This window comes from Puma concolor, chromosome D3 (assembly GCF_028749965.1).
Source record: "Puma concolor isolate L17-30 chromosome D3, mPumCon1.1.hap2, whole genome shotgun sequence".
NCBI classification, from domain to species: Eukaryota; Metazoa; Chordata; class Mammalia; order Carnivora; family Felidae; genus Puma; species Puma concolor.
In genome coordinates, this window is record NC_141678.1 from 591267 (window position 1) to 728041 (window position 136775).

At 53.1% G+C, this 136775-nt stretch overlaps 7 protein-coding genes and 1 long non-coding RNA gene across 16 annotated transcripts in view; 5 read left to right on the forward strand and 3 right to left on the reverse strand.

Moving 5' to 3' along the window:
- Positions 1–905, forward strand: part of GOLGA3 (golgin A3) — a 38181-nt gene extending 37276 nt beyond the window's left edge. The window contains exon 21 of the mRNA XM_086683337.1: positions 1–905. This exon is cut by the window's left edge and continues 2880 nt beyond it. The gene's annotated coding sequence lies outside the window, so the exon portion shown is untranslated.
- Positions 906–3777: 2872 nt separating this feature from the next.
- On the forward strand, positions 3778–31094 carry ANKLE2 (ankyrin repeat and LEM domain containing 2). 2 transcript variants are annotated; one of them, XM_086681354.1, is made up of 13 exons: positions 3778–3934; positions 11857–12333; positions 15000–15206; positions 16330–16523; positions 16604–16792; positions 19299–19421; positions 21796–21862; positions 23403–23575; positions 25470–25576; positions 26411–26595; positions 26992–27637; positions 28906–29037; positions 29399–31094. In XM_086681354.1, exons 2-13 carry the CDS (start codon positions 11862–11864, stop codon positions 29601–29603), a joined length of 2700 nt encoding a protein of 899 aa, XP_086537480.1. In that variant the 5' UTR covers positions 3778–3934; positions 11857–11861; the 3' UTR covers positions 29604–31094. The 2 variants fall into 2 exon arrangements, with proteins under 2 accessions (XP_086537480.1, XP_086537478.1); XM_086681352.1 differs by lacking the exon at positions 3778–3934 and adding an exon at positions 4748–4981.
- A 1880-nt stretch (positions 31095–32974) lies between these two features.
- On the reverse strand, positions 32975–40307 carry PGAM5 (PGAM family member 5, mitochondrial serine/threonine protein phosphatase). Of its 3 annotated transcripts, none has more exons than XM_086681355.1 (6): positions 40076–40306; positions 37179–37357; positions 36115–36240; positions 35922–36010; positions 35670–35800; positions 32975–34010 (listed from the first exon to the last, which is right to left on the reverse strand). In XM_086681355.1, the coding sequence occupies exons 1-6, from the start codon at positions 40264–40266 to the stop codon at positions 33860–33862; spliced, it is 867 nt and encodes a 288-aa protein (XP_086537481.1). In that variant the 5' UTR covers positions 40267–40306; the 3' UTR covers positions 32975–33859. The 3 variants fall into 3 exon arrangements, with proteins under 3 accessions (XP_086537481.1, XP_025774420.2, XP_086537482.1); XM_025918635.2 differs by having other exon boundaries at positions 35670–35803; XM_086681356.1 differs by lacking the exon at positions 32975–34010 and adding an exon at positions 34028–35353 and having other exon boundaries at positions 35670–35803; positions 40076–40307.
- A 3114-nt stretch (positions 40308–43421) lies between these two features.
- Positions 43422–53935, reverse strand: PXMP2 (peroxisomal membrane protein 2). Its single transcript, XM_025919869.2, has 5 exons — positions 53629–53935; positions 51676–51789; positions 50005–50167; positions 46346–46465; positions 43422–43757 (listed from the first exon to the last, which is right to left on the reverse strand). Exons 1-5 carry the CDS (start codon positions 53748–53750, stop codon positions 43689–43691), a joined length of 588 nt encoding a protein of 195 aa, XP_025775654.1. The 5' UTR covers positions 53751–53935; the 3' UTR covers positions 43422–43688.
- LOC147575211 (uncharacterized) lies at positions 46387–51690 on the forward strand. Its single transcript, XR_015242138.1, has 4 exons — positions 46387–46489; positions 49948–50186; positions 50366–50665; positions 51100–51690. It is a non-coding gene; the product is annotated as an uncharacterized LOC147575211 (long non-coding RNA).
- A 55-nt stretch (positions 53936–53990) lies between the features above and the next one.
- On the forward strand, positions 53991–100142 carry POLE (DNA polymerase epsilon, catalytic subunit). Its single transcript, XM_086681357.1, has 49 exons — positions 53991–54127; positions 56317–56458; positions 56880–56960; positions 57577–57621; positions 57769–57861; positions 58177–58331; positions 61007–61148; positions 61508–61588; positions 62330–62437; positions 62729–62839; positions 63112–63197; positions 63433–63552; positions 64802–64934; positions 65028–65141; positions 65271–65483; positions 65736–65843; positions 70502–70630; positions 70715–70817; positions 70909–71055; positions 71453–71598; positions 73640–73788; positions 74700–74792; positions 74985–75129; positions 78055–78212; positions 78579–78774; positions 79853–80067; positions 82879–82981; positions 83397–83477; positions 83598–83720; positions 84470–84682; positions 84934–85143; positions 85348–85491; positions 86708–86848; positions 87013–87166; positions 87243–87349; positions 87509–87685; positions 87768–87991; positions 88086–88306; positions 88595–88799; positions 89223–89396; positions 90348–90473; positions 91562–91694; positions 93066–93264; positions 94135–94266; positions 94407–94600; positions 97824–98024; positions 98241–98366; positions 99034–99123; positions 99256–100142. The coding sequence occupies exons 1-49, from the start codon at positions 54066–54068 to the stop codon at positions 99367–99369; spliced, it is 6867 nt and encodes a 2288-aa protein (XP_086537483.1). The 5' UTR covers positions 53991–54065; the 3' UTR covers positions 99370–100142.
- Positions 100143–102261: 2119 nt separating this feature from the next.
- P2RX2 (purinergic receptor P2X 2) lies at positions 102262–105479 on the reverse strand. Of its 4 annotated transcripts, XM_086681359.1 has the most exons (12): positions 105258–105479; positions 105014–105149; positions 104842–104913; positions 104659–104734; positions 104492–104588; positions 104253–104333; positions 103990–104128; positions 103458–103588; positions 103214–103304; positions 103032–103097; positions 102874–102951; positions 102262–102714 (listed from the first exon to the last, which is right to left on the reverse strand). In XM_086681359.1, the coding sequence occupies exons 1-12, from the start codon at positions 105431–105433 to the stop codon at positions 102610–102612; spliced, it is 1248 nt and encodes a 415-aa protein (XP_086537485.1). In that variant the 5' UTR covers positions 105434–105479; the 3' UTR covers positions 102262–102609. The 4 variants fall into 4 exon arrangements, with proteins under 4 accessions (XP_086537485.1, XP_086537486.1, XP_086537484.1 ...); XM_086681360.1 differs by lacking the exon at positions 102874–102951; XM_086681358.1 differs by having other exon boundaries at positions 102262–102951.
- Positions 105480–115028: 9549 nt separating this feature from the next.
- On the forward strand, positions 115029–118154 carry LRCOL1 (leucine rich colipase like 1). Of its 3 annotated transcripts, XM_086683320.1 has the most exons (4): positions 115029–115137; positions 116049–116357; positions 116440–116562; positions 117370–117435. In XM_086683320.1, the coding sequence occupies exons 1-4, from the start codon at positions 115048–115050 to the stop codon at positions 117370–117372; spliced, it is 525 nt and encodes a 174-aa protein (XP_086539446.1). In that variant the 5' UTR covers positions 115029–115047; the 3' UTR covers positions 117373–117435. The 3 variants fall into 3 exon arrangements, with proteins under 3 accessions (XP_086539446.1, XP_086539444.1, XP_086539445.1); XM_086683318.1 differs by having other exon boundaries at positions 116049–116562; positions 117370–118154; XM_086683319.1 differs by having other exon boundaries at positions 116052–116562; positions 117370–118154.
- The last annotated feature ends 18621 nt before the right edge of the window (positions 118155–136775 follow it).

A 136775-nucleotide genomic window follows, 5' to 3' on the forward strand; every position in this document is an offset into this window, starting at 1 on the left:
CAGAAGTGGGAATTCGGAATTTACTCCTGGAAAACAACAGTCCAGTCTGGAGTGCTTAGAAACCTAGGTTTGCTGTTACGTTACGTTTGTGGATATTATTCATCCTGGGTCACGAATACTGTATGTCATGTCCTCACTGCAGAGGACACTGGTTTGGACACTTCATCGTGTCATTTATTTTTTTTCTTACGTTCCAAAAAAAATGTTACCGCGGCGTGGTTATCACTGATCTTTCTGTGGAACACGGGATGGATGCCATTAGGTCTTATGGATTTATATGCTTTTGTTCTACTTTTTGGAAGGTCTAACAGGCAAAGTTCTGACAGGATGTGAAACTGGCTTTTACTGTGGCCTGGGGTCCGAGTAATGGGACAGGCCTGCTAAGAAGATTCTCACTAAACTCTTTCTCAGTTTACAGGCTTTTTTTGGTGTAGATGCTGCCGAAGCCATGACATGTGTTCCTACTCCCATGAGTAACTTGTCACATAGAAATGACGTGTCCTGTGTAAAGATTTCTAGTAGTGAAAGGGACCAGCGTATCTGAAAGACACATGTCCTGGAGCCTTCCACAAGGAACCCCTGTGACATGTAGACATTCTGAGCCTTATTCGAACAAGTTCACTGACACACGTTCCAGGCAAATCTGGTTGTGTGATGGTCTCAGGTTATAATAGGATCCTGGAGGGTAACGTTTTAGAGGATCTAGAAAACTTGGTGGCTTTAAGTTACTCATTTCTGTTAAAAATTTCCTCATGAAAGGATGTCCTCAGGTTGGGGCTGTTCAGGGGAAAGGTGTCACCGTGCACAACGAATTGTAACTTTAAAAAGCATGTTGATTTTTTATAAATGTAAGTGTGCTGGGGAATTCCTTAAATTTTGTGCAATAAACTATTTTTTGTTAAAGATTTTCACATTTCATTGGGAGCCTTATTTAATCTACATATTTAGCCATATTTGGGAGGAAGTTTTATCTTGTGTTTTATAAACTGTGTTGAAATACTCGTCTTCAAAGAGCACCTCGCTGTCCTGGCTGTCCTGCCAAAGATTCACGTGGTGTGAGATCTCACTTGTACCGCTTCTGACTCCAGAGCAGCATGCTCCCTGCGCCCTGCCCCCGGCAGCCCACACCGCACGCACCTGCTGCCTCATGAGTACAGGGAGGGAGGTGGCTGCCCTCGGGGCCGCGGGCACATCCCCGAGCTTGTCCCTGCACTGACTGGGCACTGCTGTCATGACTGTCTGCAGCTGGACCACAAATAATTCTCTAAATCTCAGTGTCGTGGCTCCAGTCTCCCCTCTCCCGTTGGCTGTCTAATTGTGATCAATGAGAGTAAGCCAGACACGGAAGTCTTTACTGACCAGCAGGAGAAAGTGTACAGAATGGAAGTGAACTGGTGATCACAGAATGTGGTTTTGCCGTGGGAGTTACGCATTTCGCAGACCCCACTTTACCAGCTTCCGTAACCAAGGGTCAGGTAATATGTGTGCTACACAGAGCTTAGGGGAAGCCTCCTGCCCACTTGCTTCTGTGGCCCTAACTTCCTGAAGTAGTGAGGATGTCATGTCTTTTTCTCTACGGCAATCAGGAAAGGGCTGGTTCTGTGTCCCTGAACTTTTTTTCTTTTACCTATAAAGTTGCTAAACATTTGCAGGCACCGAACTGACACATCGATGGACTGACTTTTTAAGCATGCCGTGTCCTCTGTGGTCGTACAGCGGTGTCGAGGAGGGGCCTGGCTCGGCGGTGGCAGGTGAGCAGGGCCGGGTGCTGAGTGTGGGACCCAGGACTTCCTGCTGATGGGAAGCCTGGTGTTCAGGAATCACCGGATTATTCAGAAATCTCTCATGCAGATTATGTGGGAAATAGGATTATTTATGCCGCTACCGTCCAGTTTGATGGACAAATGCAAGAGCTCTTGGAAGAATCTCCAAGCCTTTCCTAGAGAAAGAATTCTCAGCAATCAGCAACTTGTGAAACCAGAAGCATTTACTGGAATCCCTCTTGCCTTTATGCATGTGCTCAGTTGACAACAGACATCGCAGATTCTGGTAAAAAGTATACTTAAGCAGTGCCTTTTCCTAGAAACAATGGGAGATACTAAACTGTGTTGCTCTCCCCTTTTTCTTGCTGTTTGGTGTGGGGCAGGCCTTCTCACATCCCGGCCCCCCTCCCGAAGGGCTCAGGAGCAGCACGACATCCCGGAGCAGCACAATGACATCCCTTGGGGACAGTGTACCTCCCCCGAGTTGAATGTGTGTGGACCAACCGCAGCACCCGGGGCGGGAGGGCAGCAGCTCTGGGGAAGTACCTGGAGGTTCTCACCCACTCAGCCCTCCACGTGGCCTGGGAACTGCTGGAGGAAATGGTCTGCCGGCTTTGCACGTAGTCTGGGCCTGAACTCCACAGGGTGGGAGATAGAGGCTAGCTTATTAAGTACCTCACAGGATGCTTCATTTTGACTGTGAGCTTTAAATGTGCATGTTATATATGTATATAATATATATAATTTTTTAAATGTTTATATATTATCGAGAGACAGAGCATGAGCATGGGAGGGGCAGAGAGGGAGACGCAGAATCTGAAGCAGGCTCCAGGCTCTGAGCTTTCAGCACAGAGCCCGACACGGGGCTCGAACTCACGAACTGTGAGCTCATGACCTGAGCTGAAGTCGGAGGCTCAACAGACTGAGCCACCCAAGCGTCCTCTACCTTTTTAAATGTACGCAAACTTTACACTAAAACACGGACAGATTTGGGCAACCATCCATCCGCCTGTGTGCACCTGTCATTATCCCCCCAAGCAAGATGTGGAACATTCCCTTCACAGTAAAGGTTCTTTCATGTCCCTTCCCGGTTAACCACCCCACCCGGAGGCAACCACTGCCCTGAGCGACCACAAGCTTTGCTTGTTCTTGAGACCCCTACAAATGGAATTGTACTGTGTGCGCTTTTGTGTGGGGTCTTTGTGCTTAGCACGGTTTTCAGAATCATCCGTGTTATTGCTGGATGGCACGGCACCATGGGACTTTCAAATGACGGTTCCACAATTTGTGCATTCTTCCAGAGTTTATGCAGACACCTGGGCGTTTCCTGTTTGGGACTGCCACAAACATTGTGTGCCCGTTCCTCTTCATACCTAAGGCTGCACTACTGGGCCATAGAGCAGAGTTTGTCTGCTTATGAGAAACTGCCTGTTTTCCCCAGTGGCTAACTCACTTTACTCGTGCCAGCAGTGTAGGAGAATGCCAGAATTACGCCAGTCCCACCAAAATCAACCGTTCCGGTGGGTGTAAAGCAGTATCTCGCTGGGGTTTCATCTGCAGTTCACTCACCCTCAAATTTACTGACTCTTTGGTGCCCAATCCACTTAAATTTGCTTTTACCAAAGATGTCAATTGTATTTCTTCAGGGTTTTTCCATTAAAAAAAAAAAAAAAAGTCTGAGTTACAAGGGCGAATGGGTGGCTCAGTCCTTAAGCATCCAACTCTTGATTTCGGCGGGAGCCCCACGTTGGCCTTTGCTGGTAGCTCGGAGCCGGCTTGAGATTCTCTCTCGCTGTCTCTCTGCCCCTCCCCTGCTTGCGTGCACTCTCCCTCTCAAAAAATAAACTTCTAAATGTTACAGAAGAGTCACCCTTTTCATCGTACACGTCGGAGAGTTCTGACAAGCTTGACAAGCATAACGCTTCCATCAGCCCCTACGGCCCTTCCCCCACCCCCGCCACTTTAGAGTCAACCCCTCCCCCCGCAGCCACCCCTGCTCGGCTCCAAGCCCCTCTGCGCCAACGTGGAAGGAATGGGAGCACGCAGCCTGGAGCCTGACTAGACTACAGCGGCGGGCACCTGCTCCTCGGGGAAGCCCTCCGCGCCCCAGGACTAGGGCCGGGAGGAAACAGATTCACTCAGGCCACGGGAATACAACGCCGGCCGGCCAGGTAAGGCCAGCTTCACGGGCGGCAGGAAGCAGTTCTCCCGCGGACACGCGGCAGCTGCCCGGTCGCCTGCTTTGTCTGGCGCGGAGAACGTGGTTCTCTAAAAGCCCAGGCGGTCACAAATGCCGTTTCAAAGCGGGTCCGGGAGAACAAAATGCCGACTCCGGCCTGGAGAAGCTGGGTCGCTCCGATCCCGCGAGCAGCCCCGTTCCCACTGGGGCCGCGCGGAGCTAGCGCGCTCGCGGCGGCACCGCCGGCCAACGCCCAGGCCCCGGCTCGCCCCCGCCCTGGCTCGCGCGCAGGACCTCAGGCCGCCCCCGGGGTCTCCAGGACCCGCCCGGCCGCCCCCGGCCCCCGGCCCCCGGCCCCCGGCCCCCGGCGTTCAGATCCCACCGCCCCCTCCAGCTCCGGACCTCCGCCCGCCCGCCTTCCGGGCCCCCCTCGGCCCCCTGCCCCGCCCCCCCGCCCGTCCCGCGAGCCCCCGCCCTCCCCTCTCCCCAGCCGGCCCCGGGATTCCCCCTTTCGCCGAGCGCCGCCGCCGAGGACGCCGTTCGCCTCAGGACCCCGCGACCCGAGCTGCCTACGCTACTGCCTGACGGCGCCGCACCCAGGGGTGGTCGGTGCGGAGCCGGGATTTCACGCGGGGGCCGCGGCCTCGCTCCTTTGCCGGGCTACGGGGCGCGGCGGGCGAGCGCCCCGGCCCCCGCGTGCAGTCCCGCCTCCGCACCGACCACCCCTGGGTGCGGCGCCGTCAGGCAGTGGCGCGGGCAGCTCGGGTCGCGGGGTCCTGAGGCGGGCGGCCTCCTCGGCGGCGGCGGCGGCGGCGACCGGGCGGCGGCGGCGGCGGCGGCCGGGCGGCGGCGATGCTGTGGACGCGGCTGGCGGCGGCCGAGTGGGCGGCGCTGGTCTGGGAGCTGCTGGGGGCGTCCGTGCTGCTCATCGCGGTGCGCTGGCTGGTGCGGCGGCTGGATAAGCGGCCGCAGGGCCTGGGCCGGAGCGGGCCTCCAGCCCCGCCGCCCGGCGCGGCCGCGAACTCGGCCCTAGACCCAGGTGAGGCCTGGGCCTGAGCCCCCCCCCCCCCCCTCCCCGCGCCCCGCTCGCTGGCCTGGGTCCCTTTCACTCCTCAGGCCTGTGTCCCCTCCCCTCGCCCGGCCCGGGTCCCCTCAGCTTGGTGGCCTGGGTCCCTTTCACTCTTCAGGCCTGTGTCCCCTCCTCTCGCCCAGCCTGAGTCCCCTTCTCTTCTCAGGCCTGGGTCCCCCCACCCCTCCCCTGGCCTGGGTCCCCTCAGCTTGGTGGCCTGTGTCCCCTCAGCTTGGTGGCCTGGGCCTCCTCTCCTCGCCCGGCCTGTGTCCCCTCAGCTTGGTTGCCTGGGTCCCCTCCCCTCGCCCAGCCTGAGTCCCCTTCTCTCCTCAGGCCTGGGTCCCCCCTTCCCCTGGCCTGGGTCCCCTCAGCTTGGTGGATTGGGCCTCCTCCCCTCGCCCGGCCCGGGTCCCCTCAGCTTGGTGGCCTGGGTCCCCTCGCCCGGCCTGGGTTCCCTCAGCTTGGTGGCCTGGGTCCCCTCACCCGGCCTGTGTCCCCTCAGCTTGGTGGCCTGTGTCTCCTCCCCTTGCCTGGCTTGGGTCCCTTTCACTCCTCAGGCCTGGGTCCCCTCCTCTTGCCTGGCCTGGGTCCCTTTCATTCCCTAGGCCTGGGTTCCCTCTCTTCTCCCGACCCAGGTTCCCTCAGATTGGTGGCCTGTGTCCCCTCCCCTCGCCCAGCCTGGGTCCCCTCAGCTTGGTGGCCTGGGTGCCCTCAGCTTGGTGGCCCCTCGCCTGCCTTGTGTCCTCTTAGCTTGGTGGCCTTTGTCCCCTCCCCTTGCCAGGCTTGGGTCCCCTTCACTCCTCAGGCCTGGGTCCCCTCCCCTTGCCCGGCCCGGGTCCCCTCAGCTTGGTGGCCTGTGTCCCCTTGCCTGCCCTGTGTCCCCTTAGCTTGGTGGCGTGTGCCCCCTCCCCTTGCCCAGCTTGGGTCCCCTTTACTCCTCAGGCCTGGGTCCCCTCCCCTCGCCCGGCCTGTGTCCCCTCAGCTTGGTGGCCTGTGTCCCCTCCCCTCGCCCGGCCCGGGTCCCCTCAGCTTGGTGGCCTGTGTCCCCTCCCCTCGCCCGGCCCGGGTCCCCTCAGCTTGGTGGCCTGTGTCCCCTCCCTCGCCCGGCCCGGGTCCCCTCAGCTTGGTGGCCTGTGTCCCCTCCCTCGCCCGGCCCGGGTCCCCTCAGCTTGGTGGCCTGTGTCCCCTCACCCGGCCTGTGTCCCCTCAGCTTGGTGGCCTGTGTCCCCTCGCCCGGCCCGGGTCCCCTCAGCTTGGTGGCCTGTGTCCCCTCCCCTCGCCCGGCCCGGGTCCCCTCAGCTTGGTGGCCTGTGTCCCCTCCCCTCGCCCGGCCTGGGTCCCCTCCACTCCCAGGCCTGGGTCCTCTCCCTCCGCCCGGCCCGGGTCCTTTTCATTCCCCAGGCCTGGGTCCCCACCCCTCCCAGGGCCTCAACTCTGTCCTGGGGCAGGGCTCTGCCCCCTCCCCTGGCGGGCCCGGGTCTGGTGTTTTGGGCGAAGGCCTGGAGTAAGTCCCCGAGGCTTCATGCGCACACAATAGGGAAGCGGGGAGCCGCGGGAGTGGCGCCCCTGTCTCCGGGCAGTCTTCATCCGCTTGGCTCCTTCGTTTGGCCGAGTTCTTCTCCAGGCCCTGCGGTCTGTGTTCCTCTCCCTCGCGGCCTCGCTCTGCCGTGCCACAGTGGTGGGCTTCCCAGACCGTGTGCGCCTGCAGGCGTTAGGGACCCAGCTTTTTCATACTGAGTTCACCCTCTCGCCAGAAAGTCGGGTTTCTTTTTGGAGAATCAGCGGTCGTTCCTTAAGTACTCTGATAGGAGGATGGCGTTTAATTAGCAGAAAGTAAAGTTAATGACTGCGTCTCGGGATCTTGGGGCTAACCGTCAGGGTCCGTACGGATGGCTTCCTTCTGGTCTGCAGCTGAGCAGACAGGCCCCAGGAAGGCCCGCCGGTGGTTGAGAGCACGCGGCTGGGAGGCTGGGGCCAGCTGGGATTGTAGGCCTGCTGACACCCGGTCCGCTTCCCCTCCGTCCTTGGGTTGCTTCCCTTTCCTCGCCTCCTGGAGAGAGTTTTAGCCGGTGTGTTGAGAAAATAGCACGCTGATTTGTCCGGTCACACCGCCAGCCCTCTGCCAAGTAGCCACACAACGCTGAGACTGCACACCGCCTGCGTGCTGAAGCTAAATGATGTGTGGGGCCACAAGGTCAGGGTTGGGAGCGCCCCCCCCCCTTTTTTTTTAAGATTATTTATTTGTTTTTGAGAGAGAGAGGTACTTGTATTCTCTCACGAGCAGGGGAAGGGCAGAGAGAGGGGGAGAGAGAATCCCAAGCAGGCTCCATACTGTCCATGCAGAGCCCGACACGGGGCTGGATCCCAGCAACCCGTTAGATCATGACCTGAGCCAAAATCAACAGTTGGACGCTCAACCGACTGAGCCACCCAGGTGTCACTGAAGTCATTTTTTAGGCTTATAAAAAATTACAAAACTAGTATGAAGCAAATGTATGTGCAAAAAGGTGCTCAATGTCGCTAGCCAGTGGTGAAATACAGATTAAACCTCCAACGAGATACTGCACCTGTTAAAATGACTAAAATGAAAGGAGCCAGTACCACAAGCTGCTGGTGGAAATGCTGAGAAACTGGGTCTCTCATTTACTGCTGGTGGAAATGTTACAGGGGCAGCCACTCTGAAATCATTTTGGCAGTTTCTCAAAAACGTAACTGTGCGCTGTATTTTTGGGCATTTATCCTAGAGACATGAAAACATTTTTACACAAAAACCCGTATGTGAATGCTTATAACTACTTGTAGTTTCCAAGAACTGGAAAAAGCCCAAATGTTTCTCGAGGGACAAAAGGGTAATAAGACTGGCATGTTCACACCACGGAATGTTGCTCAGCAGTGAGAAGGAAGGAGGTGGTGGTGTGTCTCAGGAGTATCGTGCTAATTGAAAAAAGCCAAGGAGGTTTAGAGGGTGTGATTCCATTTATCAGAATGTTCTTGAAAGATTACGGTGGAAGAGAACAAATTAGTGGTTGCCAGGGTCTGGGGACAGTGGAGGAGGTTGGGGGGGACAGTTCTGTGATCATGACTTTATCCACGTGATGGGTGGTGGTGGAAGCACGTACAAAGAAGAGCAGAGTCGTGCCGACACTGGTGAGGCTTAGCCGGTGTCACTTCCCTGATTTGGGTGCGGCACTGTCACCAGCGATGGGTCCCCAGGAACTTCCCATACTATTATTTGTGTTTATAGTTTTTTTCAAAATAAAAAGTTAAATCTATGCCATTCGTTTAGATTCCCTGATGTTAGTAGCTTACATAATCACTAGGAGTAGGACAGCCTGGGAGTGTTCATTCAGCTCGCAGACCTGACTGGGTTTCCTGTACCGTCATCTTTGTCTCTCTGTCAGTCAGGGTTTGGCCGATACTTTGGATTCCAGCCTGAGGGTCGGCAAACCGCGTCTTGCCAGCCAAATCCAGCCCCCACCTGCTTTTTCAGTCTTGCTGGATCTGTAGCTGTTCTTGAGTGTTCGAGAGACCTTCTCGCTCACAAGTCTCACCCTTAGTCTGTGGCCCTTTATGGATGTTTGCTGACCCCATTTCTAGCCTCCTTGCTTGTAACTCCCTTCTGTCAGTGAGGAACTGGACTCTCCTTAGCCATGGTGTATCCAGGTGCTTGCTGACCCCTCAGGCTGGTGTAAAGTAGCTTCAGGATCGTGGACCTGTAGAATGTACAGTCACTGGGTTCGTTCACCACCACTCCTTGTGCTTCTGTTGTCCACTTGGAAGGTCTTTCTCCATCTTTTTGTTTATTTACTTATTTTTTGGTATGTGACTCACAAATGTGTTTCTTTTATTCTTTTTCTTTTTTTTTTTTTTTTAACATTCATTTTTGAAAGAGAGACAGAGCACAAGCAGGGGAGGGGCAGAGACAGAGGGAGACACAGAATCCAAAGCAGGCTCCAGGCATCAGCACAGAGCCCGACACGGGGCTCAAACTCATGAACTGTGAGATCATGACCTGAGCCCAAGTCGGACACTCAACCTACTGAGCCTCCCCAGGCACCCCCCAAAAACGTGTTTCCAAAAGTCAGAACATAAGAGCGATGTTCAGAGATGTTTCTCTCCCCTGTGCTGGCCCTCTGTCCATTCTTCCTGTCCAGTTTCCATACTCCACTCCTACTGGGAGTTTCTGCTTTATTCTTTATTTGGTACAGGTGAGCAGGTATTCATATACTGTATTACAGTGTGTATTAAACAGTGTATTAAAGCAGTGGTTTTTATTCAGATTGACTTTCTAACATATTACATGTGCTACAAAATAATAAGCCTGTGTAACCTAATAACTAAAACTGATAGTTGTGAATAATTTGTCAGTGTCAAACCTAGCAGCACGGACTTTACATGTATTTTTTACCTCACTCTTACTGTAGCCTGAGGGGTAGAACTGTCATTATATCTATTTTATAGATGAGGAAACTGAGGCTTAGAGTTTACATAACTTGTCCAAGGTCACACAGTTAGTGCCGTGATGTGATGGAATTGTTCTGTTTAGGGCTTGCTTGGTTGCAAGGACAAACTAGCCCAGATCAGAAGGGTGGCTTTAGAGCAGAGACACAGGAATGGCATGAAGACTGGACTTTTCTAGGAATGGGTGTGGCCTGTTTATTCGGAGCATCTGCCCCAGTTATCCCAACCCCTTGCATGTGACTTTGACCTACTTTGTGACGTTCACATCAGTTTCCCATCACTGAGCCACCTCTGTTGCTCTTATATCGAGGTTTGTAGGGAATCACCTGGGTACCCCCCCAGGTGGAGTGGTCAGTAGGCCCTCCCCTTGAAGTTCTGTGGCAGATTTGGGGTCTGTGCGGTACACTCATTGTTTAAAAGGCCAGTATCCCCTTTGCCAATAAGTAATAGCCAGTGTTGAAATCTTGGAGTTGGGTGGGGAGAGATGGTATTAAAAGTTAAAAAAAAAAAACAAAAACAATTTAATGTTTATTTATTTTTGAGAGAGCATCCAAAGCACGCTCCAAGCTGTCAGCACAAAGTCCGACACGGGGCTTGAACCCACGAGTTGTGAGGTCATGACCTGAGCTGAAGTCAGATGCTCAACCAGCTGAGCCACCCAGGTGCCCTGGCATTAAAAGTTTTTTAAAAAAGAAATTCACAGAAAAGATGGGGTAATATAAGAACTCTTTGCTTATAGCTATCATCCAGCTACAATGGGTATTAATATTTTGTGAATCTTTTTTATCTCTCACTGCCTCCCTCCTTTGCTCTCCTGCTAGAATATTTTTTAATTTTTATGTATTTTTTATTGATTTATTCTGAGAGAGAGAGAGAGAGAGAGCAGGTGCACAAGCAGGAAAGGGGCAGAGAGAGGGTGAGACAGAATCCCAAGCAGGCTCCACACCATCAGAGCTTGATGCAGGGCCTGAACTTACAAACTGTGAGATCATGACCTGAGCCAAGGTCAAGATTGGATGCTTAGCCGACTGTGCCCCCCCCCCCCCACGGGTCCCCCTGCTAGAGTGTTTTCAAGTCAATCCTGGATGTCCCATCACTTCATTTGTAAACCCTCTAGTCCTTGCTTTCATTTTGTATCAGTGTGTGCATTTCTCTTCATCTCCTCTAGGGGTTTCTCTCATTTTACTGTCAGGTTCCACTTTAGGCTCACTGTCTTTGTGTTTGTTCCTTGTTATTCCTGGTTTATTATTGGCATTAGAGCCAGCATGTGTGTGCTTGTGACTCCCACAACCAATTTTTCCCATTCTGAACTTCTTCTAAATCGAAACACCTGATCGGTAGGCATTAAGATGTTTTTGATGCTCAGTGCGTAAGTCTCCACCTCTTCTAGTTCTAGTATTCTCTGCCTTGGGTCAGGTCACTCATAGGCACCCGGACCAGAGATCTGAGTGTCATCCTAGGCTGCCTGCAGGCCCACACACCCCTCCCCATGGCCTCTGATCCATCCGTCCTTCACACCTCCAGTTTTTCTCACCTAAGTGCTTGTTTCCAGCCCCATTACAACGCTAGTCTGTACCCCAATATTTCTTCCTTCTCCCCGATTCTTGCTGACCACACTTAAACCTGCGACCTGCTCTTTCTCTGAAGGTGTGGATTAGAGCTCCTGCTCCAATTCAGATGCACTCGCGGAGTGGCTGTGTCACTCGAACAAGTGACTGAGTGTCTCTGTGATCCAGGTTCTTCATCTGTAAAGTGGGGTGAACAGTGGTGAGACCTGCTACACAGAGAAATCATGCTGGTTAAATACTTTGTGTAGTGCGCTTACACCAGAGCCAGGCACATGGAAAGCACCCCCCCAAAACCTTAAACGCTAACTACTTAATATTAGCAAAGTGACTGCCAGAGCCATCTCTGTGGCTCCTCTGGTTAAATCTTTGTATAATTTCCTTTACTTATGGAATGAAGTGCACATGTTAGTATAGGATGCATCTCTAGAGTTGTATTTTTGACGGATATTGTTCACATGCCCTCCTTGGGTTTGTTCTAGATTACACTCTAAGTAGCACCAAATGATGTGTCTGTTCCCCCAGTGTGAGTACCTACTTAGAAAGTTAGTGTGATTGTGTCACGTAATAGTATCAGGTTCTAAGATTCTTATCCAAATAAACCAGAAATTGCTTATCTAAATTTGGTTAGATTATGATCGATTGGGAAACAGTTTCAGAAAGCTCTCATAGGAGGCTCATAGACTACCAAAAATATAGACAAACACTGGCTTGAAATGAAACTGAAGCCAGCATTTTTGCCACTTGTGTTTTTTGTTTTGTTGCTCGTAAGAAAACAATGTACTTCTCACCATCAGATTAATTCTTGTCTTGGCCTAGGTGAGATGACAATGGACGCTATCTTGGCTCGATTGAAACTCCTGAATCCAGATGACCTTAGAGAAGAAATTGTGAAAGCTGGATTGAAATGTGGACCCATTACATCAACCACAAGGTTCATTTTTGAGAAAAAATTGGCTCAGGCTCTACTGGAGCATGGAAGAACACTGCCTTCACAGCCTCCTGGCCACGACATGTCAGGAGCCACAACCATAAGCCAGGACGCACAGAGAAATTGGAAGTTGGCTGTAGGGAGCCAACCTGAGCAGGTTGGCTTGTCTTCTGAGGACAGAGATTTTGGTTACAGCGTGGGCCTGAATCCTCCAGAGGAAGATGTCGTAATGTCTAAGACCTGCTCTCTGTCCTTCGGTGCTGCCACTGGGGTCAACGGTCACAAAGCCATGGTGACGGCCTCTGCAGGGCCGCCTCTGTACTATGGGGTATGCCCGGCGTACGAGGACATCCCTGCAAGAAATGGTAATGTGACAGGCACCTGGTGTTTCTCACATGGGGTGGATGGACAGCAGGGGAAGGTGATCTTGAAAATCACAAACTACAGAGAAGAATTAGGCCCCATAATTGCATTGCCCCAAATGAACCATCGTCAGCATTTTTATATAGAATTCTGCTGAATTATTTGTAAATCTACATGTGAATTTTTATAAAGAAAATTGGATTCTGTGAGACATGCTTCACTTGCAAGTAGTTTTTGGCTGGCTACCATTTCTTGATTAATCTTCCTCCTTTTTTTTTATTCAATATAAGCTGAACCCCTTTTATGTTAATGTAAATGGCTAATGCAGCTATAAGTAATTTTCAACATCAAAGAATTGCAATTTTATTTTATTTTATTTTTTTAAATTTTTTTTTTTAACGTTTATTTATTTATTTTTTCAACGTTTTTTATTTATTTTTGGGACAGAGAGAGACAGAGCATGAACGGGGGAGGGGCAGAGAGAGAGGGAGACACAGAATCGGAAACAGGCTCCAGGCTCCGAGCCATCAGCCCAGAGCCTGATGCGGGGCTCAAACTCACGGACAGCGAGATCGTGACCTGGCTGAAGTCGGACGCTTAACCGACTGCGCCACCCAGGTGCCCCTAACGTTTATTTATTTTTGACAGAGACAGAGCATGAACAAGGGAGGGTCAGAGAGAGAGGGAGACACAGAATCTGAAACAGGCTCCATGCTCTGAGCTGTCAGCACAGAGCCTGACACGGGGCTCGAACTCACGGACTGCGAGATCGTGACCTGAGCCGAAGTCGGACGCTGAACCGACTGAGCCACCCAGGCGCCCAAGAATTGCAATTTTAATGGTTTTTTTTTTTTTTTTTTTTTTTTTTCCAACGTTTATTTATTTTTGGGACAGAGAGAGACAGAGCATGAATGGGGGAGGGGCAGAGAGAGAGGGAGACACAGAATCGGAAACAGGCTCCAGGCTCTGAGCATCAGCCCAGAGCCTGACGCGGGGCTCGAACTCACGGACCGCGAGATCGTGACCTGGCTGAAGTCGGACGCTTAACCGACTGCGCCACCCAGGCGCCCCAAGAATTGCAATTTTAAACAAGACTAGAGTAGGTAGCATTGGAAAGAATTAATGAAAGCCTGATATTGATTAGAATGTCAGAAATCCAGACTATCACTATTGTGATATCATTTGGGGTGGCACCCCAAAATAGGAGATTAGACACATTATGTACCATGAGTAGAACTGAATGTTTATTTTGAGAGAGCACGCGCGAGCAGGGGAGGGGCAGAGAGAGGGGGGGACAGAGGATCTGAAGTGGGCTCTGCTGACGGCCGACAGGCCACTGTGGGCCAACTCACGAACCTTGAGTTCATGACCTGAGCCAAAGTCAGACGCTTGACTGACTGAGCCACCTAGGAACCATGAGATCATGACCTGAGCCAGAGTCAAGAGTCTGATGCTCGACCAACTAACTGAGCCACCCAGACACCCCAAAAGGTGTGCATTTTCCTTTGAAAGCCACTGCCCTCCAGAAGCTGTTAGTACTCACTGTGTTTGAGAGAGTAACTTTTCCAGTCTGTCTACAGTATTGAACGCAAGGTTTTATATCTGTAAAAAGGGAAGTCTTGTTTCCATTCTGTCAGCCAAACTCCAGGTTATTGAACTTTCCTTTTTATGTTTTGAATAAGGGAAACCTCTGTCTTGTAGGTCAGTTACTTTTTATATGGTTTTAATTTATTATTGTATGAATCTGTTGGTCATATCTACTGACCGTTTTTACTGGGCAATAGACATTACGATTCTTCTCTTATATTGGTTAAAATTTTTTTCTCCCCATTAAAAAAATTTTTTTTCTTCCCATTTGTATTTAATGTATTTTTGAGAGTTTCAAGCAAGCTTGATTGTGATAGTTCGCCTACAGAACTTTAATATTCTTATGTAATAGGAACTTTTCCTTTATGTATTCTGGGTTTCTTGGTACACTTAGAAAGGCATTCCCCACCCAAAATTATGTTTAAAATTCTCTTGCAATAGTCATAATTTTTAACTTGCTTTTTTTGTTATTTTTATTTATAACATTAATCCAGGAGTTTTATTTTTCAGTATGAAATCGTATCCTTAGATACAGTAAAGTTACACATGTGTATAGCCTACACATTATTTACATTCACGTCCATGCATATGATCAGTCTTATTAACTGTGTTGTTTTGACTAGCTAAGGCCCTTTTTCTCAAGAATGACTTGGCTCAGGTCATGATTTCACGGTTTGTGAGCTCAAGCCCCACATCGGGCTCTGTGCTGACAGCTGTCAGCACAGGGCCCCCTTCAGATCCTCTGTCTCTCTCTCTGCCCCTCACCTGTGCACGTATGCATCTCTGTGTCTCTCAAAAAGAAGTCAACACTTTTTTAAAATGGCTTTAAGATTAAAAACCTGAAATACTGGGGCACCTGGCTGGCTCACTTGAAGGAGCGTGCGACTCTTGATCTTGGGGTCGTGAGTTCAGGCCCCACATTAGGTGTAGAGATGACTTAAAAATAAAACCTTTAAGAAACAAATCTGAAATACTAATGTGAAAGAAATCAGACAGCTGGTAATGGTTATTATGAAACTCAGGGCCTTCGGGTGTGAGCCAGTTACTTCTCTGTGATTTCCCTGTTACTTTTCCTACACAGAAAGGATTCATGTTTATGAAGATAAAAAGGAAGCACTGCAAGCTGTCAGAATGATCAAAGGATCTCGATTTAAAGCTTTTTCAAGTAGAGAAGATGCTGAGAAATTTGCTAGAGGACTTTGTGATTATTTCCCTTCTCCCAGCAAAGCCTCTTCAGCACTTTCTCCTGTGAAAACAGCACCACTCATGAGCAGTGGTGGGCTGAAAGGTGAGTTATATAGCAGTCCACTTCTGGTACTGCTGTCAGGGTTACCCCTGGTGGTTTCTGGGCCCTCTTTCCTGATGTGTTGTGACCGGTTTTCTCCTCCTTTGAGAGAAGTCCAGTTTGCCAGGAAGTAGAGAGCTGAGGCCTAGGCCACGGAGTAGCCGAAGGAGAGTGGGTCGGTCACCTGGTCTGGGAAGGACTAGGGACCCTGAGGGTAGAAGCAGCGGGGCACTGAGTGGGCCCTGAACCTGACAAGGCCACTGTTGGCCCTTCCCTTCTGCTGCCTCTGTCTCCCTCTCTGACTGCTGCCATGGGATCCTGGGGCTTTTTTAGATGCTGAGACCTGTCTCCTTCCCGCCTGCAGCCACACCTACTTCTAGGACAGTGGTGCCTGCTTTGGCACACATAGTCCTGCGGACGGAGCTGGCCTGCGGGGGGAGCCCTGCAGCCTGGAATCCCACCACACCTGCTCCAGCTCTGAACAGGGGTCTCGTGAGAGGCCTTTTCGGTAGGCCTTGTGCAGAACCCCAGCAGCCTCTGACCATGGCCCACGCTCCGCCTTGCCCCCTCCTGGAGCCCGCAGCTGTCCTGCTTCCTAGGCTGGCTGGGGCTCCTGGGGAAGGCACCCTCTCCTTATGGACATAGAGCCTTCAGTCGAAAGCTCCGCCAGCCTGTTTTCCTCTGCTTCCTTCCTCTGCTCACACAGGTGCTTCGTAGACGAAGCCACAGTGATTTCTAATACTTAGAGGTTTCCCTCTTTGCAGTCGGTGAAAATACTCAGATTGTTTTCAGACATTCTCGGGTGTTGTAATTAAAACGACAAATAGTCTTGGCTCACTCTGCCTTCGTGGGCGTGCTCCATGCACGTGGAGGTTCCTGTGTGCGTGCGGTGGTGTGCCCTCACCCTCCTCGCAGCCTTTTCTAGCTGCAGGCCACTCAGGCCCTTTTGCACTTGGACTCCTGCTGTGGTGGCACGTTTGTGCCCCGCTGTTGGCTAGCGCACTCCCAACTAGGTGGTGATGAGCTTGTGTGGGGGCGATTTCTGCGGCCTCAGCGTAGCACACAGTGGGTGATGAGAAAATGTTGGTGAAGTTAAACATTCTTAAATCCTTTCTCTTGATGACAGATGGTTTGTACCCACCTGAGTCTGAAACTGTAAACAAAGAGCGAGCCAACAGTTACAAAACCCCCCGTACTCAAGATCTCACTGCCAAACTTCGAAAGGCTGTGGAGAAGGGAGAAGACGACACCTTTTCCGATCTCATCTGGAGTAACCCCCGGTATCTGATTGGTTCGGGGGACAATCCCACCATTGTGCAGGTAAGCCTGCTTCTAGCACCGTTAGCCTCGGAAGACTGTGCTTGGCAAAAATGAAGCTCACATCTACAGTCTTCTTTCAGGAAGGATGTCGGTACAATGTTATGCATGTTGCTGCCAAAGAGAATCAGGCTTCTATCTGCCAGCTGACCCTAGAGACTCTGGAAAACCCCGAGTTTATGCGACTCATGTACCCGGATGATGACCAGAACATGCTGCAGCAGCGCATCTATTACATCGTCGACCTATACCTAAACACGCCTGACAAAGTGGTGAGTGCTCCTAGGAGAAGTCATGTCAGCCTGGCAGCAAGCTTGGTGTCCCCGTGTGCATTTCCCCACATCGCCATGCACGTGGAGGGTGGGACAGGAGACGCGCATTCATTGCGCTCGGCCGCCTTCGAATTAGGGGCGGGGACGGGATCTGTTCACACATAGGAGATCTGCCGCCCCAGGCGGGGTGTACATGGGTCTCACCTGTGGCCAGAGTTGCTGCAGGAACACGTCCCTCCTGGCCTTTGTCCGGGGAGACCTGAGCTGGGCTTTGATGAGAGGCTGAGCCAACGCCAAAACCTAGAGAGAAAAGAAAGTAAGAGGTTGTGGTGCCTTTTATTCGAGGGTTCTGTGTGTTTTTTTTTTTCCCCCACTTAATATGAGGAATCTTTCCTGTGGAGGTAAAAATCTCAAAGGTTTGGTTTTTAATGATGCATAAGGCTTATGTAAGAATTGTTAAAACAGAAGAATTTTACATAGTTTTGTAAGGCAGAACCCAGTGATAGCTTAGAGCCAAGACTTGTGAACCCTGAGCAAGCCCGGGAGTTGGGAAAGTTGTGGTTGGCAGGAAAGGGAATGACAGAAGCGTGCTGAAGGTGTCATGACTCAGTGTTTCGTGACACATACTGAATGGGACACATCAAACTCCACGGTCGCAGAGCAAGGGTAACCTTTAAATTAACAAGAGAGAAAAGAGGGAGTGAAGACACATTTGGCCAATCTGGCACAATTCTAGAAGGAGGTATGGGAGAAAGCGATGATTATACATATGGAAGCATTACTAATTGTAAAAGAAGACAGAAGGAGCACAGAGTTCTGTGCTTTAGACTCAATAAGGAAGGATTCCTGACTTGGTTATTGTAATCAGGAAGTGTGACTTGAAAGGTAAAACAGAGAAGCGTGTGCCCTACAGAAAATACAGTATTTACAGAAAATATGCATATGTACATCCACAAGGAACGCTTAATAAATTCTTGAAATTAGATGTTATAGGCTATCTTTGAGCAGAACTCACTAAGAGTATTAGTGTCCAAGTGTCAAAGTATCAGACACAAGTACCTGGCTTGGCAGAGCCCAGTGTCGGTGAGAAGCACCCAGAGCCTGCTGTCTGGGCAGGAGAAGCGGTTCCCGGCAGGAATGCAGGCAGAGGCGGGAGTCACGTTTGCAGAGCTCGGAACAGGTTAGAGACGGATGTTCTGTGGGGCCAGGGAGAGGGGTGGCCAGAAGGACGCGGGCTGTTAGGTGCTGAGTGGAAACACTCATCCCTGCTGTGCCGCGATCAGTGTCCCCCCGCCTCTGCAGGCCTGGCACAGGAGGTCAGGCTATGAATGGATCTCGGGCCCAGAGCAGGAGTGTCCCCAGGACAGCATGAATTGAGAAAGTGCTAATGCAGAGAATGCACTAGAGCAGATCTAGGAAAGGCCGGCCTGTTTTGGTAAATGAAGCTATACTGGAACACGAGTCTGCTCGTTCTTTCTGTGTCATCGTGGCCTCAGACACGCATAGAGCAGGGTGGCTGCCCTTGGCTGAGGCAGCTTGCCAACCTGGACGAGCGGGCAGGGTGCGGTCAGCACTGCTACGGGCAGACACCCAGACCTCTCCGGGTTCGTGTGGGCAGTCGTGTGGGATGGTGAGGTGGTCCTGGAGGGTGTGGAACAGGGAGTGGGTGCCTCCTGGAGGATATTTGTTCCCACGGGATCACTTGGATCACCTCTGGGGGATGCACAAGGTGGCGGTGTGAGTGTGAGTGCAAGTGGCAAGACCCACGAGGAGTCTCGGAAGCCTGTGCAAGAGGCTAAGGGGAGGCCGGCACGTGGGGGCCTTGTGAGCTGGGACATGCCATCCTTGGTAGTCACAGGTGGACCGTGGCATTGAGTTCCTGGCCCTGGTCGATGGGAGTGGGTTCTGTTTCGGATGTGCTGCATTTGAGCCTGTGGCCGTTGCAAGTGAGGGTGCCCGGTTGAGGCGGGCTCCACAGCTCTTAGGCTCGGGGACGCTGTTAGTCGAAGGCCCGCTGATCTGTAGGCCTCAGTGGAAAGTATCCGGGGAGCGTTGGGAAGCGTCCTGAGGTCAGGAGCAGAGAGTCTCATTTACTGTGGTGTTGGCCGCGAGAGAGGGTTGAGGGCAGACCAGGCTCACAGACTTTGTTTTATTCTGGGTATTGCATCCATCTGTGTACCTCACCTTTTGAGCATTGATCATAGGACTTTGTACTGGGCCCTGAATTGTTAAAGATGCAGTTTACTGAGCGGTAGTTATGCCCCAGCTCACTTGTCAGCTCTGTCTGGGCCTGGGCACCTGTTAAGTAGGGTGCTGGGCTGGCCTCAAGCTCTGGCTTCAAGTGAGGGTAAGTGTCAACACGCCAATTATTTCTCAGTTATAAAAACAATGCCTTTCTATGGTCTTTTGTTTTTGAGCGTTTTTTGTTCTGCTAAATACCTATTTTTATCTTAAAGCAACTTTATGGGACAAACAAATAAATATTCTTCCTCTGCACCTCTCACAGGGCTATGACACACCATTGCATTTTGCTTGTAAGTTTGGGAATGCAGACGTGGTCAATGTGCTTTCTTCACACCCTTTGATTGTAAAAAACCCAAGGAATAAATATGATAAAACTCCTGAAGATGTAAGTATTTATTTTTGGTTTTAAGTTTATTTATTTACGTTTTTGAGAGAGCATCTGCATGTGTGTGCACATGCACATGAGTGGGGGAGGGTCAGAGGGTGAGGGAATCCCAAGCAGGTTCCGCACTGTCTGCCCAGAGCCCGATGTGGGGTTCCATCTCACAAACTGTGAGATCATGATCTGAGCCGAAACCAAGAGTTGGACACTTAACTAACTGAACCATCCAGATGCGTCTGTAAGTATCTACTAAATTGCTGTTACTATATAGTACTAGATATGAAAATACACAAAGTTAGAGTCACTGTGAAGTCACAGTAACTGTTTGAACATGTTTGCATCACAGGCACATCTTAGAACCATGATTACTGAGTAACAGGCATAGCTCCTGGCTTTCATCAAGTTTCCTCTGTGCGTACCTCAGTTGACCAGGGAACTGGAGAACAGAGGAGGTGATGGTGTTGGTCGTTTGGGTGATGATGATGTTGCTGATGGTAATGAGAAGGTGGTGAGGATGACAGTGGAGAGGTGGTGATAACGAGGGAAATGGTGGTGATGGTGGGGATGATGGTGATGTTGGTGCTGGTGGTGGTGGTGATAATGGAGATGGGGATGACAGCGATGATGATGATGGTGGTGATGGTGGTGATGATGACGAGGGAGATGGTGGCGGTGATGATGATAAGGCCGGGGATGATGGTGCTAGTGGTGCTGGTAATGGTGATGACAGTGATGATGGTGGTGAGGTTGGTGATGGCAGTGATGAGGATGATGGTACTGAAAGCTGACGTGTTTAGCTCATGATGTACCAGCCGCCGTCCTAAGCCCCACCCAGATATTCTCACCTGACCTATACAAGCCTTGTTAGGATTGATATTGGCCGTTGAGCAAAATGTGCCTTAGAGAGGGCAGAAGTGAGGTGGGGAGGGAGGTGGACCTGACGGAAACTGAAAGAAGCGTGATTTGTACTGTGCATCAGAGCTGTTGGCAAGCTGACCTGGGTCAGCCAGCCCTTGAGATGGAATCTGTAAGGATCTTAATCTGGTAGCAAATGCCACCTGTGTAGTTGCTATGGTTACGAAGATAGTGCCCATTTTCTATAGAAACTAGAATACATGTAAACAGAAAATTTTTCATTCTATAACTCAGAAAATTACTATTATTTTTCACATGTATGACTTAACTGTTTGTGTGCATAGGTATGTATATTTATTCAATATAAGATGGTCTTTGGTAACTGCTATTCTTTTTAAATTAAAAAAAATTTTTTTGATGCTTGTTTATTTTTGAGAAAGAGCGAGACAGAGACAGAACATGAGTGTGGGAGGGGCAGAGAGAGAGGGAGACACAGAATATCAAGCAGGCTCCAGGCTCTGAGCTGTCAGCACAGAGCCCGACACGGGACTGGAACCCACGAACCGTGAGATCGTGACCTGACCCGAAGTTGGACACTTCATGGACTGAGCCACTCAGGCGCTCCAGTAACTGGTATTCTTTAAAGCATTTGCCTTTCGGGGCGCCTGGGTGGCTCAGTTGGTTGAGCATCCGACCTCGGCTCAGGTCATGATCTCACAGTTCGTGGGTTCGAGTCCCGCGTCGGGCTCTGTGCTGACAGCTCGGAGCCTGGAGCCTGCTTTGGATTCTGTGTCTCCCTCTCTCTCTGCCCCTCCCCTGTTCATGCTCTGTCTCAAGAATAAAAAATAAACAGTAAAAAAAAAAAAAAAAGGCATTTGCCTTTCCTCACAATCAGTTACACATTTTAAAAAATAGTTGCACTACTTACAGAGTAGAGTTTAGTTTGTTTTTTTCACAGGCTGGCAGGAGATGTTAATTTTGTAGTTCCTTCCTTATTTTAAGGTTATTGTGGTTTTTTATTGTTTCTAGTAAAAATGTTCTTGGAACATCCTGCAATTCTTTAAGGAAGAAAGTTGATTCCTAGAATAGCAAGAATAAAACACCGTATTCTCGTTAAATAGGAACTGTTTTAACCCATCCAAACAAGAGCAACAAACAGGCCCCCAGGCATTGGAGCTCATAGAACTAAAAATTACAAGTGTCTCTGCCTGTGTTTGCCTAACTGAACATGCCTTTCCTTGAGGAAAACTAGAAAGTGTAGGGTAACACGAAGAAAGAAAATCAGTTCACTCCCAGGGTTTGTTTTTCTTGTCCTGACCCCTTTAGCTTTTACAGAACGTTTTGGGAGAAAATTGTACTGTTCAACATGGGTTTTTTGGTTGTGAGTTTGATGAAATATTTACCATTAGGACACTATCCTTTTTTTGTTAACCTTAAAACTTGCTTTTATAAAATTATTTTAATGATAAAATGTGACAAATTAAGATTTAAAGTGTTCACATACTGTGTCTTTTTAAAATAGGTCATTTGTGAAAGAAGCAAAAATAAGTCTGTGGAGCTGAAGGAGCGGATCAGAGAGTACTTAAAGGGTAAGGGGGACCCTGGCCTGGCGTCGTGGGGAGTGGATCCTCTCTCAGGGTGACAGCCTGAGGGTCGTCTTCTGCTTCCTGAACCCCCAGCTCAATGCCATCTTGTTGTCCTGTCATCCCTCCTTTGAAGCCTGAGCTTTTCCGAGGGACGCGGGTTGTCTGTCCTTTGACTATTGCTCGTGGCTTCATCCCGTCATCCCTGCCCGTGTCTCGTGCAGCAGGACCCTCTCTGGTCCCTGCTACCTGGGCACGGCCTACAAGTTGGCAGAGCAGAAAGTGGGAGGGGCCCTTCCTGGAGCACTTGGGTCTGGGGTGTCAGTGGCTCCCCATCAGCCCTTTCCTGTGCCGCCTGCTGCACCCGGCCCTGCCGCTCCTGTAGCTACAGCTAGGACTGTCCTCACCTGGCTCCCAGAGGCAGCCCCGCTCCCGCCCTGGCCCAGCCCTCGGCGTTCTAGGCTGATGCTTGAATTTGCGTGAGCCATGGGGGCAGCCCTTCCTGATCAGGGCTGTGGGGGCTCTTCCCCGCCTTCTGGGCCTGCCTTTTATGGTGAAGAGCTTTAGAAGCGTGAAGATGGCCGGTTTCAGAAAGGGGTTGTTGCCGGTGGCTTCCTCTGGGCTGTTTCCAGTGTGTTCTGAAGGTGGAGGCACAGGTGCCTTTCTTTTCGTTTTCAGCTGGAAGTCTGGTGGCCCCATTTCCCGTCTTTCCTTCTCTCTTAGTTTCTGTTAGATCCGTTTAAAGCAAAGGTCAGCAGATGCCTGCCTGGCCTGCCACCTCCTTTGCAGATAAAGCTTTATTGGCACACCACAGCCACAGCTATCCTTCTGTACGTGGCGTCTGGACCCCTTCCTGCTACACCGTCCCAGGTGACATCATCACAGTCCACCATCGTTCTTTCCGCATTTCACGAGAGTGTCGCATGATGCCATGTCTGTTCGGAGTTGTGTGTTCGATGATAGAAGATTGTATAGTAGGGGCGCCTGGGTGGCTAGTCAGTTGAGTGTTCAACTTCAGCTCAGGTCATGATCTTGTGGTTCGTGGGTTCGAGCCCCGCATGGGACTCTGTGCTGACAGCTCAGAGCCTGGAGCCTGCTTCGGATTCTGTGTTTTCTCTCTCTCTCTGCCCCTCCCCACTTGCATGTTTCTCTCTCAAAAATAAATAAACTTAAAAAAAATTTATTAAAAAAGAGAGTTAAAATCGAACTTTCTCTTTTTAACAATTCTCAGACTCCCATTATGCTAATGTTGTTCACACAGGCCCAGTCCTTTTAGTACCTGGGGGTGAGGAAGTCTGCTGCTGCCCTTCCTTCCTTCCCCTTATTTTCCTGGCAGAGGACCAATGTGTGGCTGAGTGAGTCTGGCAAAAACTGGCCGCTTCCCCAGGTCTTTTGGCTCCAGAGCTTTTGCACCTTTTAGAGCTTTTGCAGCCTTTTTATCACTGAACAGCTTGCAAAACCCTGGTGTTTCTCAGACTGCCTGACACGGCATTGAGGTGAGGACCTGCCCAAGCAGATGCCTTTAGCCAGTGTCTCCTCCTCCCAGGCCATTACTACGTGCCACTCCTGAGAGCTGAGGACACGTCGTCTCCGGTGATCGGGGAGTTGTGGTCTTCAGACCAGATGACCGAGACCTCTCACGTCAGCCATGGTGGAGGCGGCCCCAGAGACCCTGTTCTGACCCTGCGAGCCTTTGCAGGGCCCCTCAGCCCATCCAAGGTGAGCTGCTGTGGAAGCTTCTGGAACCAGCTCCTGGCCATCCCCACCAGAAGTGCCGGGTGTTCCAGCTCTTGCTTTGTGTTTGGTGTTGAGACCAGGACTTATGGAATCGTAGTCAGTTGGTGACAAGGCTTGAGAACATCTGCTGGAGAAAGCAGAACATGTCTTAACCCTGTTCCTCACTTGCTAGCCAGAGCGGATGCGGTGGTGAGCCCATATGTGAGAGAAGTGAAGTTTACTTGGGCTGACCCTCCATGCTGTCATCACCTGGTGCTCCGGTCCGTGTCAGTGGCCCTTCTCACAGTACATGCTGGTCTAGCCCGGCTGTCTATTCCCATATTCCTGGGTTTGTATTGTCACTAGGAAACTTGCATTTGCAAACTGTGCAGTTCACCTTCTGGGCCGAGGTATTTCATACACTGTGTGTCATTTTCCTCTTGTTAAAAATAATTTTAAAGGGGCGCCTGGCTGGCTTGGTCGGTTAAACGTCCACCTCTTCTTGATCTCAGCTTAGGTCTTGATCTCAGGGTTGTGAATTCAAGCCCCACATTGGGCTCCTTGCCGACAGTGCAGAGCCTGCTTGGGATTCTGTCTCTCTTCCTCTCTCTCTGTTCCTCCCTTGCTTGTTCTCTCTCAAAATAAATAAATAAACTTAATTTTTTTTTTTAATTTTTTTTTCAACGTTTATTTATTTTTGGAACAGAGAGAGACAGAGCATGAACGGGGGAGGGGCAGAGAGAGAGGGAGACACAGAATCGGAAACAGGCTCCAGGCTCTGAGCCATCAGCCCAGAGCCTGACGTGGGGCTCGAACTCACGGACCGCGAGATCGTGACCTGGCTGAAGTCGGACGCTTAACCGACTGCGCCACCCAGGCGCCCCTTTTTTTTTTTTTTTAAATAAAGGGGCACCTGGCTGGCTTGATGGGTGGAGCGTGAGACTCTTGATCTCAGGGTTATGAGTTCAAGCCCAACATTGGCAACGTTGAGTGTGGAGATTACTTAAAAATAAAATCTTTTTTTTTTTTTTAATGTTTATTTTTGAGAGAGAGGGAGACACAGAATCCGAAGCAGGCTCCAGACTCTAAGCTATCAGCACAAAGCTCAGTGCAGGGCTTGAACCCATGAAATGCGAGATTGTGACCCGAGCTGAAGTCAGGTTAACAGACTGAACCACCCACATGCCCCTACTTAAAAATCAAATCTGAAAAAAAAAAACAAAAATCGCTTGACATGAGACCTACCATCTTAACCAAATGTAAAGATAAATCATTTCATTTATTTTTTAAAGTCTATTTCTTTTGAGGGAGAAAGTGCACGTGAGCAGGGGAGGAATAGAGAGAGAGGGAGAGACAATCCCAAGCAGGCTCCACACTGTCAGTGCAGAGCCCGACATGGGGCTCAAACCCAGGAGCCATGAGATCATGAGCTGAGCCAAAACCAAGAGTTGGATGCTTAACTGAGCGCCACCCAGGCGCTCCAAAAATAATAATAATTTTAAATAGTTACGTGCAGTTACAGAAGTGTCTCCAAAAACAGGTGTTATTAGTTAAGATTAGATTCATTTGTGTAAAAGAAGACTCTAGTTAAGAGTGACCTGAAAACATAAACATGCATTTACCCTTATGTGATGGGAAAGTGGCTTGAGGGTGGCAGCTCTCCAGTGTTGGCCTCGGGGTCCCCGCGGGAAGCTCTGACCCTCCCAGCCCAGCCTGGGCCCCTGGAAGGGAGCAGGACCACGCCCCCTCGGAACCTTGCCTCTGTGTGAGCGCCGCCCTGAGGCCGTCAGGCTGCCAGACCAGAGGGGGAGGGAGGAGGGGCGCTGGGAGGTGCTCGCTGGTTCTGTTCGTTCACCTGTGACTTGGGTGAGCACCGCGCCATCCGGTTTCTCCTCAGGCAGAAGACTTCCGCAGGCTCTGGAAGACCCCACCTCGAGAGAAAGCGGGCTTCTTTCACAGTGTCAGGAAGACGGATCCAGAAAGAGGCGTAGAGAGAGTGGGAAGGTACTTGCCAGCGCAGTATGAAGCGACACGGAGCTGAGTAGCAGTGTCCTTTCATCTGCTGCATGTGTCTGTGTTGAAACCAGTTAACAGCCTTCAAAATGTCATTCCTGGGAAGCGTTCACTGGGGGGACATAAAGCCTCTTTACTGAGGTGTGATCCCGCCGTGGCGGCCACTCTCCCGGCAAGATTGATGGGTAGCGTGCCTGGGTTCACGGTGTTTTGTGTGACGTGTCATACAGAGGGTGCCCTCTTGGCAGTAAAGGAGGAAATAAAACACAAGAAGAAGGTGTGGCTTGAAACTACTAGTAAAAAGTCCCAGAAAAGCATTTTTCCCACCATCAAGATGCTGAATACAGCGTCATCAAATAAGGCTACACTGAGTTGTTTCAGAGCCTTTTCTCAAAATATGTGCCCCCCCGCCTCCCTATGTATATGTATATGTGTGTGTGTGTGTGTATGTACACACACATATATAATGTGCCTAGTTTCAGGTTGACAACTTGAACCTCAAAAGAACTTCCAAACGTTTATTTATGTGCTCAGCCAAAACCAGAGTCGTTTGTGGTGCGAGTGGGGTGGTCAAGGCCTCCTTGCCGTGACTTTAATACATTCAGTGTAACAGTTCATGAGTGAAACCGCTCTCAGTCCTGGCCTGCTTTAGAAAATAAAAACTGCTATCTTAGCCCCAAATTTAGGATAAAGTAAAAATCATAACCAGAAGTACAGGCATTACTTGGGCACTTTAGCACAAAGTGGCTCTTTTCTGTATAGTTGGTTCTGTGAGCGTTTTTTCCGACTGGTTTTCTAACTGATGGATGGTATCTCTTCCTGCAGGGAGCTGGCTCATGAGCTGGGGTATCCCTGGGTCGAGTACTGGGACTTTCTGGGCTGCTTTGTTGACTTGTCTTCCCAGGAGGGTCTGCAAAAACTAGAAGAATATCTCGCTCCCCAGGAAGTGCGCAACGATGCCCAAGAGTCGGGAGAAAACGAAGCCAGCCATCAGGACGCCTCTGTCTCTGGTAAGGACGCGCAGGCACATGTAGGTTCTCAGGATGCGGACCCTGTCCAGTGGCCGCGGACCAGGAAGCATGTCCACGTGAACGAGCAGATGCCTGCTGCTCCGCCTGCCCCTTATGTCCTGGCGAGTCATGGGAGGTGCCAGCCACCGTCATGACCGCATGTGCCTGCCCTTGACTTCCTTCTCCTTTTCCTGCTTTTGAGGGCAGGGTGCTGGGCCTGGAGGCTGTGCTTTCTGTTTGGCTTTTCCCAGGGAGCTCACATCTGTCAGGGGCTGAGGAGGCAGCCTCGGCAAGAGGCTGGTTTCTGGCTGGTCCTGGGGATTTGCAGCCGTGCTGCCTGACGTGTCGCAGACTGCGTCGCCCGTGCCTCTGCACAACTGCTCCTCTCCCTTGCAGGCCGTCGGAAGTGCAGCAATTCCATCTCCGTGAGGGCTTTTCTGGACGAAGATGACGAATTGAGCTTGGAGGAGATTAAAAATCGGCAGAACACAGCTCGGAACAACACCCGGCCCACACTTGGCACTTTTGGGGACTTGGAGTGTGACATCCTTCCCTTGGAGCAGGAGACCGAACTCATAGAAGCCTCCACCCTGACCAGTGCCCACAGCAGCAAGAATGGATTTTGTAGCCCCCTAAGTGGAGGCCAGACTCTGGGGAGGAGGCGGCCAGAAGCCCCGCGTGGGGAGGAAGCCCTTCTCTCACCGGTACCGGGCCTGACTGTTGAGTTTGATAAACTAAATTTGCAAGATCTAGGAAGTAACTTTTCTAAGACCCCAAATAAAAATATGAAAACTGCAGATAGACGGAGTCCGACATCAAGAACGGATGCGGTGGAGAGGGACTTGTTAGAGCCGTCTGCTGCTGATGTTCTTACAAATGAGCAAATGAGGACAGAAAATGAAATGTCAGCCAGAATTGCTAAGATACGCCTGGGTCTTGACGCTCCTGGGCACAAGGCACAGCAGAGCTACAGTTCCCCGTCCCCAGAGCCCTCAGGGGTCCCAGCTAGGAAGGAACCCATCCAGAGGCTCTTCCTTTTTGGGTATGAGTGGGTTGTGTGCGTGTGGGAGGCTGTGGGAGTAGACATGGGAACATGGCAGGAGGCCGTGGGGGTAGACGTGGGAGTTCATGGGGATGGGGGTGGACGTGGGAGGCTGTGGGGTGGATGTGGGAACATGGTGGGAGGCCGTGAGGGTAGACGTAGGAGCACGTGGGAGGCTGCGGGGGTGGACCTGGGAGCACGTGGGAAGTCGTGGGAGTGGACATGGGAACATGGTAGGAGGCCGTGGGGATAGACGTAGGAGCACGTGGGAGGCTGCGAGGGTGGACGTTGGAGCACATGGGGGGTCATGGGGGTGGCGTGGACGTCGGAGGCCATGGGGTGGATGTGGGAACATGGTGGGAGGCCATGACGGTAGACATGGGAGCATGTGGGAAGCTGCAGGGGTGGACGTGGCAGCATGTGGGAGGTCATGGGGGTGGGGGTGGATGTGGGAACATGGTGGGAGGCCGTGGGAAGCTGGGGGGTGGACGTGGGAGCACGTGGGGGTAGGGGTGGACCTGGGAGCATGTGGGAGGTCATGGGGGTGGGGGTGGATGTGGGAGACCATGGGGTGGAGGTGGGAACATGGTGGGAGGCCGTGAGGGTAGACGTGGGAACATGTGGGAGGCTGCGGGGGTGGACGTGGGAGCACGTGGGAGCACATGGGGGTAGGGGTGGACGTGGGAGCACATGGGAGGTCATGGGGGTGGGGGTGGGGGTGGACGTGGGAGGCTGTGGGGTGGATGTGGGAGCACGTGGCGCCATCCTAATTCTCCTGAAGCTTTTTTCTGCCCGCAACCTGGTTGGACGTGCACTCCTGGCTCCTATGTCTTTGATGAGTTTGTAGCTCTTGGTGCTTTTTGTGACCCTCCAAGTTGGCGGGAGACGCGTTTTCCTTTCCAGCTCAGCCTCCCGTCTTGCTGTACATCTGGGGAAGCTGCGCTGAGAGCTCGGTGCGTTTTAGGAAGAGCATCCCGGGGAGTCTCATCCTTCTGGTTGGTGACCTTCGGAGGTGGCAATGCTCAGAATTGCATTTTCAGTGGGATGGTGTGTCCTCTCTGCCACTGTGGCTTTTGTCCTCCACAGCCCTCACCGCAGCTCTGACAGCCGAGCCCTGCAGTGGCAGCAACGGACCAGCTGCCCGTGCTTCCGTCCTGCTGCTCTGTTCCTGTGCCCAGCCCTCGAGTTCAGAACATCATGGTGTTGGAAGTCTGTGTTTCTAACTATGGGTATTTTTGTTTTTTCTTTCCTTTTTTTCTGCCTGGCAGAGAGGAGCCGTCCAAACTGGATCGGGACGTGTTGGCCGCTCTGGAGGGTACGGATGTGGACCCACAGCGGTACCCGGCTGTCCACAGGTGGAAGAGCGCCGTCCTATGCTTCTCCCCCTCAGACAGACAGAGGTCAGTGGGCCTGCAGGGTCACCAGTCTCTTACATGGGGGCTGTTGGTGGCCGCCTTCCAGAACGGTTTGGTTCTGAGTCGGTGTGTGCACGTAGTGGCTTATCTGGGACACTGGCAGATGGGTCGGCCACGCTGACATGTGGCTGCCTGCACAGACAAGGGGTCTGCAGTTAGGGAGAAAGGGGACCGGGTGCTGCCAACAAGGTTGGGGCAGAGGATGGAAGCAGCCAGGGGACTTGTTCAGGGCCACACGGGACTCGTGTGGAAGAGCTTCTGTGCTGTGAATCCACAGGCCTCGCAGGGCTGGGGCGCGGGGCCCACGTCACCATCCATGCTGACAGACCTTTCTTGGTTTCCTCAGTTGGCCGAGCCCCGCGCTGAAAGGGAGGCTGGAGTGTCGGCAGCCGGATCTTGGTGGCCCCCACAGCTGCAGCCCAGGGAGAAGCCCCGGGAAGCCCGGCCCCACACCCCACTCCCCAGGCCTGGGCAGCCCTGGGCGCTATAGCCCCGCAGGCGGGGGCCGCCTCCGCAGGATGGCGCGCCTGGCCCAGCTCACGGCCTTGTAGGGCTGGTGCCAGCTGCTGGGCGTCTTTTATTCTGTGTTTGTAAAGAAAGAAGGGTAACGTGTTTATCGCTAAAATTCTACCAAAAAGAATATATTCTGATTAATTTATTCTCATTTTGAGAGTTAAAAGAATTTTAGAAAATGCATATTTTTTTTTGTATAAAATTTCGTTCTCTGGTGTTTTGGGAGAACTTGATGAAAGCAAACTCGGATACAGATTTTCTGAGAATTGTCACTTGTACCGATGCAGACTCACCGTCCCAGGCGGACGGCAGGTTGTGGGTGCCAGAGTTGGGGCGGCCAGATCGGCCCCTCGAATAGCTTCATTCACTTCAGTTTCGTTCTTAGAACAGATGAATTTTGTGTCGTCTTCCTTTTCTGGGAAGGAGTCTTGGACTTTCTAGTTCATGATAGAAAAATCTTTGTTTTGCCAGTGGATCCCAGTGGATTAGGCCAGTTGATAAAGGTGGCTGTCCAGCAGTAAACGAACCTTAAATAGGTCTTAGACTTGCAGCAATGTTTCTAATTTGGGTCATTACAAACATTGAACTAGGCTTTCTCCGGGAATAAATCCTCTAGTCTGAAGGAGTCCTAGGAACCGTCCGTAGCACTGGACAGGCCAGCAGCAGACCTAAGAAATCTGCACTTGCAGTTACTTTGTTTAGTTGCCAGAGTGATACCAATAAAATGATCTTTAAGTTGTTCTCTGGTTTTCAAATGTATTGCATATTTTCGAATTCATTTCCTTCTGATTTCCTGTGTAAAAAGTGTTGTGTTTTAGTACAGAAACTAGAGGTTTATCTCTGAGTCCTGGTCAGTTACCGTAGTGCATTTATTTCAGCTTCCCCTTGGCCGTGACCTCTTGGGGGGTCTGCCTGGAGCGTGGGGGCCACCTTAGAACCACTGCCATGACTGACACCCAACCCACGGCCCCATGTTGAGGGCCGACCTTTCTCGGGTGTACGTGACTGCTCACACGCTGCTGGTGCTCTGTGAGCATGTCCAGTGTTATCCAAAATGCAAAGCTCTACCAATTTTTGCTAAATTCAGTGCCTTTTGTAAATTATTTTTTATTTTCCTGAAACTTGCTTTTTTGAGAATATACAGAGATACTAAGTAGGCATGAGGTTTTTTTTTTTTTTTTTTTTTCCTATGAAAACTCTGATTGGGAACTTGTGTTTAAAAAAAGTTTATTTCTCTCATGTGTTAATAAGAGACAGGTCAGGAATATTAGAATCTAGATTTAGATTTAAAAATTTTAAAGGTTGTTACATAGAGTGTGTAACACTGATGTGACAATCTAGATAAAACAGAAAAATACATTCTATTCTAAAAGCCAATGGCGTTTATAAAAGGCATCTTTGTTCTCAAAAGAAATTAGAATACAGATAGCATATTCACAGTGGCAATCTGTTTTCTATAAAACCTTACCGTACTGTCCTGTATGTTGTTGTAAATATCCAGATGGAAATTAAAAGTGTTTCTGTCCTAATTTTGCAGACTGTGGTTCTTGTTTTCTGAGGTTTTAGGTCGTCTTTGACTATTTCCTCATTTGTTTATAGAAGGTGGCCCTGGCCTCAATGAATGCATTATCGTGTGTCTTAAGGTGATTTTGCATTGTTTTTTAAGCTACTTAATGAAATTATTATTAAAACCATGTGGTAATAATTCTAAGCTTTCAGAAAGACTGCTCTCACTGGTGTCTGGGCAAGTACCGTTTTTAGTAAAATCTTAAGCAGTGTTGTGATGAAACAGTACATTAATCTGATGGTGGTGAATTTGCTGTTTTTTGGCCCTTTTTGTTCCTAACATGGTTGTGAAAAACTTTGAGTTAAGCTAGCACAGATTTCATAATCGCCCTTGGAAATGAAACCGGTCTCATGATGTTAACAAATGGAGTGTAAGTTTTTCAGAAGAGGTGTTGGGGACCACTCAGTGGTGCTGTGGCACCGGCTGACACACGAGGGACACAGGAAAGCCCCCGCCATCGTCGCCTGGGGGAAAACCAGAGCCAGGCTGTTCTAGAATGAGTGCCCGCCACACGTGGCAGGTGTTGGTTTGCAACCCTCTTGGGAGTTTCCGGGAGAAATGTGTAACTGGCCCCCGTACGGGGGGCAGAGAGAAACCAAGAGGCCGGCCGCTCCAGGTGTAACAAGCCAAAGAACTTCTGTAGGAGGCCTGTCTCGGGTGGGAGGATGAAACAGATCCCTGCAGCCACCCTCCAGAAGTTTCTGTGGAAGCCTCAGCAGTTCACTCACGCATGCTGTACACACGTTTTCGGTCCCACGTCACCATCTCAAGGCTCCGTGGGCAGGAAAGGTGAGCGGAGTCCATATCCAAGGAGGGAAGAGGGTGAGGAGCCTCCGGGTGTGTGGGGCCAGCTCACAGGTCGACTGGCAGTCACATCTTTTTGAAGACCTTCCCCAACAAGGACCACAGACGGATCCTCGTGAATAATTGGAGATACTCCCAGAAACATTCACAGCTTCGAGAGGAAATGGTGGGTTGTGGGATTACTGCTGTGACGGGGTGTGGCTTTGGAGGCCATCGCTCACTCACTGCCCTTTCGTCCTCAGCTGGGTGTGCTCACCGGGCCTGCACTTTCCTTCTCTTACACCCGCATGTTGCAGCTGCGCACAAAACCCGCCAGTACTGTCTTTGCTTACAGATGCACTCCATTCCTTTCTGATGGTCTCAGAAGACAGTATTTTGGAATAAGCAGCAGGCCACCATAGGAACCAAGTGCTGTTTGTTCCCAGATGTGGGTTCCTGATACAGCTCTCATTTGGGCCAAACTTGGGACAGTGCTGCTGACATCCCAGAAGTCTGGAGTCCCTGTCCCCTCAGACATCAGTGAGCCCCGACCCCATGTTAGCACCGACCTCCTGCTCCTCACCTGCCTCCCTGCGATGTGGGCTTGTTTTTGGTTTCCAAAATGCTGCCCTGCATCTCAAAGGTCAAGTGAAATGCTGCCGGAAAGGCAGGTCTGAAGATGAGAGAGGCGGCAGCACCAACTTCCCTGAGGAAGGAGGGGAAGGACCTGCTACCTCCACGTCAGGTCCTGGCTGGTCTGAGGATCCAGGGCTCAGACTCGGGTTCCCATGCGTCATGCACACCGGAGGTCAGATGTATCGCCTGTCACTTGAATCCTCTGAGAAGCCGGCACAGCCCCTGGCATGTCGCAACTTTCTAGAAAGTGCCGTGGGGCTGGTGCATCTTGGGTCTGGGCCTTGGCCCCTGGTGGGTACACGCCCAGCAAGGCCGTCAACCCCAGGAAACATCACCGTGGAAAACACTTGCCACCGCTGCTGCAGCATTCTGGCAAGTCTGGGCTCCTGTTTTCTTTAAAACATTCACAATAGCACCTTGAAAAACCAGTAAAATAAAATTTTATTTTGCAGTTATTTCCAAAGTTACAGAGAAATGGATCAGATGTCCCAATTAGTTGCACAGATTGCAGAAAATGTTCATTACCACCTCACAGGAAGTTTCTCCTAAGTTAACAAATACTTGGAATGGACACATCACGTCTAAACAGTTTCATCCGTAAGTGTAAAGGATTAACAGCCAGAGGCAGACTAAAGTGTCTGGTATTTTACTGAAACAGGATGCTGGCTGCACTGTCGCTCTCCGGTCCCCTCCCTCACCCATCATGCTCCTCTGAGGTGCCGGGAAAGGCCTAACAACACAGGGCAGTTCAGACCCAGCGGTGTCACGGGTGCAGGACTCCAGACTGAGTGGTTACCAAAGCAAGAACCCAGATGAATAGAATCTTTAATTGACAAATATTTAAGTGATAGAGTTTTAAGAAATGAGAAGAATGTATGACAAGTTCTGAATGGAAGCACTGGTGGCCCCTCCTCCGTGGAGCCCCTCGTGCCTAATGGACTTTGCCGACAGCCTCGAGGGGCTCATGTGGCCAACAGCGGTCACAACCAAAGACGCCTGGGCAAACTGGCCGTAGTCCCCGCAGACAGCGTCAGTGAGGCCCCGTCCTGGCAGACAGGGCAGAGAACCCCAAGAGAGAAATCAGGCTGATCTGCTCAGGATGATTCCCTTTTCCATCCTGGGCCGAAGTACAGACCGAAACGCCACATTTTAGATACTAAAGACATTCGTGCTTTTTCACCTTCCTCCCCGAGAAACAGCATCACCGCAGCAAAGCCTGTGGAAGGAAGATGGGGAAGGAGCCGTGTCCATGGCGGCATCTGTGCAAACCAGGCTGGGGACCTGGAGAGCAGGTCCTCCGGGCAGCCCTCAGGAGCGGGAGATCTTGTCTGGAGGCATGAACCCCGTGTCCCCGAGGGCCCTGAGCGCCACTCGGCCATCAGGCCGAACCACCAGGTGGGTGATGCTGCCATTGTTGAGAGAGAGGCGGAGCCAGCCTTCTGGGGGGAACTGCAGCGCCCTGGAAGAGAAAGAACATGCTGGAACAGGGGGCTCAGTCACCCCTCAGACCTTCCCGGGGCCAGGACCCGCAAAGGGAAGGGCTGGGCAGACACCAACCCATCGAGTCAGGGGACCAACCCAGCTCAAGAGGTGCAGGTGAGTCAGAAACACACGGTTTCTACAGGTGAGTGTGGCTGATCTCTTTCCAGTGTAATCAGAAGGGGGCAGGGGGCGCCAGACAGTGCAGAAGACCCACTCCTGACCCGCTCACTGCCGGGAACCGGGTGGTGTAACCCATAATCCTTAGAGCAGTGTCTTCTTGTTCTTAGAAATGCTTTTTAGGCACGATAGTTGCTGAAAAGCCCAGTGTCATAATGGCTTCCCTTTGAGTCATCAGACGTCCTTTGAGCCCTGAATGTCCCAGTGGACGAGCGCCATCCCGGCGGCTCACCCTGCGGCCGACAGCCTCGGGGAGAGCTACCTTAGTGCTGCTTTCGAGTCTTCTTCACGTCTCCCCCAGGCTCTGCAGGGCCCTCATGTACCATGACGGGGATGCTCTGGTTCCTTCTAGCCCTTTGTCACATGGGCCACCTTTACGCCAAACCCACGATTACTTCTGTGTTTTCAGCATTGGGGTCACTTCCTAATGGCCGCCTACGTCAGCCTACCCCAGGCCGTGTTAGAACATGGTGCTCACACACGGCTGATCCACGCATGCCAAGAGCAGCAGACAGGAGGGCACGGAGGAAACGGTGTGTTGTACACAGGAGCTTCCAGACTACTCCTTCTGGGGGCACTTTAGCTGGAGGGTGTGGAGACCCGTCTCAAGTCGCCCTCCATGTGGCCTGGCGTCCCTGTGCACCCTGCCCCGGATGCTCTGAGCTTTTCACCAGAGGCTGTACGCGCGCCCACCCCCCAGCTCTGGCGACAGGCCCGAGGGTCAAGCAGGGTCAGCAGAGACCCTAGGCGTAGGTTTGGACGGCACCACAGGCCAGCCGCTGGGCTGTGTCCTGTCCTGCTGCTGCCATACTTGTCATCTCACAAGAAGGGGAAATCCCACAGCTACTCAAATGCCTGACACACATTTTCTGGTGGGTCCGGGGGCTGGCTGGGCTTACGGCTATTTCACATTATGCACTAAGTGAGCTTTGGTCAGATACGTAAGCGCCAGCCAGCCTAACCACCTCCAGAGCCCTCTGACACGCAGCTGCGCCTCAGGGCAGGCGTCATTCATGGGGGCTCCGGAACCTACTATAGTGCCAGGAAGTGAGGCCCAGCAGCCAATGCTGGGGCAGCCAGAGCAGCGACGTGCTGATGCGTTATGACCCATGGCGCCAACTAAAGATCTGTGAGTCCATAATCCTACAAACAAACCAATGCAGAGTGAGAGTGAGCTCTTACAAAAGAATCTGAATGAAGAAATGCAGAATGAGGGAAACACGAAAGCACCGTCAGGCAAATGCCACCACAGGATCTGCTGTGGCAGGACCCACTGGTGGGTACTAGGTACAAACAGTATAAACTGGAAAGAGAATGTTTGCACTGTCTCCCAAGATGGGGGAAATAGACTGTACGGTGCGAGGAGTCCAGGGCACACAGAGCCCTAAGCAGGTGGCCATGTGGGTTTCACCCAGGAAACACCACTGGCCAGGCGGCTGCGTCTGTACTGTTTCCTCACCGGCACACGATGTAGCGGATGACATTGGCATGGCAGATGAAGATCTCATAACTGTCCTCCTGCTGCTTGGCGTCTGCCCGGTGGATGTAGTTCCGGAAGGCGGCCTCGATCCGGGCCCCATCTTCGTAATACTGCTGGGGGCAGAGTAGAGAATCTTAAGCATAGGGGCAGCACGCAGGCCACAGGTCGAGGGGTGTGGAGAGAGTGAGGGGGTGGAGCAGGGGGTGCTCCCCGGGGGAGTAGGGGTTTTACCACAGCCTCTGGCTTCCAGTGGGACACGGGTGGGTCAGGCTCAATGGGGGCGCCTTCCCTCAGCAGGTCTGTGCTGACTTTGGAGACGCCTACAGGAAAAGCAGGGACTCAGGTTACCCCTTCGGGAGAGGCTGCCCAGAGCCCTCCCATCTCAGTCCTGCCGCCTAGGGGCCTGGGGCGGCAGGGCACTCACCTGGCAGGTGTTTGCTGATGATATCAGTGGTTTCGATGGCACGGGTCATGGACGAATGGACAATTTTATTAAACTTCAAGCCCAAGCTTGCAAGTCGGAGCCCCGTCAGTTCAGCCTGTTCACGACCTTGAAGGTGAAACACACCAGAGAATTCCATGTTGCTGCAGCCCCTCTTCTGTTTACAAATACCCCAGTCCTCACCCAAGTACCATGAGGGTTGGGGGACAAGATGAGCAGGCCCTCCTGGGGCCTGGGCCTAACTGGGGGCCAGGCACTCAGCAGGTTAGACCAATGAGATAATCCAGTTACCTTCAGCCCCATCCAGAAGAAATGTTGAAAACAATGACCAAGGTTGAGGCTCGCTGAAGTCTAGGTAGGGTCCTGTTTACTATTTCTGGGTCCCTCATGCCACTTTTATTCAGTTTTGCCCAAAGATGGAGTCGCAACGTGCCACCGATCCACCAGCTGTGCAATCATCACAGATGTCAACACATAAAGACCCGATGGCCTCAGAGTGACCAGCACAGGAGGCTGGAGAACAGACTGCCAAACCCTCTATGCCATCTGAATTTTTTAATTCGCGCACAAATGGGTAAGTGCAGCGCAGACCACTGTGTACTTCTCCTCCTGGAGTTTCTTCTACAGACATGCTTGCATGCAGCACACGGTGGACAGGCATGCCCGGCAGTGCTGCTCACGACGGCCAGAAACTGCAACACGCGGCACTTCTGGCCAGTTATAGCGGCTGTCACCCGGTCTCGTCGGTTTATCACAAAGCCGACTCTAAACAGACCTGCATGTGCAGACACAGGGTCTTCAGCAGCAGGCTGTGAAGCACACAGGGTGCACAGTAGGCACCCACAGGGCGTCGGGGGTACAGAACACCTCTGCTATGCCTCAGATCTAATCGCTTGCAAGCCTCACCATCAATTTTTTAAAGCCGAGGGTATTTTCAACGACTGTCTTGTGTCAGTCGGGCTGACGATCACTGTTAATGACCGTGCTTGAATCTTGGCCAGGCCCCTGACACAGGTACAACGGAGCCCGGTGCGACCAGCACGTACCCAGGGGCGTCAGCGTGCGGTCCTTTTCCTGGGAAGCATCCACATGGTACTGGGAGTGCCTGATGAGGAAGATGTGTCGCGTGGCCTTGGCTTTGTAGTGGTCCAGCCTGGAGGCCAGTTCTTCTTCTCCAGATTCCAGGTTCCTCTTCCGCAGGTTCACCAAGGACAGCGGTTCTCGCCTAATGTTGAAACAGGAGAGGGGTGCCTGGCTGGCTCAGTCGGTTGAGCGTCCGACTTCAGCTCAGGTCATGATCTCACGGTCCGTGAGTTCAAGCCCCGCGTCGGGCTCTGTGCTGACGGCTCAGAGCCTGGAGCCTGTTTCGGATTCTGGGTCTCCCTCTCTCTGCCCCTCCCCCACTCATGTTCTGTCTCTGTCTCTCTCTGTCAAAAATAAACATAAAAAAAATTAAAAAAAAAAAACCAGGAGAGGTGTCATCTTTGTGACCCCTGTTCACAACTCAGTCTGGAGATTTCCGGCAAGCCAGTCTTTCTGTCTTAGGAAAGCACAGGGACAGGCCAGTTGTCCTCTGCCTTCTGCCACTGGCCCCTGAGAGTCCCTCCTCCCAGAGCACATCTCATTTACTGCACAGACCCAAGCACCAGGCCTGTTTGGGGTGATCAGCGAATGAAGCAGACAAGCGAAGCCCTCGTGCTACCTACGTTCTAGCGAAGACTGGTAACAGCCAGGTGGTCAGTGACATGGAGAAAATGAAACCAGGTAACAGGAAGGGGCAGCGGAGGGAGGGCTGGGGGAGTGCCCACAAGAAGGCCAGTATGAACTTGCTGACACAGAGGAATGACAGCCCCTGGCCATGTGGCTACTTACAATCAAGATAATGAAAGTTAAAATAAAACTCCCATTTCCCCAGTCACGCTAGGCACACTTGAAATGCTCAGCAGCACATGGGATAGTGGCGATCATGGTGGACAGTGAGGAGGAAGACGTTCCCAGCATCATGAAGTCGATTGGGTGGCACTCTTGGAAAGGTGAGGAAGAGCTGATGGGAAAGTGGGAGGACAGCAGCAGGAAAGATGCTGAGAAATGACCAAATGTCATGAAGACAAGCATGTCTGGTGGCTCCCAGAACTGAAACTAGTAAGAGCTAAAGGTCTATGTCATGGGCAGAGCTAGGGAAAGAACATACTCAGCTGAGACAGTGGTGAAAGCGTAAGGTCTGGGGGGAGGGGTGGCGACTCAAGGGTTCTGCAGGGCAAACCTGGGGTGCCCTAATACAGATAGGCTGAGATGCCACATGGGTTAGGGTTAGGGTTAGAACCTAGGGCTGAGCCAGAGAAGACCCCTGGGCATGGCAGGCACAGACACAGAAAGCCCAGACTGGATGAGGTTCTTCAGGAAGAGGCTGGAGAATTCACTGGATGAGGTCCTGGAACTCTCCAGCACAGACAGCATCCCCCTTCATAAATCTAGACTTGGTGAACAAATACAGTGTGTCAGCCTCAACCAATAAGGTGAGTCCAGTGCTGCTGCAAACAGAGTCAGAGTCCACCTTGTTTCCTTAAAAAGCCCTAAGAAATTCAGAAGTTGTACTGATGTTTAAAAAAAAAAAAAAAAAAAAAAAGGATATGACCCTGATCCAATCATGAGAAAAACAGACAAATCCCATTTGAGAGGCGTTCTATAAAATTCCCGATAACCATCCTCAAAATGGTCAAAGTCATCAGAACAAAGAAAGTCTGAGAAACTGCCAGTCAAGAGAAGCCTGAGGAGACATGACTAATTGTCACGTGGGATCCTGGAAGAGACAACAATAACTGAAAACTGAAGAAACCACAAAAAAGTACAATCGCTAAAAGAAAAAAAAAAGTAACACAAAAATATTGGTTCACTTATTATGACACATAAACCATACTAAAGTAAGATGTTAGTAAAAGAGGAAATCAGGTGTGCGGTATACAGGAACGCTTATTATCTTTCCAATTTTCCTGTAAATGTATTCTAAGTCTTTATTTTAATTAAAGGTTCTAAAAGAAAATACCCGTGAAGTTCTTGATACAACTAGGCTGCTAGTCAATACCAGTTCTGTGCACTCATTCAGATAAACGACAGAGGAGGAGCTGGGGTTGCGTAAACCATCCCACAGTGGCCACCTCCAGACTCCAGACCAGTGCTGTCCAATAGAAACAGAACACCAGCAACAAATGTAAGTTTCCAAAAAGCCACCTTTAAAAAGTAGAATGGGACAGGTGAAATTTCAAAAGTTTACTTTATTTAATCCAACGTGTCAATACCACCACTGCAACACATAACCTATATTAAAAAACCTGCACTGCTTTCATTTTTAAATTTAAATTCACTAACATCAAATAACACTAAAAAATATTTCCTGATCACAGGTGCCACATCTCAAGCGCTCGATAAGCACGTGTGGCCGATGGCTCACGCGCGTATCCAAGACGCACATCTTCCCCGCACACAGGTCCCTTGAGGGGCCAGGCTAGCATCCTTTGGGCCCCTCGTCCCCATTTCGCTCAGCTGGGAGGCAAGGATCCTCCAATCCGCGCGTTCAGAAGTCGAGGGAGGGAAACGAAGACAGGGAGATCTAAGCCCTCCGTCCACCGCCCACCATCGCCGCCCCGGGCTCCCCGGTGCGCAGGCAGCGCACTGCTCTCTCAACACGACCCCCGAGGCAGCCTCGGCGGCCCGGGCCGGCGGCGGGGTCTTGCGGCACAGCCGAGGCTCCGGGGGCCGCAGGCGCCTCCGCCCGCCCCCACAGCCGGCCTCGCGGCCAGATCCGGAACACAAGCCCGCACGCGAGCCGGTCTCGCCCGCGCCTCGGTGGAACCAGCCGTCTCAGACCCAACGGGACGGCAGGCGGCCCGCAGGGTCCCCACCGCCCGACCGTCGACGCGCCCGACGCCACCGGCGGGCCCCGCACCTGTCCCAGTTGGAGTCCCAGACGCCCGGCCCGGGGCGCGCGGACCCCGCCCACGCCGGCGCCTCGACCACGCGCGGCTCCGCGTCCCCGCCCGCGCGGGGCTTTCCCACCGCCACGGCCGAGAAGAGCACGGCGGCCGAGCCTCCGGCCAGGCCGCAGGCCGCCAGCTGCAGCGCCTGTCGGAACGCCATGCCCGCGCCCGTCGCGCGCCGGCTCCGCGCAGGCGCTCGCGGGAGGACGGCGCGCCGCGGGGGACACGATTCCTCCGGCGCCCGCTTCCGGCCGGCTGACAGCGCCGGGACGGAAGTCCCGCCCCGGCCAGGCAAAATCAACTTCCGGAAACAAAGTGGAAGGGGTGTGGTGCGCGACGGGGCTGAGACCTTTTCCCTGGATCCGGTGCGGAAGGCCGGCGTGCTAGTCATTCCTGCCTTCGGACGGCGAGCGTTCACGCGGCGCCTCCCGTTTGCCCTGCGCTGCCCGCGTGGAGCCTCCTTCGGGAGCCCGACGGGAGCGCCAGAGCCAGCGGCGGGGCCGCGTGTGTGTGTGTGTGTGTGTGTGTGTGTGTGTGTGTGTGTGTGTGTGAGACAAAAGGGGGGACCGCGGGTGTATGTGTGAGAGAGGGGGAGGGAGCTGCGGGTCGGGGGGGGGCGAGGGTGTGTGCAACGGGGCTGCAGGGTGTTTGTGTGTGTGAGAGAGCGCCACGTGTGTGAGAGGGCGGTGCGTGCCGGTGTGTGTGAGATGGGGCCGCGGATGTGTGTGACAGGGCGGGGGGGGGGGGGGGGGGAGGGGGAAGGGGTGTGGTCACAGGGGTGTGTGACCCCGCAGGGGGCGGGGGGGGGGGTCTACTCCTTCGGGGCCCCGCCTCTGGGAGTCCCAGCCTTGAGGCCACGAGGAGCTAGGAGAGATGAGGGAGCCTTGCAGAGAGAACCTAGTATAACTAGGAAACCAGCGAGTTTGTTTGGTTTTACTGCGGTAAAATGCATGTAACAAAATTGACTGTTAACCAGTTTGGGGTTTTGTTAAAAGGTGGGTTTTTTTGTTGTTGTTTTTGTAAGTAATCTCTACACCCAACGTGGGCCTTGAACTTACAGCCCTGAGATGAAGAGACCCATGTTCTACTGACTGAGCCAGCCGGGTGCCCCACCATCTCACCCAGGCGTCAGGTACACTCACATTATAGTGCGGCCACTCCACCATCCAAAGTGACACTGTCTGCATTAAACACAGACTCCCTATGACTCCCCCCAGCCCCCAGGTCCCACCTTTCCCTTTTCTGTCTGGAGGAACTTGACAATTCTAGGGACTTCGTGTAAGTAGAGTCACACAGTATTCGTCCTTTTGGAACGGCTTGTTTCACTCAGCATAGTGTTCTCAAGGTTCATCCGTGTTGTAGCGTGTGTCAAAGTTCCTTTTTAAGGCTGAATAATATTCCACTTTATGCATATATCACATTTTGTTTATCCATCATCCATCACTGGACACTGGGTTGCTTCCACCTTTTGGCTGCTGTGAATAATGCTATGAACTTGTGCAATGCTATGAAAGTGTGCAAATATCTCTTCAAGTCCCTTTCAGTTTGGGAGGGGGGTATGCACCCAGAAAAGGAATTGCTGGGTCATCTTTGCAGATTTTTAAGTAGGAAATTGACATGATCTGACTTACACTTTTTTAAATGTTTCTTTAAGAGAGAGAGAGAGAGAGAGAGAGAGTGTGTGTGTGTGTGTGTGTGTGTGTGTGTGTGTGTGTCATGGGGAGGGGCCAAGAGAGAGAGATTGAGAGATTGAATCCCAATCTAGCTTCACACCCAGTGCAGAGCCCAATGCGGGGCTCAATCTCATGACCTCAAGGTCACGACCTGAGCCAAAATCAAGAGTTGGAAAAAATCACTCTGGGTTTTGGAGAATGCATCTGTTCCACAGAAATACCCAGATCTCTGTTTAAACATGGTGCCTTGGGGGCGCCTGGGTGGCTCAGTCGACTGAGCGTCCGACTTTGGCTCAGGTCATGATCTCACAGCTCATGGGTTCGAGCCCCACATCGGGCTCTGTGCTGACAGCTGGGAGCCTGGAGCCTGCTTCAGATCCTGTCTCCTCTCTCTGTCCGTCCCCCATTCGTGCTCTCTAACATTATTTTAAATAAATTAACAAACAAACAAACAAACATGGTGTCTTGAAACCATACATTCATGCCTCTTTCTTCCAGAAGGCTGCTTACTAAAATGATAGTAAAAAGATTTTGAAAGAAAAAAAATTAGTCCACAGGAAGAAACAAAGCAAAAAGATCAGTTGACAAAATTTTGGAAGCTGGGAATCAGATCACCTTTGACCTGAGAAATGGAGCATCAGTTGCCAGTATTGTGGGGAAACCAAGAACAAGCTCAGTTAGTCCAGTGAGTCTGGAAGAATCTGGGAGTTACAGGCCATAGCCCCACCTCTTAGGAAGGGGATAGGGTTGAACAAAGGAGGACTGATTGAAGAGCCTTTAAGAGACTGTCGTCTGCACACCCTCCGTGACCTGTACCCTCAGGTGAATACCTCACCTCCATCATGGCAGAAGACATTCATTCCGGAGGATTTAAACCAGAAGGACTGTGGATCTGAGGACACCAGACCACGGAGACAAAGATACAGCAGTACAGCTGAGATTATGGAGTTCACATACTAATAGGACCTCTAACTCTTTTCCTCTAGTTAGCCACAAGAATGTTGGCCACTAGGCTTATACCATGCTCTGCTACAACCACGACCCTTCTGCTGGGCAAGAAATTAAAGAATTCCTCTCTGGGAAAACTGACCAGTCTAAGAGAAAAGGCCTCAGTTACTGAAAATGAGTCATCTCCAGCCAAATTGGTCAGCCCACACTGAGGGTACCACCTGAGTGTCTCTGACTCTTAAACACTGATGTATGATTAGCAGACTTTGGGGGAAATCCTGATTGGGAGAAAGAGCAAAACAGGAAGGAAAGAAAAAAAAAAAAACGTGAACCCTGAGAAAATAGAAACAGCATATGCAACAGAAGAGAGATTTTTTAATATAAAAGTAAGATCCAAGGGTATTGTAGCTATGAAACAAGAATGGGATATTGAGAATGAGAAAAGGTGAGAAGGAAGATTAACAAATGAGTGATAACAGAGCAGAAAATCCACTGAAAGGTGGCGTATGGTTCTCACAGGGCGAAATCCTGCTCTAGAAGGGCCCTTTTCCAACGGCTCCACGGAGGTAAGCAGTTGTAGAACAGATTTAACCACAACTTTTTTTAAAGTAAAAAAAAAATCTGAGCCCTCTAGCCACCCATTTCTTCTTCCAAAGTGACAGCAATTATTCTGAGAAATTAAAACCATCACGGAAAAGGCTACATTATAGTTTATTGTTGTCCTAATTCAATTCAGGGTGACAAGTGCAATCATTGCTACTGCATTTTACGACTCTGAGGCAGCATCACCCGAAGACAGTTTCTACCTTTTTAAAACACAAGATTCTTAACACTAACAGATTGTTTCGCCATCTTGAACCACGTGATCTGGAGTCAGCTACAGTCTTGACCAGGTGGTTTCTGCTCTCTCACCCTAGGCAGGTGTCCCTACACAGCTGGGTGTGTTCACTCCGGGCCATCTTCACTTCCCCAGAGAGGCCAGGTAGATGTACCAGAACAGAGACACCAGGTTGGCAACAAGCACCCGGAACTGCCAAAGCGAACACAGGCCACAGTGAGCGAAGTCCTGACTGCGCTTCCCAGGCACCCATCCCCCAGGACTGAGCCCATCCGCCTACTACTGTATTCACTGAGCCTTACTTTGTACTGAGCACTGTGCTGGAGGGGTGAGCGGGACTCTGCCTAGCCATGTTACAGGCCAGGAGGGGAAACTGACGAGAACTGTCCCACATCCTCCTTCGCTGAGCACTAGCTCCTGGCTTAGCTTCCCAGCCCAGGACTGGTCAAGTGGTGGCCTCACCCAGCCCGCTGGTGGCCGCCAGCCCCCCCACCCCAAGCCATTACCCTGCTTTGATGCTCTCATGGATGTACTCCCACCTGAAATGCCTTTAGTCAGGGAGTCTCCCTGGCATATAAGCTCCATGAAAGTAGCGGTCTGGTCTGTCTTGTTAATCACTGTACCCCTAGAGTTTAGAACAGTGGGGCATACAGTAGGTGCTCAGTATTTGCTTAATAAGCTTCACTGCCCCTGAGGCACTTGCCTGCGACCACCTCAAATGGAAACCGTGACCATGGCCTCCTGGCGCTCTGTCCCCAGGGTGCCCAGAAGGGTTCCATTTTCTAGGCTCTCCTACTGTCCCATCCTCAGACTCCTTCACATCCTCAGCCCTTCTGCCTTTCTGTGTCTATTTCCTTTGCTACATACATTAGAATGTATGTAGGGCCCAAAGCCCTCATTGCCTTCCCTTCCTGTTCCTTGGTTATACTCCCTGGCAAAGCTCCATTCTCCCTGCTCCCCTGCCACCCTGGGGCCCTAGGTCCACGCACACGAGGGGCTCCAGTCGGCTCCCTCTGCCGTCCTCTACAGGCTTGCCCCTCCTCTCCCCTCCAAGTACCCATCCTACCTCCTTTTGCCTCAGTGTGGCCCCGCCCTGGCCTCTGCCTTCCCCAAGGAAAGAGGTATGGATGGGAGGTCACCAGTGAACAGGCACCACTCTCTTGTCTTAGTAAAGAAGAGCCTCTGTCCAAAGCATCCCTCTGCCTGTGTCCAAACCCCATGCACCCTCTTTAGGGTAGAATATGGCCTCTCCAAGCTTCAGAGACCCTCTCCTATCACTTCTCCCCACCTCGTCACACACTTCTTGAGAGAACTTCGCAGACTTAACGATTTCTTTTCTCCTTCCCCACCCACTGCTCAATTCACAGCAGTCTGGCTTCAGCCCTCACGGAGCCACTGAAATTGCTCCTGGGAAGGTCACTGATGAGGATTGTTGTTAAAGTCAATGAAACTAACTGATTTTCATTTTCCTTTAACTCCCTGCAGTGACTGTGGTTGTGTCACTGCCACCTCTGGTTTTCTGCTACTCCTTGGTGTGTGTGTGTATGTGTGTGTGTGAGTGACCACCCGGCCTGCACCTCCCTCCCTCTTCCCATCCTTGCAATGGAGCTCTGCTCCAGGGGGTTCTGCCTCAGGTCTGTCTCTCCTTTCTAAAGCAGGGGGAAACCAAGTAGGTTACTTAAATGGTGTGCAAAAAAAGCTTGAGGCTGCTCTCCTTGGAAAAGGCCTGTCAGAGTGGCTAGCCCTTGCCTGGGCTCTGGGAACTTAGAGTTCCTGTGGGTTCCTACCTTTCCCCAACGGATAAGAATGGCCTCTGTGCTTAGACTGCTGGCTAAAACAAAGCAGTTCTGCTGAGCACTGACTCTTCCTTCTGGGAGTCTGGAATTCTGGTAAGCACCAGGCAGAGGGTGCCTATGTGACTAGCTCTCCCCCAAGCCCCAGGCACTGGGTCTTTACAGGGCTTCCCTGGACAGAAACGTGGCCTGAGTGTTGCTGCGTTTCGTTGGTGGGTGAGAGCTTGCCCTGCGTGACCCTCACGGGAGGGAGGGAGCGTAGGAAGGCTGCAGTGGATTCCTAAGATGCAGTTGCAAATCCTTGCTCTGAGGCTGTAATACACCCACGGCCTTCAGCAGACGCTGTGCCAAGCCCCGCCTCCAGATCTCTAGCCCTGGGCGTGGTCTTGGGGCTGGACACAGGTGGGCTGTCCTCGGTGTGTAAAGACGGCGCAGGACCGCGGGCCCCTCAGCCTTGCCCTGGTGAGCTCTTCCTGCAGCTTAGAGCCCCTCCAGGCTCCCACCGTGCTGAGTGGAGGCCCAGTTTCAGCAGCCTGCCTCGGGCCGCGACCCCCGGTGCCCAGAAGGGCTGAACCTGGTGCGCGGCGCCCCGACAGCATCCCTGCCCCCAGGGTCCTGCCTGCCGCTTGCCGCTCAGGGCTCAGGCGCACGCTGATGTCAGGGCAGGTAAGGCCGGACTCGCCTCTGCCCCACACCCTGCTGGGCACGGCCACCGCTCGGCTCCCGCACGCAAGCCCAGCGGTGACCCACGGGGCCAGGCACTGGCAACGCTGCGCCCCTGGAAAACTCGAGCTGTCCTGGACTGGAGGCTTTTCAGAAATGTTTCTGGGACCAAGGGATGAGGTGTGGGCACACGCTTCGCCCGTCCACATCCAAAGCTGCTAATGATTCCGCGCGGAGAGAAAACCACCAATGGTTCCAAGAAGGAACAAGGCTGGTGGAGGATGAGGCCCCCTCGGGCTCCGCATGGTGTCAGCTGGCCCTCACCTGCAGAGGGACGTAGTTGATGTTGATGAACTGCACTGGGGTCCAGACTCGCCAGTTCATGCGCAGCGCCGGCCAGAAGCTTCTCCTTATCTGGACAGAGAGAGCAGCTGCGTCTCTCCCCTGGAAAGGAGAGGAGTGTGGACAGTAAGTGATCACCACTGCCCTCAGAACTGAAGCGGGGGTGCCACGGTCTGGAGGGCCCCAAACCCTAACACGATGGTTTTGAAAACTGTGGATTTTGGGGCGCCTGGGTGGCGCAGTCGGTTAAGCGTCCGACTTCAGCCAGGTCACGATCTCGCGGTCCGTGAGTTCGAGCCCCGCGTCGGGCTCTGGGCTGATGGCTCAGAGCCTGGAGCCTGTTTCCGATTCTGTGTCTCCCTCTCTCTCTGCCCCTCCCCCGTTCATGCTCTGTCTCTCTCTGTCCCAAAAATAAATAAACGTTGAAAAAAAAAATTTAAAAAATGAGCCCCAATAAGGTGATTCTGAATGTCATCTGAAAGGATAAGTGCATAAAAAATAACTATCTTGAAAAATAATAACAGGGGAGGCCTAAATTACTGAAGATTTAAAAAATACTCTATGGTAATTAATACTAATAATTATGGTAATTAAAAGCTAAAAAATAAAAGACATACGATGGAAATAGAATCCAGCAAAAGATAGAAGAGTCCAGATAATGGCCTGTACATATGAGAATGGCAGTATATGATAAAGTTGACACTTCAAGGCACGGGATTGTTTGATAAATGGCAATGAGATAATTTGCAGTTGAAGTGGAAGAAACAAGCCAAGTGTATCTCCCACATATAATTAAAAAAATAAGAATACTGGAGGAAAATATAGAATATTTCTATTATGTTTGCATTTGTCAAAATGCACATAATATCATAAGAGTAAAAGAACAAAGTTTAAGAGAATATTTCCAGTATCTTCCTTTAAAGAAACCCACAAAGAAAAAGAATCACATATTTGAATACATGAATTTTTTAAACTCCTGCATGGAGAAACACACTATAAATGAACTATTTTTGTAACTTCAAATGTTTAACTTTATATGAAGTTAAAAGATAAACACCTAGGAGCGCCTGGGTGGCTCAGTCGGTTAAGCGTCTGACTTCAGCTCAGGTCATGATCTCATGGCTCATGAATTCGAGCCCCACGTTGGGCTCTGTGCTGACAGCTCAGAGCCTGAAACCTGCTTCGGATTCAGTGTCTCCCTCTCCCTTTGCTCCTCCCCTGCTCATGCTGTCTGTCTGTCTCTCTCTCAAAAATAAACATTTAAAAAAAAAAAAGACAAACACCTAAAAAATGGGGAAAATATCTGCAATTTGTATCCGGCAAAGGATTGATCTCCTTAATATATACAAACACACAATCAGTGAGAAAAAGCCTACACTGATAGAAAATAAGCAAAGTTCATAGAATATAGGAGGTGTATAAAAAGATATTCAACCTTATAAAGATGTATATGTTGTTTTTACATATCAACCTGCAAACTATTTAAAAGAAAAATATAACCATGATTGTCAAGAATGTGGGGAAACAAACCTCACGTGGAGGAGAAAGAAGCTCTGGGGTCACAAAGCCTGGGTCTGACTCGATTCAAGGGCTCGTAAGTTATGAGAACTTAAGCCATGGGCCTCAGCTTTCTCATCTGTAAAATGGGGTTGCCTTGTGGCTCAAATGACACGAAGGGCTCAACGTGGGGCTTGGAACAAGTGCTCATAGATGTCTGCCGTTTGTATTACTATGTACCACCACAGGGAGGACACGTTGAGGACAGCCTTTTTGGATAAGGGACGGACATATGGTGGACTAGCAAACACTGTGTGGTCCAAACATGATGTCTATGATCAAGAAATGCTAGATGTCGGCACAGCGCAGGGAAGAGAGAAAGTGATATTTTAACAGAGTCGTATGCTGACACTTGCGGTGAGCATAGTGTAATGTATTGAGAAATTGAGTCACTGTGCTGCACACCTGAAACTAACATAACATTGTGGGTCACCTATATTCAAATTAAAAAAAATTTTTTTAATGCAGATGCAGAAGCATCTATCGTGTGTGTGATATAACGTGGTCCAACACAAGGCATTTATGTTGGGCGCTTTACACACCTTGGTAACATACGATACGTGGATTTAGGGTTTTTGTCTATTAATGAAAAATATATTCCTTTCATAGCTAGAAGGAAAAAAAAGAGACACTCCTGTACCTTCACTTCTAATGTGGGTATCCTTTGCTTCCTACCTCAGGTTTTCTTTTCTTTTTTTTTTAACTTTTTTTTTAACGTTTTATTTTATTTTTGAGACAGAGAGAGACAGAGTATGAACAGGGGAGGGGCAGAGAGAGAGGGAGACACAGAATCTGAAATGGGCTCCAGGCTCTGAGCTGTCAGCACAGAGCCCGACGCGGGGCTCGAACTCACGGACCGTGAGATCATGACCTGAGCCGAAGTCGGACACTTAACCGACTGAGCGACCCAGGCGCCCCACCTACCTCAGGTTTTCTAACGGCTTCCCAAACACTTCTTCTTACTATCAAGGACTTACTAGCAATCATGGTTGAGATTATGCATCTTTCCTGCTTCCCCCGCAAGGATCACTTTTGGCCACAGGGGCATTCTCTTCAGTAATAAGACCTCAAGGTGCTGCTTCAAAATAAAACCTGCAGAAGCATTTGCCTGCTGTGATTGGTTGGAACGATTACTTTCAGGGCAGAATGTGATTGGTTGGAACGATTACTTTCAGGGCAGAACAGGACACATCTCAGGCACACAGTGGACAGAGAGATGGTGAGAGGCTGGAGGTGTAGTGAACTGGGAAGGGTCTTAGGCTGGGCACGTTAGAACAGACATGCCTAGTCATTTGCGTGAACACACCTCCTGTGGTGAGTTGTGAGGTTTTCAGTCTATGCTGGTCTGTTAGCCTCTTCAGAGCACTTATGATGTTCAGGCACTGAATTAGCACAGGCTTCTGCGATACCATTAGGGGCCTGAAACTTCTGTGTCGTGAGTCCCATAGACCCCCTTCTCAGAATACTGTTTATATAACATATATAAGATTACCAGGGAACTATACTGAATACAGCTACCAAAATATTCAGAAAAGAATCTTATTGGGGTGCCCGGGTGGCTCAGTCGGTTAAGCGGCCGACTTTGGCTCGGGTCATGATTTCGCAGTCTGCGAGTTCGAGCCCCGCGTCGGGCTCTGTGCTGACAGCTCAGAGCCTGGAGCCTGTTTCAGATTCTGTGTCTCACTCTCTCTGACCCTCCCCCGTTCGTGCTCTGTCTCTGTCTCAAAAATAAATAAACGTTAAAAAAAAATTTTTTTTTAAAAAGAATCTTATGATAGACCAGTATATGTGCTTCCTTAACACATTCAGTGACAAGACTTGAAGGCAGGTGCAGGGGGTCCAGAAACATAAAAGATATTTTGGGATGTGTGATATCAAGACCTCTGTGATTTCTTACTGCGGACCGACAGGTACCGCCAATATGACTGGGGTTTGTGTCTGACATTCATAAAAACAAGAGAGAGAAGTTTCAATTTTGGTGTGCTGGAAAGTTCACAGACCCTCTGAATTCCACCCACGGATGCCAGGTCAAGAATCGCTGTGCCCCGCAAAGAGCTATCGCAAGTACTATGGCAGCGACCAACCTCCAGGAAGTTCATGACGAGGAGAAACAACAACAGGAAGGCCGGTGCAAAGAGGAGGCGGTCCAGGAGGAGCCTCTTGACCCCAGCCCAGGGGACCTCAGAAGGGATCCAGTGCTCCATGAAGAGGTAGAAGAAGTGACTCAGTGGCCCTGTGAAGAAGAACCTGAGGCCCCGCAGCGGGGGTGAGCAGGACTGCCATTTCCTGGATGTGTCCTTCTTGCGTCCAGCTTCACCCCCCAACCCCAGGTCCTAAGCCCTGCTCCCTGGGTCCCCCATCCCTGACCACACAGGTATGTGTGGTCCTTCTAGAAAACAGGCTTTCTTTGAATCTGCTTCAAGCATTGTCTTTTGTCCCTGATAGACCAGATCCCCCCTCAATCTTCACGCGGCCAGCTCCTTCTCAACACTGTCAGCTTGGAGACCTCCTGATTGTTCTGGACAACGCACCAGCTGCTGTCTCAGCCACTCTCAATTCCAGGTCCTGTTCCACTGCCTTCATAGCATTTATCACTACATGTCCTCATCTCATTTGTTTAGTCACGTGGTGCCCTCTTCGCCCTGCTACAGGTACGCGTCACAAGACGGATTGTGTCTGTCTCATCACTGCTGTGTCCACAGTGCCTAGAACGTGGCCTGGCTCAGAGGAGGTGCTCAGTAGTAAGTAAGTGGGGGCACCCCTGGTATTAGAGCTTCTTAGCAAACCCCGTTGGGTAGTTAGCAAGAGTGAAGCCTGGTGCTGGGCACTGGCTTGTCTGTCCTGCTACTGTGCATTCCCAAGTGTAGAATGCTTGGGACAGAACTGAACCCAGCCACACCATCTGCTGGTAAAACACATCCACATTTCCGTAAGATTCAGCAATAAAATGCGGGGTAGGGACCTAAGGGTCTTCTCATTTTTGACACTAAAGTCCTTAAACAAGTGGTTCTCAGCTGTGGCTTCCTGTCCTGCCACAGGTTATGTGGCCGGGAGCAGGTCCTCAGTGAGAGGGAACGGAAGTCAACGCCATAAACCGTGAGTGGGTGAGGCCTCTCAGGTGATCCTGACTCCCTCCTTCCCTCCAGGAGGATTATGGCTTCTCTTTATCTACATTACAGGACAGCTGTGGTGGCTGCAACCAGCGGGCTTCCGAAGACGAAGGGATATTTGTGAGTTTTAGATCAAAAACAAAACACGACTTCAAAATAATCCATCTATACAAACACTATTGTTGGCCAGAGAATGTGATGTGGATTTAATTGGGTAAAACTCCTGAATCTCTGTGTTCTTTGCAGTTCCAAAAGTGATTCTGAAACTGGACATTTTTCAGGATTCCTAAGTATTTATTTTCTGGTTGTTTAAGCTATGAAAATAACAGAAGCAACTGCAATATTTGAGTAGTTTTCCTCTTTCACGGTCTTTGTGTCTTGAAGTCTAATTTAGGTTCAGGTGAATTATCTGCCCTCAGATCTCTTGGCCCAATGAGGACAGCCACCCCCACTCATGTGATTCAAAATGAAAACCATAAAACAAGTTAATGTTATCCATCATTCTGACTTTTTTCCCATGATTACTTCAACACTTTTTAAAAATTATTTCTCAAAATTAGGTTATTTCAGAGACTTGGTCTTGATACCCTAGCTTTGTCATGGTTAGTCTGCTCCTGGTTAGATCAGCCCCTTTGTGAAACTCACCCATAAATGGCGTATCTGAGAGGCCCGCTGACATCTAGCTTTTGGGAGTTTTCTTTTTTCCGCTGCTTCGCCATCATCTGGGCCAGGAAGTTCCCAAGTGCTGACAAAATGCCACTGTGGACAGAGATGTCATCAGAAAACGGGGGCAACCAGCAAGAGGGGGGCCATTCCTGCATGTACTTAGCGTGGCTGTTCTGAGATCATGGTGGGGTGTGTAGAGAGGAGTCCTTTTTTTTTTTTTTTTTTTAACGTTTATTTATTTTTTTGGGACAGAGAGAGACAGAGCATGAACGGGGGAGGGGCAGAGAGAGAGGGAGACACAGAATCAGAAACAGGCTCCAGGCTCTGAGCCATCAGCCCAGAGCCCGACGCGGGGCTCGAACTCACGGACCGCGAGATCGTGACCTGGCTGAAGTCGGACGCTTAACCGACTGCGCCACCCAGGCGCCCCAGAGAGGAGTCCTTTTTAAAGCAGGTTTTTAGTTTTAATTTTTTATTTTAGAGAGAGCGCAAGTGGTAGAGAGGGGCAAAGGGAGAGAGAGAGAATCCCAAGCAGGCTCCACACTCTGCACGGAGCCTGGCGCAGGGCTCAATCCCACGACCCTTGGGATCACGACCCGAGCTGAAATCAAGAATCTGACGCTCGACTGAGCCACCCAGGCGCCCCTAAAGCAGGTTTTTAAGGCAGCCCCAGTGTAGGGTCCCTATGTCAAAAGGTGGGCATAGCAGAACGAAAGCCAGGAAAATCTGATCCGTGGACTGTGTCTGTGCCAGTGCCTGGCTGTGATATTGTACTACACTTTTACAAAATGTTACCCATGGGGGGAACTGGGCAAAGTGTGCGAGGGATCTCCCTGTATTCTTTCTTACACCTGCATGTAAACTACAGTGATCACAACAGAAATGTCAATAGAGAGGTGGAGACAGGTCCAGTTGCTCCAAGGCTTGGTCTACAGCTACCTTCTGATAAGCTCTGTGGGCTAAAAATGTCAAAATTCTTTGTATGGGTGATAAGCACCTTCTTGAGCTGATCCTTGGCTACCTCTTTCTCATCTGCTTCCTTTCTCGGCTTTTCATGTCTCCAGCAACACAGTCTTCCTTCCGCCCCTCCATTATTAGCTTGCTCCTCCCTCGGGATCTTTGCACCTGAAGTACCCTCTGCCCAGGGAGATTTGGCTCCCCTTGTTCCCTCCCTTCATTCAGGCCTCCCATTCAAATGTCACCTTCCCCCGACCACTTCATCTGTGCTATGTATTTATCTGTTTATCCTCTACTCTTTCACTTGAATAGAAACGCCTTTGAGGGTCCCTACCCTCTTGATTGCTGCTGATGCCTGACACGCAGGAAGCATGCTGTACCTACTTATGAAAAGCTGGCTTTAACAAAAGCGGACAAACTTATAAAATTAAGTAATTAAAGTAATGGAGGAGGACGATGTCTCATAAAAAGTTTAGTACCCCAAATCAAAGGGTGCAACTGACCAGCAGACGGGGGAGGGGAGAGTGCGGAGGGCGGAGGGGGGTTGTCACCTTTCTGCCGAATGCAAAGCTGACTAAAAAAACAAATCTTAACACGTCGCGCCTGAGCCACTCTAACCTTAGAACAAGCGCAGGTCAGGCTTCGACCGCCCGCGGAGAAGCTGGGCCGGAGGTCACCTCCAGGGCCGGAGGTCACGTCCAGGGCAGGAGGTCTGCCTGGAGCCCTTCGCTTTGTGCCTTCCTTCGGCCTGGCCCCTGGTAACTACTTGTGAGGACCGAATGCACCAAGCCGCCTATGCTGAGCTCTCGGGCTAACTGAAGGCCTTTGGGAGGTCATTTTGACACCCGGACATTTTGCCTTTCGCACTCAAATCCCTGCACAGGATGCATCTACGTGGCTGGGTCCCCGAGGCCGGCCGAGCTACGGGCCGCCCCCCGCCCGGTCCCGTCCCCTCCGTGGCCGTTGCGCGCCGACCTGGTGGCTGCCTTGGTGAGCACAGGGTAGAGCCGCAGAAGGCGCAGGTACTGGGCGAGCGCCCGCTGCGGGAGCGCCCCGAGCCCGGCCTCCGCCCGCAGCTTCGACGCCGCCGACGCCATCGCCTCCCGCGCTCCGCGCCCTCCGGGGCCCCACGACCCCGCACCAGGCGGGGACGGCCTGACATTTCCCGCCCCGCCGCGGCACGCAGCGCGGCCGGGGACAGACCCCGCCTTGCGCGGCGACCGCCTCCGCACACTTTTCCCTGAGTCCCTATCTGGCCGCCACCCCTCGGGCGGCCTTGGCCATTGGAGCTCGGTGGGGCGGGGCGGGGCGAGCCTCCAGAGGGAGCGGCGGGCGCTTCCGGTCTCTCGCGAGAGTTGCGGGGAGCGCGCCAAATTTCTCCGGGAGAGCCGGGGCGGTGCGAGCGCGGCGCGATGGTTCTGAGGAACAGCGGGCGGCGGCGCGCGGAACCGGGCGCGGACGGCGAGGCCAGCCGGTGAGGGGCGCCGGGCCGTCCGGGCGGGTGGGCGGCGGGCGTTTGGGGCGCGCGGCCGCGGCGGCCCCGCTCAGGACGCCTCGGTGCGGCGCGTCGGTCCCGGGCTCGCACTGGGTTTCCGTGCGCTTCGCTCCGAGGTCTGTGTGGGAACGTCTGTGGTTGGCGACGTGGCGGCGCAGCAGGTGGGGCCGCCTCCCTGGGTTTGTAACGCGGGCCGGTGGGGGACGGCTTCGTGCAGACCGCGGCGTGTGCGCGCCCCTCGCTCCGCTGCCGACTGGTGCAGACCGAGGCCTTGCGGGCGCAGGGGGTGCGGAGGTGGGGGGGGGGGAGCGCGGAGGCTGAGCGGGCGCGGGGCGCGGGCCGAGTTCCCGGAGCGCTTCCCCGGCTCTCCGCGTGGACGGAGTGGGTCGTTCGAGTGTTTGCTTTCAGCGAGCGCCGCTAGCGTAGGATCTTCCCTTACAGACGAGAGACATACTCCCTTGTATTTGTGTTGACCTTTGATGAGTATCCCAAGTGCTGTTTATTGAGCACCCACTGTATACATCACGTGCATCATCTGACTTAATTGTCACGCTCGATTTTGGTAGAACTAGAATCCAGGCCACATCGGTCATCAGGACTCTTGCTTTCTTGTGTGCTGCGCTGCCGGCTTTGCGGGCTCATTGTTGTGGTGGATAACGTTGATTTCACTTGACAGACTGATACATTTCAGAACGGTCATTTTAACAATAAAAATACAAAGAAACAGCTTTTTGAGTTAATTGTAGATTCGCAAGCAGTTGTAAGAAATGACACACATGGGGCGCCTGGGTGGCGCAGTCGGTTAAGCGTCCGACTTCAGCCAGGTCACGATCTCGCGGTCCGTGAGTTCGAGCCCCGCGTCGGGCTCTGGGCTGATGGCTCAGAGCCTGGAGCCTGTTTCTGATTCTGTGTCTCCCTCTCTCTCTGCCCCTCCCCCGTTCATGCTCTGTCTCTCTCTGTCCCCAAAATAAATAAACGTTGAAAAAAAAAAAAGAAATGACACACAGATCGCATGCACCCATAAGCCATATGTTCCCCCCCCCCCCCCCCCCCCCCGGGGTAACATCTTAGTTGCTAAAGCACAAGGTTGCAACCAGGAAATTGACGTGCATGCAGTGCATGGACACTCGTGTGTGTGTGTGTGTGTGTGTGTGTGTGTGTGTGTATCTGTGTGTGTGTATGTGTGTGTGTGTATCTGTGTGTGTGTGTGTGTGTGTGTGTGTGTGTTTACTCGTGTGTGTGCACATCGTATGTGACCACCACCACAGTCAAGGCGCAGAACAGTTCTAGCCCACGGATCCCTCCTGCTGCCCTTTTGTGGCCACAGCCGCCTCCGCTCCTCCCTCTTCCTCATCCATGCCAGCCACTACTCTGTTGTCCACTCTGATTTTACTCCAGGGATGCTATCTCAGGGGAATTGTGAAGTGTGTAATTTTAGAGGGTTGGCTTTTTTCACTCTGAATAGTACCCTTGATGGGTAAGTTTGTTCCTTCTTATTGACCAATAGTATTGCATGGGAAGGATATAGCCTAGGTTGATGACTCACCTGTTAAGGAGTCCCTGGGTGGTTTCCACTTTGGGTTATCATGAGTGAGCTGCTAGGCACAGTCACGCACAAGTGTGTGTGTGTGAATGTGAGTTTCATTTCTCCGGGGTAAATGCCCAGGAGCGCAATGCTGGACTTCGTGCATTTTTAGTATCCCATAAGGCAGCAGTGTCCAGTCACGATTGTTTTTTTTTTAAGTTTTTTTTTTTGTTTTTTTGTTTTTTTTTAGTTTATTTTTTTAAAGAGAGAGCGGGGGAGGGGTAGAGAGGATCTGAAGCAGGCTCTGTGCTGCCAGCAGAGAACCCGATGCGGGGCTCACACTCCCAAACCATGAGATCATGACTTGAGACAAAGTTGGACGCTCAACCACTGAGCCCCCTCAGGCGCCTCACGATTGTTTTTATTAGTGCTCTGGTTACAGAGTCCAGCGTGTTTTGAGGATCCGGCCTATCGTGTTTCCCATGACATAAGTTGTTTTAATGAGTTGTTTTGCCACATGTGAGGTGTTTTGGGGGATGCATCTCCTGTGTCACATCCAAAATGGTTACACTGGGTGGACGGAGGATTGTGGGAATAGATGGCGTCACGATTGCTGAAGACGAATTTCCCTCCTTTCATTCAGGGACGATGGCCCCTCTTCCTCTGTCTCGGCACTTAAGCGCCTGGAGCGCAGTCAGTGGACAGATAAGATGGACTTGCGGTTTGGTTTTGAGAGACTCAAGGAGCCTGGTGAGAAGACGGGCTGGCTCATCAACATGCACCCTGTAAGCGCCTGGGCTTTTTCTCGGTCCTCGTCCCGCTCAGGAGGGCAGCTGCACCCCTCGGAGCAGCCTAGGCCTTGGCAGAGTGGGGGATACAGGTGGAGACGGCATTGTTTGTAGCTCTCCTGCTTCCCTCTTTCACACCGCTGGGTCGTGTAGGGGCTACTGGGAAGACCAGGGTGAAGGGTGTGCCTGTTAACCTATAAGAATGAAGTTTTCAGGGATGAGGGAGGGATCGAGAGAAATCCTCATTTGAAAGGTGTTGCGCTGCAGTTCTCGTGAATGGGGCTGCGGGATGTTTATGCGGGGGCGGGGCAGGGAGAAAGGGTTTGTTTTTGTGCTCAGTTTCCCAGAGAGTGAAAAGCAAGAGGGGTCTTGGACTGTGCAGCGGGTAAGGTGCCTGTGCTGGCTGGTTCTCTCGTAGACCGAGATTTTAGATGAAGATAAACGCCTGGTCAGTGCGGTGGATTACTACTTTATTCAAGATGACGGGAGCAGATTTAAGGTAAGCCCCTGAACCCCAAGAAGCTAAAAGCCACTCAAGTGATGAGGTGTAGCTGGGTCCAAAGTGGTAGCTGTGAGGAGAGGGGGTTGGGAGGTGTCAGGGACACGGGTCCCTTGGAGCCACATGGGTCACCATTTAGGATATCATAAGAGGAGCCAGCTTGGACAGACTGAAAGAGCAGTGTTGTCTGTCTCAGACTTTTGCCCCTGCCATATGTGCAGCTCTTAATTTCCTGCTGCAGCACCTTTTTTTTTTTTTTTTTTTTTTAGTTTTTTTAAATATTTATTTATTTTTGAGGCAGAGACAGAGCATGAATGGGGGAGGGTCAGAGAGAGAGGGAGACACAGAGTCTGAAGCAGGCTCCAGGCTCTGAGCTGTCAGCACAGAGCCCGACGCGGGGCTCAAACTCACCGACCCTGAGATCATGACCTGAGCCAAAGTCGGAAGCTCAACTGACTGAGCCACCCAGGTGCCCCTGCAGTGTCTTTTAAGAGGTGTCTAAGGGCAAGGGTGCATTGGATCCAGGCTGCTCACGAGTATAATAGCAAACAGCGTGTCTTCACTCATCTCCCTTTTTTCTTTCTTGTTGCCTCTGAATGGTCGGTGGCTTTCGCAGGTGGCCTTGCCCTACAAGCCATATTTCTACATTGCAACCAGAAAGGTAAGTGTGGTTAGTAGAGTCAGGTCACACGACCTGAGCCTCATGTTATGGGGAGCTTCGGAACTGAACGTAAAGGGGCCTCTAGAGAAACGGGCCAGGAAGACAGATTTCACTGTAGAAAGTCCTTTCACTCTGATCTCAATTTAGGGTTGTGAGCGAGAAGTTTCATCTTTTCTCTCCAAGAAGTTTCAGGGTAAAATTGCTAAAGTAGAGACTGTCCCCAAAGAGGATCTGGACTTGGTGAGTACCACTTGGCCCTTCCAGGATAAATGAGGCTGGGTCTGCCCTGCACACGGGGCGAGATGGGTGAGATGGGAGGAGGCCAAGTTTAGCACCTGTGGGGTGGTACGGGTGGCGGGGCTTCGGTGACTGTCCGTATGTCCTGGAGAAGTCCAGTGGCCTAGTTGGTGCCACACGCAGAGTTGGACAAGGTGCTTTGGACTTGCTGACTCTTCCATTCGTGGGTTTACCTTTGAGTCGTTGTCCCTTTATTTTCTTTCCCCAATAAAGTCTTTTTTCTCTTGAGCTCATGAGCACAATCTCTTCATTTTGTAGCCAAATCACTTGGTGGGTTTGAAGCGAAATTACATTAAGCTGTCCTTCAACACGGTGGAGGACCTTGTCAGAGTGAGGAAGGACATCTCCCCTGCCGTGAGGAAGAGCCGGGAGCAGGGCCACGCCAGTGATGCCTACACAGCTATGCTGTCCAGGTGAGCTTACCTGTCGTAAGCAGCCAGTGAGTCCACACGGACGGGTTCCTGTGTGTCCCGAGGGGCAAGATGGACGGGAGGTAGGAAAACCCAGTGGTGAAGTTACCGTAAGGATTGGCTTGTCCAGTGTGGAAGCACTTTCAAGCAATTAGATAGAATTTCTTTCTTTCTTTCTTTTTTTTTTTTTTTTTAAATATTTGAGAGGGAGAGAGAGCGTGAACGCACAAGCAGGGGAGGGCCAGAGAGAGAGAGAGAGAGAGACATAGAATCTGAAGCAGGCTCCAGGCTCTGAGCTGTCAACACAGAGCCCGACGCGGGGCTTAAACTCATGAGCCGTGAGATCATGACCTGAGCCAAAGTCGGACGCTTAACCAACTGAGCCGCCCAGGTGCCCCTAGGTAGAATTTCTTATGTGCTGCATTTTTGTTAAAGAAATGGTGGTTTTGGGGCGCCTGGGTGGCGCAGTCGGTTAAGCGTCTGACTTCAGCCAGGTCACGATCTCGCGGTCCGTGAGTTCGAGCCCCACGTCAGGCTCTGGGCTGATGGCTCAGAGCCTGGAGCCTGTTTCCGATTCTGTGTCTCCCTCTCTCTCTGCCTCTCCCCCGTTCATGCTCTGTCTCTCTCTGTCCCAAAAAAAATAAATAAACGTTGAAAAAAAAATTAAAAAAAAAAAAAAAAGAAATGGTGGTTTTGGGGCGCCTGGGTGGCGCAGTCGGTTAAGCGTCCGACTTCAGCCAGGTCACGATCTCGCGGTCCGTGAGTTCGAGCCCCGCGTCAGGCTCTGGGCTGATGGCTCAGAGCCTGGAGCCTGTTTCCGATTCTGTGTCTCCCTCTCTCTCTGCCCCTCCCCCGTTCATGCTCTGTCTCTCTCTGTCCCAAAAATAAATAAACGTTGAAAAAAAAAAAATTTTTTTTTAATTTAAAAAAAAAAAAGAAATGGTGGTTTTTTGGCTTACATTTGAGCTCTTCCTCTTTTCTTACATAGCGGTGGGTTTGTGGCTCTAAAATTGAGTTGCTGTAACAGAGACATTTTGGATTCCTAGTCACACCACTTCGCTTCAGTCTGTTTTCATGGCTTATGGCAAGTCTCAAGCTGCCTACAGAGTTTACTGAATGCCTAGAGTTACAATAGCACATCTTCTCTAGAAAACTTTGGGTGTTATACAGAAAAACGTAAATATAGGACGCCCAACACTGTTCATCAAGTGTTTAGATATCAACAATAATAGGAAACAGGATAGGAGATTAAGAAGAGGAAATCTTGGGGTGCCTGGGTGGCTCAGTCAGTTAAGTATCCGACTCTTGGTTTTGGCTCACGTCATGAGATTGAGCCCCTCGTTGGGCTCCACACTGAGTATGGAGCCTGCTTGGGATTTTGTCTCTCTCCCCCTGTCCCTAGCTCACTCTCTGTCTCTCTCTCAAAATAAATAAAGAAAAGACAAGGAAATCTTGGCTAATTAAAACTTATGAAGACTTCAAGAGAGCTAATCATATTCTCTGAAAAAAGATCAATTTGGGACCCTGAACATTTCTGCACTGCACCCGCCCCCTGCCCCCAGTATAATTACCTTTTACAGTATTGCAAGGTGTACCCAGAGGCTTATGCCTTTTCTCTAAAACTCGTTGTCTTTTTTTTCCCCTTTAATAGTCCATTTAGTGTTCGGAAGCTTACTGGGCTGATACTAGAGTTAATATTCTAGTGACAGTGATTTCCTGCTTTCCAATGATAAGGTAATTATGGTACAGAAAATTGCTACTTACCAGCTGCTCTGCCACGCAGAGAGCTCTATGAGTGTTACCTCACAACACTCCTGCAGGGTGGACGTGTTCCTGTGACCCTTGTTCTTTAAAAAAAAAGAAAAAAATTTTTTTTTAATGTTTATTTTTGAGACAGAGAGAGACAGAGCATGAACAGGGAAGGGTCAGAGAGAGAGGGAGACACAGAATCCGAAGCAGGCTCCAGGCTCTGAGCTGTCAGCACAGAGCCCAACGCAGGGCTCGAACTCACGGACCGTGAGATCATGACCTGAGCTGAAGTCAGACTCTTAATCAACTGAGCCACCTAGGCACCCCATGACTCTCGTTCTTGATGGGGAAACAAGGTCAGCCAGGGTGGTTCACATCTGTACATGTGCCTCCCAAGTAACAGAGCATTTTCCTTTCTTTGTTTCTAATTGGGATGTAATGTACATCCCATAAAATACGTGTTCGGAGCTCTCACTGAATTTCCTGCCTGTAGCCTGCTGCTTGTGGGAGGCTGTCATCCAACGTCGTCCTTTTTGTTTAAAGGATTTTTTTTTTTTTTTTTAGTTTGTTTTTGAGAGTGAGGGAAAGAACATGAGCAGGGTAGGGGCAGAGAGAGGGAGAGAGAGATCCCAAGCAGACTCCACGCTGTCCGTGCAGAGCCTGACACGGGGCTCAGACTAATGAACCGAGAGATCATGACCTGAGCCAAAATCAGGAGTCAGATACTTAACCGACTGAGCACCCCAGCATCCCCCCCCCCCCCCCCCCCCCCCCCCCCCCCGCTCCACCCCACTAATTCTTTAAGAAGAGCCTGTCCTGGTCATCTTAGCCACCTTCTACCTTTTGTGTTTACTCCACATGGACTCTGGTCCCCCTTGCGCCATCCCCCAGCAGACTGTAGTTAGGAGTATTCTCTCTCTGTTTCACAGTGTTCTGCAAGGGGGCAGTGTGGTTGTTGATGAAGAGGAAGCCTCTAAGAAGGTCACTGACCAGTTGGACAACATCGTGGACATGCGAGAGTATGATGTGCCCTATCACATCCGCCTCTCCATTGACCTGAAGATCCATGCGGTGAGTGGGCCGTTGCTTTCGGGCAGCCCCTGGCGGTCAGGAGGTGACACTGAAGAGAAATACCCCTCCTGGGACAGACGTAGACTCTTTTTTTTTTTTTTTTTTAATTTTTTTTTTCAACGTTTATTTATTTTTGGGACAGAGAGAGACAGAGCACGAACGGGGGAGGGGCAGAGAGAGAGGGAGACACAGAATCGGAAACAGGCTCCAGGCTCTGAGCCATCAGCCCAGAGCCCGACGCGGGGCTCGAACTCACGGACCGCAAGATCGTGACCTGGCTGAAGTCGGACGCTTAACCGACTGCGCCACCCAGGCGCCCCAGACGTAGACTCTTGATAAACACGCTGCACGTCCCGCAGGCTCACTGGTACAACGTCAGGTACCGAGGAAATGCCTTCCCTGTGGAAATCACCCGCCGAGATGACCTTGTTGAACGACCCGTAAGTACTGCTTGCGTTTCCTCCATCCTGGCTTTTCCACTTGTTTCTAGAGAGATCTAATTCGGTGCTGAAGAATGAATACAATTCAGAGATTTGTTTTCTTCTTTTTCCTCAAATACTTTCTTAAAAAAGTTGTAGAGAAATCTTTTTCCTTTTTCTTTTTTGTCGGTTTCTGACGACGTGTGATTTCACTTAGTGCTTGTATGTCACCATGTGATGTCCTTGTTTAAGCTGGGCTGGATCTGAACTTCAAAGGAGAGCTCTGACTTCCATTTTGGGTGGTTGGTAGCGACGTGATGGGGTGAAAAGCGGATTCGTATGTGGAAGGCTTTGGTTCAGGAACACATTTATGATCTTGGGCAAGTCTGTACTCTGTTTTCTCATTTCCAAAGTGGAGATGTTGACTCTAGCACAGTCTTCCATGTGGGTTATCGTAAAGGTCAAAAGGAGGTCATGATTTTAAAGTACTTTGTGACTCAAGTGCTCTGTAATTCTAGGATTTTCCCATCGTGCTTTAGCCTCTCGTAGGTGTTTAAGATTTCATACCCTCTGTGAATCGTGGTGTTCTTGACATAGGTTAGTCAACCCAAAATGCCTCTCTCGCTTCTTTTGGAACCTCTCTCTGTGGCTGCTTGGCTCTTGTTTTAGCAGCTGGAGGTGGAGGTGGGGGTGTCGGGAAGACCCTTGGCGTCTCCAGAGCTCAGCTTGGTTTACGTCCAACCTAATGAGATGTCCCTGCAGGACCCTGTGGTTTTGGCATTTGACATCGAGACAACCAAACTGCCCCTCAAGTTTCCAGATGCTGAGACTGACCAGATTATGATGATTTCCTATATGATTGACGGTCAGGTAAGTGGTGCCTTTTGGGGTGTACGCTTCCTGGGAGCAGCATGCACCCTGTGGCTGGTATTTTTTCAGTGAAAATAAGTGAGTTGAGTCCAGGAAAGTGAAGAAACAAGCCGTGCCCCTGCCTTCCAATCTGAGTCTGACACGTTTGGGGTCTAGGGGCTGCAGCTCCTGGTGGGCGAGGGGCCTCCCGTTGCTGCAGACTCTTGTTGCAGGAGCTTCTGGGCCAAGTGTGGGGAGCTGTGTTTGGCTTTTTGTGTCCTAACTCACACCGACTGCTCACACGCTTCCCAGGGCTACCTCATCACCAATAGGGAGATAGTGTCAGAGGACGTTGGAGATTTCGAGTTCACCCCCAAGCCAGAGTATGAGGGACCCTTCTGTGTCTTCAATGAACCCGACGAGGTAAAGAGGTGTCATGTGAGAAACTCCCTGGTGTTTGGGGTGAGACGGGAAGAAGAGCCCCCTGACTCTTGAGGCCTCAGTGCTCATTTAACCAGAATGGCAGCTTGCTGGTCTGGGTTCCTGGCGGTATGGTCCTTGTTCACACTGGGGGCACGGGGTGGGTGTGGAAATGAGATACAGCCTGCTTTTCTGAAATTTTGGGAGGGATGATTGGAAGTAGCTGGAAGAAGAGAAACACAAATCCACTGACTGCTACGAATCATTGAATTCAGGTTCATCTAATCCAGAGGTGGTTTGAACACGTCCAAGAGGCCAAACCCACCATCATGGTCACCTACAATGGGGACTTTTTTGACTGGTGAGTCTGATGTCTAGTTTGTGAGTAACTGAAGTGTGTTGGGGAGGGGATGTTGTGTGGCACTGTGAATGTACTCACGCTAACGAGCTGTACACTTAGAAATGGTTAAGATGTAGAGGAGAGGTGGGTGGGGGGGTTCCTGGGTTTTCTCGGGAGTCTTGTGGGGCAGTCTTTCTGTATTTGAGGGAACTGAAGAATACCTGCCGTGTGCTCATCTGTCTGCCCTCATCCCTAGGCCGTTTGTGGAGGCCAGAGCGGCGGTCCATGGGCTGAGCATGTACCAGGAGATAGGGTTCCAGAAGGACAGCCAGGGGGAGTATAAGGCATCCCAGTGCATCCACATGGACTGTCTCAGGTAGGCCCGGCGGCTCCTGGCACTGTCTTAGAGGGCTTTCTGTGTGCGGGTCCGAGGCTCCCTTCTTGCACACCCTTGTCCTGTCTGCGTCCCTTTGAGGGAGGATGGTGGCCTCTGTTGCAGCTCCATCACCTTCAAGGACAACGGCTGTGGCTGGGTCTGGGGACGTGCTGTCTTCCCTTGTGTGTTCATTACTCCTTCCACCAGCAAACACATCAGTGTCAGGCCTCGGGCTGGGGAAGCCAGAACAGAAAGAGGCCGGGTTGAGTGAGGCCCCGGTGCTGTGAGAGCTCCCCACAGAGGTGAGGGTGCTGCAGCCAGGGGTGTCCAGGCTGGAGAGAAAGGAGCTCTTGTGGGCCTCCTGTACCCTGTGGGGAGGAAGATTTTATCTTGGGGGGCCTGGCATTATGGTGGGGGCCGGAGGGGGCAAATGGGAGTGAGGAGAGGGGTGGACTTGGGCATCCACAGACCTGGGCGGGGGGCAGGGGCACCTGGGGCACAGGGAATGTTGGTTCTCAGGGTTTGGGGTGGGCTCTGGAGCAGGAGGGTGGGTTCTAGGTAGAAGCAGGCCTGGGAACCCCACTTACAGGGGGCGTGGTGATCAACGGATTCCAGAAGAGAAGAAAAAGGATGGGGGGGGGGCTTCAGAGGAGGCGGCAATATTGGGAGACCCCAGGGGCACTTCTAGGGGTGAGGATGGCCAAGGGTCTGGAGGCTGAGGGAGGGGAGACTTGATGCAGTCAAGAGAGAGCTGTGGGCGCCAGGGACACGACCACATCCGTCTCGGAGCTGCCTCACAGGGAGGATTTGCAGACAGGTGTGAGGGTGAGGGGCACAGGGTAGCCCCCGGTTTCTGTGCCGAAGGGACTGTGTAAGCAGAGAGGAGGTTAAGAAGAGGGCCTGAGCCGGGTGGGGGAGAGCAGAGCAGACTGGCAGTCCCATGGGACAAGCTGGGGGCTGAGGGCTCCCTCCTGCTCAGTGTTCTCTCTCTCCACAAGGGACAGAGGGAGGCCATGGGACTCGGGAGACTGGCGTTTCCTTGTGTTTGTGGGCGTATCTGTGAGATTACCTGGATCTGGGATAGAGGCTTCGCGAGGCGCCTGTGCCATGCGGGGTCTCGGTGGCAATCCTTGGCGTACCTGTTGGGACGAGGCGTCTTTCTGTGTCGTGTCCAGCGGGGCTGCCTCTCGCAGTGCGTGGGCTGTGTCTCAGAGCCATCTCTGACCTTTGCACGCGTTCTTGTTCCTAGGTGGGTGAAGAGGGACAGTTACCTTCCTGTGGGCAGTCACAACCTCAAGGCGGCTGCCAAAGCCAAGTTGGGCTACGACCCCGTGGAGCTGGACCCTGAAGACATGTGCCGGATGGCCACCGAGCAGCCCCAGGCATGCGCCTCTCCTCACGGCCTTCACCTGTAGCTCCCACACGGTGCCTGCCCGGCTCCTTGTCGCTCTTACTGCCCTGTGTTCTCTCCTCAGACTCTGGCCACATACTCGGTGTCAGACGCGGTGGCCACGTACTACCTGTACATGAAGTACGTCCACCCCTTCATATTCGCCCTCTGCACCATCATCCCCATGGAGCCTGACGAGGTCAGTGCGTCTCCCGGCCCCGTGTGCCGGTGTCAGCCCGCCGGCCCTCGGAGCTCGTCCCCGGCGGCTGCCGTGGATGCAGCTGTGTGATTTTGGCATTTGGTTTGAAGTCTGGCTTTTCCCCCGCAGGTGCTGCGGAAGGGCTCCGGGACGCTGTGTGAGGCCTTGTTGATGGTGCAGGCCTTCCATGCCAACATCGTCTTCCCCAACAAGCAGGAGCAGGAGTTTAACAAGCTGACCAGTGATGGCCACGTGCTGGATGCCGAGACCTATGTGGGTGGCCACGTGGAGGCCCTGGAGTCGGGCGTGTTCCGCAGTGACATCCCCTGCCGGTTCAGGATGGTGAGCCCTCCCCGCTCTCCCGAGGGCTGAGACCCAGAAGCCTCCAGGGCTGCAGTACAGCCCTCACCCCTTTCTTGCCCTGTGGATCCCTCACCAGCCCTCCCTTGTCTGGCCTGTCCTTGACTGAGGTGCTGCGGGACAAGCCCTTGGCTTCTCCGGGCCAGTCCCCGCAGTGTCCTGCGCGAGGTAGTTGGGTACGTGTGAGGGCGTTTTCCCTTCTCACTCACGTCCTCTCTTGGTCATCTGTACTAGAATCCTGCCGCCTTTGACTTCCTGCTGCAGCGGGTGGAGAAGACCATGCGTCATGCCATCGAGGAAGAGGAGAAGGTGCCCATGGAGCAGGTCACCAACTTCCAAGAGGTAACGCTCCGGGGGCCAGGAGAGACCGTCTTCACACGCCCTGCTTGTAGACTGGCTGCTTTTAGTAGCATGCACCTACTGTGTGCTGGTACTTGGGCTCCGAGCCTGGTGATAACAGAGTCTGTTCTGGTCTGCTTGGGGGGCACAGGACAGTGTTGTGGTTACAGTGAATGACTGGGCTTTGGGAGATGGTAGAGATTCACAAGTTGGCCATGGGGTCTTGAGCTGGCTATTGCTTAGAACATCGTGGTGGGTGTACGCAGGACAAAGGCGAGGGATAGGCCTTATGCCCAGTTCATTTGGACTTTATTTTGTAGGCAGCGAGGAGCCACTGGTTTTAATTTTTGTTGTTCAGGAGACTTTAAAAGTGATGATAGTCAATTCCTACAGATGACAGAGTAGAATATAGTGACTGTAAAAACTGTCCAATAATGGTTAGAAAGCACCATTTACAAGTGCTACGTGCCTAGAGACCCCAGGTACCTCCCGCCTTGCTTGTCTTATTTGAACGTGGCACTTCTCAGGTGTGTCTGTCGGGCACTGCTCAACACTACAGCATATTGAGTTACTAGTGGTTTGGAGCTTTTACGAGTTTTAGGATTGATTTTAAGAAATATGTCATAACATGGGCAGATGAGTGGGTCTGTCAGTTAAGCATGTGACTCTTGATTTTAGCTCAGGTCATGATCTTGACGTTGTGAGATGGAGACCCGCATCAGGCTCCACGCTCAGGGCAGAGATTCTCTCCTTGTCCTCCCCGTCTCTCCTCTCTGTCTGTCTCTCTCTAAGAAATGGCTCAGAACAGACTCACTAGGCAGAATTCGAATAAGAATGTGGTTACAGGGGCGCCTGGGTGGCTCAGTCAGTTAAGTATCCAACTCTTAATAGATTCTTGATATTAGTTCAGGTCACGATCTCATGGTCCTGAGATCAAGGCACACGCTGGGCTCTGTGCTGGGTGTGGAGCCTGCTTAAGATTCTCCCTCTCCCTCTGCCCCTCCCCTGCTTGTGCTCTCTGGTCTCTCACACGTGAGAAAGCTGTGTTTGTACACTGTAAAGTGCTGTGCAGCTGTTGTTAGCTCCAGCTACCATACACTTTAAGAACTAAGAACAACCTGGGGGCGCCTGGGTGGCTCCGTCGCTTAAGCATCTGACTTCGGCTCAGGTCATGATCTCACGGCTCTTGAGTTCAGGCCCCACGTTGGGCTCTGTGCTGACAGCTCGGAGCCTGGAGCCTGCTTCGGATTCTGTGTCTCCCTCTCTCTCTGCCCCTCCCCTGCTCACACTCTGTCTCTGTCTCAAAAACAAGTAATATTAAAAAAACTTAAAAAAAAAAAAGGAACTAAGAACAATCTAGAAGAGTGGCTAGGCTAAAGAACAAATGTGAGTTAACACCTTAGAAGGAACACACTTTCAACTTGAAGAAACAGTGAAATGAGTGAGAACAAAGATATGCTGATTGGAGGGACTCTAGACACCCTGGTGAATCCAGCACTAGGCTCCTAGAGGACGGAGTATGGCTCCTTCGCGGTTTCTAAAGTGTGTTCTAGAGGGCACTGGACTCATCTCTTTGTTCCCGAGGGACCATCTCATCCCGAGGATGCTGATGGGAGGTGCCAGCCGGGGATCTCGGCAGCGCAGGTGTGTTCCGTGGGAACTGTGTCTCCCTCCCCTCTTACCTGGACTGTCTCCGTGGGCCTCCTCATTGGCATTTCAGGACCTGCCTCAGGGTGGAGAAGGATGGAGTGATTATTCAAATGATTGATTTGCTTAAAATTCAACTAGGAACAAATGTTAATACTTCTGGTATTTTTTGTTGTATATGATAAACATTCTTCCTTTTAGTCATTGTTGCTGTATAATTTTTGGTGTGTTTTTTTATTTTGACTACTTTGGAGGGTTTTAAGGAATGTTTTGTTGTTGTGTTTTGTTTTTTGAGAGAGAGCTTGCAGGGGTAGGGGTGCAGAGAGAGAGAGAGAATCCCAAGCAGGCTCCACACACAGCGCAGAGCCTGACGCGGGGCTTGATCTCCCGACCGTGAGATCATGACCTGAGCTGAAATGAAGAGTCGAATGATGCTTAACTGAGCCACCCAGGCGCCCCTTAAGGAGTTTAATACTAAAGGCAATTTTTCATTCAAATGATTTTTCTAATATGACTTCCAAATTTAACGTATTTCATTAAAAAAAAAAAAAAGATGGCTACTCTCCTGGTTAGTCTTCGTATGTATTCAGATGTTTTTTAGTTTTCTCTATTCTTTTTTAAGCATTTTTTTTTTTTTAATGTTCATTATCTTTGAGAGGAGAGAGAGCAGGGGAGGCGCAGAGAGAGGGGTAGATACAGAATCCAAAGCAGACTCCAGGCTCTGAGCTGTCAGTACAGAGCCCGACGTGGGGCTTGAACCCACAAACCGTGAGATCATGACCTGAGCTGAAGTCGGACGCTTAACCAAGTGAGCCACCCAGGCACCCCTGGTTTTCTCTATTCTTAAATGTCTATAACAGACGTTGGCAAACTATAGCCCATGAGGCTTGTGTAACCAGCAAGCTAAGAATAGCTTTTACATTTTAAAGATGTTATAAAAAAAAGATTGTGACAGATTGTGTGGCCACAAAACCTAAATTAAGATATTTATTATCTGGTCCCATCCAGAGGTTTCCTGAGTCATTAGATTAACTTCTAAATATACTAATTCTCCAGTTCTGATGTGTATGTTTTGTGCAGAATGAACTTACCAGATAAGTACATATTAATGTTATGACGTAATCAGGTATTAGTTTTGGGAGAGTGAATATATGACCATTAGAAGACAGTTAGTTTTAGGGGCACCAGGGTGGCTCAGTTGGTTAAGCATCCGACTTCAGCTCAGGTCTGATCATCGTTTGTGAGTTTTAGCCCCACATCGGGCTCTGTGCTGACAGCTCGGAGCCTGGAGCCTGCTTCTGCTTCTGTGTCTCCCTCTGTCTCTGCCCCTCACCCACCTGTGTTCTGTCTCCCTCTCTTTCTGATCCTCCACTCGCACTCTGTGTCTCTCTCTCAAAAATAAACATTAAAAAAAAAAAAAAGTGGACTCTTTCTCTCCCTGTTTTATTTAGGGCTTGGTCTTTAGTATTTTTAATTGTGCTAGTTTCCCCACGTTTACTCTGGGAGGCTTATTCTCTCGGGTTCTCGGCCTCCTCCCCCTGTGTCTGCTGTTGGTCATGGGGGTGTTTCTTCCCACGCTCTGTGATTTTGGGATGTGAATTTGTATTCAGCAGGGAGTCTCCTGCAGCCCTTCAGGGGCCATCAGTTACTTTGATGGTTGTTTGTGGCCGGGGTCCCTTGTCACCTGGTTCCTGGGCCAGAGGGTTCCCAGATCCAGTGGAGTATAACGTAAACCCCACACTTATTAGAGGGACTAGCCTGCGGTGCCAGATGTGCAGCCCAGAGGAGATGTGATTTTGGTGAGCAGACTTGTAGTTTATTCTTTCACAGAGGTGGCCTTTGTTGGTCCTGCCTTTTTGGGGGGTTCTGTATCGTCCCCCTGTTGTGTGCAGGCTTCCTGTCCCTGAGGAGGCACGAGAACCGTGCGGGAGTGCACACACCCTGGGCCAAGGCAGCCGACCTCGGAAAGGTCTGCTCGTGAGGCCGGGAGCTCGGGTCTCAGGAGGGAGGTTTCTCTCCTTTCTCGGACAGGAGTCCCTCCTGAACTTCGCTCACTCGTGCAGACACTTGTTCACACGGAGCATTGCCCTCCTGGGAGTGTGGTTTGGGTGTGTGTGGGCCAAGGTGCCCAGGTGCCCAGTGCTCAGTGAACACTCTGGGCACTGGGTCCATGAGCAAGATGGCATCAGGCACATGTCCCGGTTTGATGCCGGGAGAATTAAGCTCATCCCAGCTTGAGCCTGACCTCCTCCTGACCTTGCCCCAATGCCTTTCCCCTTTGCTGATTGAGTTCTGTGTCCTTGCACTGTGAGTCACTGCACCTGGGAGTGGTCCTAGAGACCCCGACCCAGAGCCTGGCCTCTGCCAGGCCACTGCTGATGTAGCTCTCTGCTCTGGTTTTGAGTCTACTCTTCGCTCTTGCCCTCTGGGGTAACTTAGAAACTCAGTTCTGCATTTACAGGGATAGTCCTCATATTTCATGCAGGATATCTAGGTGTTAGGTACCAGGAGGGTTTTTTTAGATAACAGTTTAACCTCTGGCTGGAAACAAATCTCATTCATCGGTTTGTAAAGTAATGCTGGGGACCATCTAGCACTGAGGTTCAGAGTGTGGCGTTTGGGCTAAGGGCGCCTGTGCTTGAGCCCCTGCTAAGCTCTTGAGCCTCTCATGTGTCAGGTGAGGGGCTGCTGAGGCAAGGATATCACATGTCCACACTGTGCATGCACACAGGGCACCCAGGAAGGGTGCTGTTGATACTCGAGCTGGGTCTTACACCTTGCTGGTGGGTGGGCCCTGCCATCTGAGGCCACAGTCTTTCAGTTTTCTCCCAGTCCCAAAAGGTCCTCTGGAGTGGAGGCTGCTGCTTCCCGAGATGCTGTGCTCCTTAGGGTTCTTTCCTTGTGAGGTTCCTGTACCTCCCGGACCTAGCATTGGTGGCCAGCGTCTGCTGTCCTTCTGGGACCCACGTGCTTGCTTTGTTACTGTCTATACAGTCTTTCTCCTTTCTCCATAGGTGTGTGATCAGATTAAGACCAAGCTCACCTCCCTGAAAGATGTCCCAAACAGAATCGAGTGTCCCCTTATCTACCACCTGGATGTGGGGGCCATGTACCCCAACATCATCCTGACGAACCGCCTGCAGGTGAGACAGATTCCCCTGTCAGAATCGAGCTCTTTTCTGCCCAAATACTAACTGCTGCCCTCCCCCCACCCTCCCCACCCCCAGCCCTCTGCCGTGGTGGACGAGGCCACCTGTGCTGCCTGTGACTTCAACAAGCCTGGAGCAGACTGCCAGAGGAAGATGGCCTGGCAGTGGAGGGGCGAGTTCAGTGAGTGCGACCCAGGGGCAGGGGCCGGGTGGCTCAGCAGGCAGCGGGTGCATAGGTCTTTGTCACAGACTCTCCTCTGTCGCCCTCCTAGTGCCAGCCAGTCGCAGCGAGTACCATCGGATCCAGCACCAGCTGGAGTCAGAGAAGTTCCCTCCCTTGACTGCAGAGGGCCCAGCCCGGGCCTTTCACGAGCTGTCCCGCGAGGAGCAGGCTAAATATGAGAAGCGGAGGCTGTCAGGTGAGCGGTTTCCAAACACTGTGGTTCCTCTGACTTGGGCCTTTCTGGTATGTCACAGCTTGATGTCATCTAAACTAGATGTTGCACTAGATGAGAGATGAGATCACTGTGAACTATCTCTTCCTAGCTTCCCTTTCCTTATTTCTCCCTCAGTAAATGTTCGGATGATGAATTCTGTTTCCCGGGCTCTTGCCGAATTTGGCCCGTTCACACTGGGCTGTCCTTCGATAGGATAAACCAGCACCGTCTCTCTGAGTTTCGTGCTCCTCCGTACTGACCTGGGAAGCTTCATTTGTTGGTGTCGGCCTTATCCTGACTTCCTTTGGCTACGTACAGGTGGCCCAGCTATCTCCTGTTTGGGGTCTCACATGCTTCCCTGCTCTCGATTGTGCCGCAGATTACTGCCGGAAGGCCTACAAGAAGATCCACGTGACCAGGGTGGAGGAGCGCCTCACCACCATCTGCCAGCGGGAGAACTCCTTCTATGTGGACACGGTGCGCGCCTTCCGGGACAGGCGCTATGAGTTCAAGGGTCTCCACAAGGCGAGTCTGACCTTTGTGAAGTCAGAACAGTCTAGTTTCTGAGAGGAGAGTCCTTGCTTGGTGCTGTGTGGACAGTCATGACTTCCCCAGTTAGGATGTGTGGCTCCCAGCCTCATGCGTTTGGAAAGTAATTGAATGCACAGTTTTGAGTTTGTTTGTTTCTTGTTTTTAAGTAGGCTTCATGCCCAGTGTGGAGCCCAGCGAGGGGCCCGAACTCATGACCTGGAGACCAAGACCTAGGATGAGCTCAAGAGTCAGACACATAACCAACTGAGCCACCCAGGCGCCCCTCGGTTATTTTTAGTTTTGAGGATTTAAGGGCCTGAGGCCTTGAAACTATTTTGAATGATTGCTTTTGAAATATTTATTTAGAGCAGGGATCAGCTGACTATGGGTGGGCAGACTTTTTATAAATAAAATTTGATAGGAACGGAGCCGTGTCCGCTGCAGCAGGGAGGTGAGCAGCGGAGCAGAAGCGGAGGCTGCATGAGCACGGTATTGGCCATATGGCCGTAGTTTGCCAGCCTCCGATGGGGACAGATTCGGGTGATTTACTGGCCTGGCTCATCCAGGAGGATCAGGGAAGACACATACCACTTCAGTTGTCATGACAAATCGTAGCTTTATACTTAAGCAAATGGGGTTCTTTTCCCTGAAAGACCTTCCTTCATTGTTGGACTCAGTAAGGTCCCTGCTCTGGTAGACTTTATCACTGTAAAAGATACGCGACATAAAACCTAACGTTTTTAAGTGCACGGTTCTGTGGCGTTGGGTACGTTCACACTGTTATGCAGCCACCACCCCCGGCCCTTGCCAGAACTCTTCATCTCGCAGAACTAAAACTCGGCACCATTTAACCACAAGCCCCGCATCCCACTTTCGGTCTCTGAGTCCAACTCCTCTAGGCCCTCACGGAAGTGGACTCATGCGGTGTTTGTCTCTTATGACGGCTCCTTTCCCTTCGCGTCGTGTCCTCCGGGTTTGTCCATGTAGTCGCGGGTGTCAGAATCTCCTGTCGGGGGCTGAATGGTTCTCCGTTGTGTGTACGCACCACATCATGTGCATCCGCCCCCTGTCCACAGACACTGGGTTGCTTCCGCGGTTTGGCCACTGTGAAGAATGCCGCTGTGAACGTGGGTGTGCAAATCTCTTGAAGTCCCTGATGTCATTCTTTTGAGTGTGCACCCAGACGGGATTGCTGGGTCATGTGCTAATTCCGTTTTTAACCTTTTGAGGAACTGCCAAACCATTTCATGTTAATTAACTATTAAGTTACTTATTCTCTCTCTCTCTCTTTTCAGACAAGCACTAAAAGTGTCTGTCTTGTTCTTCAGAGTCTACACAATACCAGGCACATAGTAGGCATTCAACAAATATCTGAATTGTTTTTTTCTTTATATTACTTTATTACTTTTTTTTAGAAAGAGAGCGCACGCAGGAGGGGGGCAGAGAGAGAGAATCTTAAGCAGCCTCCATACTCAGTGAGGAGCCCAACACAGGCTCTGTCCCACAGCCCTGGCATCATGACCTGAGCTGAAATCAAGAGTTGGACACTTGGGGCGCCTGGGTGGCCCAGCCAGTTAAGCGTCCGACTTCGGCTCAGGTCAGGGTCTCATGGTTTGTGGGTTTGAGCCCCGTGTCGGGCTCTGTGCTGACAGCTCAGAGCCTGGAGCCTCCATCAGATTCTGTGTCTCCCTCTCGCTCTGCCCCTCCCCAACTTGTGTGCTTGTGCACGCGCTGTCGCTCTGTTTCTCAAAAATAAACATTAAAAAAAAAAAAAAGAAACCATGTGCTGGAGTCTCTAGGGGGTCGGTCACGATGTCTGCCCTGTTCATCTGGCTGTGCCACTAGAGAGAACGGGATAAGGAAACGTGGCAGAGCATCAACGGTTGTTTTTCCGGATGTGTCTATAGTCTTCACTTGTATTGGATTTTGAAGGTTTCTATAGATTTGACATTTTCACAATATGAGAATGCCGGGCCGTGGACTGTAGACTGAGCTGGAGGAGCCGAGTTGGTGATCGGTGCGCGTGTGGTTCCAGGTGTGGAAGAAGAAGCTGTCTGCGGCCGTGGAGGTGGGCGACGCCGCCGAAGTGAAGCGCTGCAAGAACATGGAGGTCCTGTACGACTCCCTGCAGCTGGCACACAAGTGCATCCTGAACTCCTTCTACGGCTACGTCATGCGCAAAGGGTGGGCTCCCGGCCGAGGGCCTCACTACGTGGAGCGCGGGGGGAGAGCCGGGGCGGGCGCGGGGGTGGGGGCGTCCGGCTGCGCTGACCCAGAGTGTCTGGACTGCCAGGGATCGGTACCACAGACGTGTTGTCGGAATGTCTTGGGCTGGAGACGGTGATTTGGCAGTTTCCAGTGTATTTATGTGACTTGGTGAATGGCATAACTTGGGGGCTGTAGAGGGTGTAGGCCGTCCTGAAAAAGCACCACGTGAGCCATGGGGGGTGTAAAGCTGTCTGAGAAGTCAGGATGGCCAGGAGCGGGGGGGTCTGAAAGCCAAGATGGATGCTCTTTCTGATGGAGATGTACAGCCAGGTGGGTGAGGGCCTTGGGGAGAGCAGGCTGTAGAGGCCTGGCCGCCGTGGGCAGGGTCGTGAGGAGCAGCAGCATGGAGGCTCTGGAGGAGAGCGATGGGGTGCTGGGGTTTGTTGGGTTTGGATGAGGGGGAGGAAAGTGGGGCCGGCCTCTGGGCGCCCGACCTTGCAGGTGAGACCTGGTTTGGGGGCAACGAGGCGGGTGTCTGGTGGGGAGTTGAGGGTGTTTGTGGGCCTGTGCTTTCCCTGAGAAGTCGGAGGATGAGCGTCGGGTCTGGGAGATGGAGAAGGCACGAGGTGGAGCTGGGGACAGAGGGAGAGGGCTCGTGGGAGGGGGGGCGGGGCACGGGACCATCTGGGCGGGTACCGAGAGAGCATGCCGCCTCCAGCCCCACACCCTGAAGCAGGGCGGAGGAGTGTCCTCAGCACGGCCCCGTGCTGCCACGGTTCCTGCCCCACTTCAGACGTCCCCTGTGTGGTGTCCTCCTGACCTCCTCTAAGGACCCTTTGTGGGGAGCCCTACCCACCTCACCCCCAGGCTGTGACTGTCTTCCTCAGGGCTCGCTGGTACTCCATGGAGATGGCAGGCATTGTCTGCTTCACGGGAGCCAACATCATCACCCAGGCGCGGGAACTGATCGAGCAGATCGGGTGAGCTCTGTGCTCTGGTCAGCTGCTGGGAGTGGACAGCCTGTGGGGGAAGGCTGGGGGGCACAGACGGGGAGTGAGCATGTGGGCATTGTGTTTTTGGGTCCACGGCCTGGAAGGGCCTTCACACTGGGTACTTCCTGCATGGAGGCCATGGTCCAGCATCCACGTGGCCTCGTTTCTCTCTTTCTAAAGGAGGCCCTTAGAGCTGGACACAGACGGAATATGGTGCGTCCTGCCCAACAGCTTCCCTGAAAACTTTGTCATCAAGACGACCAGTGTAAAAAAACCCAAGGTGACCATCTCCTACCCTGGGGCCATGTTAAACATCATGGTCAAGGTGAGCCTGGGTCTCCAGGGAGGGCCTGCTATCTCTGGGCCTGGGTTCTTAACGTCTCTACTCTGATGGGGATTTGCGGGGGGGGGACTGCATCGGCTGTCACACTGGCGCATTCCCCTTCCTAACGTCACGTCACCCTGCTTGACGCCGTTCAGATTCTTCTGTAGCCTGAGGATCTATACAGAAAATGCTGTGCTCACACTCAAGTGAGTCTGTGTTCCCTGTAGGAAAGCAGCAGACTATTTCGCTTTTAAGTTTGTATTTTGAAGTAACTTCAGATCTACAGAAAAGTTTTAAAAGTAAAACGCAATTTGTATATGTGCTTCAGCCTCTTTCCTCTAACGTTAGTTCACATATATAAACCGTGGTACGCTTATCAGAACTAAGAAGTTCACGTTGGCGCAGCCCCATAACCAAGCCACAGTCTTTGTTTGGATTTCCCGGTTTCTCCAGGGCTCCTGTCTTCTTAGTCCCCCCAGGCTGGCAGCACCCTGTCTTCAGTAAACCCTGCTCAGGTGTCTTGTTGGCTGCCCCTCATTTGGGTTTGTTGTTTCTTATCATGTTTGTTGTATCTTATCAAATGAGATTATTTGCATTTTTTTTTTTTTTAATTTTTTTTTTTTTTTTTCAACGTTTATTTATTTTTGGGACAGAGAGAGACAGAGCATGAACGGGCGAGGGGCAGAGAGAGAGGGAGACACAGAATCGGAAACAGGCTCCAGGCTCTGAGCCATCAGCCCAGAGCCCGACGCGGGGCTCGAACTCACGGACCGCGAGATCGCGACCTGGCTGAAGTCGGACGCTTAACCGACTGCGCCACCCAGGCGCCCCTATTTGCATTTTTTAAGGCATGCTAGCGATATGACCCGTGTTTCATTCTTTGGCTGCATGGTGTCAGGGTCTGCGCTTCTGGTCACCGGGCACAGCTGCGGTCTCCCCGCCCTGTACTGCTGCTGGAGCGAGGCATTGAGCCTACGCCGGCGGGCAGGGGTGTCAGAGAGTCTGGCCATGTGTTAAAGCCACCAGAGCCTTGAAGAACCCTAGAGGAGATACTTGAGACTGTGCAGATGTCCTGTGTCTCCCTAATTTTCACTGGTTTGAGTGACGGTGGTTCTGCGGTGACTTTCCCCAATGGTGGCTCCCGCTTTCCCACAGTCCTGGTACATTTATTGGAATCCCTCTATAAGGAAGCGTATCACCCCTCTTTCCACTCAGCAGTTCTCTTCGTCGTCGATATTGGTTAGACTGGGTTACAACCCAGGCCTGCCCTGGTGTTTTGTGACTCAGCTCATTCCTCCTGGGCTGCTAGGGCCTCCTTCACATTTGCCTACGTATTCCTGACACATGTCCCTGGTCTGTGGTTCGGGTTTGGGGCATTTTTAATTTATTTCTTTAGCACTTTCTTACTTCTTGGTCCTGAAGGCACTCTAGCCTCATCTTGGTTATCCTAGTCCTCACCCTGGAATCCGCCATTTCTCTGAGGAACCAGGTTCCTTTTATTGGAGAGGGTATTGGAAACCAAGGTCAAGTGCAGATGCTCATTGCTGCTGGGTGTAACTGCTTCTAGCTGTTCTCAGACTGAGCTAGGAGATATGTATATGCCTGATCGCCCTGTCCACGCATGCATCTAGGTTTATTTCTCTGTGTGTGCACTTTAATTTTTTTTTTAATGTTTATTTTTGAGAGACAGAGACAGCATGAGCAGGAGAGGGCAGAGAGAGAGAGGGAGACCCAGAATCAGAAGCAGGCTCTGGGCTCCGAGCTGTCAGTACAGAGCCAGATGTGGGGCTCGAACCCACAAGCCGTGAAATCATGACCTGAGCCGAAGTCGGACACTCAACTGACTGAGCCACCCAGGCGCCCCTGTGTGTGCACTTTAAAGTACGAAATGCAAAGGGAGCCTGGATGGCTCAGTCAGTTGAGTGGCCGACTCTTGGTTTCGACTCAAGTCATGGTCCCGGAGTTGTGGGATCACACTCCACATTGGGCTGTGCACTGGGCATGGAGCCTACTTAGGATTCTCTCTCCCTCTCCCTCTCCACCCCTTTTCTCCACTCACACTCTCTGTCACACGCACGTGCGCGCGCGCGCTCTCTCTCTCAAAACATTTAAAAAACATACGTATGTACATAAAGGACACGAGTCTACATCTATATGTCCAGCCCCAATCTAGTCCCCTTTCCGTTAGTCACTTCTTTCTCTTGCAGCGAGAAGCCTGTCCCTCATTTTCTCAATATGTTTATTTGTTCACTAGTGTGTGTGTAAAATTGTAAAACGGCTTCAGGATCGTGCCGCCGTGTGCTGTAAACTTAACCGACTACGGCACAGTGTGTGTGTATAGTTGCTACTGTCTTTAGTCTGTATTACCTCGTCACAACCAGGTTTGCCAAAGTGACTGAAGCCGGCCCTTCAGTGGGATTGTTTGTCCCAGTCTGCAGTTTCCCTTGGGGTTGCCCGACATCCTGGTTGGATGCTTTTTAATTTGCTTACAGTAAAATTCACGCTTCGTAGAGTGCAGTTCTGTGGGTTTTGAGCCACACAGGGTCCTGTTTCCACCACCGCAGAGAACATGGAAAAGTTCCACCCCTCAGAAGTTCCCGAGTGCTGCCTCTATCACCAGCCTTTCTCCCTCTCTTCCCCTAGACCCTGGCTACCTAGTGTGTTCCTTTGCAACGCTAATTCTGCCTTTTCCAGAATGTCCTGTGAATGGAAACAAGGTGTATAAGCTTCTGGGCTTGGCAGAATGTGTTTGGGTTCATCCACTTCTGGCACATGTCACAACTTGGCCTCTTTCTCTGGCTGAGTGGTGTCCACTGTATGGAAGAAACCCAGTTCGCTGGTCTGGTCAGTCCTCACAGGCAACTAGTCCCTTTGAGGTTTGGATGGTCAGGAGTGAAGCTGCCTCCACTTCCTCTTGTTATGCAGGAAGGCTTCACCAATGATCAGTACCAGGAGCTGACTGAGCCAGCCTCACTCACCTATGTCACCCGCTCAGAGAACAGCATCTTTTTTGAGGTTGATGGACCCTACCTTGCCATGATCCTTCCAGCCTCCAAGGAAGAGGGCAAGAAACTGAAGAAGAGGTAGGAATCCCACAGCCTTTGTGCTTGGGGAGAAAATGAATGAGATTTAACAACCCATCCGGGAAGTGGACCAGGAGGCCAGATGGGACTACTTCTGTTTCTTGACCTTTTTGTTTCAGTATGGAAAGCTGTCGCCAACACAGATCCCGCCATCTCTGCTCTCCACCTGCTAGATTCTCGTTCTACAGGCTGCAGCCTCTTATGTTGTTTTTATGTCAGAAATATGAACCTCAGGGTGGGGAGATGTTTGCTGTCTAGTACATGCTGGAGGGGAGGGTTGGACGGGGAAGGGGAAGGTGGAGAGCCAGTGACTAACAGCCAGCATCCCAGGCCCCCATTCACCGCTGGGCTCGCCTATGATTCCAGATATGCTGTCTTCAACGAGGACGGTTCCCTGGCTGAGCTAAAGGGCTTCGAGATCAAACGCCGGGGGGAGCTGCAGCTGATTAAAATCTTCCAGTCCTCAGTGTTTGAGGCCTTCCTCAAGGGCAGCACCCTAGAAGAAGTGTATGGCTCCGTCGCCAAGGTGGCTGACTACTGGCTGGACGTGCTGTACAGTAAGGTGAGCCGCCCTCCACCTGGCCGTGAGGGTCCTGCAGGCTCCTGGCGAACAGGGTGAGTCAGGGCTGATTCTGATGAAACAGGGCTTCATAGTCGGTGCCTCTCAGTCCCTCTCGGTCGGACCCTGTGCCCAGTGACAGAATTCCAGGAAGGAGGCACCTAGCATAGTGAAAGGATTTGTAAGAGAAAACTTTACCAGTGATCCCATCAGTTTCTTTGATTTTTTTTTACTTTGTAGGCCCTGTTAATGAATATGCAATTTCTACAATTTAAATGACAGTGTTGGCTTACCTTGCAACATACCTTCTCATGGGATCTATCATTATTTGTTACTCTTTAGTCTGTGTTTGTCAAGTTTGCACTACTTAATTTAATCTGTAAATGTTGGGTATCATATAGGCTTTTTTCACTATTTTAATGTTTTCTAAGCGAAAGGAATACTGGGATGGATATTCTAGAACTTTTCTGGCTTCCTTTGCTTTGTGGGCTGCTGCAGCTTGAGGCATATTGTCTTGTTCTGTAGAGTTGGCCCATACATGACAGTAAGCACCAAGAGAGAAAAACACAGGAAACAGGATCCAAACAAATCTTCCAGGATGTCAGGGCTGGGGGGTCAGGGATGTGTGCACATGGGACAGCAGGGCCGGGGGGTCAGGGGTGCATGTGCACAGGTACAGATATAGCTATTTGTCCTCAGACTGCTCTGACTCCTCCCTTCTTAGTCCCATGGCTCTCCAGGGGGCTAGTGTCTCTCCTTTTTCCTGGCTCCTCCTTTCCCTAGTTTTCTTTTTGTTTTAGGAGAAAAATATCACTAATTCTGTCTTTCCTCTTTTTCTGTTAACTTTGGTGTCAGTAGCTCAGTAAATGTCTTTTAATGTTTTCCACATAGTTCGACAAAATGGAATTTAAGGTTTTGTGTGTGGGTTTGTAGCATTGCTACTCACTGGCATGAGACAACCGTGTTGTACCGCTGCCTTCAGCCCATCAGGCTGGAGAAGCTCGCTACTCGGGGGAGATGTACCAGTGAGCTTGGGAGAGCGCTCTGTTCCTTCTGTGTGATCTGCTCGTTGCCTCTCCAGGCCGCGAACATGCCTGATTCTGAGCTGTTTGAGCTGATCTCTGAGAACCGCTCCATGTCTCGGAAGCTGGAAGATTATGGGGAGCAGAAGTCCACGTCTATCAGCACGGCCAAACGCCTGGCTGAGTTCCTGGGGGATCAGATGGTGAAGGACGCGGGGCTGAGCTGCCGCTACATCATCTCCCGGAAGCCCGAGGGCTCTCCAGTCACAGAGAGGTAAGGGTTCCTGGGGTTAAGGAAGGGATTCCGTACGGTCTTGGACGTTCGGGTTGGAAGCTTGAGTCTGTTATGGGACCTCTGTCCCTTTGTAGCGATGTCAGCTTCCTTGTAAAGAGCAGGATGGTCAGGAGTGGAAGACAGGGACTGGGCTTTGGTCCCCTGCAGAACCTGGGTTGTGGGGGCCTAGACTGAGGGTGCCCTGTCAGTCAGCAGGCACAGAGATGTGAGAGTGTATTGGAGCGGGGGTTGCTATGATGGGAGCTATCACAGAGTTCGGTTGAGGTCTAGGGCAGGCCCTGGATCACTCACACCCTTGAGGAGACCATTGTCACCCTGGCTGGAGAGGTCTTTCTGGCGAGCTGCACAGAATGCTCTAGCATCCGAGGCTCCATGGCACTGCCAATGCTGCAGCCTCAGCTCTCTTTGCCGACAGACAGAAATGTCTTCCAGCTTCTGAAACACGTTCAGCGTGACAGCAAAGGGTTCTGTCAGACGGCATCTTCCACTCCCAACTACGGAATCTTCGGGGTCAGCAGTGGTTCTCCTGTCACCCTGTCGCTCATCAGGCTGCTTGAACCGTGCAGGGACCGTGTGAATGGAACAGGAAAAAACTGTGTTGAGGGCATGGATTTCTAGAACAATAGGTTTTCTTCCTGCGAATCATTGTATAACCACGGCAGAATTTCCCACCAAGAGCTCAGGGACTAGAAGTGGTTCCGCGGACAAGCCTTGAGAACATCGGGCAGATGGAGGAAGTGCTAAGCACCAACAAGAGAAAATGTTTCAGAGATGGCCACAGCAGTGCTTCCGTGACCATTTGTGACAGGGCCTCGTTCCTCCCGTGACACTCCTTCCCTTGCACAGAGTCTGGGCAGTCGTGACTTGCTGCGGCCTGTGCAATGTGGCAGGAGTGAACCCTGGTTGCAGGAGGCCTCATGCTTCTGCTCTTGCCCTTTGGCTGCCTGGTCAGCCTGCTGGAGGCCCCTTGCAGAGGCAGCACCAGGTAACTGCAGTAGCTGCCACACCTGCAGGGGAGCCACAGTGGCCACACAAGTGACCCCGGGCAGAACCACCTCAATCATAGGCTCATAAGCCAAAACAGTTACTGTTTCGATCCATGGAGTTTGAGGTGGTTTGTAATATAGCAGTAGGTAACTGATAAAGCTAGACACGTCAGTAATCCGCGTTTTCACCTACACTGGGAAGGTCTGGAGTGGAGGGGGTGGGGAGCAAATGAATGAAACACAGCAAATATTTCCTTAAAAAGAAATTCCCAGAGTTCTAACAAAAGAAGGAATTTGGTGTAAGGCTAAAACAGATTACATGGAGAGTAAAATGCAGGATTGCTGTGTATCATTAAGAAAATGGCAACACAGGGGCGCCTGGGTGGCGCAGTCGGTTAAGCGTCCGACTTCAGCCAGGTCACGATCTCACGGTCCGTGAGTTCGAGCCCCGCGTCGGGCTCTGGGCTGATGGCTCAGAGCCTGGAGCCTGTTTCCGATTCTGTGTCTCCCTCTCTCTCTGCCCCTCCCCTGTTCATGCTCTGTCTCTCTCTGTCCCAAAAATAAACGTTGAAAAAAAAATTTTTTAATAAAAAAAAATTTTTTTAAATAAAAAAAATTCTTAAATAAAAAAAGAAAATGGCAACACAGAAAGTAGGCAACTTCTGTGAACAGGCAATTTGCAAGTGAAGTTGATGGTCAGTGCATGTAAAGATGTGCAAATTCACTGTAATTGGGAAACAAGTGTGTTAATACCAGTCGTCCCACATGTACACAGCATTGTGACAGTCACTTTGGAGAAGCCAGCAGTGCACGATGCATTAGATGGTGCCTGATTCCCCTCACAATTGAGCACGTCTGGGGATGTGTCCTGGATGATTGCCCCTGTGGTTTACATTGTGTTTAATAGCAAACGTTGGGAATGCCGTAGTGTCCCTCAATCAGAAAATGGGCAAATGTGTTTTTAATGCAGTGAAATGCTATGCGGGCATTGGAACGATTGAATCGCAGCTGCATGGTAAATGCGCGGGCTGGCACAGGCAGTCTACTTCCATCTGTATAAAATTTACAGACATGGACAACGCTCTTGTTTACACTTACGTACGGACGAGAGTAGTATGGGAGCAGGCGTAGGATCGGTAAACGCCAAGACAGGGACCATGTTTATCTCTGTGAGGACAGTCAGGATTGCTGCACAGGGCCTCTTCCTTGTATCTGTTTTCTCAAATGTGAAGTAAAATGGCAAGGCATGAAGTTTGATACGACTAGGTGATAGGTGCACAGGGGTTTGTTGTGTTCTAAGTTTCTTTGTGTTTATAAAAATCACAGAAACAACTGTTTCCTCCAGTGAAAGGAAAGGTATTAACAGTTGCCCTGTAGCCTTGTTAGTACCATGAAAACTGGCGCATTCTTTCAGGAAAGCAGATAGACCTTTCTGTATCTTACTCAATGAGTAACATTTTAGAAATGTCTAATTACATGCACGCACACGGATATGTAATTTAGGGGAGGGCTTTGGCAATAGCTCTGTGAACAGTGGTCAAACAACACAGACCAAACGGCCACCAGTGGGGGGGATCGTGCATTAATCCGTGGTATTTTAATACAGTGAAGGATTATTTGGTTATTGAATATGATAAACATTAGATATTAGCTGTAGTTTATACAAAACAATGACATTAAATAAAAGAGGTTACAATCTAGGTTCTAAGTCCTTATTTCCATGTGAAATACATGTACGTGGTCAACGCTGTACAGAGTTGGAGAGATTTCCGTGTTTGTGAGTTTTGTGCCTCTTTTCACCCAGGGCCATCCCACTCGCCATTTTCCAGGCAGAGCCCATGGTGAGGAAGCATTTTCTCCGGAAATGGCTTAAGAGTTCTTCCCTCCAAGACTTCGATATTCGGACAGTGAGTGCTGACTTCTGTACTGAGAAGTTTGGGAGGAGGAGTCGACAGCACAGTATCCCTGACTCGGGTCATCGTTCTGTCTGAGTCTCCACCCTCGACGTCCTCCTCTCTGTACACAGTGGGTGAGGAAGTAGTTCCACTTAAGGACAAAACCAGAAAAACTAGTGCCGGGCAGCGCTTAGATTCTGGTGCAGGGTTCTTGTGCTGGCTCAGCCAGCTACTAACTGTCATCCTGGGAGTCCTTTCTTTAAGTGTTCTGCCTCAGTTTCCTTCTCTGTGAAATGGGTACCTCTTGCCCCAGAATTTCTAGCTGGGATAAGTATGACACAGGAAGCATTCAGTGTGGTGCTCAGTATAGAGTGGAGCACGGGGCTGCTGCTGCTTTCCTCTTACGTTTCTCCTTGTGCGCACCCAGATCCTGGACTGGGACTACTACATTGAGCGGCTAGGCAGTGCCATACAGAAGATCATCACAATCCCTGCGGCCCTGCAGCAGGTGAGGCCCCGCCCATGCAGACAGGGCCTGATGTGGCTCAGAAGCCATGGAAGCCTGGGCCTGGCCCCTACCAGCAGTCAGACAAGTGATCGGTAAGGGATCGGTGTCACCTGCTTGTAGGTGAAGAACCCGGTGCCACGCGTCAAGCACCCTGACTGGCTGCACAAGAAACTTCTGGAGAAGAATGACATCTGCAAGCAGAAGAAGATCAGTGAGCTTTTTGTCCTCGAAGGCCGGAGACAGGTAGCGGGCCCAGGGCCGCCGAGCCGTGCCTGTCGGGCCTCGTGGGGGCCCCATGCGACCCAGGCTTGGATGCTCCCATTCAAGTGTCTAGAGTGTTTCTTTTCTTTTCTTTCTTTCTAGAACTGTGTACCTGACAGACAACTCTTTCCACCTGGGGGGGAGGGGGTCTTCTGGCATAGGAAGCCTTGGGCCTTCTGTCAGGGATAAGGACTGTTTTCTGTATGAATAGAGCAGTAACTGGGCTCAGGGACTCAGTGCGTCAGTGTGCCTTGGGACTCCTGTTTTCTAAACTGTGAAGTAAAAACCTATAGAAACACTAGACAGTACTAAAGACAGTGTAACGAAGGGCTTAGCTGAAGTCAGGGGAGCCAAAAGGAAATTCTCAGCTGCTGGAAATGCAAAGTGAACTTTATTTTCACTATTGTTTTTTTCCCCACCCCCCCCAAAAGCACACTGTAAACTAGAGCACTGGGGGCTGGGAAGGAAAAGAGAGGACCTGTTCTCTGCAGTATTTTATTCTGTCTTACGAAAAGGAGCGAATCCCAGAGCAAACAAGGGAAAAATAGTCGTACTCGACTGATATTTTCTATTTGACCTTTTCGCTATTAGAAATCGGAACCAGATCAGTCAGTAGATGCACATCTTTGTGTACAAGTATCTTAGCCTATTCATTTGATCCCACATGTGTATTTCTAGAGGTGGAGTTTCCTGAGAAATCGTGGTGTTTTCAGTCTCCTGGGTCTTTGCAGGTGGGCGTGGCCCAGGCTCCAGAAGGCACACAGAGCCTTGGTGCTCCGGACATGGAAGACCTCGGCCTGGCAAAGCCACCGCGCTCAGTGGTTCCTGTTGCCACCAGGAGGAAGCGCGTCCTCTGGGAGAGCCAGGGGGAGTCGCAGGACCTGGAGCTGACGGTGCCCTGGCAGGAGATCTTGGGGCCGCCTCCGGCCCTCGGGACCACGCAGGTGACACGTCGACGTGGCCGGTGGGAGGGGGCGGGGGCAGCAGCCTGGCCCGAGCTGTAGCTTGAGGTCTCCCGTGGAGTCTGCTACGTAGCTCCGGGGTCCTGCATGGGTGAGAGGCGTCCTCACCAGAGACACCTGCGCTGGGAAGCTGTTTAATGCAGTTGCTGTGCAAGGCTGTTTCTGCTTTACCGCGTGCCCCTGGGTTGTGTTGACTGCCCCCTCTTCCTGACTTGCTTCACCGTCTGCCCTAGGAAGAGTGGCTGGTCTGGCTCCGATTCCACAAGAAGAAGTGGCAGCTGCAGGCCCGGCAGCGCCTGGGTCGCAAGAAGAGGCGGCGTCTGGAGGTGGCAGAGGGTGACCCTCGGCCTGGGGCTGTCCGCGACAGGCCTGCCACCGGGCTGGGGGGCTTCTTGCAAAGAGCCGCCCGCAGCATTTTGGACCTTCCGTGGCAGATTGTGCAGGTGCAGACTGCCATCAGTTTGGGGGGTGGGATGCCCCCCAAGGGCAGCATCACAGCCGATGGGAAGGGGTGTCTGGCCGGCTCACGATCCTGGGGACCCTCCGTTACTTTTGTGCCCTGTGATTGGGGCTGGTGCCGGAGAGCACTCAGGAGTGTGAACACGGTTTGTGTTGAGGTGACACGTGGTCTGCTCTCTCCGTTCCAGATCAGTGAGACCAGCCAGGCCGGCTTGTTCAGGCTGTGGGCCGTCATCAGCAGTGACTTGTACTGCATCAGGCTGAACATCCCCCGCCAGTTCTATGTTAACCAGCGGGTGGCTAAAGCCGAGGAGGGGCCTTCATACCGCAAGGTACGGGGCAGCAGATACTGCTGGTCACTGTGGTCAGCTGTCTGCTCCGCCTCTGAGGTGGTGTCCCCAGCGATGAGGGAGCCACATAAAGGATGGGGCTTTGTGGACGCAAAAGCCTGGTGAGCTGTGACGCTGAGCCGGGTGTGCTGGAGCACTTTCTTGGGGTGCTGTGAGGAGTGAAACGGTGTCTGTGGAGCACCGGGCTCAGAGCGAACGCTCAGGGGCTGCAGTTGCCGGTGTCCTGGGGGTGCCATCCTCTTACATCCGATGTCTGTGTAGCAGGGGAGGGACGAGGGGGACGAGTGTCAGTGGCTGGAGTCTGTTTCCATAGGCGCTTCTCATGTCAGCAGCCTCCCTGGACAGACTTCTCACGCCTCAGGGTTCCCTTGGTGAAAGCGTGCGGTTCAGTGGCTTTCCGTGCGTCCCGTCCTGCAGCCTCTGCCACAGCCAGTCCTCGAGCGTTTTATCTCCCTCAGAACAAACTGGGACCCTTTGCAGATCGTCCCCTCCCCCGGCCCTGGCTCACCACCGTTCCCTCGACACCTGGGTTCTGCCTGTAGGTTAGCCTGTCGTGGAGTCCGGCTAGTTTAGTTCTGCCTGAAGCTCGTTTACTGAGGCTGTCGTGCGCATTTCTCAGTGGGTGCTGGGACACGCGGAATGCGCTGACGTCTAGTTGCGACGAGATGTGGGAGTTTGTAACTGAGACTAGACTGCAGAGGCTTTCTGGAGAAGGTGGGACTCTGCCCCCACCAGGATTCAGGGGCGTGCGGCCCTGGAAAGGGCAGGGCGCGTGAAGGCGGAGAACAGATGGTCTGGGATTCCTGTCGCTTTTCTGGATGCGATGCCGCATTGTAACCTCAGAGAACACTTTTTTCTGTGGGGAGGTTTTCCCTTTGGGTGCCCTGCTCTGCTCCGCTCTCTGGCTCCCCCACACCCGTCCTCTGACTGGCAGACAACAGGAAAATAACCTGGGGACACCTGCTCCCCTCACTGCCCCAAAGCTCCTCTGCTTTTCATAAGCCCCAGGCTGCTTTTTGAGCCTACAGCCCCAGCTTCCAGGTTTAGTTTTACCTGTGAGGAGAGACGGGCTCTGAGGGGCTCACGTGTGGCTGCGGCTACACAAGCCCTAGGACTATTTAAGGGATGCACGGAGTATGCGAGTTCAACAGACGTCACCGGTGAGCCTTGTGACCAGGCTGGCGCCCTGTTTCACCAGGTCAGTCGAGTGCTTCCTCGCTCCAACGTGGTCTACAACCTCTACGAGTACTCGGTGCCCGAGGACATGTATCAGGAACACGTCAACGAGATCAATACTGAATTGTCGGCCCCAGACATCGAGGGCGTGTACGAGACACAGGTGATCATCTTCCCAGCTGGATGGAATGGAGGAAGCAAAATTGCGTATGGTGTGGACGGGCTAGCAGCCCGGCTCTGGGCCGCCTTCCCGGTGAACTCCGGCAGCGTGTCTGCTGAGGACACGCGGGCAGTGGCCTCACCCTGTCCTGTCCACCCCTCTCCCAGGTTCCGTTATTGTTCCGGGCCCTGGTGCAGCTGGGCTGTGTGTGTGTGGTCAATAAACAGCTGGTGAGACACCTTTCAGGCCGAGAAGCAGAAACCTTTGCTCTCGAGCACTTGGAGATGCGCTCTCTGGCCCAGTTCAGCTACTTGGAACCAGGTAGGACGTGTGCCCGCTGCCTTTGCCCGGCCCGGCCTCCCACGCACGTTGGGGTGACGGCCGTGTTGCCCTGCAGGGAGCATCCGCCACCTCTACCTGTACCACCACGCGCAAGGCCACAAGGCGCTCTTTGGCCTGTTTGTGCCCTCCCAGCGCAGGGCGTCTGTGTTCGTGCTGGACACCGTGAGTTCCTGGCGAGGGGCTCGGGGAGGGACAGGCCCCTGGGCGGGACGGGCCTCTGCCCCCGGTGCCTGTGGTGATGGCTTTTGAAGTGGAGCCACAAAGGGGTCCCTGCGGCAGCACCTGCGTGGGGAGAGGGCTGACACGGCCCCCACTGTCCAGGTGCGAAGCAACCAGATGCCCAGCCTCAGCGCCCTGTACACCGCCGAGCACAGCCTCCTGATGGAGAAGGTGGGCCCCGAGCTCCTGCCTCCCCCCAAACACACTTTTGAAGTTCGGGCTGAAACCGACTTGAAAACCATCTGCAGAGCCATCCAGCGCTTCCTGCTGGCCTACAAGGTGAGTGGGGTGGGGCTTCTGTGTGTGAGCCCCTCCCCCCAACGCCCCCTCCCCGCCAGCCGCTTGCTTCCCTTACGTCCAGGAGGAGCGCCGTGGGCCCACACTCATCGCTGTTCAGTCCAACTGGGAGCTGAAGAGGCTGGCTGGCGAGGTGCCCATCCTGGAGGACTTCCCGCTGGTGCCGGTCCGCGTGGCTGATAGGGTCAGCTATGGAGTCCTGGACTGGCAGCGCCTCGGTGCCCGGCGCATGATCCGCCACTACCTCAACCTGGACACCTGCCTGTCCCAGGCCTTCGAGATGAGCAGGTGAGGGGGGCGGAGGGCATTTCTCCGTTTCTGGGCTCTGGCTGTTCCCGGTTCGTCCATCCCTTCCCTGGGGCTGACCCCGTGCCCTCTGCAGGTACTTCCACATCCCCATTGGGAACCTGCCCGAAGACATCTCCACCTTCGGCTCCGACCTCTTCTTTGCCCGCCACCTGCAGCGCCACAACCACCTGCTCTGGCTGTCCCCCACGGCGCGCCCTGACCTGGGCGGCAAGGAGGCCGACGACAATCGCCTCGTCATGGAGTTCGACGACCAGGCCAGCGTGGAGATCAACTGTCCGGGCTGCTACTCCACGCGTAGGTGCTTGAGGCACCGGGGGTCCCCGGCTGCTGGCGTTTCCGCCACGCATTGCCATTCTGTGGTGGCGGGAACGCCCAGTGGCGGATGCTCCGCGCTCGGCCGTGACAGTGTGGGCACTGAGCCTGCAGCAGCATCCGTGGGTGTGGGACGAGCGGGGCTGGGCTCTTTAGTCGCTCAGTGACAGGCTTGTCAGCCAGCCCGGCTGCCCCGGGAGCGGTGTGTTTCCTGAGGTAGCACTTGCTGCAGTCGGCCCATGGGCACCACAGGGGTGTCTCTGTGTGCAGTGTGCGTGGAGCTGGACATCCAGAACCTGGCCGTCAACACCATCTTGCAGTCCCACCACATCAATGACATGGAGGGGGCTGACAGCGTGGGCATCAGCTTCGACGTGATCCAGCAGGCCTCCCTGGAGGACATGATCACCGGCAATCAGGCCGCCGGCACCCCGGCCAGCTACGATGAGACAGCCCTCTGCTCCAGCACGTTCAGGTGCCCTGAGAGCACAGCCTGGTCTTTTGTTCGTGTGCCCAGTCCTCTCCCTAGGCAGGATGGCTGGGCTTGGGATTTAGAAGGAACATTAGAAACCTATTTATCCTCTGCCCTCGTTTTGGAAAACTAAGAGCTAAGACGTTGTCACTGGGGCTTCTCCCCCAGGGCGGCAGAACCAGCACCCCATATGGGGCCAAGCTCTTTCCTCTAGTCGCTGGGCTTTGCTGCCCTCCGGGCACCATTCTGGCCCCTTCCTGTGGCCACTGGTGTGTTGTAGGCGTTGAGTGCAGAGTGAGGCCTGAGGGCGCACATGAGGGCCCAGTGATAGGGTTTGGACAGTGAGGAGAGGGGGCAGAGGTGACAGCACAACAGGGGGAAGCTGGTATCAGGGACGAAGGGCCACCCTCCATGCCTTTCTTCCAGGATCCTGAAGAGCATGGTGGTGGGCTGGGTGAAGGAGATCACACAGTACCGCAATATCTACGCTGACAACCAGGTGATGCACTTCTACCGCTGGCTCCGGTCCCCATCCTCGCTGCTGCACGACCCCGCCCTGCACCGCACGCTCCACAACATGATGAAGAAGCTCTTCCTGCAGTGAGTGCTGCCAGCGGCTTGCTCTAGGCCCTGCTGACCCCAGCCCCCCCCCACCCCGTCCCCAAATCCACAGGAATGGCCGGCCGACGCCCCGGGCTAGTGGTCCATGGTGGTAAAGGTCCCAGGGAGTGCTTAGCTGCTGTCCCAGCCTGCTCAGCATCCTGCACAGGTGTGCCGTGTGCTGGGGTCTTTCTGCGTCCTGTTGGCACAAGTCTTCATGCCCTGTGTGTGTGTTCTGCACCTGTAGTTAAGAGCAGATATTGGAGACCCATGTGTGGATGTATCATCCTAATGGGCACTCGGGCTGCTTCCAGAACTCAGGCTGTTACAGATCACCAAGCAAGAATGGCCGTGTGCCCAAGGTCACGGGAACACATCTCTGGAATAATCTCTAGCAAAAGCACTGGTGCAGGTTTGATAGATCTCTTGACTGGATAGGAAAACGCTAATTTGATTCTTAGCGACAAAGGGCTCTCCGTGGAAGTTGTACAGTTGTTTGTGTGTCCAACAGAGACTGAGAATGTGTGTCCGCAGCCCCACCAGCACGGCAGACACTGGGGCCAGCCTCGTGTGGTGAAGTGCTAATCCAGTGTACTCTTGCTCTGCAGTACTCATAAATGAATTTGAACTTTCTTTTTATATCCTTTGTCCGTTTTTCTGTAGTTTTGTTGGTTTCTTTCCTCATTGATTTATAGGAGTTGTTTCTACGTAAAAATTAGCCATTTTTGTGTGATGTGATAGCATGTTTTCTCCTGTTTTTGATTCTCTTTGGCTTTGTTTATGAAAGAAACAAGTATTTGTTTTGTCCTGAGAAATCTTCACTCCGTTGCGTCTGGATTTCAGGCATATTTAGAATAGCTTTTTCGTTTAGGATCCTTAGCTTGTTTTCCCATGATGTCTTGTGGTGTCCTCTGTGGCATCGCGACTGGTGATTGTGACCTTGGTCTACAGGCTCATCGCTGAGTTCAAGCGCTTGGGGTCCTCTGTCGTCTATGCCAACTTCAACCGCATCATCCTCTGCACGAAGAAGCGGCGGGTCGCAGACGCCATTGCCTACGTGGAGTACATCACCAACAGGTGTTTACATTTCTAGAATTCTGCCTTCCTTTGTGTTCTGATCTGGTGTCCTTTCCCTTCTGCGGAGGGACTTCCTGTAAATCACTCGTAGCATGGATCTGTTCGTAATGAATTCTTTCTGCCACTGGATGTCCAAAGAAGCCTTTATTTTACCTTTATTTTTGGGAGATCTCGTTGCTGGTATAGAATTATAGTTAGATCTGTTTTGAAAGTTTTATTTCTCTCTGTGTTTCTTTTTGGGTAATTTCCTTTGTTGTGTCCTTAAAGTTGCTAATCCTTTCCTGCAGTGTTTAGTCTGCCGTTCATCCCGTCCAGGGTGGTTTTCCTCTCACGTGTCTGTAAGCCTAGCTGGGTCTTAGTATTCCTAGAGTCTGCTGAGCCTGCTCTGTCTTTCCTCTAGCTTTACGACTAGAATCCGGGGTCAATAACCATTTCAGTGTCCTGCTTTGCTCAGTAAAACACTTGTGTCAGTTCTGATTTGTATTCAGTGGTAGGTTTTTCTCCCGATTCCGCATTGCCTGGGAGCCTGGTGATACCGCAATGGATGTCGGCAGTTGTGAACACACGTGAATGCCTTGTCTCATGGATACCTTGGCGTTTCATTCTTCTGTAGATGTTCTAGAGCTTTCTAACTTGGAAACACATTGGCCTTTTGAGCATTTTTTGTGATTTATAGGTAGGCTGGGCCGGAGCCATGTTTAGTCTAGAGCTCACTGTTGCTCACTGGGGAAGCAAGATTGCTGTGAGTGCAGCCCTGGGCACCTTGTGAGTCCTGAGGCTCTCGGACAGCGGTGGGAGCGGGCACTCAGCGGTCCTTGTGCCTGCTCTGTGTAGTCTCCTTGCACACAGAGGGGCTCTTGCTTCTCTGGTCCCTCAGCACGGGTCCCTGCCGCTCCCTCTTGCTTGGTGCAGAAGTCGCCTTAGCGTCGGGTTTATCACGTCCTCTGGAAAGTTGGAGGGCTGATATAGTTTGAATCCACCGTAAGTTTTTGTTAAGAAGTGAAGGGTAAGCAGGTACGAAAATAAAAGGAGGAGAGTGGAGAAAAAAATGATTTCATGTAAGCAGTTTCTATTTGGCTTCTTTTCAGCGTCCATTCTAAAGAGATCTTCCATTCCTTGACGATTTCTTTCTCTCGGTGCTGGGAGTTTCTTCTCTGGATGGATCCCTCTAACTATGGTGGAATCAAAGGAAACGTCCCATCTAGTATTCACTGTGGACAGGTAAGATGTCACAGTCTGGAGAGCCCAGGCTGGGGTCTGAGACAGCTTTGGGGCCCGTCTTTGTCTCTTTGCACATGTTTGGTGCTCATGGGTCCAGCGCCTGGCCCAGTTCTGGGCCCCATCCCGCAGCCGTTCCCGCAAGAGCGTGCTGCCCCCGGGGGGATCTGTGAGGGAAGAGGTGAGCAAATGGGCAGATGGGGAACGTGCAGCACTGGCAACGGTAGGGGCTGAGGGAGGGCAGAGAGCGGGCTGTGGGGCAGGGGGCTGACTTAGGTGGGACCGTCACAGAGGCCTCTAAAGAGGGGACAGGCAAGCAGGGAATGAAGAACTGGGCCGGGGGTGCAGTGTCAGCGTAGCCACGACAACAGAGCAGGGCTGGGCGGGGGTCACGGGTACCACAGAGCAGCCAGGAAAAGAACTGGAACATCGTACGGTTCCTGCCACAGGCAGCCTCCTTGGGCCCAAAGGCCGAGTTGGAGTCTTGGCTTTTAGTGACAAAGAGACTCTGAGCAGGAGCACGTCAGGGCCCCCACTAGGGCCCCGTGTTGTCGACAACAGCGTAGGAGATCAAGGCTTCAGTAGGAGCCCAGTTAGCATCAGCCCAGGGGAGGGTGGGGGGCAGGGTGGAGTCTGGGAGAAGGACTTGGGTGGGTTTTGAAGGTGGAGTGTACAAGCCAATGGAATGGATGGAGGTGACACCTGGGGGTGTGGGTGCACCCCGGGGTGTGGAGCCACGCGTCTACGATAAGATGGATGGGGCAGGAGAGCACGTGTAGGGTGAGAGGAGCCAAGCCTGGCCAGGGTGTGTGGCGTGTGCACAAGGTCCGGCCGTCCTCAGTGCTGGGACAGGAGGTCTGTGGAGACCTCGATGGGAGGGAAGTGCAGGTATCGTAGCTGAATCAGGAGAAGGCAGTGGATGCTGCTTGAAGGGTGTGGGGGATGCCGGAGTTCACACGTTGACGTGGAAGGCGCCACTGAGAGGGGAATTTGGTCATGCGGGAGATATCTGCAGTAGGGCCCCTCGGGTAGGATTGTCACCGTCCCAGGACGTGTGGGATTCAGACAAGAGATCTAGTCACCCAAGGTCACCCACTCGTGAATCTTCCCTACCTGGGAGGTGGGAGTTAAAGAATTCTGAAGTGAATTCACTGGAAGAACAAAGTGAGAATCACGATCAGCGTTTGCTGAGTACACACCGGGTGCGTTACCTAAGCAGCTTCATCTCCTAAGTGGCCTCGTCCTTAGAGCCATCCTGCGGGACTTTGACTCAGGCTCAGGGATGTGGAACGACTCGATGAGCATCTCACGAGGCACAAGGGGTCAGTAGACCCAGGTGTAGAATGACTCAGGTGTGTTGCGTCTGTGTTACAGCAAGACTCCCGAAAAGAAGGCAGAGAAGAGGAGGAGGAGGAGGAGGAGGAGGAAGGTGGGGAGGAGGAGGAGGAGGAGGAGGAGGAGGAAGGTGCCCAGGAGCCCGACGTGGAGGACATGCTAGAAAACAACTGGAACATCGTGCAGTTCCTGCCACAGGCAGCCTCCTGCCAGAGCTACTTCCTCATGATCGTTTCGGGTGAGCCGGCCCGCTAGCTTGCGTCGGAGTCTGGCGGTGGGAGTAATGTGGCTCTGGCGTGTTTGCATAGCAAGGAGGTAAAGGGGAAGTCAAGTCTGGTGGGCGTGCACTGGCTGCACCGGCCTTGCGGGGCTGGACCCCTGTCCTCTGCCCTGGGGCGTGTCCGCAGGTCCTAGGACTTGCGTGTGCACACAGAGCAAGTAAAAGTAAACACCAAGTACAGAAGGTTGGAAACTTCCTGAATCAGTTGCCCACTGGCTGGTCTTTGAGGCTCAACTTCTGTGTCAGAATCTTCTGTATCTGACTTGGGTCTAGAGGTGCAGTGTTAATAAAGGTTCGGTGTTTACAAACCAGGGTGTCTGAGATCACATGCACACAAAGTGTATACATTACACTGTGTCACACAGAGCTCGTCATTAGGGGAGAGCAGGTGGCGAGGGCCGGGAACACCACTCAGACCTAGCGATGTGCAGCCACAGCGGTGGTTTCGTTTATAACCGCATGTGTGCTCGCCCTTGAGTCTCTCTCTACTTCTCTTTTGGAACTCCTGGGGGGCTACCTCAGAAGGCGTGCCGACACCAGGAGCCTAGACTTGTGTTTGTTATGAGCCATGTTTTGTCACTGTGTCACTGTGCGGCAGGAAGGTTGGTGAGTGTGGCTTACACGGCACTCTCCCTACTAAGGTGCACTTGGACTTGGGCCTCAGTAAGTGCCCTGTTTATTCCCATTTTTCCAATTGATTTTGGCTCGTCCAAATGCAGCCAAGAGTCACAACTAGTAATGATATTTCAGCCCAGGCTGGCTGGAGGTCTGACCGGCCACAGGGCCCCCTGGGTCCTGACTCTCAAGGCCTGTGGCCTGTCTCTGCAGCATACATTGTGGCCGTGTATCACAGCATGAAGGAGGAGCTGAGGCGCAGTGTCCCGGGGAGCACCCCCCTGCGGAGGAGGGGGCCCAGCCAGCTCTCCCAAGAGGCCCAGGCGGTGGCCGGAGCCCTTCCTGGTGAGCACCCCCTTGCTGCCTGAGGCCACCCCTCTGTCCCTAGAACCTGAGCCCTCTGCTCTGGGGGTCCCCGTGTCCTTCCCTTAGTGTCCTTATCACTGCAAAATGGGGAGCATGTGCCGCATCCCTTTCCTTCCCAGGAGTGATCACCTTCTCTCAAGATTACGTGGCAAATGAACTCACTCAGAACTTCTTCACCATCACTCAGAAGATTCAGAAGAAAGTCACGGGTTCCCGGAACGCCACTGAGCTCTCAAAAATGTTCCCTGTCCTCCCTGGTTCTCACTTGCTGCTCAATAACCCTGCGCTGGAGTTCATCAAATACGTGTGCAAGGTGAGGCCGCGACACGTGTGCGGGGCAGAGATGCTTAACGCTAATGCGAGCACTCACAAGAGTGTCAGTGTGTGTGGGAAGCGAGGGTGCCAGGAGTACAATCTTGTTGATTCCACGAACTCTAACTGCTCATTCCTTGCATCTGCTGTGTGAGGCATTTGGGGCTAGAAGTGGGAGGAGACCAGAGCCCCCACTGTCCTCACGGAGCCTGTGCTCCAGTGAGGGCGAGGACAAGTCAGTCAGGGACAGGTGAGCCCAGAGAGGGGAGGCGGGCTGAGGTGGCCTCAGAAGGGCAGGGTAGATGAGGAAGTTGGGGCCTGAGACCACATTGAGCAGGAGGGTCCAGCCGTGTGCGGACCTGAAGAAGAACCTGAGGGTGCAAAGGCCCTGGGGTAGGATGGTCTGGGGGTGCTGGTGAGAGGCACCTGCTGAGTGGGCGAGTTGTGAAATGGCGGTGCTTGTGGATCTGGTGGGGCCAAGGGCCGGGACCAGGAACAGTCTCCCACAATGAGCAGGCTGTGGTGAAATCACAGAGGAGAGCTTGCTCGGATGCTAAATGCTTTCTGGGAAAGGTGGGCGGAGTCAGCGATGGGATAATATTACCAGATAGCGACTGTGCAGGTGTCACCCCTCAGAGAGCACTTTCCTGGGCATTCAGTTACAGGATGCTCCAGGATCAGGTGACTTCTGGTTGTGGTGCAGAAATAGTTTAGTTTGCCATCTTATTCTTCTGTTAGGCTCCAGGGTTTTTAAAATTTATTTTTACTCAGGTATAGCTTACGTACGGTGAGATTTCACCATTGTGAGTGTGTGTTCTGTGAGTTGTGGCAGAGGCAGGATGCAGGGCATTTCACCGTTCCGCAAACATCGCACCCACCCCTGCCACGCGCTGATCTGTCTGTCTGATGTCCGTGCACTCTCTAAAGTTGACCCAGTCACATTCAGTCTGTGCAGTGAGTTGTTCAAGCTTTCACAGAGCGATGGGGCTGTGCTGCGGGCAGGTTCAAACGGTCTCCACCTGAGCTAACTCCCCCCGAACCACTGATCTGCCCTTGCACGGCCACCTCTTCCAGAATCCCACGTTGTGGATTATGTGGCCGGTTAGGTCTGGCTCCTTTCACGGCACACACAGAGTGGACATGCGGTCCTCCACGCGGTGGCAAGTTGGGGAGGTGCAGAGAGGGAGAGGGGGACAGAGGGAGAGGAGGGGCACAGAAGAAATAAAGCGGGCTCTGTGTGGATTGGAACCCACAAACCATGATATCATGACTTGTGCTGAAGTTGGACACTCAACCAACTGAACCGCCTAGGTATCCCTAGAATCATTTTAATCTATAGATTAACTTAGGGAGAATTAACATCTTGGGGTTTTTTTAATGTTTATTTATTTATTTTGAGAGAGAGCGCAGAAGCACAAGGAGGGGAGGGGCAGATGAGAGAGAATCCCAAGCAGGCTCTGCACTGTCAGTGCAGAGCCCGACGTGGGACTCAAACTCACGAACATGCGATCATGACCTGAGCTGAAATCAGGAGTCCAATGAACGCTTAACTGACTGAGCCACCTGGGCACCCACAACATCTTAGTGTTGAGACTCCTGATTCATGAACCACTATCTCTTTCCATTTATTTAGGTCGCCTCTGATTTTCTTCATCAGTGTTTGGGGTTTTCAGTATTTGCACCTAAGGTTTTCAGGCTGTTTGGTGCCATCGTAATAGCACTGACTTTTTAAAACTTCAGTTTCCGGTTGTTCACTGCTAATATATGGAGATACGTGGATATTTGTATCTTGTGTCACATCTTTTTTGGCCATTCGTTTATCGGTGGACATTTGGGTTGCTTCCATAAGTTGGCTATTGTAAAAAATGCTGCAGTAAACACAGGGGTGCGTATATCTTTTTGAATCAGTGTTTGCTTATTCTTTGAGTAAATACTCAGTAGTGGAATTATTGGATCATAGCGTGATTTTATTTTTAACTTTTTGAGGAACTCCATACTATTCTCCAGAGTGGCTACACCAGTTTGCATTCCCAGTGATAGTGTAAGAGCGTCCCTTTTCTTCGCATCCTCACCAACATTGTTACGTCTTGTGTTTTTTTTATTTTGCCCATTCGGGCAGCTGTGAGGGGATACGTCATTGTGATTTTGGTTTGTATTTCCCTAATGATGAGTGACGTTGAGCATCTTTCATATGTCTGATGGCCATCTGGACATGACACTGATTTTTAAGTATTAATCCAGCCTTGCTTGTATTCTTGGAGTAAATCGCACTTGGTTGTGACATATCATCCTTTTTATACATTGGTGGGTTCAATTTGCTGGTATTGTTGAGGATTTTTGAGTGCACATGATGGTGGTTGGTCTGCTGTTTTCTTGTGCTGTCTTTGGTATCAGGATGATGATAGCCTCATAAACGAGCTAGAAGTGTTTTCCCTTTTGGGCTTCCTGGAAGATACTGTGTAGAATACTTTTTTTTTTGCTTCATGTTTGGTAAATTTACCAGTGAAATCTTTTTGTTTTCCTCTTTAATTCAATCCAGTTTTTTTTTTTTATAATGGAGATAAACTATATGCTTTAAGCAAACAGCTTCATACTAACAGGCTGTCGCTCCTCATTGTACATACTTGCAAATTTACCTGCTTGCTGAAATCTACTTGTCTCACTGAATGGGGTGGCGGGCTTCGAATCTGACCATAAATAGTTCTCCCAAAAATGTCTTCTAAGAGGGCTTTGGTTCTGTGGTGTTCTTGGTGTTGAGCTGGGACAGTAGAGTTTTAGTGGTGGGAGGGATCTCTAAAGAGGTCTGTCCTGTCCTGTCCTCTCCATTATGGACAAAAGGAAGAGACACCTCACCTGTGGTTCTGCAGGCACCACCACGAGAGCCAGGCTTCCCAGCGGGCTCCGGGCTGGCACGGGAACCCCCACTGTCGGGGCTGAGAGCACGCACTCTGCCGATGAGACCGTGCGGCCCCGCAGATTTAGGACTTCCTGTCCTTGAGGAGGAGGGAGCCAGGAAGGACGACAGGAAGAGCACGTAGTGCCCCCGTCCCCCGGAGCTGACGGAACCTGCTCGCAGGGCCGCACTGAGGAAGCCCCCCTCACTTCCAGCGGGAGAAGGAGGGCGCGGTGCTGAGAAGCTGCAGCCTGAAGAGTCCGCTGCAGGCTTTTCCGCTCCCGATAGAGACCGGCCCGCGAGGCCATCACTGATGCTCTGTTCTTTGTAGGTTCTGTCTCTGGACACGAACATCACGAACCAGGTGAACAAGCTGAACCGGGACCTGCTGCGCCTGGTGGACGTTGGCGAGTTCTCAGAGGAGGCCCAGTTCCGAGACCCCTGCCGTTCCTACGTGCTCCCTGAGGTCATCTGCCGCAGCTGTAACTTCTGCCGGGACCTGGACCTGTGCAAAGAGCCCTCCTTCTCTCAGGTGGGCGGGGCCGGGAGGCTCTCAGACACCTTTCCTGTGTGCCGGTGCGGTGTCCTGATAGACGGTGGCGGTGACGGTGGTGCGTGCGGGCCGGCAGCCCCCTCCCCCCCGGCTCCCCAGCTGGCTCTGCACGGTCCCTGCCCAGCCCCTGGGAAGCCCTGGCTGCTGAGGAAGGCTGGGCGGACCGCTGACCCGGCCTCCTCCTCCCCTGCCTAGGACGGGGCTGTGCTGCCTCAGTGGCTCTGCTCCAACTGCCTGGTTGCCTATGACTCATCAGTCATCGAGATGGCCCTGGTGGAAGCCGTGCAGAAGAAACTGATGGCCTTCACTCTGCAGGACCTGGTGAGTGGCAGGCCTGGCGTGGGGGACTCCACCCCAGCCCCCTCTCCAGCGGGCAGAGGGCTTCCTGATGAGCGATTTGCACCCCGAGAAGCCACAGGTGTGCACAGTTCTCAAGTCCCGACTCAGTGCTCTGAGGTGGCCAGCCCTTGGATCAGGGCTCCTCTTGACTCCTTGTCACACATCTCTGGGGCCCCTGCAGGGGCGGGTGCTGGCTCCATGCACCTTTTGTTGTAATGGAAGAGGGTAGCTGGTGAGCAGGATGGAGTGTGAGAGTCATGGCAAGTGTAAAGACAACAAACGGAAGAGAGAGAGAAACAGGGACGTTGTCAGCATTAGATAGAGGGGTGTTCTTGACGAGAGGATGTGAAGGGGTGTCGGGGCCCGGGCAGGGAACAGCCCACATCTGCTCTGATGGAATAGGGAGACCCAAGGAAGGCACAGGGGTGAGGTCCCTGGGACTCAGAGGCAAGGGTGCAGTGCCGCCCGCCCTCCCGGGAAGGTGTTAGGAAGCAGCTGGCATGTTTGGATAAATCCCGTTACAAAGTATTGGTCTTTCCTGGTTGAGTTGAAGGCCATGGGGTGGGTGGGCATGCCGAGCTCTTGGCTACCACTGGCCACCACAGGCCCAGAAGGGGACACTGGTGACCGGGGCTGCTCCTCCTTGCAGATCTGCCTCAAGTGCCGGGGTGTGAAGGAGACCAACATGCCTGTGTACTGCAGCTGTGCCGGGGACTTCGCCCTCACCATCCGCACCAAGGTGGGGGTCCCACGGCTGGCCTGGCTGCCCCCCCCTCCCGTTTGCCCTTTCTGGTCTCTGCCATCTGCCTCTCTCCCTACACGCCCGAGCCTGTGCCTTGCATCCCTGTGCCTCCTCTGGTCATTTCTGCAGGTCTTCATGGACCAGATTAGAATCTTCCAGAACATCGCCCAGCACTATGGCATGTCGTACCTCATGGAGACCCTGGAGTGGCTGCTGCAGAAGAACCTTCAGCTGGGCCATTAGCGAGTCGAGCAGCGACCCCATTCCCTGCCCTGACTTCCAGACTTGTGACCCTGGCCAGGACGGAGCACCGAGGAAAAGGAGCAGGTCACATAGAGAAGCACGAGCCAGCCAGAGCAGGAAGTGGCTCCACCTGGGGCTGCCTAGGCCGCCAGCTGTGGTCAGGGCAGCCCACTGTTGGCCTGAGAGGGGTCTCCAGGGCGGTTCCTGCTGAGTGGACAGCCCTCCCTGCGGTCCCGCTCTGTCACTCTCTCCTCTGCTGTTGAGGGGGTCTTCTGTCTGGTGATGACTAGTGGGGTTTGCAGCCCTTGCTTCTCATCACTTGTGACCACGGAGACGGTCTCATAGCTGGATGCCAGCAGGATGTGGGCTTGTTCCAGGGAATCCGGAGCCAAACCCTGAGGGGACCTGGACATCTTTCCCACAATGAGTTCCCAGGACTTAGGCTTCTTGTCTGGAGACTTCCTGGTCAGTGTAGGGTCTGCAGGGGTGGGGCCTGCATCATGGCAGTCACCTTGTCTGCAGCAGCAAGATCTGGAATCGGGTGTGGCACCCTTGCCCTCTGAACCTGCAGGTGGGGGTGGGGACAGACACGAGCACCGGGCTCAGACTGCCGCACATGGGTGGGAGGATGCACGTGTTTGTCACAGGCTTTAACGTTATCTGTTAGCACTTGGGTTTATAGGGAAATCCTTCACATGCAAGACAGTCGGTTTTTTCCTTCCGCTTTGAGGGATCTGGTCGGGGGAAGAGACGGGAATAAAACGGCAGCAGCAGTTTTGTTGGGCTTCTAGCGGATCTGCTCTGGCTTTTTAGTTCAGAGTCCAAGACCTCCGACCCTTGCGGGCCTGCCCGTCCTCCAGGGGCCACTCGGGGCATGCACGCCCAGGGTCAGCGGCCCTCACCTGCAGGGAGGGTCAGTCGGGACCATGGCCCCTTTAAACCTGGACACTTGCCACCAGTTTCTTCAGAGAGCCGGTGCAGCGCGGAGATGTGGGACCTCACTCTTTGCTGACCCTGTGGTGGGGCTGGAAAAGGGGGGGGAGGCCCAGACAGGGGAGTCTGCGTCCCAGTGACCTCAGGAAGAGTTTGCTGAGCTGGTCCCTCTGTCGTCACCTGCCCCGGCACAAAAGACCCAACTCCACACTTCATTTTAGTAGTTAGGTTTTATTTCTTTATTTTAGAGGGGAAGCATGAGCGGGGTGGGGGAGGGGCAGAGGATGAAAGAATTTTAAGCAGGCTCCATGCTCCCCGCTGACGGAACTCGACCCCACAACCCTGGAATCATGACCTGAGCCAAAATCAAGAGTCGAGCCACCAGGCGCCTCACGCTTCATTTTTAACTAAATGAGACTGGAAGTGGAAAAAGAAGAATGGCCAGGTTGGCAAGGCAACACACAGGCTAACTGAATCATAAACTCAGACCCCAAATGGGCAGCCTCCAGGGAGGCTGTACGGAAGCCGTGGGCCAGCGTCCGCTCTGGGGCCCGGCTCGAGTTCATCATTGCTGCCTGACTTCTCCAAGTATCTCCTAGTATTTTACACTTTAACTTCAGTTTTACTCTTTGGATTTTGCATTCCTGAAAATTTTTACATGTGTTTGTGCGAGGACAGAAAGAAGACTGACCTCTGTTGCAACTGGGTGCATTGGCTCCTGGGTCCTGTGCTCCGGGTGTGCCCAGGCCCTGTGGCCACAAGAAACCTGACACTGGCTGGAAGGTGGACAGAGCTTGCATCAGCCCCCAGATGGAGATCAAATCAAATTAGGGCTGGGATGGGGAGGGGAGCTAACTAGGCTTCCTGGAAGTGCAGCAGAGAGCAGAGATGTCCCCGGAGAGGAGAGGGGAGGGGCTGGGGGCCTGCATACCACTCCCTGTCCTTACAACAGGGCCAGAGGGTGCCGGGTGGGTCCCTCAGAGGCCAGCTTAGGGATTGGAGCATTTGGGACAGCAAAGGGTCCTGGGGTCACTCTCGTGCTTGGGAATGGGAAACCTGAACCCCTGGCCATGGTTCTTGAGCTGCAGCCCAGGCCCAACTGGAAAAGCCAGTTTCTCCAAAACTGGACATCAGGGAGCCAGACACAGGGTATTGGAGGCATTTGGGTGACTGAGGAATCCTCACCTCAAGGTGGCCGGGGGGGGGGGGGGGGGAGGGGAGGGGGCTTCTCAAGTGTGTGCTGTTGCTGGCCCCCCTGTTGGGTGTGGGCAGGTGAGATGGCCAGCTCTGGCCACCTGCCAGCATGATTTGGACATGGGGACCCCCTGAGCTATCGCTCAACCTCGGAAGAGGGATCCTGGCTGAGGGAGTCTGTGCAAAGCACAGCATGTGCTGCCATAGACCTGTGTGCTCACCATCCGTGTTGCTAGGGGAACCGCCACCCAGCCAAGTTCTGGCGGCCCCTGGGGGAGGGGGGCCCGGCCAGACAGGCACCAGGCAGCGCCACTGAATATAATGACCATTGTGGCATCTGAGGGTGTGGTAACTAGTTATCTGCTGGCTTGTGCTCCCCCTCAACCTCACCATGACCATCCCCCTCCCCCAGCACCAACTTCTTGCCCCGCCTGGGTCCTTGTTTCAAGTTCCCTCACCTACCCCTTGTCTTCCTCCCTCCAGAGTCCCCATCCTTGCACATGTTTTGAGGGTGGGTCTGGGATCACCCCCCCACCCCAGGAGGTTGGTAAGCAAGCTGACTGAAGGGCAGGTGCTGGGTTCCTCATGCACCCAGTCTCTGCCTGCCCCCCTGTCCCCCTGCTTGGACACAACATGCAGTCTGCACCCAGGCTGGTTAGAGGACAGACCAGACCAGAGGCGCCCACAGCTCCCATGCGCGAGGACCCTCTACTGCCTATGTCTTCAGGACCTCAAGATGCTTCTCCCAAAAAATGAGGCCAGAGGTTCTGGACACAGGTTTATTGGACTCTGGGTATGTGACTTCTTGGCTATGAAGCAAGCAAAGGGTCTGGGTGGGGAGGGGTGAGAAGTTTGTGAGGAGGTCAGCTAGGGAGGAGGAGGAGGCAGGAGTTTACCCCTTCCTCCAGGCCCCGGGGACATTGGGGGGCCAGCCAGGATCCGGTGCCGCCCACTGCCCGGTTGCGCGGGGGGTCTTTTCGTTCCCAGCTTCTCAGAGTGTGTTGAGGTGCATGGGCAGGGCCCAGGGGAGCTGGCGGCTTGGTCTCGGGACCAGACTTCAGGACCCCATCAGGCCCGCCTTGGACACAGCATGATGGAAGGCATGTGGTGGGCTCAGAGCTGGGCCAAACCTCGGGGGTCCGTGAGTGTGGAGTCCTGCCGGGAAGGCTCGGAAGCACACAACTCTGGTCCCACAGTCTGCTCAGGGGTGTCGGCCATCTGCTCAGAAGGGGCAGAGGCAGGGCAAGGCCATGGGGGCGGGGCGGCCAGGGACTGGCCTGGGTCTGCAGAGCAGGGACAGGGTGGGGGAGGAGCCTGGCCCAAAACAAGAGCCAGAGTCACAGGCCAGCTACCAGAGGAGCGCCTGGGTGTGCACACCTTGTCGAATTTCTTATGGCTGTACACCTTGTTTTTGTTCATGAACGTCAGCAAGATCCAGTCACACAGGAAGGAGCCCTGGGCCAGCAAGACCGACACGTGAGGGCCCAGGAGACCCCCCCACCCAAGCCCCCCATGCCCAGCATGCATTTCCTTACCACCCCGATGGAGGTCAGTGCTGTGGCCAGATTAATGATGGTGGGAATCAGGCTGAACTTCCCTGCCTTGGGAGAGGAGGCTGCCTTAGATGGTTGTTGGGTCCGGGGCAGGTGGGGCTCAAGGGAGGGTGGGGGAGATGAGGCCGTGCCAGCTGGGCCCTGGGCAAAGCAGGCTGGCCTACCTGTCCATGCACAATGACGTCGATGCGGATCCCATAGGCCTTGATGAGCGTGCGGGTGGCGCTGCCGTTTACCTTGTAATACTTGGCAAACCTGGGACAGCATGACCCTGAGGAGCACGGTGGCGGGCGCCCACCCATCACCCAAGATGGGAAGCTCCCCTGGACCTTGGAGCACCTGCCCTGTTCTTTTAGAGCCACCACAGCCAGGGCAGATGAGGACCCAGGTGTCCCAAGGCCAAGGTACCTGAAGTTGTAGCCAGACGAGGCTGGGACGTGCTTGGGGTCAAGCCTCCGGAAAGAATACTTGGGGTTGCACTTTGACGCTGACAGGTCCAGGTCACAGTCCCAGTTGATAATGACCCCGATGACACCACCCTGCCCAGAAGTGGGCACAGGGGTGGGTGTCAGGGAGGCCGCACAGAGGACCCCCAAGGGCCATGGGTCCTGCCCTGAGACTGTGCACGGGGCGCTCATCTTGGGGCACCTCGGGCCGCTCAGGGCCGAGAGCCAGGAGTGCCTGGCGAGCGCCCCGCCCGCTTCTGAAGCACAAGGGTATGCTGGTGGCCAGCTGTGTGACCAGGAGTCAATAATTTAGCAGCAGCCATGCATGCCCAGACCGGTCGGCCGATTGTGTTTCTGTTTCCTTTGCCCGAACAGGGCCAGGGTTGGCCAAGACCGCAAAGGGGGCTGGCTGTAATGGAGACCCTCCGTTTGCAGCTAGGAGCCAGCACCTGGAGGAGAGCTGGCCCGCCCACTCCCTCGGCTGCCCGCCTCACCGTGTGTGCAAGCTCCGTGAAGTTTTCCCCTGCCTGTTCCACAATGAAGCCCAGCTTGAAAATGGGACAGTAGGGGTCGGAGACCTCATCGAATGTGCAGCGTTTCAGGTAGCCGTCCTTCCGGTGCTCGATGTTGCCTCTGAGGACAGGGCCCAGCCACATCAGGTGGGGAGGGGGCAGAAGCTCTGTAACCCACAAACGCCACATTCCCAGGACGTAGCTCCCATCCCGACCCGTGGTCACCACAGCCTGGTGGCTCTTACTTGGAGAACTGGAATTTAGGGTAGTGGATGCTGTTCTTGATGAGGATGGTGAAATTCGGAGCCATCTTGCCGAGAAATTGGCTGAGGAGGCACAGACTGGGTGTGTTTAGTCTCCCCCACCCCGAACCCCTCCCCAGCACATCCCCAGTCCTGGCCAGTGAGGAGAGAAAGGAGCAAAATAGAGTCGTGCTGGGGTGTCAGCTGCGTCCCAGCTAGGTGGGGTCACTGGGCGTGCGCACCTGACCGACGCCCCGTCTTCCACCGGGCACCAGCCCCACACCTCGCAGGTCTTGGCCGACCCTTGGTAGTAGGGTACGCAGCGCCCAGTCCGCAGGCCTGCGGGCAGATGGACGCTCAGGGGGCGAGGGGCCCCGCCCCGTCCCACCCCCAGCCGGCGCGCACTGACCGCTTCCCAGCATGTCCAGCTGTTCCGCCACGCAGTCCTCGTCCGTGTCACAGGAGGCGTTGCTAACCCTCACGCTCTAGGGAGGAGCCGCCTGGGTCAGGGGCTCCGAGCCTTCTGGGGCAAGCTGACCAGGCAGGCAGGGCCCCTCCCTCTGCCCCAGCTCTGCCCTCCACCAGGCCTCACCTCCGGGCAGGCTCCGAGGGTCTGCGAGGGTGTGACCTCGATCCTGGTGATGATGCTGAACACGCTGCCTCCCTGGGCTCAGAAAGAGGGGATGGTCGGCCGAGGCTCAGAGAGAGGGGGTGGTCGGTCCCGTCCCGGGGTGCGCGGCCGCGGGCGGGGCGGGCAGGCGCACCTCGGGGGGCTTCACGTACTCCTCCACGTCCCACACTTTGCGCTCGGAGAAGGTGATGCCCTTGACCTTGGTAATGACGGAGCTCTCGGGGCCCGTCTCGCTGTCCTGGTAGCTCTTCTGCACGATGAACACGTACCTGCGGGACGGGCAGGGCCGCGCTGGAGGCGACCCGGGACCCTCCCCCCGCCGGCCGCCGCCTCCCGGGGCCCCGAGGCCCCACGCCCCCCGGCCGCGCCGCACCCACCACACGAAGTAGAGCAGGATGAGGAGCTGCACCGAGCGGTACACGACGCCCAGGCGCCGGTTCTTCACCACGATCACCTTGGGCGTCTCGTAGTCCCAGAACGCGGACCAGCAGCCTCGGGCCAGGCGCCCGGCCGCGGCCGCCCCCGCGGGGGGCTTGGGCTCGGCGGCCGCCATGGCCCGGAGCTCCGCCCGGGGCGCGCGACGCGGGCGCACCCTGCGGGCTCGGGGCGCTGGCAGGGGAGCCCCGCGGCACCGCCCCGGGGCGTGGCCTCGCGCGCCCCGCCCCTCACCCCTGCCGGGCCGCGCGGCCTGGGGCGCGCGGGGGCGCACCTGGCAGGTGTCTCCAGGTGGGCGCGGCCCGGGCATAGCGCGGGCGGCGGCCTTCGCCCCACCCGCCCCGGGGGCCCGCACGTCCCTGGGGTGGGACACGGAGCCGCGGGGACATTGTTGAGACGCGGGAGGAAGACCTGGCGAGGCTCCGCAGGCCTCCTGGCGTCTCCGGCGGCGTCTGACAGCCGCGCGCCCTGACCCCGAGGGGCCGTCCCTGTGTCCAGTGCCCTGACTTCGAACACCGTGGGGGGTTAGGTGTCTCAGGAGGGGATTTCCGAAGGGCAGTCCTGGATTCTCCGCAGCTCGGCAGAGACCCCCGGCCCCCCGCCCCCGCCAGGCTCGCACAAACCTGGGTCCTTTCCTTTGCCCAGACGGCCCCTTTGCTTGAGTCAGGGGCGCGCTCTGAGCCGTCAGTTCTCGCCCCTCCTCCACCCAGCCGCCCAGCCCTCGCGTCTGTCCTGGACTTCGGCTGAGGCCCCTAACTGCTTTTACCCGCTTCCGTCCATTTCCGCTTTCTTTGCAAACCGAAGTGGTTGTGGGTTTTTTTGAACCCTTTTATATCTTCACCCCATTTCGTTATTTTGGTATTTCACAAAATGACACGTTTCTTACAGCTTTATTTAGGTGAAATTCATTTAGCATCTAATTAACTTTTTTTTTTTTTAACAGTTTATTTATTTTGAGAGAGAACAAGCGGGAGAGAGGAAGAGTGGGCGGGGGCGCAGACAGAGGATCGGAAGCAGGCTCTGCGTTGACAGCTGAGAGCCGGATGCGGGGCTCAAACCCGCAAACCCCAAGATCATGGCCAGAGGTGAACTTGCACGCATAGCAGACTGAGCCACCCAGGTGCCCCAAGTGTGGGACTCTTGATTTCAGTTCAGGTCATGATCTCGCGGCTTGTGGGTTCGAGCCCCCACATCAGGCTCTGCACCGACAGTGTGGAGCCTACTTGGGATTCTCTCTCCCTCTCAAAAATAAACATTAAAAAAAATCAAATGAAAACACCAGGCAAACTCTCCAGGCTGGGAGAAAACCAGTGTAGACCCTAACCACGGAATTTGTAAGGACAGCCACGGTGTCCATTAAAATTTATAATTTGAGGGGCATCTGGGTGGCTCACTTGATTAAGCCTCGGACTTCGGCTCAGGTCATGATCTTGTGGTTCACGAGTTCGAGCCCCGCGTCGGGGTCTGTGCTGACAGCTCAGAGCCTGGAGCCTGCTTCGGATTCTGTCTCCCTCTCTGCTCCTCCCCCACTCATGTTCTGTCTCTGTCTCTCTCTCTCTCTCAAAAATAAACATTAAAAAGAATTAAAAAATATTTTTTAAATTTATAATTTGCATGAAACTTTCAAATACGTTAAAGAAATTAGTCAGGAGGAGTGAGTCTCATAATAGTTTTTTTTTTTGTGGTTGTTTTTTTACTTAAAAAGGCCTTTTACAAGTGAAAAAATAAAGTTATTCAACTGAATTTTAAGACGTTTGGTTAACCGGAAATATTACTCTACGGCAAGAATAGTATAAACATATCTGTAAATAACAATGTAAAAGCAGCCTAGTTATAAGTAAAAGTCCCAAGTAAAAATAAAATTAGATTTCCTTTTCTAAACAGCTTTATTGAGATAAAATTCACACGCCATACAATTTACCCATTTGGAGTACGGAATTCATTGTTTCTAGTATATTCACACGGTGGTACAAACATCACAATCTAATTTTAGAACACTCACCGCTTCTAAAGGAAACCCCAGACCCATTACCAGCCCCCCACTCTGCTCCCCTCGACCCCGCAGCTGCCCCCAGAGGAACCCCGGCCACGCCTGCGTCTCCCCCCACTGCCTCCGGGGCTCCCTCCTGCTCGTGGCCCGATTCCCGGGCTGGGTCGCAGAGCCGCTCAGACTCCGCAGGGCCCCTGCCGTGCGCCCGGCCAACCCACACGCCCCGAGAGATGATGTGACCAACTGCCCTTTCAGGCCACCGAGCTCTGGCGCGCGTTGTTAACGCTGCGCGAACGCGGATCCCCGACACCCCAGTCGCGACGGGCCCGGGTCGCTCTGGGTTCTCGCCCAGCCCCCCCAGCCCCCGCCTGTCCCTCATTCCTGCGCCAGCCCCGACCCCGCCCCGCGTCCTGAAGCGCTTCCCGCCGGCTGCAGGTCCAGACGCGGCTGCCCACCCGCCGCCAGGGGCCGCTCGCTAACCGCTAACCGTCCCAGCTCCCGACACCCCCTCCTCGCTCTTAATCCACCCACCTCCTTCTGCCTGATCTCTTTGTTGACACGACCATTTCCCAAACTAGACCAAGCACTCTTGGGGGCAAGGAGGGGCGGGCACACGCAATCTTTCCCTGGGCAGAGCCTCGCATATAGTCAACAGTGAGTAAATACATGTTTACTGAATGAACGACCTCCGCAGAGAGAAACGAAGACCACCCCCGATGAGAACAAACCCCTGCTTGGCATCCGGCCACCCACAGGCAGGTGTGTGGGGATGCTGGTGGTGCGAGGCTGGTGCAGGTGCCCCCAGGGGACTTGGGGGGGGGGGTGGGAGCATCCCGCTAGATCGGTTAAGGGGATATTTGACTGGTCCTGAGTCGGAAGAGGGGAAGCCACAGCCACTGACCCAGTGCTGGCTGTCTGGCCGGTTGGCCTGCAGCAGCTGTGGTCAGCTTCCTGGGCTCCTGTGTGGCCGGGCCTTGTCTGCTTCCATCCGGTCCTTCCTGCAGAGGGGGGAGACTCTGGTCAGCTGGAAGGTGGGGCCAGGAAGGAGGTAGGAGAGGAGGGTGGGCCTCGCCCTGGTGAGTCCGTGGCGCTTTGCCCGGGACTCCCTTGGCCTTGGTCCTGTGGATTCTCCCTTGGGGGCTGGAGTCTGTTCTGGAGTTATGGCTTGGCCGGTCTCCCTTACAGAGGGGCAGGTGGAGCCCACAATAGAAAGGTAGGAGCACTGAACACTTGAGCAGTTATCAGCGGCCAGGGAGAGATTTTCTGCGAGCACTGTCCAGCCTCACGCATTTGGCCGTGTGGTCTGCTTCCCTGTGTGTAAGCGTGCGGAGGCTGCTGCCCTGGGCCGACTGCCCCGGTCCGGGCCACACTGCCTTTCCTTGGAGGTGGCAAAGGAGGCAGGGCGGGTAAGGCCCCAGTGTGAGGGGTTCGTGCTCGAAATATGGGAGTCACAGTTCAGGGAATAATTTAATGGCGTCTGTGATTTCTGGCAAGATTTGGCATCAAGCTTTTTTAAAATAAGTTTATTTTTGACACAGAGAGAGAGAGAGAGAGAGATCACAGTGGGGGAGGGGGAGGGGCAGAGAGAGAAAGGGAGACACAGAATCCGAAGCAGGCTCCAGGCTCTGAGCTGTCGGCACAGAGCCTGACGCGGGGCTCGAACTCACGAACCGTGAGATCTTGACCTGAGCTGAAGTCGGACACAACTGACCGAGCCCCCCGGGCACCCCTGGCATCAAGCTTTTATTTGCCAGATTGAGATACTATGGAACCATATTTTGGTGTTGAGGTTTGGAAGGAAAGACTGTGAAAAGATGTCTGCTCTGAGAGATTTATACACAAATATCCAAGGAAAGAGACTGCATTAATAAAAGAATATTTAAGGGGCGCCTGGGTGGCTCAGTCAGTTGAGCATCCGACTTCGACTCAGGTCATGATCTCACGGTTTGTGAGTTCGAGCCCCATGTCAGGCTCTGTGCCGACGGCTCGGAGCCTGGAGCCTGCTTCGGATTCTGTGTCTCCTTCTCCCTCTGCCCCTTCCCCACTTGTGCTCTGTCTCTATCAAAAATAAATAAAATATTAAAAAATTTTAAAAATAAATAAATAAATAAATAAAAGAATATTTAAGAATAAGCGGGGGCTGTGAATGCCCTGTTCTTCCAAGTTCAGGAACAGCTACGCCTCAGGGCCTCCCGGGCCTCTGAGCAGTGCCGGTAGCCTTTGATTTACGGCAGTGAGATACACATAAAAATTTTCCCATCGTAGGGGCGCCTGGGTGGCGCAGTCGGTTAAGCGTCCGACTTCAGCCAGGTCACGATCTCGCGGTCCGGGAGTTCGAGCCCCGCGTCGGGCTCTGGGCTGATGGCTCGGAGCCTGGAGCCTGTTTCCGATTCTGTGTCTCCCTCTCTCTCTGCCCCCCCCCGTCCATGCTCTGTCTCTCTCTGTCCCAAAAATAAATAAACGTTGAAAAAAAAAAATTTTCCCATCGTAAACACCGTAACGGGCACCGTTCAGGGGCACCAGGTACCCCCGCACCGCCCTGCCGGGGCCGCCGTCCACGTCCAGCACTCTCTCGCCCTCCGAGACTGACGCTCTGTCCCGCTCCACGCTGACGGCGGCCCAGCGCCCGGCACCCACCTCTACCCTCTGCTTCTACGAATCTGGCTGCTCTAAGGCCTTCCTACAAGCGGAAGTCTGCAGTGTCTGTCCTTCTGGGACCGGCTCATTTCACTCAGCGTCACGTCCTCAGCGCCCAGCCAGGTTGTGACACGTGTCAGGATTTCCCTCCTTTTTCAGGTGAATTCCATGTCATTGTATGGGTGGACTACGTTCTGTTTATCCTTCATCCTGGACACCTGGGCCGCGCTCACCTCTTGGCTGCTGGCCTTGTTGCTGCCGTGGACGACATGGGCTGGAGCCGCTCCGTGGGGACAGTGGGTGTCTGTGGGGCATGGCTGTTTGACCAGGCACATCAGGCCCAGTTTTATAAACGGCCTGCGAACTTTTCAAGGGCCCATGAGAAATCAGAGACCATAAAGGGTTTTTTTGCCCCGTTCAAAGTACAAACAAACATGGCAAGTTTTAAATTCTTAAATATTCAAGTTGTGATTTAAATCCAGCTTTCATATAGTTGTATTACTCATATTCTTTACATATGATGTAATATGGAGGCAAGACTTTCAAGACTGATACCGTGGCTGCAGGTTTGCCCATTTATTTTCGGGAATGTTTATCCGACTCCGTTGTCTAGTGTCATTTGTCTGGAACATGTGCTTAGGGGCATCTGAGAGCCTTGACCTGCAGTGAGGGGACAGAAAGAGTTCCCACAGGGGCGCCTGGGTGGTTCAGTCAGTTGACTTTAGCTCAGGTCATGATCTTGTGGCTCGCGAGTTCGAGCCCCGTGTCAGACTGCTGTCGGCACAGAGCCCACTTCAGATCCTCTGTCCCCCTCTCTCTTGCCCCTCCCCTGCTTGCACTGTCTCTCTCTCTCTCTCTCAAAGATCTTTATATATATAAATATAAAAGAGTTCCCACAGCCCTTCCACTGCCCCTCGAGCGCTGGCTCATGGAGCTTACGGATCAGGAGAACAGAGGCCCAGGGGTCAGCAGAATGGAACGCGGCCCGGTGTGTAAGCATGGCGCAGGGAGATGTGTCCACACCCCAGGAGAAGGGCCCCGGAAGGGACAGCCCCACCCACACCCGGATCTGGACCTCCAGGCTCCAGGACCGTGAGGAACAGACCGTGGTTGAACCCACCCCGCTCACGGTGTTTGTTATGCAGCCGTAGCGGACCGGTACCGGTTTCCCATGGTTGCTCAGGGGGCATCGTTGGCTTCGCGGGCTGGTCCTGACTTGAGGACACTGCAGCCGCTGGCCCAGTGCTGGTCCCTGAGGGCCAGCTGAGAGATGGCAGTTGGCTTCCGGGTTGGCTGCTGCGACCCGGGGGCTGAGTCCCACTTTCTTTTTTTTTTTTTTTTTTTTTTATTTTTGGGACAGAGAGAGAGACAGAGCATGAACGGGGGAGGGGCAGAGAGAGAGGGAGACACAGAATCGGAAACAGGCTCCAGGCTCCGAGCCGTCAGCCCAGAGCCCGACGCGGGGCTCGAACTCACGGAACGCGAGATAGTGACCTGGCTGAAGTCGGACGCTTAACCGACTGCGCCACCCAGGCGCCCCCGAGTCCCACTTTCAAAGACGGTCCGGCCATTGTCCGTCTGTGTGTTCAGTCTTCTAGGACTAAAAGGTGGGTCTTGGGTTGCATCAGGGAGATACTTGGCGACCTCGTAAGAGCTGTTTCTGAATGTTCCGTAAGTTCGGTGGCCTCCAGGGCCTGGGGGTCTGGGAGGTGCTGGCAGGAGCTGCCAGGCGGGCGGCCTCAGCGGCCCCCGGAACGCACGGAGGCCACCCCAGAAGGCTTCGCCCGCACTCCCCATCCGCCGTGCGGGCCGTGCAGGGAACCCACAAGTTCACACATCACACCTGCCGGCATCTGGGGCCACACGCGGCACACGTATGTCCTGACTGCCAGCTGCTGCTCTTGAGGGGAAAACGTTTAAACACCGGTAGCACGTGCACGCTGAAATAGACTTGGAAGTGCTTTTCCGAAGGTAAGAAGTGAAAGAGCTTTGGCCCTGCTCGTGCTGCGCCCGGCAGCCTCCCTCTGCTCTCCTCTCCTGTGTCTTTGTCATTCTTTGGTGGCTGCAGATCAGAATAGGGCTCCGCGTTCACGCTGTTGTATCTCTTTTGAGACGAATTAGCAAAACTCAGGAACAAAATGGCCTAGCAATGCTTTTGTGACTTCTGAGCTATCTCAAACGGAGTGCAGATAAATTTAAGTATAAAATTGCAGAAAGCCCGAAACTCGGCTGATGTGTGCCGTGATTTGCTATTTTTTCCAAAAACAAAACCAAACAAAAACCCGATAGACGATGATAGCCTCCTTTGGCATGAGATGTCCCGAGTTGCTGAACGTGTCTTCACGGGGATTCACGTGTCGCATGGGCATGGGTCGTTTCCGGAGATTTTTGTGGAGGCCAAATGACTGTAAGTGTGGAGGCGCTCTGGAAAATACCAGCCTCACCGGTTCTGCTAGCACTCCTGTTGATGTGACTTGAGCAGGAGGTACACAGAGTCCTCGGGGGCCCCCGTGCTGGCTCCCTGACCCCAACCCTGCCATGGGCTCTGGCTCCCACCTCCTCACAAGCTTCCCCACGGGAGCCTGCCCAGAAATGGCTGTCCCTGGGCCGTCCCGTGTGGCTCCACTGTTTTGTCCAGCTCCTGGGCTCCCCTCGTCCGTCTGCGTCACCCCACGCGCGAGGACACGGTGTGTCTGCCTTTCTCCCTGGGGACCTTCTGCGTTTCTCAGTTCCAGCCCCAGGAGGACTTGTCTTGTGGTCAGAGGTGCTCCTGGCCTGGGGACCTGAACAGATCAGGAGACGACAAACAGGTTTCCACTGTGCTTTGCGGGGCAAGTGACCCCAGTAAAGAACAAAGGGGCAAGATGAGCACATCTTCAATGGAATCATCTGGAAACCAGAGGCTCAGGGGACACGACATGGGACAAGAGGCCACCACTGACCTCATAGATGGGCAGCAAGGTCCTGGAAAGGCTCAGCCGTTCCCCCCACCCCCCACCCCACCCCCAAGGGCCTGCAGCACCTGGGACGGAAACCAAAGGCAGGATGGAGTCTGAGGCTCGTGGGCCCTGGACTGGGAGCTAGTGGTCCTGAGGGGAGCACGGCCACGGGGCGGGAAGACAGACTTGAGGAGGGTTCTAGAACTGGAGTCTAGCTTGGACTGTGGGATGATGGAATGTTCTAGAACCAGATAGAGGTGGTGCTTGCACACTGTTAAGAATGCACTAAAGGCCTCTGAATTGTTTACTTTACAAAAAATTATGGAGGCGCCTGGGTGACTCAATCGGTTAAGCCTCGGACCTCAGCTGAGGTCATGATCTCACCGTTCATGGGTTTGAGCCCCACGTCGGGCTCTGGGCTGACAGCTAAGAGCCTGGAGCCTGCTTCGGATTCTGTGTCTCCCTCTCTCTCTCCCCTTCCTCCGCTCATGCTCTGTCTCTCTGTCTCTATCTCTCTCCCAAAAATAAACATTTGAAAATTCTTTTTTAATTTATAAAAATTTAAAAATGGTTAGCTTTATGTTCTGTGAATATCACTTCAGTTTTATTTTATTTATCTGTTTATTTATTTATTTATTTACTTTGAGGGAGAGAGACGATCGGAAGCAGGTTCCATGCCCAGCACAGAGCCCGACTCAGGGCTCAATCCCCTAACTCCCGGGGTCATGACCTGAGCCGAAATCAAGAGTTGGATGCTCGGGGGCGCCTGGGTGGCTCATCTTTCAGGCATCCAACTCTTGATTTTGGCTCAGGTCATGACCTCACAGTTTGTGAGTCCAAGGCTCACATCAGGCTCTGCACTGATGGTGTGGAGCCTCCTTGGGATTCTCTCTCTCCCTCTCTCTCTACCCGCTCTCTCTCTCAAAAAGAAAAAAAAGAAAAGAGTTGGATGCTCAATGGACTGAACCACCCAGGTACTCCATCACTTAATTTAAAAGATAAAAGAGAGGCATCTTGCGGGGGGGGGGGGGGGGGGGAGGGGGTCCTGTCAGTTATGCCCCTTGATTTCGGCTCAGGTTATGATCTTGCGGTTCGTGGATTCAAGCCCTGCATCAGGCTCTGTGCTGATGATGCAGAAGCTGTTTGGGATTCTCTCTCTCTCTCCCTCTTTGCCGCTTCCCCCACCTCTCAAAATAAATAAATATTGAGAAAAAAAAAGATAAAAGAACTAGGGGCAAAGTTGGAGGCCAAACCATCAGCTTTATGAATAGCCAGACAATCGGCCAAATACCCTGCGCGTGGGCAGGGCGGCTGAGGCTTGGATCTGAGGCTGACTTGGGACTCCTGGCCATCTTCCCCCATCCGGGGTGGGAGACTCACCCGTGCCTGGGGGCTGCCGCGCCTGCTCCCCCAACTGCAGGGCGTGGGCTCACGGCTCAACCTGCCTGCCTCCGCGGGGGGGGGGGGGGGGGGGGAGGGGGAAAGGCATAGGAGCTGGACTCACAGGAGGGTTGCACAGCCCGTGGGTGCTCTCTGATGCCAAGCAGAGAGGTTCCTGTTCAACTCAGAGAGGGCACGATCCTTCCCAGGAGAAAGGGGTGTTGAAAATTCATTCTCCACTCAGCGATAAACAGGGATTTGCTATCAAGTGAGTGAAGGAAGCCAGTCTGCAAAGGCTGCATCTTGTACGGTTCCAGCTCTAGGATACTGGGGAAAAGGCACAAGGCACAACTACGAGACCAAAAAAGAACCCCCAAAAGATCCATGGTTGCCGGGGTTTCATGGGCAAGGCTGAGCAGGCAGAGCACAGAGGGTTTAGGGCAGTGAAAATACTGTGTGTTAATGTGGTGGCTTCGTCCAACCGGCAGAACGTCCTGCACTGGCAGTGAACCCGGGAACTCGTAATAATGTATCTGTATCACCTGACCAACTGTAGCCGATGATCCGCTGACGGAACACTAGGGAAACAGGGGGAAGGGGGCTGTATGGGAAGTCTTTGTACTTTCTGCTCAATTTCTGTAGTCCTAAAACTGCTCCAGAAAATGTTACTGTAAAAAACCTGTTTTGCGAGAGAAAGACTGGGAAGGGGGGAAGGAAGCGGGTGCCCACGCAGGTGCCGGGGGGGACAGGGAGAGCCATCTGGGGCATTGACAGGCCCGGAGCCCCATGGCGTGCGCCAGGCGTCTGCTGCTGCTGCTCTACCTGCTGCCTGTGTCCTTGGCCTGGAGGCCCAAGACCGTGTTCCATTTGCATAAGGTAAGCACCCCCCCCCCCAGCGGAGGTGGCCCCCACTCGGGCTCCCGGGGGTTCCCGGCTCCTCTCCGCAGGTGCCTGCCCCCACGAATCCTGTCTGGGCTCCCTGGAAAAGAAGGCCCCCAGGCGTTTGGGCCCCCAGGACAGCTGACGCTGGCTCCCCCAGGCCGCAGGGTCCCCGACGATGACGGTCACAGGCTGGGGAGCCAGGCAGGTAGCGCTGTGCCAGGTGCCCGGTGGGGCCACTCCGTGTTCAGCACGTTCTGCTTTGCCTTGGAAAATAGACTTGTGTTTCATAAGAAGCTGTTCTGTAGGTGAACACGGGCTGGAGTTCCTATTTTTAACTAAGTTTACACATAAGTAGGTAAAACTCTGAGTACCCACCGCGGGGAAAGTCGTTACGAGGGACCCACACCAACAACAGCTCTGGGGCCTCAGTAGTTTGCTGAGTTTGCAAAGGGGTGTTGCGACCCGAAGCTTGAGAACTTCCATCAAAGGCCTCAGGAGCCGGGGGCCTCTAGCGGCCGGGCCAGGACCTGGGTGAGGGCCAGCCACGGCTCCTGCCCGCACGTGACCCCGCCCCGCCCTCCTGGGCCCGTAGAAGCCGTGAGAGTCCGTGGCAGCTCTTCCCCTCCCCGCTCCGCTGCTCCTCCTCTCGTCCTCTGTGCCTTGGTTTACCTCCCGTCCACGTGGCTCACCACACACAGACCACGTTAGTTCTCTTCCCCTCCCTTTCCGCTGGCTCCCCCCGCCATCAGCCCCACCAGGTCTGGGACGTTCGGGAACTTGGAAGGGAAGCAGAAAGGAGGGGAGGGTGTTCCTAAATCAAGAAGCCCTACTGGGCGCTGGGTCTGCAGGGGATGCGAGGCCCGTGAGGATCGCCTGGAGGGCCCGAGCCACTGCTGTGTCCCCAGCAGCCTGGAGTCACAGAAGCTCTGCACCACCCAGACCGGCTCCCTCCAGGGCCGGGCCCGGCAGAAGGCGCCGGAGCGGGCTGGCCGGCACCAGGAGGAGGAGGGTCCCGCCTCCCAGAGCTGGCCGCCGAGGGGGCAGGGGGCCGGCGGAGAGAACGGGGTCTCCCCTCCGGCGGCGGGCAGCCGAACGGCCACGCCTGCTCCAAGCACTCCGAATGCCGGAGCCGCTGCTGTGTGCTCAGCATCTCCGGCTCCGAGCTGACCTGCAGACCCATGACCATCTTCCTGCAGTGTCAGCCTTGGCGCAAGGTGAGCCGGCGGCCGGGCCGCGGCAGGGAGGGCCGGGGCCAGGGTGGGAGGCGGGCGCCAGGCTCCGGCTCTGTGTCCCCAGCCCAACGGGAGCCACTGCACCAACGACGACGAGTGCCAGAGCAGGTGTTGCCTCGCTCCGACCGAGGTCAGCCACCGCCGCTGCGTCCCCCAGAGGGGGATCCTGGTTCAATGCCTGATCTTGGTGAGTGCCCCCGATGCCCGGGTGGAGGGGCTGCCCGGAGCCCTGGACTGGCCCTAGGGCCTGCGCTGAGTGAACGGGATTCTCCGAGCCCACGGAGCGTCCCCTTCCAGGAGAGGCTGTCCTCTGCCATCTGGACACTGGCCTCCACGTCTGCTTCCTTGAGCAGGAAGGCCCGGATGAGACCTCCGAAAAGGAAACAGGTCACAGGCAGGTCCCTCGGGGTCTCGGCAGGGAACAGGTGCCCCCGCCTGGGAAAGGGCCATCTGATGCGTGGCTGGGTGGTGAACCCACCTCACCGGGTGCCAGGATTCCCAACATGGGGCTGAGGGCGGGGGGTTGGGGACAGAAGGAGGGGGTGGAAGAAGGGACTTCGGAGATGAGGGGGTGAGAGATGGGGAGGGGGTGGGCAGAGGTGGGGAGGGTCGGAGATGGGGAGGGGGCCACAGCAGCTGGAGATGGGCCTTGGGGGGTTGCTGAGAGAACGCACGGGTGCAGTGATGTGTGGGTGCTTAAGTACGTGGTCTGATGCCGGAATCCAAAACTTCTTTCCGGGGTCTCTGCTCCCGGGGTTAAGGAGCACATTTTTGAGCACATACGACCTCTTTGGAGCTGCAGCACCATCAGCTCCCAGGGGAGCACTGGGCACAGCGGGTGTTCACCGCAGTGTGTAAATGCTGGATTCCCTGTGTGGTCCTTGCCCCAGACGAGCTGGAGCTGGTTTCGCCAGTGAGGGTGAGGGTGGGGGCGGTGTTGGGTGCCTGGCGGGCCCCGTATCTCCCTGTGCATTTTCTAACTTTGCCCCGTTAGTGACGGGGAAACTCATCCTCGGGGAAGAACCAGTCCGGACCGGGGAGAAGCTCAGCCTGGATCTCGTGCCTGCGTTTAGCTGGGAGCTCAGCTTGCGGTTCCCGCCCCTCGTTCTGGGCTGTGAAAACCTGCAGGTGTCAGACGCGCCCCGTCCTGTCGTAGCAGCGAGCTCCGGAGACCGCTCCGTGAGGACGAACGGAGCTCCGGGGAACCTGCAGCTTGATGGCCTCACATCAGTGAGCCCCGCTGACCGAGTCAAGACACTTCGTCACTTCTATTTTTTTTCAGACAATAAAGTAATACAAATCTGTAGAAGACGTGGAGACCGTGGAGAGGTGGAGCCTGCTCAGGTTGCCTGCCTAGGAATGTGCGTCCAGCAGAGACGAGCCTGACCTGGAGGGAAAGGGGCAGAGCAGGGGCGTGCCCTCCCCACGGGGCGTTTTGTCCTGGCAGGTAGAAATCATCCGCCCACTGTCCCAAACCGAAAAGCCTCCCCTGAGCGTTGCTGCCCGACAGGAAACACAAGCACGGGAGCAGAGCGGAGCCAGGACTCCCCGGACGGGCCCCAGGTCCTGCCGCTTCCCTGCGAGCAGACGCGCTGGCTAACTCAGAGCCCGTTCCCGCCAGGGCCCTCTTGGCGTTCCCAGAGTGCAGGGCCTCGGACGAAGCACCCGGACAACTGCCTTCTGGGGCTCCCGTCACCCATGCTGACACCGGGCTGCTTCTCTGGGCGCCTTAAAAATATTTCGCCTCCTCCCTCCCCACCTCGTCCCTTCTGCCCCTCCTCCTCCTCCCCCTCTTCCCCTCCCCCCTCCTTCTTCCACTCCTCCTCCCCTCCCCCTTCCTCTCCTTCCTCCCTTCCTCCTCCCGTCCTTTTCCCCCTCCTCCTCCCCTTCCTCTCCTCCCCTCCCCCTTCCTCTCCTTCCTCCCTTCCTCCTCCCCTCCTTTTCCCCCTCCTCCTCCCCTTCCTCTCCCTCTTCCCTTCCTCCCCTCCCCCTTCCTCTCCCTCCTCCCTTCCTCCTCCCGTCCTTTTCCCCCTCCTCCTCCCCCCCTTCCTCTCCCTCTTCCCTTCCTCCCCTCCCCCTTCCTCTCCCTCCTCCCTTCCTCCTCCCCTCCTTTTCCCCCTCCTCCTCCCCTTCCTCTCCTCCCCTCCCCCTTCCTCTCCCTCCTCCCTTCCTCCTCCCCTTCCTCTGCCTCTTCCCTTCCTCCCCTTTCTATCCCTTCTTTCCCACCTCCTCCTCCTTCTCCCCCTTCTTCTCTTCCTTTCCCCTTCCTCTCCCTCCTTCCTTCCCTCTTCCTCTCCCTCCTTCCTTCCTCTCCTCTCCTCCCTCCTCCTTAGCCTGAGCTAAGATGATTGTTGCAGAGAAAGTTAGGAGAAGCCATTGCTTCTATGCTAATAATGAGAGCAGGTGAGGTAAGCCATAAAGTATAGCAAAAAAAAAAAAAAAAAAGGAAAGAACAGATGTAAGTGTAAAACATAACATACAAAGCATTTAGAAGAAAAATAGGATATTTTCTTGACTTCGGATTCAACAAAGAGTTCTTAGATGTGACCAAATGTCACTCATAAGAGAAAAGGTAGATAAACCCCTAAAATTAAGAACTTTCATTCTATGATACATACCACTTTATAGGTTTTATTAAAACTTGCAGAAACCACGTGCTTTTAAAAAATGTTTATTTATTTTTGAGAGAGAGAAAGAGGCAGAGAGGGAGAGAGAATCCCAAGCAGGCTCAGCACTGTCAGTGCAGAGCCCGATGTGCGGCTCAAACTCACATGCCACAAAATCATGACCTGAGCCGAAATCAAGAGTCGGATGCTTAACCAACAGTCACCCAGGCACCGCTATTTTTTATCTTATTATTTTATATTTTACTTTATATTTAATTTAATTATTTCATTTTATTGTAATCTCTATGCCCAACATGGGGCTGGAACTCAAGACCCTGAGATCAAGAGTTTCGTGCCCCTCCACCTGAGCCGGCAGGTGCCCCTAGGACAGAAACCGTTAAGGGAAACTGTTAACCTAACAAAGGGCTTATATCCAGGGTATATTAAAAAAAACTCTTGGGACTTAACAGTTACTAAACAACCCAATTGAAAAGTAGACCAAAGACTTGCGCGGGCATTTCGCCAAAGAGATCCACAGGAGGCAGAGAAGGGCATACAACGCGTTGGCCGTCAGGACAGACGGCGGAGTGACAGTCCTGACTGTCCCCACTGCTTGTGCCAGATTCACAGGGAGACCCCTGTGACCAAAGTTCGTGACCAAAGTCACTGTTTTCCACGCCTGTATTTCTAGCAGCTGAACACAGCTCCTATCATCCAAAAGCCAAGTTCCCTTTTCTTGAAGGTTTGGAAGAGATTTCTCTAACTGAGCACCAGAGGAAGGCTTGCATTTGGAGGCCCGTGTGTGAAAAGATAGGTAACATCCAAGTTCCATTTGACGGCACAGGTGTACCCAGTGCCTGGCTGAGAACGAGTGAGCCGCTCGGCCGAGGGAAGCCTGGACCTGAAACAGGGAGGCGTAGTACAGCCGGGCCTCTGAACAGCATCCCCCCAGGGACCACAGGCAAGGGGATCTGGCAGCCACTTGGGTGCGCGTACAGCTGGAGGCCCACAGACAGTGAGCCAACAGCGCACGTGCAGACGGTGGAGGCCTGAGCTCAGTGCAGGCGCCGCAGGCCAAGGGCGCATGCGCAGGCGGTGCAGGCCAAGGGCGCATGTGCAGGCGCCGCAGGCCAAGGGCGCATGCGCAGGCGGTGCAGGCCGGGGGGGGGGGAGGTCTTGACCTCAAAAGCGCGGCCAACTGCAGAACCTGGGCCCCGGAGCTGCTCCCAGAGCCACTCGGCATCTGTTCGATCCAAGCAGGATCCCCCACAACGGCACATTTCGCCCCGAGTCCAGAGCAGGTTGCGTGCCTGGGCGGGGGTCGAGGGGGACGGTCGGGTTGCCCTCCAGAGGGAGGGTCAGAAGCCTCCCTTGCTGGAGAGGCCGGGGCACCCACCGGGCAAGTGGACCACCTGGGGACTGACTGGTGCCAGGTACAACGTGCCGCATCAGAAAGACGGTCCTGGTGTGGGCATCCTAGGGTGGGTCGGGATCTCCACGGGGCTGGGGTGTCCCCGGGGCCGAAGGGGCGGACGGCACATGTGCAGGCCACGCAGGTGGCACAGCCCGGGGCCCGGAACAGGGCAGCTGTAGGAAGGGGCCAGGTCACAGGAGGAGGCTGCTTGGGGCCAGGGTCGGCCTCGTTCAGAGACTTAGTTCACACTCGGGCACATGTGCCCCCCCGAAGGCCGGTCTAGAGGCAAGTGTACTACCTTTCTAGGTCTGGGCGGGGCCAGCGGGCTGGTGAATCCTAGTGAATCCTCCCCCAAAGACCCGGGGAGGGGAGCCTTGATGGCTGGAGAGGCCGGGGAGCCCATCGCACAGACAGGCCGGAGAGGACTGACTGCTGCTGCGTTCAAGCTGCTGGCTCAGAGAGATTCTCGGGTTGGGATCTCTCCTCCTGGAAGGCTGTCCGGGTGGTTCTGGTGTGGACGGGGCTCCACAGGCAGAGGGCCCCGGCTCCACACACGCGGGAGGGGGGCCTGGTGCGCAGGTGCGAGCCCCGCGGGTGCCTAGAACGGAGCGAACGTGCGGAGAGGTCTGGGGAGGGGAGCGGGCGCCCGGCTGTCCCAGGCCTCTGCCCGATTCCGCGCCCTCCGCTCCACAGTTGTGCCTGTTTCACCCCAAAGGTAAAGGCGGGGGAGCACGCTGCCTCGGTCGGAGGGGCCGGGGTGGCTGGTTTCCAGCCAGAGACGCCCGGGAGCCTCGATTCCTGGTAACCCCGGGACCCCTCAGGCAGGCAGCCAGGTGCAGGGGGCACGGACTGCAGCGTTTCGTCGCCTGAGAAAGTGTTTGGGTGGAGGGGGTGCCTGTTTTCATCGTGGAGGCTGCTGGGTGATTCCGGCTCTTCCGGATTTCCACCGGGGGCCAGGGCTCCGCTGGCTGCCGGGGTGTGTATCCCGCTTGTACGAGCTGCCCGGGTCAGGGGAGCCCAGGACAGCGGGCGCGGCGAGGGTGGGGTGTGGCCGCGTCTCCAGGCTCGGCCGCAGGGGGTGCATGTGCCCTACATACTGGCGCCCCAGGTGGGTGCAACCTGCCTAGCTGGGTGTGCTACCCTTTCAGCCGGAGCTGGAGGAACTGGGACTGTCTGGCCCGGGTGGCCCTGAGCCCCCGGACGGTGCTGTCCTTTGATAAGAGACACCTGGGAGCCTTGAGGAGGGTAAGCCCGGAGCCTCAGGCGGCCGTTCCAAGCTGGGACTGCGCTTGGCCGCTTGAGAGGGGCATCCAAGAGAGAGGTGTGGGTGGTGGCCCCTCCAGCCTGCAGGCCGTGCATGTGGCCCCAGACCCCCCCCCCCCCCCCCGCGCTCCACAGGCTGATACCCCCAGCTGCCCTCCGCGGGCCGACGGGGCGCCTACTGAGCAGGCTCCAGCCGCACAGGCGAGGGTCTGGAGAGGCCGGTTCGCAGGCGTGGCCCGGTGGGGGACGTGGCACCTGCCTGTTTGCAAGCGCCAGTCCGCACGAAGGCGTGGATCCCTTCTGCCGGAGGGCAGAGCGGAGGGATCTGGAAGCCTCGCAAGCACCGAGCCCGGCGCGCGCACCGTGGTACCCCTCCACGACAGGCACCTGGGAGCCTTGTTTGCTGCAGAGACCCGGCACTTCCGAACAGCGAGCTCACCTGGGGACTGCCTCTCACCCACTTCCGGGCCGCCTGCAAAGCGATTTCAGAGGTGGGCGGGCTCCCTCCGTGTTTGACGCAATTGACGCAATGCAGAGGTGGGGGGAGGTGGGCCCTGGCTCCCGAGGCGGCGGACGGAAGGGGTGAGTACCGTGCATGTGTGAGCCTCACGGGTGGGGGTGCGGGTAGGGGTGGGGGGAGCAGGGCCTGGAGCAGGGCCGCGTGGGGCGAGGTCGGGACACGGTAGCGGGCTTGTGTGGACCCGAATCTACCTAAAGCCAAGCCCTGACCTGCACCAGTGCCACGTGCCCCCTGAAGTCTGGTGGGTTTGGGGACAAACGGTGCTGAGACTGATTGTCTTCGCCACCAGTGCCTTTAATGCTGGTTCACTGAGCAAGTATCTCCAGCCAATTAATGGTTTTTAATTTACCATCAAGGAAATAGCAAACTCACGCTCATGCTAGATTAATCACACTGTTTCCAGGCAAGGGGAAATGAAAGGAATAAAGTTCAAATGTAGCAGAGGTGTGTTTTTACAGCCACCGACACTTGGAGAGAACCCCCCCCCCCCCCCACTTGTCGACAGATCTGACCTCCAGCTGCCCGAGTCAGAGTTTGGTGTTAGAGCTCGTTTCCAGGGAAGCATGGTTCGGGTGCTGATGGCCCAGAAGTACCTCCCTGAGGGGCCTTAGCCTGGCTTTCCCCGCTGCCTGTAAGAGGGGCTGTTCCTCCCCAGCAGGACACTTCACGGCAGCAACTGTAGCTTGCCCAGGGGGAGCACTGCTGGGCAGTCCTCCGCGCTTGGGTGTCCACGGTCTGCGCATCCCCTTGTCCTCTCTGCTCCTTCCCGTGTCTGCACGATGAGCCCCCGGAGGGGCCCCGGGCCGCCAATTGCTGAGCTCTTCTGGGCGAGAGCAGACGAGACGCTGCCGTCCCGACAGGACTTCCCAGGCTCTTGTGTCAAAACAGCTTTGCTGCCGAGAGCAGACTCGTTCTTTGCCACAGAGAAGTGGGTGTGAAATCCTATCGGACCAACACACAGCCACCCACCCTGTGATTCCACATCCCTCACCCGCGACTTCATAGTGGGACCTAACGCCCCGTACGCATTCAAGTTCACAGAAGTCTCCGTCCACCCTGTGCACGATTCTACATCACGTCTACATTCGTCGCAGACACTCGTATGTTGTGAGCGTTTTTCCTTTGCACGCTTTTCACCCCACACTTTCACGACCCGTGTAAGCAACTGGACCCCGATGTGATCAGTATGAGCACAGCTAGAAACCTGAACGTGGAGCCATATCCAATCGTCGGACGATCCACAGCTCAGCTTCTGAAACCAGTCCCTGACTTCCCGACACCTTCCTGTACAGGTCAGTGCCAGAGGCTGGGGTGCTTGCAGAGCACTGTCAGGCACACGTTCGCCGGCCAGGCCGTGAGCAGCGGGGCTCTCGTGATTTTAGAGGATGCACTGCTCCCTTTTCAGCTCCTGCGAAGTTCTCTTCCTTGATTAGTCTCGACTTCCAGGTGTGCCCTATTGTCTAGCGCACAGCTTCCATCCATGAGGCTAATTTCTGGAAGTTCAGTGTGAGAGTCTCCGGCTTCCTTCGTCTTCTCTGACCTTGAGGAATATCGCTTCCTTCCGATGTCACACACAAGACCCGGCTGTACGCAGCCCATCGCGTTGTGTCCTTTTTTCTGCTTTGACTCCGGTAGGTCAGGCTGAGCCTTGGCTCTGAGCGTACTAGCCGGGCCCACACTATCCGGTTCCTGTGTCGTGTATACCTGGTGGAGGAGGCATCGAGGCCATACCCCCCGGCACTCGTGTCCTAGGTAAGCCAAAGGCCTAAGGGTTGGAGGATATTTTCGTGCCATTCCACCAACGTCTCCTTAGGAACAGGTTTCCCTCTATCACTATGGGGCTCTCTGTGGCCTGTCGGCCCGCTCCACTCTCTTTTCATACTGGGGGTCCCCAGAGGTGTGGTCCTGTTTCCGCCTAGAAGTGCCAATAGTCTGTTTCCCGAGGAATCACAGCCACGAGGCTGTGTGGTGGCCGCCTTACTCTGACCGGGTTTTCTGGCATCTCAGCGAGCCAGGATCACCCCCAACATCGTAGCTGTCCTAAGAGCATTCCCCTATCTGCCCAGCTCACGGAAGCAATTGTCTACACTAGAGAAATCCCTGTCGTGATTCCTCGTGATTTCTCCACCTGCTTCATGGCGAATTTTCATCGCTTTATTTCTGTGTGAAATTCCTCTGTGTTTTGTAATCCACTGCTGGTCTTGTCCATCTGTGTGCCCAGTGATGACAAAGCTGCCGTGGTCTGTGTGCTAAATGGAAATGATTTGGTTTCACACCCTTTTACGGTGCGCTTTGAACGCTCAGGTATAGAGGAAAAGCAGTTGTCCAAGTTCCCAGTGGAAACTCCTAGCAGTCAGCACAGATTGGTTTCCTCCCTTTTGGCAAATCTCTTTTTGATACAGGTTATACGTTTGGCACAGAGAAAGACGAACACTCAGCACATCGGGGGACCTGCATCTGGTCTCAAAGTCCTGTGTGTTAAATTCCTAGGCATGGCCTACGGTGTAGGTTCCGATATATGTGAGAGGCTTTGCTCCTTTTTGTTTCTTTAATTTAAATTCTAGTTGGTTACCATACGGCATAGTGTTTGTTTCAGGTGGAGAATTTAGTGACTCATCACTGACACACAACACCCAGTGATCCTCCCAAGTGCCCTCCTTAACACCCATCCCCCCTCCCCCCAGCACCCTCAGTCTGTTCTGTGAGGAGCTTTCCTAACATAGGCTCCCGTATCGTTGGGGTGGAAATCTGTGGTGTGAGAGTGAAACCTGTTCTGAGGTGACGGTGTATTGTAGGCTAAGTTTTCGTGTGCCCTCTATGCACCTTAAAGGTGTCCCTGTTCTTTTGAAGCCTGGATATAGTAGTGTCCGTGGATCTGTTGTTAATTTTGTGATTGGTGACTCTGGATTAAATGTCGCAAGTTGGGAGTGTAGTAAGTGATCCGTTTTTGTTTTTTTTTTTTTTGCCTGTTCTGTTTAAAGATCTAATTGCCCATTACGCACCTTCGGCACCTGCTCTGGAAATAAAACGCTCGCACACAGAGTCAACCAGGAGTTAAAGTGGGGCTGTTTTCACAGTCTCTGCCTTGTGCCCCGAGCTACATTCCGTTAGGTAGGATTTGTGCGCAAGTACGGGAGACCGTACCTGGTTGTCTCGGTGTATTTGCTGGGTTATCCTGCCAAGTGCCATTTACAACAGTTCAGGCCAGTCTTCCTCCAAGTCACGTGCATGTGAGGGGGCCGCTCAGCAGCCCCCCTGAACCTCGTGCCCAGAGACCTGGGGTTTCCACTCCGGATCAGCCTCCCTGCATCTCCCGGGGAGCAGGCGGGGCGACAGCAGAGGGCGGATGGGGTGGGCTCACCATGCCGGGGACGGGGACGGTGGGGCCGCTGGTGCGTCCTCGGGGGCGACAAGGGGTCCGGGATGGCGACCAACCAACCGCGGAGCGGGCAGAGGCTGTCGCAGACAGCGGGGCTGTATCCGGACCGGGAGGCCACCTTCCAGCCCCGGACGGCGGGTGCCGCAAGGCCTCTCGCTGGGGCCGAGGGAAGGGTGTCGGCGGGGCGGTGAGGGTGCCGTCCCACAGTGAGCAGGGACGGACGTGCGGGCCGCGGCCGCGTCTGCACCCGCCGGCTTCGGGGTCTCGGTGGAGGCTGGAGACGCGAAGCGGTCCTGCCCGTGGTCGTGAGGACCGCGTCCCGCGAACGTTGCATCCTTCTCGTTCTCGCCCCTCGAGGGACGCCGGACTCCTCAGGGCCGTCGGTGCGGGTCCCGCCCCGGGCACAACCGCCCCGCATCACCCGAGCCTGAATATTCGGCATCCAGAGCTGACGCGGCGAAAGCTGGTGGTGGTCCTCCTACCTGACGTGTTTATAGACCCGTCACACGATTGGCTTTAATTTCATGGGCTGTGCCTTTTGCTCAGTCCCCTGCCTTTGCTTCTCACCTGTCTTTATCCGAGAGCGGAGAGTGGCGGCGTTCGGTCGGCCGCACCTGTTCCCGTCCTCGCCGCGTTCTGCTGCCGTGCGTGTCTGCGTGAGCTGCGGGGGAGGTGCCCGTGACGCGTTCCGGGTTGTCGTCCGGGTGCGCGGGGACACGTGTGACGGAGCTGGAGACGGCGTCGGCCCGCGCCGGTTCCCGCGCCGTGTTCCGTGCGGGGAGCTCCGCCATCAGCTCCCGCCCGCGGGTCCGAGAGCGCACCCACGGCCTGGTCGTTCCCCGGGAGCAGCGGCCCGGTAACCGGTGCGGCCGGTGTCACGGAGGCCGATCTGTCTGGAAAGCGCGCGCTGTGCGCCGGGGCCCGGGGCGTCCCCGTGACCAGCGGCCCGAGGGCGGAAGCGCTCGCTGCGGGGAGGTTGCGGCCGGTCTGCCGTGGGCACCGTGGGGCTTCCCCGGCTGGTGCAGGGGGCCGGCCTCCCGCGTGCGCGCCCTGCTCGGAAACGGTCCGCTTCCCGGTCGGGACCCGTGGTGGGGTCGCTCCCCTCCGTTTGCCGGGGTCCGCTTTGCCGGCTGCGGAACGGACGCTGCGGTTGACCCGCCGTCGCTTTAGTCTGTGTTAGTGGCTCTGCCGTCCGTAGGGCCCCAGAGAGCGCGCAGGGGAGCCTTTCAGCCGCTGGTCCCTGTCCTCAGGACGCGGGGACTCGTTCGCCCAAAACCCACTCGGGTGAAACCGGGGCCTGCGGCGTTTCGGTCCCCAGTGACCGTGCCGCAAACCCTTGGGAGTGACGTCGGTCGCTCGGGTGTGCGCTCAGAGTCCTCCTCAGCGGGCGCCAGGGTCTTCCGGGTCCTGCCTGTGCTCCTCCAGTCAAGGCTGTGTCAATCAGCATGTATTAGGTTTCAGATCCAGTGGTGATATGGTTTATGGTAACACTTGTATCTGAGAGTATTCCCTCCATTTTTGCAGTATTAAATTCCTGTTATCTATTATAAATCTACAGGACTCGTGTTGTTTTTAACCTACCGCATTGGTCTGTTATATGAGATAGTCCACACAATAATTTGCTCTTTTAGGAGTTTATGGAATTTTTTCCCCCGAGTATGTGCTATTATGTCCATTCCAAGGATGTTTTCCAAATGGGGACATTTAAGGTACTTAGTGCTAATGGCTGGTCTGTCACCAATTGTTATGGATCTAGGACCCATGTCCCTGGGCTCAATTTTCCTCGTAGTTGTTCAGTTAGCCGTCACTCAGAAAGATATTCGGGGCGGGCTTCCTGCGCGCGGAGGCTTTGCAGGTTGACGGGGACTGACTGGAGCCCTCCTGTCCTGGAGGCCCCCGACGCTCACGGGCAGTTGACGGGCTGTGTCCTGTGCGTGTGTTTGCCGTGCAGGTCAGGAAGCCAACGCCCTCGCCGGGGCATGTGTCTGAGAGGCCAGGTGCCCAGGGTGACGTCTCGGGGGTCCACGGTATCTGCCCCGACTCATCCTCTCCTGCACAGGTACACTTTTATTCCTCCTGAGCACAAAGCTGGAGGCACCTACAGTGTCTTCCTGGGTTACCTTGATTCAGGGAAACCTAGGATCCTTGACTACTGGTTTTGGGAAGGAAAACTTTTCCTCTGTCTTTCGAGGTTCTTCTAGCTGGTTCAAGAATTAAGTTGACATGAATGGGGCTCGTGGGTGGCTCTGTCAGTTAAGCGTCTGACCTCGGCTCAGGTCATGATCTCACCTCTCTCCGCCTCTCCCCCACTCGTGCACACAGGCACGCTCTCTCAAAAATAAACATTTAAAAAAATTGACATGGTTAACAGGAGAAAGAAACAAGGTTTTATCACGTGCACATGGAGGCCCAATGATGAGACAGAAAGAATGACCAAGGCAGGCAGCGTTTGTACATTTTAGACAAAGAGGCGCAAATCTGTGAGGAATTTGCAGGACAATCAATCGAGTAATCTGGTATTAAATAAGGGGCATTTCTATGGAAACAAAAGAAAAACAGTGGAGTGGAGCAAATGATACACCAATTTTTGAGTTCTGAGTGTGGCCAGTCAAGATTTCTAGACGTCAGGGTCGAAGCATCTTTAGATGGGGTGAAAGCAGATGGCAGCAATCAGAAAGACATTCCTGGTCTGCTGTTGGAATGTCTCCGGTGACCCCTTGGAGTGGCCCACACGGCCACAGGCCTAGAGCCCGTGTGTGAGCTACTGCGGCCATCTCTCTGAAGCACGCCTCGAGCCGTTCATTTCAGTTTGCAAGGCTTCGGGAAATAGGGCAGTTGCAGCGTTCAAGGGTTTCAAGTCAAACAGACGGAAGGAAATTGGAATGTTAGTTTGGAGAGTTGTAGTCTGACATTGCGAGAATCTGGAAGAATTCAGGATCCAGAGTTTTTACAGATAGAAATCAGAACCTCAAAACAACAGAACTAGAATCTGATATCCAAAAGCACACATTATAGTTCCAATGGAAGTGAAATTTTCCTCTCAACAATTACCCCCATTTCTATCAACAGTAACCATCGTAAGACTAATTTGCCAATTAGATGGTTTCAGTACACTAGAATTAGCGATGGGTCACTATGGGCTATTTTAAATATGCTTTGCTACAGCTTTTCATAAGGAATCTCAGATTGACGTTTTTGAAAATTTTATTTTTGAAACATGGTTGACACACAATATTACAATATTAATTTATACTTTTTGTGCAATATAGTGATCCGACAAGTCTACACAGTATGCAATACCGTGCAAAGTGTCCTCTGTCATTTGCCGTTGCTGACTGTATTCTCCATCCCGCAGTCTTCCTCCCTGCGACTTCTTTCAAAACGGGGACTCTAACTCTTCAGCCCCTTCACCTGCTTGGCCCACCCCCCACCCCCTTCCTTCTGCAAGCGAGTTTGTTCTCTGTTTCTGGTTTGGGTTTTTGTTCGTTTGTTTTAGATACCACATATAAGGAAATCTGGGTTTTCCCCCGTCTCCGACTTCTTTCAGCACAAAACCCCCTAGGTCTGTCTGTGTTCTTACAAACGGCAAGGTTTCTTTCTTCATGACTGAGTAGTATTTCATTGTGTGTCTGTTATGTCTTTATCCATCGGTCATTGGACATGCAGGTCACTTCTATATCTTGCCTGTTGTAAATAGTGCTGCAATCAACATAGGGGGGTGCACATATCATTTTGAGTTAGTGCTCTAATTTTCTTTGGGCAAATACCCCATGGTAGGATTACTGGATCGTGTGGTGTTTTTAAGTTTCTGAGGCCCCGCCATACCGTTTTCCTCAGGGGCTGCACCAGTCTGCATCCCAGACAACAGTGCACGAGCGTTCCTATTTCTCCACATCGTCCCCAATACTTGTCATTTCTTGTCTGGCATCGGCCATTCTGACAGGTGTGAGGTGATATCTCACTGTGGTTTTGATTCGAGTTTCCCTGACGATTAGCGATGTTGAGTATTGTCGCATGTAGCCGTTGGCCATCTCCGTGTCGTCTTTGGAAAAACGTCTACTCAGGGCCTCTGCCCTTTTAAAAATTAGACTGTTTGGTGGGATTGCTGTGTGTGTGTGCATGTGTGTTGTTGGAGTTCTTATATATTTGGATATTAACACCTTACTGGATATAGCATTAGCAAATATCTTCTATTCATTTTCACTGAATTTTCGTTTTGTTGATGGTTTCCTTCGCTGAGCAAAGCTTTCCAGTTTGGTGTAGTCCCAACAGCCTACTATTGATTTTGTTTGTTTTACCTGAAGTGAGACACGAGCAGAAAGTTGCTACGGCTGATGTGCAAAGGTTTGCTTCTGTTTTCTCTCGGGAGTCTTATGGTTTCAGGTCTCACACTTCGGTCTTTAATCCCTTTTGAGTCCATTTCCGTGGGTGGCATAAGCATGGGGTCCCATTTCAGTCTTTCCCACACGCTGTTCCATTTTCCCAGCGCCGTGTACTGAAGAGACTCTTCCCTCGTTTCGTATTCTTGCCCCCTCTGTTCAGATGAATTGACCAGAAAAGTGGAGATTTGTTTCGGGCTGTCTGTCCTCCATTGACCTCTGTCGGGCCATTCCCGTACCGCTTTGATTACTGCAACTCTGTGGTGTGCCTCGATATCTGGGATTGCGATACCCCCAGCTCTATTCTCCCTCCTCAAGATTGCTTTGGTTATTTGGGGTCTCTGTGGTTCAATACACATTTTAAGATTCTTGTTCTTGCTCCGTTAAAAACACTACTGGTATTTTGATAGGGATCCCATTGACTGTGGAGATTCCTCTGGGTAGGCAGGCTATTTTAACAACATCCCTTCTTCCGCTCCATGAGCTTAGCGTACGTTTCCACTTGTTTGTGTCATCTTCAGTTGCTTCATCATATTTTATAGTTTTCAGAGTCCAAGTGTTTCACTTCCCTGGTTAAATTTATTCCCAGGTATTTTACTCCTTTTGGTGCAGTTGTAAACCGAACTGTTTCCTTAACTTCTCTTTATGCTGCTTTGATATCAGTGTGTAGAAATGCAACACATTTCTGTGTATTGACTTGGTATCCTACAACTCTATTGAATGCGTCTATTAGTTGCAGTAGAATCTTGGTGGAGTCTTCGGGCTGTTCTAGATGTAGTATCCCGCCATCTGCAAATAGTGACAGTTTTACTTCTTCCTTAGCAATTGGGATGCCTTTTCTCTCTCTTTCCTGTCCGGTTGCTGGGGTTTGGTCTTCCAGTACCATGTTGAACAAAGGTGGCAACAGGGGGCATCCTTGTCTTGGAGGAAAAGCTCTCGGTTTATCACCGTTGACTTTGATGTATGCTCGGCGTTTGCCACACGTGGCCTTTATCATTTGCCATAGATTTCCTCTAATGCCACTCCGTTGGAGTTTTATCATGAATGGATGTCGTCAAATGCTTTTTCTGCATCTGTTGAGACGACCATATGGTTTTTATCCTTCGTGTCATTAATGTGATGTGTCACTGTGATTGATTTCGGTACTGAACCACGCTTTCATGTCTGGAATAAACCCCACTTCACTCTGGCATATGGTCCTTTTAATGTATTGTTGAACTTGGTTTGTGAATAGTTCGTTGCGGGGTATTTTTGCATCCATGTTCATCAGGGATATTGGTCTGTAGTTCTCCTTTTTTGTGGTGTCTTTTTCGGGTTGCGGTGTCAGGGAATGCCAGCCACATAGAATGAATCTGGAAGTTTTCCTTCCTTTCTATTTTTGAATTGGCTTGAGAAGAATAGTTATTAACTGCTATTTAAATGTTTGGTAGAAATTACCTGTGAAACCATCTGGTTCTTGACTTTGTTGGGAGCTTATAGATTACTGATTCTGAACAGACCAATTACCAATAATGAAACTGATCTTCTACTTGTTCCTGATTCAGTTTTGGAAGATTGTTTCTAGGAATTTATCTACTTCTGGTTGTCCAATTTGTTGGCATATAATTTTTCATAATGTTCTCATAATCCTTTGTATTTCTTTGTCAGTGTTTTCTCATTTCTATTTGAATTATCTTGTTTTCATAATGAGTCTAGCTAAATGTTTATTAGTTTTGTTTCTTTTCAAAGAACCAGCTCTTAGTTTTATTGGGCTTTTCTGATTTCTTTAGTCTCCATTTTATTTCTTCCCACTCTGATCTTTACCATTTCCTTCCTTCCACCAACTTTGGGCTTTATTTGTTCTTCTTCTAGTTCCTTGAGGTGTGAAGTTAGATTGAGACTTTTCTTGTGGCTAGAGGTAGGCCTGTATCACTGTACACTTCCCTCTTAGAGCTTTGCTGTTTCCCCAAGATTTTGCACTGCTGTTTCCATTTTCATTTGTCTCTGGGTATTTAAAAATGTTTTCTCTTTGATTTCTTCGATGACACATTTATTGTTGAGTAGTGTATTGTTTGGCCTCCATGTGTTAGTTTTTCCATGTTTTTCTTGTGATTTGGAAAGATGATGAAGTTTAGATCTTCTTCAGTTTTCTGAGGCCTGGTTTGTGGCCCAACATGTGATCCATTCCAGAGAATGTTCCATGTGTACTCGAGATGCACGTGTAGTCCGCTGTTTGGGACAGATTGGTCCGTGTGTGTCTGCTAAGTCCATCTGGACTTGTGTTGTTCAAGGCCAGTGTTTGTGCCTTGATCTTCTGTCAGGATGATCTATCCTCGGAGGTAGGTGACATGTCACAGTCCCTCTCTATTGTATCACTGTCGACCTCTCCCTTTATGTGTGGTAATACCTGTGAATGACGTACGTATTTGGGTCTTCCTATGCTGGGTGCACAGATACTTACAACTGCCCTATCCTCTTGTTGGGCTGGTTCCTTTATTACTAGGTAATGCCTCTCTGTGTCTCTGGTTACAAACTTTGACTATTTTTTCTGATAGAAGGATTGTTACCCTGAATTTTTTTCCTTCTGTTTGCACAGATCTCTTTTCCATACCTTTACTATCGGTCTGCAGGTGTCTTTAGGTCTGAAGCGAGTCTCTTGTAAACAGCACATAAGGTGGGTCTTGCTTGTTTTATCCATTCATTCACCCTCTGTCTTTTGATTGGAGTGTTTAGGCCATTTGCATTTAAGGTAATTATCGACATGTATATGCTTCCTGCCATTTTGTCACATTTCCTCTCGGGTTTGTGGTTCTTCTGTGTCCCTTCTCTTCCTTTAGAACTGATGACTTTCTTCAGTTTCATGCTTGGGTCCTTTCTCTTTTTTGGTGTATTGATTACAGGTTTTTGGTTTGTGGCTTCCATCCTCACTATACCACAGCCTGTATGAAGTTCATGGTCACTTAAGTTCAAACACATTCTGAAAGCCCTACGTTCTCACTCCCCCTTCTGTGTGTCACGCCTGTGATGTCATCTCACATCTTTTAGGAGTCCCTTAACTGTGACTGATTTTCCTACGTTTGTCTTTTCACCTTCATACCGCCTTTAAAAGTGATTGATCTACTACCTGTAGTGTATGTTTGTGCTCACAATTTTCCTTTCAGTTTTCTTCCAACTAGAGCCTTTTCTTCGCTACTTCAAGAAGTTCTGTAGACCTTTCTTGTAAGGCTAGTACAGTGGTGATGAATGCCTTCAACTTCTGCTTGTGTGGGACACTCTCCCATTTCTTTAGTTCTGAACAGTGCAGTGAACTTGGATGTGTCTTCCCGTTCAGCACTTTGCATACCTCATGCCACTCCCTCCGGCCTGCAAAGTTTCTGTTGAAAAGTCAGCTGATTGCCCTTTGGGGTTTCCCTTGTGGGCAACTGGTTGCTTTTCTACCGTTGTTTTTAAGATTCTCTCTCTCTCTTTAATCGTTGACCACTGGATTATCATCTATTGTGGGAGGACCTCCCGGGCCTCATCTTCTGTGGGGTTGTCTGTGTTTCTTGGTCCTGAATATCTATTTCCTCCCTTCCTGTTCTTCAGGTTAGGGAGGTTTTCGGTTATTATTTAAGTGCTTTCCCTTTCTCTCTCTCCTCCTTCTGGGATCCCTCTAATGTGAGCATTCACAGGCTTTGTGTTGTCCTGGAGCTTTCTGAACTTGGCCTTTTTATTTATTCATGTCTTCCTTCCTTCCCTGCGGCTCAACGTGGACCATGACCCTGTCTTTCAGGTTGCGGATCCGTCCCTCTGCGTCCTGTGATCTGCTGCTTCCCTCCTGTGTGTTCATTTCAGTTACCATATTCTCTGATTCTTATATTTGCTGTCTCTCTGGGGAAGTTCTCACTGAGCCCATCCACTCTTCTCTCGAGTCCAGCGAGCACTGCTATGACCTCTGCTTTGAAGTCTTTCTCAGGTAGATTGCTGATCTCTGTTTCACGTGGTTGTTTTTCTGAAGCTTTGTCTTTTTCTTCCATTTGGAGCATGTTCCTGTCTCCTCATTTTGACTTTCTGTGTGTGTTTGTGAGTTAGGTGGAACAGCTGTCTCCAATCTTGGAGGAAAGGCCTTATTCAGGAACATGCCCTGTGCAAACTGCATATGCCTGGGGCTTTGGCTGGCTGGCTGGCACTATGGTGGGTGCAGGTGGGGGTCCCAGGGCCATCCTGATCGGACAGCTAGAGCTGAAGCAGGTGTGGGCACGGGGACCCCAGGGTACTCCGTGCAGAGGGTGCCCTGCGGGAACAGGCAGAGGTAAGGTTGGTACAGGCCAGGAGGTCCCAGGGCATTCAGTGCAGGGGACACCTGATGGGATCACTGGAGCTGAAGCAGGGGACCCAGGGTGCTCCACCGAGGCCCCAGGATGGGCTGGATGGCATGAGCCAAGGGCATGTGGACCAGGTGGTTCTGGGGTACTCCACACTGGGGGTTCCCTGGCCAGTCACGTGGAGCTGACACAGGAGCAGGCCTGGCACGTCCCAGGGTGCTTTGCGCCTGCGTCACCTTGCAGAGAGGGCTGGAGCTGCACTGGGTGCTGCGCTGGGGTCGCCTTGGCGGGCTGACTGGGGCCCCAGCCTCGCTGAAGCAGCAGGCTGGCTTCATCTGCACTGGCCAGGCGAAGGGGGGAGGGAAGTCACGGTCTGGCCAGCACCTCCAAACCCCCACCTTTTGGTAGGTGCTCTGGCAATATTTCCTTTGTATTCTAGTTGCCCTTTCACACCGTGGCTCTGTGTGTCCTGGCCGGATGAATCCGTTCCTGGTCCCTCCACCCCCCCGCAGGTCACAGTGTTACTCTCCTGCCCTTCCCTGCGTGGTCTGTCCAGTCATTCCCTCAGTGCTGCAGGAGGAACTACCGACCAGGGAGGAGGTGAATCAGGGTCCTGCTACCTCACCGTCTTTGTAATGCCTGTAGCTGGAGGTTACTTCCTCTCTTCTCGAGGCCCCCAAATCTCCGGAAGTTCTTGCTCCTGTGAGGAAGTGACCTTTGATCCCCTGGGAAGGCTGCAGGGGCCCTGCAAGCAAGCCATCAAGGGGACATTTCCAAGGGGCTTTAGTGGCTCCATAAAGTCAACCTCAGTTCCTAAAAGCTGGCCAGTTTGGAGTCAACAAGGTCTTTCTCAAATATGGTTCCGGTCAAACCTTGGTAATCTTGGCAGTGTTCCCAACCATGCCCCATTCCGAGATCAGATTCCCGCTGAGCGTACGCCAGGATGGATGTGAAAACAGGGATGTAACAGAGGTTGCTGATCTCGGGGCATCATGTTGGGCACAAGCCTCCATCCTGTTTACAAAGGTCTCATTTACAGAACTGCTGTAAGTAGACGTTCTTCTATCGGGAACACGACAGGTGATCGTGAACGAAGTCCTGACAGTTACAAATGCCCTCCCAGTATTCACTTCCATGTAATGAATCATCGATCTTTGTTATGGTTTTGTGGGGCTGTCGGGTCCCCCTGCAGAGTCTGTAAATCTGACCCTGGGTCAATGGTACCATCTGAAATTAACAGCCCATTCTAGCACCTGGGTCTGTGCTCACCCCATCTGCTTGAGAAGGAAGCACCCTTGCAGAAGCATCGGAGTCAAGGCACAACCGCTGTAAATGAGGAAGGACTTAAAAGGGCCATGTTTAAATCCTGCTTAGTTCCTGTCATGCAGCTGACAAGGAGATCTGGGGACTTCTGTGGCTCAGAGCACTTCAAATGACAGAATTACAGGTGATAACACACCAGGACCGATCAGATCTTTAGGAATTTTGTACGGTTTCCACGATGCTAAATTTCACATAGGTTTCTACAGACACAATCTCAGAAGGGTTGGCACCACTTACCAGGAACGAGTTCTGCAAGTATTTTCTCCAGCTGTGGGAAGGGGTTCTCCCACTCTTGTCTCTACTTGACCCGGACGCTGACATGGGAAGGGCTCGTGTGCTGGCTGCTTACTTCAAAGTCATCAGCCTGCCAGCGTGGCGCATTTTAGGGTGTCCTGTCTCCTCACAGGCATTTGTGTAGGCTAGGGCTTGGAATTTTCCAGATTCCTCGGACCCACAATTTCCCCTTCCGTTCCCAGTCCCTCCTGGCAGGGGCCCTCTCTCAGGCCCGGGATAAGTGAATCAGAGAGGCCTGCACTGGGGCCGGGCACACTCCAGCTTCAACCCTGGGGGCCTGTACACCCCTGGCCCGTGGAGCTCAGGCCCATTCCCATCAACCGCACAGCCTCCAAGGTGGAGGGAAACACCTGGAAAATCTTTCTGAAATGTCAGATTTTTTTTTTTAATTTTTTTTTCAACGTTTATTTATTTTTGGGACAGAGAGAGACAGAGCATGAACGGGGGAGGGGCAGAGAGAGAGGGAGACACAGAATGGGAAACAGGGTCCAGGCTCTGAGCCATCAGCCCAGAGCCTGACGCGGGGCTCGAACTCACGGACCGCGAGATCGTGACCTGGCTGAAGTCGGACGCTTAACCGACTGCGCCACCCAGGCGCCCCTGAAATGTCAGCTTTAAACTGGCAACGTGCCTTCCCCATTTGGACCTGCTGCCTGATGGGGTCCTGGCTTCTCCAGTGAACAAGGTCCCCAGGTGTGTTTTTGGAGGCCAGCCTGGCAGAACCGGGTCTTCAGCTTGGCCTTCACAGGGAGTAAGCACATTTGTGTAGCTGAGGGCCAGGAGTAGGCATGTGCCGTGAGCTGTCTGCTCCCGAGGCCAGGTGGCTTCTGCAGCAGGGTCCCTGGCCACCCGGAGTATCGATGCAAGTAAGTGAAAAATGTACCCAGTCAGCCAGTCTCAGGCGACCGGGACAAGGCCGACATGCACCGCTCTGACTAG

What these genes read in the sequence shown, in the direction of transcription:
- ANKLE2 (XM_086681352.1), top strand. Translation starts at nt 4,795, where the DNA reads ATGCTGTGGACGCGGCTGGCGGCGGCCGAGTGGGCGGCGCTGGTCTGG. An exon ending in GATCAGAGAGTACTTAAAGG is followed by an intron (nt 21,863 to 23,402) that starts GTAAGGGGGACC and finishes TCCTCCTCCCAG; the next exon opens with GCCATTACTACGTGCCACTC. An exon ending in TCAGGACGCCTCTGTCTCTG is followed by an intron (nt 26,596 to 26,991) that starts GTAAGGACGCGC and finishes TCTCCCTTGCAG; the next exon opens with GCCGTCGGAAGTGCAGCAAT.
- LRCOL1 (XM_086683318.1), top strand. Translation starts at nt 115,048, where the DNA reads ATGGCGTGCGCCAGGCGTCTGCTGCTGCTGCTCTACCTGCTGCCTGTG. An exon ending in CCGTGTTCCATTTGCATAAG is followed by an intron (nt 115,138 to 116,048) that starts GTAAGCACCCCC and finishes CTGTGTCCCCAG; the next exon opens with CAGCCTGGAGTCACAGAAGC. An exon ending in TGGTTCAATGCCTGATCTTG is followed by an intron (nt 116,563 to 117,369) that starts GTGAGTGCCCCC and finishes TTGCCCCGTTAG; the next exon opens with TGACGGGGAAACTCATCCTC.
- PXMP2 (XM_025919869.2), bottom strand. Translation starts at nt 53,750, where the DNA reads ATGGCGTCGGCGGCGTCGAAGCTGCGGGCGGAGGCCGGGCTCGGGGCG. An exon ending in CTCACCAAGGCAGCCACCAG is followed by an intron (nt 51,790 to 53,628) that starts GTCGGCGCGCAA and finishes CTCTGTCCACAG; the next exon opens with TGGCATTTTGTCAGCACTTG. An exon ending in CTCAGATACGCCATTTATGG is followed by an intron (nt 50,168 to 51,675) that starts GTGAGTTTCACA and finishes GCGGGGCCTCAG; the next exon opens with GTTCTTCTTCACAGGGCCAC.
- POLE (XM_086681357.1), top strand. Translation starts at nt 54,066, where the DNA reads ATGGTTCTGAGGAACAGCGGGCGGCGGCGCGCGGAACCGGGCGCGGAC. An exon ending in AGGTCACCAACTTCCAAGAG is followed by an intron (nt 65,844 to 70,501) that starts GTAACGCTCCGG and finishes CTTTCTCCATAG; the next exon opens with GTGTGTGATCAGATTAAGAC. An exon ending in GAACTGATCGAGCAGATCGG is followed by an intron (nt 74,793 to 74,984) that starts GTGAGCTCTGTG and finishes CTCTTTCTAAAG; the next exon opens with GAGGCCCTTAGAGCTGGACA.
- PGAM5 (XM_025918635.2), bottom strand. Translation starts at nt 40,266, where the DNA reads ATGGCGTTCCGACAGGCGCTGCAGCTGGCGGCCTGCGGCCTGGCCGGA. An exon ending in TGGGACTCCAACTGGGACAG is followed by an intron (nt 37,358 to 40,075) that starts GTGCGGGGCCCG and finishes TTTCAACATTAG; the next exon opens with GCGAGAACCGCTGTCCTTGG. An exon ending in CCGCACGCTGACGCCCCTGG is followed by an intron (nt 36,241 to 37,178) that starts GTACGTGCTGGT and finishes TTCACCTTCAAG; the next exon opens with GTCGTGAACAGGCTGAACTG.
- P2RX2 (XM_086681358.1), bottom strand. Translation starts at nt 105,433, where the DNA reads ATGGCGGCCGCCGAGCCCAAGCCCCCCGCGGGGGCGGCCGCGGCCGGG. An exon ending in GCTGGACATGCTGGGAAGCG is followed by an intron (nt 104,589 to 104,658) that starts GTCAGTGCGCGC and finishes ATCTGCCCGCAG; the next exon opens with GCCTGCGGACTGGGCGCTGC. An exon ending in TCGTCTGGCTACAACTTCAG is followed by an intron (nt 103,305 to 103,457) that starts GTACCTTGGCCT and finishes ATGCTGTCCCAG; the next exon opens with GTTTGCCAAGTATTACAAGG.